This window comes from Cavia porcellus, unplaced genomic scaffold (assembly GCF_034190915.1).
Source record: "Cavia porcellus strain 051 isolate PalLab524CR breed Dunkin Hartley unplaced genomic scaffold, mCavPor4.1 scaffold_8, whole genome shotgun sequence".
Lineage (NCBI taxonomy): Eukaryota > Metazoa > Chordata > Mammalia > Rodentia > Caviidae > Cavia > Cavia porcellus.
In genome coordinates, this window is record NW_026947491.1 from 60,768,387 (window position 1) to 60,912,565 (window position 144,179).

The following is a 144,179-nucleotide window of genomic DNA, read 5'->3' on the forward strand; positions in this document are numbered from 1 at the left end:
CTATTCCTGTCTCCTGGAACTTTCCTTTTGGGTACTCAGTGCAACCTAAAGCCACCACGAAGTGAGAACCAGGCTCCACGATGCCCCCCTCCACCATGAAGTTTCTGCCTCATAGTCAGCCAGTCACAGACTAAACCCCCTAAAAAAATAAGCAGAAATAAACTTTTCCTCCTTTAAGTTATGTATGTTAGATGTTTGGTTCCAGTGATGAAAATCTGACTAATACCTCATTGATCACCTATCAACCAGTTAGACACCAAGTCCTGTCAAATTTATTTTCTGAATACTTTCAGCCCCATTTCCCTTTTTCTAGCCTTAACATCATTTTTTCTTTCATTGTTTCATTTGAGAAAATAATTCCTGGATGCCTGCACATGAAACAAGCTTTATGCTAGGCACCAAAGACACAGTGCTGAATAAGACTCAAATCTGCACCTCCATGGAGAAGATAAGCCAGAAAATTATAGTACAATGTAAAAATGCTATTCTGAAAATACTCTATCTAAAGGGCATACACCCCAGCCTAGGAATGAGTGATACAAGGAGCCAAGGAAGGCTTGCTGGCAGAGGTGACTCTGAACAAGTCTCAAAGTATAAGTTACCTCAAACTTCATCTCTTCAGCAAAATGTGTGTGGCCCTTCACTACCCTGAACTTTGTATGTATTTCTTTGATTGCTTGCATTACACTCTCTAGTTCTTTGTCTTCATATTTGGTTCTTTTCTCAGAAGTTTTATTTATCATCATCCAACTCACCGTGACTGTGTGACAGGAGTTTGTAAGCATTCAATAATTGTTTCGAGAACCAAGTGGTTGGTACTGTAGTTAGTAACTCAGCCATGGGGAAAGGCCATCGACTCCTGTGGAGTCTAATGAAGTGCTACTGTGTTTTCGAAATGGTCCGATGCCCTTCCTGCTCTGTATGCCCAGGCTTTCACTTTTTGTTCCTACCACTGTGTGTGACATCTGAACGATCCAAGTTTCACTAATCATATGACAGTGCCTCTCACAGCTCCCTCCTTAGAAGTTTCATCCACCAAGGCTCCCTGACCAGGAGTGACGGAGACTGACGAAGGACATAGGACACCCCACGGTTCCACTCTGAGAGTCACAGTCATCAGACCCATGGAACGACTGACTGGGTGAGCACGCTCATCTCCCTGCACCTCTGGAAAAAATGACAGGAGCGCTGAAACCAATTTGAAATCTAAACATCGTGGCTTCACTTCTTCTAAACTGGTATCTGTAGGTAGGTAAAAATGGTGTGGTTCCAATTTCACATATTTCTAAGTTGGACCAGAATGAAATAGTGGAAATTCATAATAAAGCAGTGTTTCAGTATATTAGACACATTCTACCCAAAGGTTCGCCAGATGATTCCGAATGGTGAATCCATTTTAGTTAAGAATAGTTTTAGTAATCTATTTTTTGAGAGATATTTATTTATCTTTTATTTAGAGCAAGTAAAAATATGTTGATTTAAATGTATTTCTGTGCCAGTAATAGAATAGGTGTTCTTAGAGATTAAAGCTGGAAAGCAATATTTTAGTCCAATCCTCAAGATTCATGCCAACCAGTGACATTACAGCAGCAGAAAATGCCAGAGCTGGCAGAAACCTTGGTGACCAGATAATTCAATTTTCTATTTTCTTCACTTATTTGGTCTACAAATATTTATTGTGTACTTACTATCTATAAGATTATAGACAAACTGCAGTGCATCAGAGAGACAGTCCAGGCAGAGAGACAGGCATTAAATAAACACCCAGTAAAGGAATTATAATTGCTTAGGTTCTATGAAGACATTAGCATAAAACCATTAACAGCAGGATGATGTTTAGCTGAAATCTTAAAGGATCAAGAAATTTTAGCCAGAAAAAATAGGGCCTGGGGTTAATGTAAAACCGGTGATGCAAAGCAAAGACTGGAGAAACAAGAACACCAGATGTCTGCATGGAGTCCCATAGTAACCCACTGCCATCAGCATCTATCCAGAAACAAAGACCCAGGAGGCAACGCGGCCTGGCTACAAGCCCCAGACGGTCCACAGACCCAGGCCTCAGCAGTGTCTCCTCGGTCGGCACACAGTACACCATGCTGGTGTATTGCCCTGTGTTCTGACCTGTTAAGGTACTGGGGACCTTGTAGAGAATGAAGCAGACCCAAAGCCCCAACCCACAGAGCCAGTATTCAGATATGGGATGCGGCAGGAGAGAGTATGGCTCCGAGAAAGGCAAAACAGGGGGAGAGAGATTTGTTGGGGAAGGTGCAGTTTATGTGATGTGAAGAAGACAGGGCTGGCCAGATCTCCTGACCTCACTGATGAGTCTTTACCATACTTGGTGCTATGCACTGGTACTCAGGGAACATGTACTCTACCCTGAGCTGAAGGTTTGCATCATTTGCTCTAAACATGCTGACAGATGCAACATTTTAATGGCACAGTTAGTCTCCAAAAAATGATCCTACAAGAGGTATCCCTTTCTATAAACCCTGAATGCATTTTGGGTTTATACACCACATGGGTATTCAAGATAGTGAAGTCATTTCACAAAAATAACCATGTCTGTATCTAATAAAGTAGAGAGTGGGATGAGTACATCATAGAGTTTCACCCCTGCCACCAGGTGACATTTCCAGGACCCAGTCTCCTCCCTGGACACAAAGACACCAGCTGTTCTCTTCTCAGCCCCCTCTTCAGTCCTCTACTCTTTATTCATACCAAACTGTACTTGTTCTCCTGGAATCTGAAAATACCTTATTTTTGAAGAGTACTGACACATAGAAATTGGTTGGTTACTCAGTGATGACTTGTAAATTCTTACATAGTATTACTGCTGACTGGGCAAACTTTCAACTGTGCTAGCAGTTGTCTCCTGGATCTTTGTTTCTGAATAGATGTTGATTGCAAACTGTTTTCTTTTTGGGAAACCGAAAAGAAAAAATCCCCACAAAATCGTTGAATTTGATCACCCTAAAATTTTAGGGAGGGAGGTGAAATCTGAGGATCTAAAATGCATATAACAAATACTTCTTTGCAGACTGGCAAATGAAAGCTTCTTGGTCTCACTGATATCTAAAGACACATAGTAATGGAGTGGCCTAAGAATAATTTATCGTCAATCCCAGCCAGTTGAGATGCAACCTAACTCAGCTACACAGGGATCCTGTTCCTGGAAAGCATCAGGTGTCTTAAAGTGGAGCAAGCAGGGGCTTTGGGGGCACCATCTTCTCTCTAGTCTACAGCAAAGTCAGGAAGGAGGCTCCTGATCCCCTGGATCCCAGTTCCCCCAAATGTCCCTCAGGGTAGAAGGCTGTCCCACTGCTGATAACCTGTGGGCCCCCCTGTAAGCCCCCAGTCAGAATGTGAGATAAGGACCATCCTACAGGCTCCTGCCCACCAGCCCTTCCCCGATATCTTTTGTGCTGTGTACCTGCCAGTGCTGAGATCCCCAACAGAAGGAAGACATGGGACCATAGTGGGCTGATAGGGAAGGCAAAAAGGGTAACTTTGGAATATGACATCAATCAAGAGAGATGGTTCCTCATGAATGTAAGGACCACATGAATCTTAATGACTGAGAAGAACTAGGTGGTAGGAAAGCATTGCCAAGGACACCAAAAGACCTTGTAGAAACCCTGCCTATTTGTTCCACAGGACACCAAATCACAGAGGAGCCAGTGCACAGCAATGAGAACAGAACTGGCCAGCTGCTCAGGATGTACTGTCAGGAGCTGCTTGTATCCTCTGTGCCATGAGCTAGCAGCAGCGAGGCAGAGCCCATTTAACAAAAGATTCACGTAAGTAAATGGGATAACTACACAAATGAGGTTTTCAGTCATTACAGAGGTGTCTTTCAGCAGAGAAAGAGCTCAATTCTAGCTCTTGATCGACCTCTCACAACGTTTCCAACTGTACAGCACATGGAAGGAACTCATCAAGCTTCAACATAGTTTCATCTTGGTTACTTGTGGTTTTTTGACTTGGGGATCTGTCAAAAGTGTTCCTGGCAAATCATCCAAGTAGTTAACCAGTTGACTTACACATCCTGTTTGCTGTCATATGGTTCTTACCCACGGCACCTAATAAAATTGTAGTCTGTTGTCATGGAAAAAACATCCAGCAAAAAAATAAATGTTTAATTACATGCAAAATTCGTTAAAGCTGGGCATAAGCTTGTCACACTGGGCCTAAGTAACAATCATCCTATCCTTACATAGACATTAGGCATGTATATAGTATAACATTCTATTGTATCCCCAGGAATATGTCATTTTTCTTCCTCAAATAATAGGAGGAGTGATCACAATATATGGTAACTCTTTACATTTAAAAAGTTTATTCTGGTACATTAATACATTAAAATTAACCCCCTCACATACTCTTCCTAGCTTATCCCGTCATACTTGACACATTCTGACACTGTTCTGCAAGTCTTCACTTTTGAATTGTGATCAAAAATATAATGAATGCTCTTGCCCCATATCATTCAACCAAAAGGTTTGCAAAGACCTTATTGTGTGTCTTTTTCCACCTTATTCATTGAATCTGGAACCATGTATTTCTGGCTTTTCCCCAAAGTGAAAAGAGCAATAAAGGCTACTCACTTGAACCCTTCCTGAAAATTCAGTAAGTATTCTTATTATCATTATTTCCAAAACAATTTCTCTAATTTCCAAAAAATGACAATAAAAAGTAAATGTTTTGAATTGACTGGATATTGAGGCAGCCATGGTAATGCAACTAAAGACATTCATGAAAGACAATTTCCATAACTGATTCAGAAAGTGACAAAAATAATCAAATAAATATATGTGAAGCAAGGGAATTTATTTTGAGGAAAAATCATGTTGGCGATCTTTTACTGTAAATTTAAATATTCACCATATTTTTTCTACCACAGCTCATAGATGAGTTAACATATCTTATATACCTTCAAATTATAGACTTATACAATGTACTTGTAAATAACAAAATATCATGATGATGAAAACATCCTCTGAAAGCATAGAAAATGTACAAATTTTTGACAATTTACTTAGCTCCAAATTTTATTACATTAAATCTCTTTCATCTGTTCTGAATCACCTAATCATCAGCAATATTTATAAAATTTTCAAAATTAAATATGGAACTATCAACTGTTTCCTAGTGATTCTCATTGTATTTCAAAATTACTATCAAATTGGTATAGTTGGCTTTTGTTTATGAAGTGTTTTCTAAGAGCTCTTTAATCCAGGAAAGAAGAATATCCAGTTCACTGATGGCTTTATAGATTCCTTTGTAGCCAATCTGTAGATAAAATATAAATATAAAATCAAAAAGTTTATATATTTTAAAACACAAAGTATTTTGAAAACCAGAACTTGGAATACTTACCCTATAAAATGTTCTTTTCATTCTGGTAATAGATTTCATCTCTCCTCCTGATGCAGTACAGGAAATCTAACAAACCAAGAGAAAAAACAGATAAAACTGTTGTATCTGTGGAACCTCTTTCCCCCTGTATTTATAAAGTGGCATGTTGACACATGAAAATGTTAAGATGACATGATTATTAACCTTTAAAAATTCTTGAAGTGGCACTAAAAATGTTCTTCTATGCACTCAACAAATATTTTTTGAGTAGGTATCAATAGAGATGTCCTCAATCTTATAGTTTTATGGGGGAAGCAAATGATAAGTAAGAAAACAAAAGGTAAAAATTTCCAAATCACAATGAAAGTTATGTTTGTGATGTACAAGACTCTATAATAAAGATTTATGACAATGAAAATGGTTGGAGGTAAGTCACTGGAGGCATGATCTGGAAGGGGACATTCTCGTCCCCAGCTCCTCCCTTCTTTCTGATTCATAGCTGTCATAGAATGAGCAGCTTTCCTCCACCATGTCTTCTGCCATGCCAGTTCTGCCTTGGAGTCAGGTGACCACGGACTGGATCCACTGAAATCACAAGCTAACTGAAGGTCTCTCCTCCTTTTTAATTGCAGTTTCCCAGAATTTACTCCTACTGCAGATAAAGCACAAACACAAAAAAAACAGGGATTGAAATTGAGATCTGAAGGTGGAAGGAGCAAGGAGAAGAGGAGAAGGAAACATAAGAGATGGAAATTCAGCAGAGCGGAAGTTTTTGCAAAAAGCCTACAACCAGGAAGATCTTAGTGCTTTCCAAAACACGGAAGACTAAAAGCAGGATGGAACAGTCAAGCAAGAAAAATGTAAAGCATAGGTGATGGACAATGACAAAAGTTTACTTTTTGAAAAATCAAATCAGCTGCATCATACACAGTGCACAGTACAATGCGCAGTGCAGACAGACAGGAAAGTGGACCAGGGAATTCATGTTTGTTTTTCTAGCAACAGGCCAATACCTGGAGAAAGTGGCTCATAGGCCTGGCCAGAAAAACTGCAATTCCCCTTTGTGCAGGTAACTTTTCAAGCCCTATCTGAGCATAGAAGCCACTTATGAATCAATTAATATCCTCCTTGATTCTGCCTCCTGATTCTGCCAGGATAAAAAAAATAAAGATAAGAAAAAAGTAGAAACCCTCAGTTTATTTACTTTTTATTCATAAAAGCTTAGCACTGGAATAGGTCAAAGGCACTTTATGGACTGATTATTCTGGATTTGAGAAGGGGAAGCCCAGTCACAGGTAAGTTAGTTACTGACTTAAGGTCTCACAAGAGGTCCCATTCTAAAGACAAAACAGTGTACATTCTATTAGCATAACAAAAAGATAACACTTACTCATAAAATGGAAGTAACTAAATGACATTTATTGAAAGAACACATGGTCTAGGTCAACCAAAAGATCTCTTTAATTGTCTTAATAGCAATGGCAGTATTCATGGATTTGTCTACATAAAGACTTACCTTAAAGTAATGTCTTGTATAAAAAAAGAAATTCTTATGAGAAAGTCATGATTAGGTCCAGAAGTGCTGTGTGCTCAAGTTCTATAAACATGAAACGCTCAGAGGAAGGGGCCATACGTGAGGTTCACATTACAAGTTTAGACCTTCTTGTGCTAGTAGCCTTGAATTAATAATATGCTTGCACCAAACTATGCAGCACAAAGATGGGTGGGGTACTCTATACCATGTACTTGTAAATAACACTCTCACTAAAATGTTGTTTCCACATTGCATGCACATAATACTCTGCTTTTTAACAATAATGCCATTATTCTTCATGTTCCTACAGTCACCATGCACTAAGCTAAAGTCAAAATGGCTTAAAACAGAAACAGTAAATCTACTAGAAGACAATGTAGGGAGAAATCTTGGAAACATAGGTGTAGGCAGAGAGCTCATGAACAAAATGCAAACCACACAGGACGTACTTCAAAGAATCAACAGCTGGGATCTCATCTTATTAAAAAACCTTTTGGACTTCAAAAGAAATCACCAGCAAAGTGAAAAGAAAAAACCCACAGAATGGGAAAGAATGTCCCTCAGACAAAGAACTTATATGTAGAACATACAAAGAATTGAAAAACATCAACCCCTCCAAATTCAAAGACTCTCTCCAAAAATGGGCATCTGAGATGAACACACATTTCTCAGATGAAGATATACAAATGGCAAATAAATACATGAAGAAATGTTCACCATCATTCATTATCTAAGAAATGCAAATTAAAACAGCATTGAGATTTCATCTCATTCCATAAAGAATGGCTGCCATCAAGAAATCAGCTGATAACAAATATTGGCAGGGCTGTGGGGAAAAAGGAACTCTCCTGCACTGTTGGTTGGAGTGTAGATTGGTACAACCTCTGTGGAAATCAGTATGGAGATTCCTCAAAAAGTAGGATTAGAAGTTCCATTCAATCTAACCATTTCCTTCCTGGGTATTTTCCCAGAAAAACTGAGAAGTTCATATCACAGTAATATATGTGCACCCATATTTATAGCAGAATAATTGGTGATAGCTGAATCTTGAAAACAACCAAAATGCCCATCAACCACAGAATGTATGAAAAAATGTGATATTTTTATAAAATGGAATATCACTCAACTATAAAAAAAAGGATGATCTTGAGGCCTTTATACGTAAATGGAGGCAACTTGAGACTGAAAGGATTTTGCCCCAGACTGGACACTGTAGCTGGTAAAACCTTAGAGGCAGAACCAAGGAGCTCTGTCTTCCCCACTCCTAGGAATTTACCTCTGGCACAAAATGAATACCAATGAGATACCTGCACATCACTAATGCCCCTCAGGCATCATCCCAAACCTAAGCTACACATATGCCCCCACTCCACTTGTCTGACGGAGAGATTCCCAGACCCCAGGGGGAGATCACCGACCCTGGGGTGATGCCAGACCCCAGAGTGTCAGGGGGTCTCTCCCCACATTCTTAAAATAAAGGTCACTTATATTTCATATTTCTTATCTTTTCAGCCATACCACAATTCTATTATATGGTTCCCTGACCAGGAACGGCAGACGAGAGACTCCTAGGACGCAATCTGAGTCCCCTACCGTTCACAGACCAGACTGTGTACTGGACTAATTCCTCAATTCTCTACATTCGGGAGCTGTTAAATTTGTCGCTGCTGGTTTGCAAATAACACTGGCCTAATTTATCACAGGTGAGCAAACTCCGGAGAATTCTTCGGCACTGGGCCAGGCCCCACGCGAGTTTTCTCTACCTTCTGTGGATTTGCATGATGCTCTCACGTCCTTAGACAGCCCAAGGCAGAGTTTTTCTGGGCCAGGTCCCACACTGAAAAACTCTCATGTCATTTAGAGCTTTTTAAGTTCTCACGAGCAGAGCTGTTACTAAAATCCACAGAAAAATCCACTCATATGTGGGTGATGGCCAATTATCATGAGCTTTGGAACCAAAATACCGATCAGCCTATAAAGTACAAGTGACGACTTAAACTTAGTAGACCATGGTCTGTTGCCTCACCTGGCCCCATACCAGATTTTATCTTGGGGACCACTTCCTGTCCCCCCCGAAAAACCATACCTATTTATAGCTTATCACACTGACGACAAGTTTACAAAACTATCTTTAAGCCTTTATTTTGAGAATATGTCTTTCCTCCCTGCTTCCCCTCCCTCCCAGCCATGCATGCGGACCCATTCCCCGCCGAGATGGGGGAGGTGCACCCAAACAGTGTTGAGAGGTATGCACGGGTTGCTCTAAGCTCTCATGCCACACTCCAGCTCTGTGCGGGGATTGGCTCTCATGCCACACCCTACTCTGCTGCCTCCTCGAGCAGTCCCAGCTTCATGCTGTAAACCCAGTTCCACACTCCACCCCCACCCTGCACACACCCCCAGAGCAATTCCAGCTCTGCCCCACACGACACACCACACACACACACACACACACACACACACACATCCCGCACTCTCCCTGCCCACTCTGCATGCACCGCCCCACCCTGGGCACACCCCGCCCACCCTCAGAGTTCCATCCCTGCCCTAGGTGCTGCAGGTCTCCCAAACAGCCCCAGCACCCACCCCCCAAGCTCAAGCGCCACTCTGAGCACAAACACGGATGACCGGCAGCTCAGTGGCTCAGAGATGTTATTTCTTGGTCCACACCAGCCTTTTTTACATTCTCAAACCATTTAATCAAGGTTTATTTAGATTAAATAGACTGGAATAAAAAGACAATAGACAAGACTTTGACTGATAAACGGGGAAGTGGCCACCTAGTAATTTTACCAGCCTTGTTTATCAATTAAAGCCTTCAGTAATCTCCATAGCCTTATATGAGATACCTCAACTAAAGTTCATTATTGCTGATCTGATAGTATGTTTGTGCTTTCAAATATAAGATTCAGATTGCTTCTGCTGCCTTTTCCTTGTGTTCCAGCCATGATAAATGTTTTCTTTCAGATCCAGATATATGCTTAGAGATGTTTCACAAATTTCTTTGGTGTTCATATGTTAAAATTCTCATGGTTCATAGCCATTTAATGTTTTATGTTAAGCTTACTGCCTATATTATACTGTACTGTTACCAATCTCCTGAATGTTTAACAACTAAAATTAAGAGGTAATTATAAATTCTTTTTGCTGTAAACCACTAGTAATGTTCTATGTTAAGCTTACTACCTATATTATACTGTACTTTTACCAATCTCCTAAATGTTTAACAACTAAAATTAAGAGATAATTATAAATTCCTTTTGCTGGGAACCATTAGCTCTTCTCCAAAACAAGGGCTATATGATACATGCAAAATAATAAGACCAACACTGTGGCAGAAGCCAAACTTAAACCTTTCCCAGCCTGTCTGCCTGTCCTGGCTCAGCTCTCCACCGAGCCATAACTAACTATATTCAACTGATATTAAATGACACCATAGCTGATTTCTCTCCTAAATAAAAAGGTAAAAATTAATTAAACAGGCCATCCTCCAAAAATCAGATGGCATTAGACATTTTACTAACATAAAGAGATACTTATATATGACATAAATGACATGTCAGTTCCTAAAATTCTCTAGACCTTGTCCTCTTATGGGAAGCCATTACTAAAGTCATAAATACCTTGTTGATTTCATATTTGACTCCTGCATACTTACTTAATTCTATAGATACCTTCTACTGTAGACCAGATCCCAAAATAAAAAGCAAAACTTGACCTTCAAACCTCATAGAGACCTCCTTAATATGGCTTTTCGTGTTTTCAACAACAGAGATAACAATAACACTTGTGACACTTGGAGTTCTGAGACAGGTAAACCGACACAAGGTGGAGCTGCCTGGGCTGCCTCCCCATGGACCATGCCTCAAATGCAGCAGAAGGACATTGGGCAAGAGAATGCCTTATCCTGGCATTCCTTTGAGACCTTACCCCAGGGCTACTGGACTGTCCTAGCCACCAGAGAGTGGGTAAGCCATCCTAACTTCTGGCCCTCACAGGAAATGCCAACATTGCCAGATTCATCACTGACAGATATGCTTAAACTTGCTGCTGAAGACTGACGGGGCTCAGGGCCAACAACAGCCCCCTTTAAGGTGTCCATCTCAGAGTCCAAGTCCCACTAAAAGTCTCAGGTAAGACATTCTCTATATTTGTGGACATCGAGGCCATATATACAGAGTTCTTCCTGAGTTTTCAGGCTGCTATATTAAGTCCTCAGTCTCTAGGGGATATTGATGGTCAACCTATGCCATTTACAAACAGAGCCTATTTCATACAGGTTCCAAACTGCTTCTTTCCAATCCATCCAGTGGTGCCAAATCTTCCCTCCACCACTCACTCTACAATCCTAAATCTTAAAAATTCTTTTTATTCCCTTGTGTTTATACAGACTGACCTAGACACTCTGAGGTCTCAACAGCTTACATCTGTTATTGCTAGTAAACCTCTCCTCAGGAATATATATATATCACACCCTTCCTTTCCTACTCACCAATTTCTCAGACATAACCCTGGTCATGACTGACAGATGAATTTTTGTCTTCTCACTTTGTTTATACTTTTTCAGGATACATAAAAGCCTTTCCCACAACCAGGAAAACTGCTGATATACTTATTAAAGTCCTGTTATAGCAAATCATCCCAAAGACTACAACCAGGTTAGACCCATACCTGGTATTCTTGGCAACCTCAACAGCAGTCAAGGTTACTGGACTGCCATCCTGGTTTCATATCACTCAGGCTAAGTGGTGCCCATCCAGCCCTAAATCTAACCATCCTTTTGCCTACTCATCTCCACCTCACCAAGGCGTCACAGGCTGTCATGTTTTGTTATCCAATTTGTCTCCTAATTTCTTATCCTTTTTTGCAGCAGGACTCTCAACAGTATTTCCTAAAGACTCCAATGTCATGCATACCAGAGACAAGCCTTTCCTACCTACCCTCTTAGCTTTTACCCTTTCAGGTGGGGGAGTAATCACCTCTCATAACTTCACTCCTACTAACCCCACATTTATTTTTCAGAATTCTACCTTCCTGTGGCAATGATTTCATCTCAACATGGTCCTGATAAAATAACATATCTAAATCAAAGGCACCTTTCCTTTTACCTCACCTGGGTCCTTAAATATGATAGTGCCATACATCCTCATAACATCTTGTCTCTTTGTTTTTACAGTCTAACATATATGCATTCACCAGTGATGAAGTTATCCTGGCTAAAATACCTGGCACCAGCTTCTACATGGGCATCAACCATCATCCCGTCAACTCCCCTAAACCCCACTACAGTGCCCCTTTCCAGCAGGAAGAAGTAAAAGAAAGAAATCTCCGCCCTTTTTCCTAATAATAATAATCATAAGATGGGAATGAAAGGATTTTGGCCCAGATCAGAGACTGTAGCTGGTAAAGCCTTAGAGGCAGAACCAAGGAGCTCTGTCTTCCCCACCCCTAGGAATTTACCTTCCCCCACCCCTAGGAATTTAACTGTGGCTCTATCTTCCCCCACCCCTAGGAATTTGCCTCTGGCGCAAAATGAATACCAATGAGATACCTGCACATCACTAGTGCCCCTCAGGCACCACCCCAAACCTAAGCTACACATATGCCCCCACTCCATGTGTCCCACAGAGAGATTCCCAGCCCCAGGGGGAGATTGCTGACCCCGGGGTGATGCCAGACCCCAGAGTGTTGGGGTGTCTCTCCCCACATTCTTAAAATAAAGGTCATTTATATTTCATACTTCTTATCTTTTCAGCCACGCCACAATTCTATCAGAGACTATCATCATAAGTGAAACAAATCAGATTCACATTTGTAAATATCATATTTTCTCTCTAGTATAAAAAATAATAGTAAACTGAAAGAATAATAAAATCCAAAATGTATAATAGATATTATAATAATGAAATGGAAAGGAAGTGCTCTAATGGATATAACTGTATGTATGTTTAAATATGCAAGATGGATAACCATACTATTAAGTTTTTGTTAGTTCATCAAACAGAATAGTTTGTACTGCCATTGTTTGTCCACTTTTTATGCTTTGATTTTGTAACTTGAACAACCACTAAGAAAACAATATATAATTTATCAATAGTGATTTCTTACTGCTTTTCAAAAATTATTATTTCTACTTTTTTTTCTGTTTTGCTTTTTTTCTCTAAATGAAAAAAAAAATGAATTAAAGATTTAACACTGCAGTGGGGAAAGCCAAAGAAACCCACCAAATTCTGGACACTATGGAAGTTAAATAACACGTTAACTTTGAGAAGTTCTAAAAGACTCCTGCACCACTCTCATCTCACCTAGAAAAAAGCCAGGGTTTGTTGACAGAAAAACTAACAGGCAAGTGATGTCCTTAGACTTACATTCTGGTTTACAGGATTATTTCTGGTGCCTGGAGCTCCAATAGCTGCAAACCATCTTTCTTAAAAATCTGACCCAGAAGGATCTCATTTCTTTAACTGTAAATAATGTCCACAGATCCAGGAGCATGGCTAGATTTTACTGCCACCACTCAAACTGCTTTACACAGAATGAGGAATTTTGCAAAGAATGATTTCCTTCATTTTTATGTTTTTGTACATAGTTACAGCTACCGAAACAGAACTAGATGAGAAAAAAAATAAGCAGTTTTATTGTAACAGTGGCTAGAGGATTTCACTAGCTCAGCTGGAACAGATGTGATTTAGAGTGGCACTAGAAAAATTAGAGACCAGCTCAAAGCAAAGTGTGAGACGATCGTGTAGTAAGAAACACGCAAAGAGCAGCCTAACTGTTGGCCACTAAGTCAACAAATGTTTATGGTGTCCTTAATGTGTGCTGGGCGTGTAACACTGCCTCCACCACCCAGCCCTGAAATTAATTTATAAAATGCTACATGATAAAAATGGTTCAGGACACACACGAGGACTCACAGTCTCCCAAGAAACAGAGCAATGCACAATTACGGTGTCATGTGACAAACATAGTGATCAAAACAAAAATAAACCCCTCTCTAGGAGACAGGAAGAGGCAATGGCCTGTGTAATCCAGAGGACTTGCCGGAGAAAATCAGAGGACTGGGACTTACAGGATGCAAGGAAGGAGTGGTGAGAAATGAAAAGGCAGCAAGCTGCCCGAGGCTGAAGGCAGTGGGGATGCTGCTGAAATCCCCAGATTAGTTTATCCCAGGTTCATCCCCATCCTGCAGCCTGAGACAGCACATCCGCCTGTCTGGACCCCTGGCAGCCGCTGTCTCAGCCTGAAACCAGCCCAGCTGGGCCAAAAGCATTTTCAGAGACCTCTGTAAGAACAGAGACATTAAATGTGAATTTTGGTTGAATCTGAGTCTCAGCAAATACAAACAATAAATATCGAATGACTCAATTAGCAAATGAATGCAGTCATCAGCCTCCTATTTCAGCATTCACAGCCTCCTGGCTTAAGTGCAAAACATGTCCTACGCATTAGTAAGTTTAAAATTTTGTTCAAAACAACTAACACATAAGATGATCCTTAGCTTATGGCCCTGGTACCTTCATGTCTTTGGGACAAAGGTCTTATAATACATTATGTCACATTATAAGCATATAGCCATTGGAAGATATAAAATCTATACATAACAGTTTATATTTTAGTTGCCTCACCATATAACTTCAGATCTGTGCAACCACACTGCATGTGTGTATTTGTGGAGAGTTTCTTAGTTGACCCTAGCTAAGACAGTTCCTTCTCTGACTCTAGTCTTGGGTCCTGAAACATTTTTTCCCACAAATGAGGAATAAATGTTTAACAATTAAATCCATGTAACCGTCTTGTATGCCTACAGACGTAGAGTTTAAAGCAATCTTATCTGTTGACTTTTTAAGTAGATATTCAGGTAAAGCCCTACAAATATTACACAAGGTATATTAAAAATATCAAAGCAAAACGTGTGAGGGCGAGCCTATTTTACATATGGGCTGAATAGATCAATGTCAATTTGGCAAAAGGATGGGCTCTAGGACACAAAACTGGAGACAAGCAAGTTTTACAAGAAACTCAAAAAAAAAGAGCAGATTTCAAAGAAAGCCAGACTATATTTACACCAAGTTTTCATGAAAAGAGGAAAAAGTGACTAAGCTATTGACCAAGTGTCTCTCTGCAAAACTGAATTCGCAGTCAGATGCTTAATTTTACCGAATGACATTTGGACTACCTGTTAAACACAAGACTCTGAAATCAATTCCAGGTACAAAAAAAAAAAAAAAAAGAAAGAAAGAAAAAACCTAGTTTTTAAAAACCTTAACTCTAAACAATCTAGGTTCAAAAACCTTAACTGTAAACAATCTAAAAAAAAAAAAAAAACTGAATCACAGTTTTTTTTTAATTTCCGGTGTCAGTGTGATTAGTATTAATCAATATTAGCTTATAAAATTTAGCATGTGAAAAAAATTCCTAACATAGCAATAGAGCTGCATTAATAATGTCAATAGACATATCATATATCATTAACCAAGGAAAAAATTTGTCAGCAAAAAGATTTATAGCATAAGGAGAAATATATTTACCAAGGTTAATAATTATCTCTTTATTTTTAAACCAAAGTACTACTACAAATTGTGAACATTATGCACTGTCACTAGCATTGGGCAATAGAAATGTATTCAATTTCAGGGAGCTACTTTTTTTAAATTGTTGAAAAAACTGGAATTGAAAGAAAAATCAGTATTCTGTATATAGAAAGTAGTAAGAAAAGATACTAACAATTTTGCAGAGCTACCAATGCAGAGCTACTAAGCACTCTGACATTATTTTATTTAACCCTCCCAGCCAACTCATGATGAAGTTACTGTAATTGTTTTTTGGGTTTTTGAGTTTTTGCTTTGTTTTGGTTTTGGTTTTTTGGTATCAGGATCACACTCACAACCGCACACTTGCAAAGCAGGCACTTAAGCCACTGAGCTAAATCCCCAGCCCCTGTAACTGTTAAAGATATGAGTTTTGGACTTTGTAGTTAAGGAAATAAGACAAGGTTGATCTCACCTCTTATTTCTTGCTTTAAGAATTCAAGCAATCGCAACGAATAAATCTGAATTTACAAAGATGAATAATTCACGGTGTTTCACAACCTGATAAGCTAATTGCAATTGATGACATAAATTACCCAGCAAACTGCCTACAAGAAATAGAAATACAAATATTCTATTTGCCAAGACATCAGATTTTAAATGTAATTATACCCAATAAATATTGGAAAATGAGTTTTTCTAATTAGCAATTACTCTACAAGTTCTCAAAATGTAAATTAAAGTAGATGATGTAACCCTGAAAACTAATGGAAATTTTTTTCAGCTTTAACTTTGATCACTAGCAATCAGGTAAATTATTTCATGAACATAATGAGGCAGTTGCTAAATTGCCTGTCAAGGCTAAAAGTATTTGAATTCTTAAAAATCTTTAAAATGCCATCATATACAGGACAACTTTCTAAATACCATCACTAGAAAAAATTATAAAAGTAAAATAAGTTTACATTATATTCTACTTATTTTCTTTGAACAATTATACCGCCTAATTATATTGAATTAACAAAATCAAATTAATTGACAATATGTTTTACTGGTGCTGAAGAAAGCTTGGAATACATTACTCATAATGCTGAGGTTACATTCAAATTCAGTGATAACGGGAATTTCAGATATAGTGCTGTATAACAGTAACTGCCATGACGCTGTATCTTAAGGATGATTAAAGGACTTACCAAGATTAAAGTCTTGAAAAGAAGCACAAAATGCAAGTAGCTGAGAAAAATTGGAAAAGTTTTTTTTTAAATAAAACAATTTAAGTCTATCAATTAATAATAAAGCTGAGAGAAAATAATAAAACATAACGATTCAGTAGTTATTGTAGGAAAATATTTTAAAAACCAATCCCTGACATCTAAAACTGGCAAACAAAGAAAAAGAAGTACTTACTCTGGTTTTTGCTGTTATTGTTTTTTAATTTTTTGTCGATGTCGCTCCTGGCCGGCAGGAAGGACACACGACAAAGTCTGGCAGTGGACAACCTTTTCTTTTATTTTCCTTTCTCCGTACAGCCTGCCCTGGGATCGCTCCCAGCCGAAGCCTCCTTTGGTCCGCTCCCCGCGGCTCCTTTTGGGCTTCTACTTCCGGGCTTCTTCTTCCCCCCCAGGGGTGGCACCAGTATATATACGGATACAGTGTCCAATCATGTTAAAGTAAGCAAGGCAAGCTGATTGGCTAACATCATCAGTTGCCAGGCAGACTATATTGTTGAGCGGGTTGCTTACGCGGTAAGCAGGAAACTAACGTGCTCGATGGGAGGGGTAATCTACCTCAGGCTTTACTCTTTACTACAGGCCTCACGTCCGCCAAGTGAGGCGACCGGGCTCGGGGCTGCGGCTCCCAACATCTCCCCCTTTTTTATTTTTTATGAATGTGCGCATCGTAGCCCTTCCTGGACTGGGTGCAGAGGCTTATGCCCTATGTGTAGGCCCACCGTAGGTCCTTGGCTTAGACCCTGGTCGGCCGTCCCATGGTCTGCCAAGGCCCTGAGGCCCTCGTCCTTTTTTTAGGGCCAGGCACAAACTGGACGGAACCTGGATGCACACAAGCTTGCACTCATCTTCTCTCCGTAAAGAAATCCCCTCGGAGAGAAATTTAGACCTGGGCAGCATCTAACAGTCCAGCGGCTTACGTGCAGGATGGGGTAGGGCCTGGCTTAGGTTGAGTCGCACCGGGGGAGTACGCTCTTACCCGTCATTGACTCTCCTACCCAGCTATGTCATAATTTTTTAGAGGAGGAGTGTGGGAAGCTCACCACCCCTAGACTCGGTCGTAGGCTAGGCGAGCGAGCCATGCATATGCCTGAGGATCTTCTTGTCCATTTCGGGCTACCGCTATTTCTATTCATCTTGTTGGTTGGTCTGTGATGGATCTCTGGTAGGGCAGGTCTGATCTTTAGTCGAGGGCTTTGTCGCCCGTGTCAGTCTCTCCGGTACCCACAGTGGTTCTCGTCCCGATTCCTGTGGGAAAACACAAACCGCGCCTCGGTTCCAGCTGACCACTGGATCCGGGCCCATCCATTGTCCTGTCAGGACATCTTTCCACTTCACCCACCCTTTATGGTTGGGGGAAGGGTTGCAGTGCTCCACGGCTGGGGAGCAATTATCATTATTTAAATTTAAAAAATTGTGTGTGAATAGTGCCATGGATAATCGTGCCTTTGGGGCCAGGCCTTGGCCTACTCCCCCTTTTTGTTTTTGTAAAATTTCTTTGAGGCTTCTATGAGCCCTCTCAATGATTCCTTGACCTTGGGGATTGTATGGGATACCATGTTTTAATTGAACCTCCATCATTTTGCAGAACTCATTGAAGGCTTTGCCTATATAGGCTGGTCCATTATCAGTTTTTAATATTTTTGGTTTGCCCCATGCGGCCCAAGCCGCCAGGCAATGATTGATCACATTAGACACTTTTTCACCTGTTTCTGCTGTTGCGAACATGACGTGAGAACAGGTGTCTGTGGAAACATGAACATATTTAAGAGTCCCAAACTCCTGTATATGTGTGATGTCCATCTGCCAAACATCACCAGGGATCAAACCTCGAGGGTTTACTCCCATCGGTATGGCAGGTTTGTATGTGGCACAGGAGTCACATAGTCGCACGATATCTCGTGCATCTGCTCTGGAAACATGGAAATGGTTTCAGGGCTTTTTTGGTTAATGGTGGGTAAAGTAAAGGCGAACCTATGAGTGTCCTCTGGATGCAGGGGGATTGAGAAGAAACAGTCTCTAAGATCTATAACATAAACTGGCCAGGACTGAGGGATGGCTGAGAGAGCTAGCAGCCCCCTCTGGACCGCCCCCAGGGACTGCATTTGCGCGTTGACCACCCTTAGATCATGGAGCAGCCTCCACTTGCCAGACTTTTTCTTAATTATAAAAATGGGGGTGTTCCATGGGGAGGTTGACGGCTTAATGTGTCCTAATCTAAGTTGTGTACTAACTATTTCTGACAAGGCTAATAGCTTCTCCTTAGGCAGGGGCCACTGAGGTACCCAAACCGGATCATTTGACCTCCAGGTGATTTTGATCGAAGTGGGTAGGAGAGCTTCTTCAGCGGCCCCTAAGAAAAACCCAGCCCTTGCCTACCTTTTTTGTTCTCTACTGGTATTGGGGATGTCCGACCCTGTAGGGCATTGCCCAAGCCTTTGCCGGGGGTATATCCCTGGTTCCTGAGTATATCCTTAGCCTGGGGGGAGCAGTTTGACGTAAGCGTGACATCCATCTGAGTGAGGATGTCCCTTCCCCATAGAGACACTGGCAACTGCAACACAAATGGTTGGAAATGGCCCTGATGACCCTCCTCATCACACCAGAGCAGGGTTGAAGCACTAACCTGAGGAGCTGACACCATCCCCAGGCCCTGCAGCGTGTTATCTGCAGTGTTGGTGGGCCAGTTGGAGGGCCAATCCTTTCTAGAGATAATGGAACGGTCAGCTCCTGTGTCTAGGAGCCCTGTTATATTCTTGCCATTGACCTTAAGTGAGAGCATGGGCCTTTTATCAAGTATTATATGGAGTCCCTCGAAGACTTCCCCTGAGGAACCGAAACCTTGACTTTTTCTAATTTTCTGCTTTGAGGGGAATCTCTTGTGGAGACTGGGGAGCAGCAAGAGCTGTGCTATCTTGTCTCCTTTATTGATTACCATAGTACCCACAAGAGATTGAACCATAATTTTAATGTGTCCTGTGTAGTCTGAGTCTATGACCCCCGGGACTACTATGAGACCCCGAAGGGCCGTGGAGGATCTCCCGATCACCAGACCCACGGAATTTTCGGGTAACGGTCCCTTAAAGGTGGTTTCAACCACTTGAACACCCATATCAGGCACTAATATAAGTCTGGAGGTGACACTGAGGTCCACACCTGCTGACCCAGGGGTGGCCCTTGTTGAAGGCTGCCATCCTGAGCTGTCCTGTCTCTGGGGCGGGGGCCCGCCTGTGAAGGGGGCCCCCTCTGGCCGTTTTTTGGCCCTCTAGCATCTCGTCCACAAATACGGTTGCCCTGAGCATCAAAGACCGACCTACACTCCTCAGCTTTGTGTGATCCCCTCTTGCATCGCCCACAAACATATGGTTCTTCATTCCTAGGGCGAGGCCTAGCATCTGTATTGTTTGGGCAATGACGTTTAATGTGTCCTGGCTCCCCGCAGGCAAAACACCCTTTAGCCTTACATTCCCCTTCTAACCCGCGAGGTCCCCTCTGCTGTACAGCCGCGGCCAGGAGAGCAGCCACTCCCGAGTTGGAGAGCGGCCCCCCTATCTCTCTGCATATCCTAATCCAGGCGTTGAGGTCCTTGTTCTTATGAGGAGCTATCGCTGCCTTGCACTCCTTTGTACATTGCTCAAAAATCAGCTGCCTTACCAGCGGTCGAGCCACTCCCGGATCAGAAAATATCTTATCGGCAGCATCTTGCATTCGGGCCACAAAGTCAACAAATGGCTCTGTGGTACCCTGAATTACTGGGAAAGAACCCTGCGACTCCTTATCGAGCGACTTAGGCTCCTGACAGCTGGTCTCTTTGGCCTCCTTGCCATTCAACTTTCCCTCGTCCTCGGAGTCAGACGACTCCGAGGCTAGAGCCCCATCCTTCTCCTTAGCATCTTTGTTCCCCTTGACGGGCCCCTCTCGGGAGCTCCCTGACTGGGCCTGCTCAAATACCCTGCGTACTTTTGTAAGCTCTTGAGAGCTTTCTCCACAACCACCCTCGCTCTTAGTGTTGCTACCTAGCATGTTTCCCATTTTTTAATATGTTACTCACCGCGTGAGGCCCAAGGAATCCGCCACTTATGCGTGAGCCTGAGGGGAGTCTAAAAGCCCTGTAGGTGCGCGCCACCCAGAGCCCAGGCTTATCCCCAACTCACCTGTCTCGCAGCTCTGTACTGGAGCGTTGTCCGCTGTCACGTCTCGGGGGTGATCAGTCCCCGTGCGGGCCTCCAAATGTCGATGTCGCTCCTGGCCGGCAGGAAGGACACACGACAAAGTCTGGCAGTGGACAACCTTTTCTTTTATTTTCCTTTCTCCGTACAGCCTGCCCTGGGATCGCTCCCAGCCGAAGTCTCCTTTGGTCCGCTCCCCGCGGCTCCTTTTGGGCTTCTACTTCCGGGCTTCTTCTTCCCCCCCAGGGGTGGCACCAGTATATATACGGATACAGTGTCCAATCATGTTAAAGTAAGCAAGGCAAGCTGATTGGCTAACATCATCAGTTGCCAGGCAGACTATATTGTTGAGCGGGTTGCTTACGCGGTAAGCAGGAAACTAACGTGCTCGATGGGAGGGGTAATCTACCTCAGGCTTTACTCTTTACTACAGGCCTCACGTCCGCCAAGTGAGGCGACCGGGCTCGGGGCTGCGGCTCCCAACAATTTTTTATTTTAAAAACATTAAGATAAAAGAGGACATAATGAAACAGATCAGAACAATTTAAGCAACATAGTGTTTCACCACAAGACAACCCAACATAACAGTAGCTACCATAGTGTCTCTTTCCTTAAAATATTTGAGTATACCTTCATATACTGTAGTATGAAACATCGCAAAATAGTATAAAACCACTCAAGAGAATGAAAGTATTACAGAGTATTCAGAACCAACTAACAGAAAATAAACAATGGTTACTATATTATCTCCTTATCCATAAAAAAAAACTTTGATTATACTATCACATATAATAAAATCCAATAAGATACAACATGATAAAACTGATGGAGACAGAAGAACAAAAGCATGGTAGGATTTCAAAACAAGATGATATTAAATCTGCACTAGCTATTATAATGTCTTGTTTTCTTCAAAATAGCTGTTCATAGCATCACGGACAATAAAATCAAACAACCCAGAATAAAACCATTCTAACTAATAAATGAAAACATTATAAGTCTTCAAAGAAATATAATGAGGAATCATGATTACCATATACTTTTATGTACTCTTACCATTTCTTACACTAAGGAGACTATATGGTATTTATACATGTGAGTTTGATTTATTTCACTTATCAGTATGGTCTCAAACTTCATCCATTTATTTATAAATATCTCAATGTTATCCTTCTTTATAACTGAGTAGTACTCCATTATATAAAAATACCACAACTTTTTTATCCATTCCTCAGTTGATGGACACTTAGTTGTTTCTAAGATCTAGCTATTACAAATTGTGATGCTATAAACATGGGTGCACATGTATCACTGTGGTATGATGTCTTCAGTTCTTCTGGGAATATACCTAGAAATGGAATAGCTGGAACAAATGGGACTTCCAATCCCAGCTTTTTGAGAAATCTCCAGACTGACCTCCACAATGGTTGCACCAGTCTACACTCCCACCGACAGTGCAGGAGAGCTCCTTTTTCCCCACAGCATCCCTAGCATTTGTTGTTGGTAGTTTTCTTGATCCTGGCCAGTCTTTCAGGAGTGAGATAGAATCTCAGTGTGGTTAATTTGCATTTCTCTAATGAGTAATGATGATGAACATTTTTTCATGTATTTATTTGCCATTTGTATTTCTTCATCTAAGAAGTGTGTATTCATCTCAGATGCCCATTTTTGGATTTTATCTTTGAATTTTGGGGGTCTGATTTTTTTTTAATTCTTTGTATTTTTTAGACAGAAGTCCTTTGTCTGAGGGACAATTCACTAAGACTTTTTCCTAGTTTGTGGATTTTCTTTTCACTGTGCTGGAGATTTCTTTTGACGTGCAGAAACTTTTTTAACAAGACGTGATCCCAGTTATTGATTTTGGGAAGTATTTCCTGTGTGGTTTGATTCCTGTTCATGAATTCTCTACCTACCCCTATGTCTTCAAGATTTCTACCCAATTTGTCTTCCAATAGATTTAGTGTTTCTGTTTTAATATTCAGGTCTTTGATCCATTTAGATTTTAATTTAGTACATGGTGATAGGCATAGGTCTAGTTTTAGTTTTTGGCATATGGAGAGCCAGTTTTTCCAGTACCATTTATTAAAAAGAATGCAGTTCTTCCAGTGAACATGTTTGGCCCCTTTATCAAAGATAAGGTAGTTGAGTGTGTTTGTAGTTGTGGTTGTATCTTCTAATCTATTGCATTGATCTTCAGCTCTGTTTTTATTCCAGTACCATGCTGATTTTACTACAGTTACTTTGTAGTATAACTTCAAGTCAGGGACTGTGATAACTCCTGCCTTGCCTTTGCTGCTTAGAATTGTCTTTGCTGTTCTAGGTCTCTTTTGGTTCCAAATGAATTTTAGGAGTGATTTCTCTAGATCTATGAGGTATGTTGATGGCATTTTAATTGGGATTGCATTGAATCTGTATAAAAGTTTTGGGAGAATGGCCATTTTCACAATATTTATTCTTCCTACCCATGAACAAGGGATGTCTTTCTATTTTCTGAGATCCTCTTTAATTTTTTTCAAGGTATTATAATTTTCCCTATATAGATTTTTCACCTTTTTTGTGAGATTAATTCCTAAGTATTTCTTTCTTTCTTTTTTTTTTTTTTTTTTTGGATGCTAGTGTGAAGGGTGTGACTTCTCTTATTTCTCTCTCAGTGATTTTGTTGCTAGTGTATAGAAATGCTATTGATTTTTGAGTATTGATTTTGTATCCAGCTACATTGCTGAATTTATTATGTCTAGGAGACTTTCAATGGAGCTTTGAGGGTCTTATATGTAGAGTATCATGTCATCTGCAAATAATGATAATTAAACTTCTTCTTTTCCTATCTTTACCCCTTTTATTTCTCTCTCTTATCTAGTTGCTCTGGCTAGTATTTCCAGTACTATATTGAATAGGAGCAGTGATAAGGGACATCCTTGTCTTGTACTTGTTTTAAGGTAAAGGCCTTCAGTTTTTGGTCATTTTTGTATGATACTGGCTGTTGGTTTGTCATAAATGGCCTTTATCATATTGAGGTAAAGATCATCTATTCCAATTTTCCATAAGGTTCTTCTCATGAATGAATGTTAGACCTTATCAAAAGCTTTTTTGCATCTATAGAAATGATCATGTGATTCTTAATTTTGGCTTTATTGATATGGTGGATTACATTTACTGATTTACGTATGTTGAACCATCCCTGCATGCCTGGGATGAATCCCACATGGTCATGGTGTATAACCTTCTTGATGATTTGCTGCATCCTATTTGCCAATATTTTGTTGAGGAATTTTGCATCTGTGTTCATTAGGGAGACTGACCTGTAGTTCTCTCTTTAGTTGGGTCTTTCTCAGGTTTTGGTACTAGAGTAGCATTTGTTTCCAGGAATGACTTAGGAAGGATTGCTTCCTTTTCAATTTCATTGAAGAGTTTGAGGAGTGGTAGAATTAAGTCTTCTTTGGTTTTCTTGTAAAATTCTTCAGTGAATCAGTTTGGGCCTGGGCTCTTGTTATTGTTGTTGTTGTTGTTTGGTTTTGGTTTGGTTGGGTTTTTGAATTACCATTTGGCTTTGTAGTGCAAGCTGGCCTTGAAACCTTGAAACCTTGAGCTAGCTCACTATGTAGCACAAGAAAACTTGAAGTTCATGATAATCCTCCTACCTCAGCCTCCCCAGTGCTTTGATGGCTCAAACCTGTAATCCCAGCTACCCCATCTTTCTTATATGATAAATTCCTCATAACAAGCAAATAGTGAGGGATAATACTGTTTGTAGAATTATTTCAGGATATAAATAAAGATGATACAATGGAATTTTTAAATCATTGCCTGTTCTACTATGCCACAGTGATTAATGGATCTAGACAATAATCATCAAAGTCTAGTAACACAAAAATAGAGACAAAGCTAGGCATAGTTGTGAGTATCTATAATCCCAGCTACTGAAAAAGTTGAAGCAGGAGAATTGCAAGTTCCAGCCCAGCCTGTACAACATAGTAAGACCCTATTTCAAAAAATAATAAAAGTGCATACCATATATTATGGGATCCAATGAAAATACATAATACTACTATCCATGAAGTATTCTAGCAAAGAAAATCAACCTGATGCTGTCTGTAAGCAATTATCAGCGTATGGTAAGTAATATAAAGGATGATACTATGTGAAAACCTGACCCTAGAGCAAAGAATGAAAAGTCTCAAAAATTCCAAAACATAGAAGAATTAAAAAAATAAAAGACCTTTTAGGCTGGGGATATAGCTCAGTGGTGTAAGTGCCTGCCTGATAAGCACAAGGTCATGAGTTCAGTCCCTGGTACCAAAATAAATAAATAAACAAATTTTTAAATTAAAAAAAGAATTATAATGAAGAAGTCAATAAAGGTAATAAAATGAAAATGTTAAAAATCAATCAAGAAGACAAGAAACAGGAAAATAGAGTTAAAAACAGGCAGAATAATAGAAAGCAAATAGCAATGGGATAAAGTTAAACCTAACTACAATTAAAAATCACATGAAATGTCTATACTTACCAATAGAAAGATTGCTAGAGTTTTTTTAAAAACATAGCCTAAACAAGTACTGCCTACAACAAACCAATTAGGAAAGGGTGCAAATAAAAGTAAAAAGATTCAAACAGATACATCACACTAATACTAATATCAAAGGAAGGCTAGGTTGTATTCATTAGTATAGAAATAGATTCCAGAGCAAAAAATATTATTAAAGATAATAAGGGTAAGTTGATGATAATACAGAAGTCAACTCAACAAGAAGATACAACAATGGCACATTTTTCCCAAGTAGTGTATATCCTGTAAATGCAAAGTTAGCTCAACTTTGAAAACTAGTCCATGTGTTTCATTGTTTCAGTTGTTTAAAAATAAAAGTTGTTGATCATCTCAATACATATATAAAAGTCATTAACCTCAAAACTGTAAAACTAGAAACCTTCTACATGGACACATAGCAAAAGCCTTTGTGATCTTAAATATAACAAAAAGTATGGTTGATTAAAGAAAAATGTGATACTTTACATTATAATTTTAAAGTGTCTTCTCTTCAAAAGACCTATTAAGTAAGTAAAAAGTATAGTAGACTGGGACAAAATACTTGCACACTATATGAAGTGTTCAAAATAGATGATTAATGTTTATGTTTTCAATTTATTACAGTAAAAGATACATCACCATGAAACCTTCTCAAAGCCCTTCCTTTCACTTCAAACATAACTAACCCATCCTTTTTGAACTCCCTGAAGCAGCCCTAGAAGTCCCTCTTTGGAGGGTGTCTTAATAAGGTATGATCAAAAGTACAGTGAATGCTGCATCCAAGCATCATCCAATGGAAAGGCAGGTTTACGAAACATGTGTGTCTTCAGCAATCTCAGTCACCAGATCTGGCGCTGTGTGACTTTCCCCAAACTCAAAATAACAGGGAAAGGTAAACATTTCTAATCAACTCAGGACTCTGAGGCAGCCAACATAGCTGAACTAAAAACACTCTTGAAAGTCTTCAGGTCTTCAGAAAGTGGCAAGAACAATGGGATAAGGATATTTGGAGGACAGAGGGTATATTTTGAAGAGAATTAATGGCAATATGTCCTAACTATAATAAATTTTAAAACATTCACTGTGGTTTTTATCATGCCTTGTTTATCTGATAAAGAACTTGTATTAAGAACATATTCTTAAACACATACTCAAAACAGCAAGGAAACAATAATACCAATTTTAAAAGAAGGGACAATATATTTGAACAAGTGTTTCGTTATGATTTGGATCTAAGGTTCCAAAAAATGCTCACATGTTCAAAGATGGGATTTTTAGAAGCTGGCTAGATCAGGAGCTCTAACTTTATCAATGAATTAATCCATTGATGGATTCCTAAATTGATGGCATTATTGAGAAGTAATGAAGAATTAGGAGTGGAGTCCAGTTAAAAGAAGTGAATCATGGGGATCTAACCTTGGGGATGCATCTTACACCTGGCCCTTTCTCTCTGGTTCTTTCACTTTCTGTTTCCTAGTTGCCCTGAGGTGAGCAGCTTTTCTCTATCATGTCTATCCGCCAGGATATTTGCCCCTAAAATCAATGAACCAGTTGACTGAAACCTCTGAAATCAGGAGCTAAAATACTCACAAGATTTTTTTTCAGGTTTTATCACAACAATAAAAAGCTAATGCATAACCAATCAAAAAAGATATATGGTTGCTAATATGCAAATCAAAAGATGTTCAAAACCATTAACCACTGGACATACGCAAATTGAAAACACTGCTCTGAATAACATTTTAATACTGACTAAACCAAGTAACAGCAAGAGTATGAGCACTGTGAACTCTCACATATTACCACTAGTGATATACAACAACAGTCACTTGGGAAAAGTTTGGCAGTTTCAATAAAATTAAACATGTATATAACCCATGATCCAACCATTCCACCGCCAGCTATTTACACAGGAGAAACAAAAGACTTGCATAATAATATTCATGAAAGCTCTATTTATAATAACCAAAATAGGACAGAAGGGGAATAAATGCTCATCAATAGATGCATGAACAAATTGTGCTATATCATTACAGTGAACTGCCATTGTCAATAGAAAGGAAATAAATTATTGATGCATGTGTTAACAGCAGTGAATCTCAAAACAATTACAACTGAATGATGGGGTTAAAGCCCTCTCCCAAAGTACCATTTACATTAAATTCTTAAAAACCTAAACTACCTATAGTGACAGAAAGCAAATCATTGGTTTCTGAGGGACAAGGACAGGGAGGCAGAAAAAGACTTTTGAAGGTGATGATTATCTGAATTATGAGGTGGTTTCTCAAGTGCATAGTTAGTGCCTCTGCATTACAACTATCAAATTAGCCTGATGTGGTAGTGCAGGCCTGTAATCCCAGCACTCGGTAGGCGGAGACAGGAGGATTGTTGCAAATTTGAAAACAGCCTGACTACAAAGTGAGTTCAAGGCCAGCCTGAACTACATAGGGGAAACCGTATCTCCAAAAATAAAAAAAATATCAAATTATACACTTTAAATATGTTCACTTAAATGTATATCAACTATATCTCAATAAAATATTAATACATACACTCATAAATGCTAAACTAACACAAGACATAACTTACACAAGCTGTCATGATAACAGCTGTACATGAAACTCCCCAAACGTTTTTTGGGTCTAAAGCAGTGCATTGGCCCTCCTGTAAGCTTTTCACATCAGTGTTCTTAGTGAATGACACACACACACCACCACCACCACCCCCAGTCGGCACAAGCTCATCCCAGACTCTACCTTCTCCTCCAGACTCTCCGTCCACATTCCCCTGTCCCCACCATTTGGCACCACTTAGTCTGGGCTTATTACCACAACGTCCTTCTCATTGTTTCCTCTGGCTTTAGTCTCAACCCTGCCCACACCCACATGTATCCTCCCAATGGTTCTTCCTAAAACACAAAGTTGTTGATCGTGTCATGGCTTTCAGTGACTTTCCACTTTCTTCAGGATAACGTCCTAACTCCTCAGCCGGCCTTACCTGGCTGTCCATTACCCAGTCTCCGTTAGCAACTCCTATTAAAATCTACAGGCCAACTTCCTCTTGGCATTCTCCAGCCCACTTTACACTCCCACTCAATTACTTGTTTCCTGAGAACAGAGCATTGTTGTATGCCACCAAACCCTACTTAAGCTTCTCCTTGTATTGTTCCCCTTATTTCTTTGCCAATGAAATGCAAGCATCACCTTTTTGTTTTTGCTAAGTGAAATAAGCCAGGTACAGAAAAACAAATGCTGTATGCTCTTATTTAAATGTGAATCTAAGGCAGTCTAACTCAAATATTCAGGGAGTGAAAAGGTGGTTAGGGACGCTGGAGTGCCTCAGCTTGATAGGAGAAACCTGTGCGGGACTTTTCCACTTTGAGATAGGCATATTGCACAGCACTGTGCAAACAGTAGATAATAATGTACATTTCAAAGCTACTGAGAACAAATTTCAAGTGTCCCCACCACAAATATGCTCAGTATTGCTTTAACCGTTACATATGGTATTTATAAGTGTAACATCACTTTGTGCCTTGAAAATATACACAACTATGATTTGTCAATTTACAACAAAAATTTTAGGCACAAAATAGTCATGAGTGACACACGTTACCTCTAAAGGACTATGAGGAAAGAAAATAAACAGAACCACATTCGTGCTTTGTTCAAAATGTGAAGCTGACTGATTTCAGTGTTGTGTGGAGACCCTGGAGTGTATTTACCCAGACCTTGATGTTAATCACGTACCAGGGACTCTGGTATAAGCAAGAGACCCAGTGCTCAAAAGATATGCAGCTTCTGACAGCCCTAAGCAGCATACAATTTTATAGTAAACATTTTTCAATAAGTTAGTACACTCTAAAATTACTAATGAAAGTATAGTACAGCAAAGGCATAAACCTGTGAGGTTATAATTTACTGACATTATCAAGCTGTGTGTCTGCGTACACAGTGGAATATGCTAGATTCTTATGTGACTGGCCAGGCAGTAGGCTTGTTTACACCAGCACCATCACAAACATGTTAATAATTCTTGTTAGGATTTTAGAATGACTAAGATGTCACTAGACAATAAGAATTTTATGAGACCACCACCACATACATAGTCCATTTTTGACTGAAATGTCATTGTGTGGCATATGTCAGTATTCATTGTCATAAGCATTTACTATATTATGAATTTTGAATTAAAAATTCTAAAACCTAAAAATGCCCAGTGGTCAGTGGGGTAACATGACTATCAGAAGAATGGTAACATAGTTCCCAGCCAAGAATCATAAAGCTCCATATGTAAGAACAGTAAAATGGGAAAAATACTCTCACCATGTCCACTGACAACAGATGATCCACTATCTGATTCTTTACTGTGCTAGAGTTTTTCTTTAATTTTTCTCTCTGGAGACCCAAAACTGAAAATAACCCCGCCCAAAATAATTCTATCAAGGAAGGTAAATTTTAAAGCAGGAACTTAGTACTTTGCTCCTTACTAGATCACCATACAATGCACAAACTCTCCCAAAGCCAAATTGTATTGGGTAAAATTTCATTCTCTGAAGAAAACAATTCCGTCAAAATTAAACTAGCATTTTACCTTCTACGAAGTGACCAGTTTTTGAGTATTCTGATGTCTATTAAAAACTGATAATGGAAATAAAAGATCTCCATAGACCAGAATATTTTAAAACCCCATGAACAATACAGCAATTTATAAAAAGCTGTAGTAATTCTCATTATTACCTTTACAATACTGTATTAAGATTGAAAATAAATAATTACTGAATTTTCTAAATTATATATGATAGTCTGTAATGTGATTACCTGTTTTGTTGTTATTTCAGAGCTTGAGAGGAAATTTTTCAGAAAAGTAACAGCCCATGTCTTACTGTTGGCATTATTTTAAATACTAAGTAAGTACACACATTAAGCAAGTGGATTATCAAAATGCTATATTTGAGTCAACCGTGCAGAACACACACAGCACTGAACTCTCCTACTACAAAAGAAATAATGCATTAGCTGTTTAATCAGTCTCTCAAAATCCCATTTGGGCTATAGCATCACACTGGCCTTAGCGTTAGTCCTGGGAACAAATGCTGGCTATTTCCTGTTGTCTTCTGATGATGGAAGATTTCCAGAAGTTTTGAAATACGCCAAGGTTCTTTCAAAAGAGATCTCCCAGGACTCAAGGGCCTTGTCAGAGTCCCTCTGGGAAACCTTCCCTACTTCATCCTTACTGAACACACCTGCTCCGTGGTGCTAACACTCTTCAGGCGCCCTTACTTTCGCCTTCTGGAGAGACAGATGTCTGGGAGGCTGTAGCAGAAATTGCCCCCCTCAGACTTCAGTTTCTTAGCTGCCCAGGTAATAGCTCCTGTTCCAGCTGCTCCTGTCTCTTAGAAACGGCTGTTCACTATGATTCATGGCTGGCCGCTGTGATGCACATTATATAAACCAGTCCCCAACTGACAAGCCATTCTGCCTCTGTACTTCTTGCTTACTTATCCAAGACAGGCCCTACACCACCGGGGCCTGGGACCTGATATTCTGGGAATGATCCCCATCAGCTTCTGTCGATGTAACTAAATTTGCCTCCAAATCCTGGATGTCATTTCTGGGCTTCTGTTCAGCATTGCAAGGTCATTGTCCTCCCTCCCCCGTGTCTTCCTAGGAGACACACACGGAGTAAATCATCTAGTGAGCACCGTCTGTTCTCATTTTTATCATGAGAGCCCAACAGTAGGAACAACAGTCAAATACAGCAACACTGCACTAACCATGCTAAAGTCCATTTTTACTAAGACAGTGTCGTCTAAGTAATGTTGCCTACTTCACAGTCTAGAACTTCTCCCTGCCAAACCCTGCCCTGACTATTAACTCAGAATTCTTTATAGCACGGATGCTCAGATAGATTGAACAGACACAAGATTCTGTTGCCCAAAATATAAAACTGTGACTGGCAAAAAGACTAAACACAAAGCAATGCCTATTCCCCAAAAGCAATGTCTGCGGAGGCTTTCCAAATCTCAGGGTGACCCTATCGCCTCCTTTCCAAGGTGTTTTACCAGGGGCCTACATTCCAAAGCTTGAGAAACAAACCAGCTGTGGCTTGCAAGAGAGATCAAAGAAGGAAGAAAAAGCCTTCAGTCCGCACAGGAAAAGATGATGGAGGTGAGTCTGCGTTTTACCACCAGGGGGAGCCAGTCGCCTTTCAAACGGCAGCCACTAAGCAACAAAGGTCCCTGCCCCAATACACACACACACACCCATGCTGCTAGTCTGAAAGAAGCATTTCAACTGACCATTTGAGTCAAGGAAAAATTGCTCCAAAATCAAAGAAAGCAAGCCAGGTTTAAGGTTTAAATATTTGAAGTTTTCATCTAGAATATTCTTGGTGTCAATTATGACGATTGTTATGTTTGCAATCAAATCAATGATCAATCAGACATGGATTTAGGGGCCCAGGTGTCCACATACACTGCATGTGTCAAACTGAATTTAGAGTACCATAAATCAGATGGGTAAAACAGCCAACCAATGGCTTTAACAGCAAGAAAACAAACAAAAGGTATATTTCAACCTTTTCTTAAAGGCCTTAGGGGTCCCTGTGCTCCAGATCCCTGGCTGGGAAAGGCTCTCTTGTCTCTTAAGTGACACCCGCTTAGCCTACAGCGTCTGCTGCTGGTCTCATTGTTTAGGCCAGTGTCAAGTTCCCTGTTCTCCTCCTCTTCGTATCTTTTGATCGTAAAAACCCTCTTACTGGGGGTGATAACATAATCAAAATGTGATCATTAAAATGTAAAATTACATCATTTAACTTTACGTACAGGGCTACTTCATTTTTGTTGCCGTAAAAAGATGATGTCATAGGTTAAGTAGGGAATAAAACAGCAATACTTAACGGTTTTTCCATCGTTGCAGGCAAGGGAGCTGAGCCAGGTTGCTCAGCCTGTAGTTACACAAAGTACAGCACTTATTTGTAGTTTTATTGTTGCTATTTTAACAGAATATAAGTATTTATGAAAAACCTTGCAACACAACTCCCAAAGATAAACTACACAAAGGCATAAGAATGCAAGTCTGTTGGATCTGTTGGTTTGTTTTGTTTTTTCCTGACTAGGTCACATTCATAAAATGCCCCAGCCCTAAACCCTAGAATGTGGGTAAGGAGCCCTCTAGTGGGCTTAGCAGAAACCACCTCCAGTTGCACAGCGCGGAAGCCTCAATGACAGGATATTCAAAGGTACAAAGCTCATTTCCACCCCTCATCCCAGAGAACTAAAATGCTGATCACCATCCACCATTGTGCCATCTGCAAGGTCCTACAGCAAGAGGCTGGAGGAGGTTTTGTTGGAGACCAAACAAGTCACAGAAAAGATACAATACTTCCAAAGAAGCACCTCAACTGACCCAGCACAGATCTGGCTTTTCCCTGGCAATATTTTAATTCTGTGGATCTTTTTGGAGGATCACTGTCACATTTACCTTCTTAATAATTTTTCACTACTTACGGTGACAATAACCACACTGAGGCATGAAATGATTTAGGTATGAAAGAAAACAAGCCACTCTTTTTCAGGTTTTGGCTATAACTATGCCTTCAAGAGAGGCTACCACTATCTTAAAACTTACATAAATAAATAAGAAAATGGAACTATAAAGGCTGTCATCATTATAGTACAGAAAAAAGAAAAGGAAAGAAAGGAGAGAGACAGAAGCAGACACAGAGAAACTGAGACCTAGAATAATGCTTGGAACAAAGCGTGTGTTCAAGAAATATTTGTTGAATGAATGAAAGAATTACTTGAGAATTGGGGAATGATTTAAAAATGACTATTTATTTGAAGACTATTCCATGTTACTTCATCTTTTGGGGGGGCATGTAATATGTACTATTCTTTGACAGTTACTAGTGGCATTATGAGGTACACACGGTTCCTTGGTGCTGTTTTATGGTTAGGGACTCTCGTTTCCTTTAGGACTAAGAGTTAACAATGGCAAAACCCTTTGTACTCACCGGTTGACATGGAGATGGCTGCTTTTAGATAAGCTTCTAGGTTCTAATTCACAACATCTGATGTGCATACTTACACAGCGCCTCAGTTTCTGTCTGATGCTGTGAAAGTCTTCTACAAAATGTGTTTCCTTGCAAATTTGTAATTGGAGTTGGTCAAAAACGTCTTCCATGAAGAAGGAAAGAAGTTGTTCCTGAAATCTGCAACTCTTCTACAAATAAAATATAAGCAATTGCAAATGTATGAGTAGTTTGAATTTTCATATCACTGAGACATGCTCCTGATTATTACTTGCTATCTGGAAAAATTAAAGTGCAGGAAAAAGAACATCAAACACAGAAAAAAGTACAAATTAAAAAGATTTTCTTACCATAAATAGCTTTTTTGTTTTCTTTTTTAATAACCGTACATTTTTAATGCGATCCTCCTACAACGAAATGAGAAGTTATGTGTAGGATTATAGCATCCTTTCCATCATCCATTGACACAGAACCCAATACTTACAGGAATGGTTGCCTTTAGCCTGGCTGCCTTGACATACAGGGTGTCCACAGCTTGGGACAGTGACTCCCTCGAGTGACAACTTTTGATGAAAGAAGATTGAGAAGACTTATGTTTGGCAAAGGCAAAGAACAGAATGATGCACAGCAATCCGGACCTCACAGTGCAGTTCACCCACATGGCCCTCTACCCTGCCCTGAGCTTCGGTCACTGTCTCACAGCAGCCAGTCAACTCTCCTGGTTAGATGAGAGGATAACCTACTTTTTAAGCTTCAAAACCGCCTCTCTAATGCAACACTGTGAAAGATAACTTACAGTTGATATAGAGAACCTTTGCTTTGGTTTGCTACTCTTTTAGAGTTTGCTTCATAATCAAAAAAACATTGACCACACCATCTGTCACGTTATGTAAAAGCTCAAGTTTACCAGCAAGATTGGGCCTCTGTTTCCAAAAATAACTGAGAACTTCAGATGCATATCTGAAGCAGACTGCATTCTTTTAGAGGTCATGCCATGCCCATAAGAAAGCATGAGATCCAGGAGGCTGGATGATAATCTGATTTAATCCCCACAGGAAAATCTTCTTTTTTAACAAGAATCCTTTAAAGTGGTAGAATAGACAGCTCAAGTGGGTTTTAAGTTTGTCTTTTGCCAGATCTTTCTCCTGGCTCATCTTTCTCCCTCAGAACCATCAATCTATACTGAGCCACAGGATTTGTTCTAGCTCAGGAATTGTAACTCTGTAACATTTTCAAGATTTCTTCTGAACTAGATCTGGGAGATGTGCTGTTTGATGTGTTGTATTATCCGTGTTCCAGTTTCATTCAGACTTTTCCCCCATCCAAATAACTGGCAGAATGAGAATTTCTTGAGGACAAGGACTTATATATGTTCATCTTTGAACCTTCAGTATCTACTATGATGCTTCATCTAATGTACACTCAATGTTCGTTGAATAAATACTTCCCTTTCCTCATCATGAGATGGAATGGTAATTGCTTGGCTGTTTTAGTTGATTTCACAAATTTTGCCTAACGACCACCTACACAAAGAACAGTTCTAGGTTCTACTGGCTTAGCAGGTGGACGCTCCATGGACTCCCATCCTCTATTTTGTCCCAATGCTTCCTATAAATAAGCTCTCCCCAGAGGCAGACACAGCCCAGGGTTAGATATTGAGAAGCAGCAATGGCTCACCAAGCCCAGAAGGGACAGAGTTACTCTAGGAGCAGGGGCAAATCATTTCACAAACAGCGACAGCAGGAGACAGACAATGGGGAGAATGAAGTGAGGTTTCATGAAATTTTATAAAACTTCAGGACAGGGAAGAATTATTTTTGGCTGGGAGGGGCTGGAACACAAAATGCCTGAAGGTTTTTAGGAGAGGAGGAGTGCCTGATGTCCAAAGTCCCTTTAGAAAGAAAGAGTACTAATTCTAGGTGTGAAAAGCTCACATGCCTTCAGAGCACATGGGGTTAACATAACACCCTGTTGCCTACATATAAGATACTGGTTTAACTGCCTACACTGTCACCACACTGAGCCACATAGTCTATTAACACACTGTGTGAGTGCAGTAAAAGACCACACTTCCAGGAGTCATTCACTGTCTTGAAGAGCCAGTTTAAGATCCCTGATGTGTCCCAACAAAACTTCTGTGCAATTCAAATTGCTGGTGTTAATAAATAAAGTTACATATTCTGTGTCTGGTAACTCCATTTCCATAAATGTCTTATATCTTTCAGATCATTATTATCCAAAGAAGATCATGCATATCCCAAGAATGCCAGTGCTTTGGCAGGCAGCCAACTCAGAAAAAAACAAACTGCCACCGTGTGTGCATAACTGAAAACTCTATCACCCTGTTGATCCACCCCAGTCAGCAGAGCTACCTCATGAGGCTCTTTTATAGATCAGCCTCACTTTACAGGGTGAATAGTGGCAACTCTCAAAGATACTCATTACACAGTCCTGAAGGCAGTTCCAAAGGGGAGTTCAGAAGTGTCCTCAGTAACAAAAGAACCATTAGAATAAGAGTATGATATCACTGGGGAAACAATCTAAAAAGTGGTTCTCTGTTCGTTGGAGTGTATGTCTTATTACTTTCAGAAGTTTATCAAATAGAAATACATAAAAAGTTGCTGTTGATTACAAGGAGATTTAGTTTTGAAATGCTGACTCACCATTACTAGTGGCATCCTTGGAAAAAGAATCCTCTTTCAACTTCAGTTTTATCATGATTAAGGCTGTTGTGAGCAAATGTTACTATAAAAAAACAGATGTTTACCCCAAACACAGCCACAGAAGTACTCCAGAAAAGACTAATATTGCATTATTACATATTGTCAACAAATAAAAAGTGCGCATGGAATACTCTGAATAGTGTTAGAGCTCATCTTGAGACTTGGACTATCTGAGGAACATTGATAAGGAAAGTGAAGGGTGCCCACCAATCCATGTATTTCAGAATGGCTGAGCGTGAGGATTCAGTTACTCTCACATCCATCTAGAGGGCAGACAAGGGCCATCAAGTGGGAGGGAGGCCAGCCTTCATTCTACACAGGAGAATAAATAGTCAAGCAACTGATGTGCTCCAAACCATAAGGACTGCTCTGATCCCCAATGCTGCCATGTCATTTCACTTAAAGTTAAGTCCTCTCTCAGTCAAAGAAACTCGCTGCTCTGTCGGGTGGCCTAGCATGTCAGGTGAGCTCCAAAATTCATGCCAAGAAGCACAGTTCATTTGGAGTCCTTGCCTGCTTTCCTTCTATGAAACAAAAAAATTGAATTCTGTATTATTAATCCACTTATTGACTCTGAACACATTCTTTTGCATTTTTAAAGGCTCTGAAATCACAATGTGTTTTATAATCCGGAGTCTTAAATTATGCAGTGTGGTCAAAATACACTAATGTTCAAATTGTAAAACTGTATAGCAGTAAGAGACATATTGCTATTAATCATTCAAAATTCTCTTCCTTGCTCAAACACTCTTATCTCATTGTCCTTGCCACTTTCTGAAACTGTCCTGGAAGTCCTCTTTCATGAGAGTCTTTAGTTGGCATTGTTCTTCCCTCTCTGTCCTGAATGGATTCAAAATAGTTACCTTTCGTGGTCATTTTGATTTTGGAGAAGAGCCAGCGTGATACCGTCACACGTGGTAAATGAGGCAAACGAGACCACAACATCGAAGCTGCTTTTACACAAACCTGCCTTTCTGGTGGATAGTAGGAGGCCGCAGCATTTGCTGTCTTTTTACCTCACCTCTCAAACACACTCACGGAAGGGGACTGCTGAGGACACTCAGAAAGCAGTAAGAGCGGTGAGGTAAGTGGGCTGTAAGTGATGGAAAATATTTTGAAAGGAATTGACAATTTGACTTTTACCGTTATAATACTTGTATTTAAATCCACACTGATTTCTCAGCCTTTGTACCTCACCCCATCCGAATCCACATGCTGTGTTCACCTTTCAAGCACTCTCACGGTTGCTCATCAGCACTAATGACGTCACCACTTCTATTGAAATGGGTGCATGGTTGTTATAACAGTGTTTCATTTTGTTGCTTTTCAGATATCTTCAGAAAGGTTATTCTATGGTTCATCGTTGAAACCAAACTTCATATGTCCACAGAAGCCACAGCTCAGCAATGCTGCACAAACCTGACAGTATAGAAGCAAATATTTTCTTTGGAGGGAGAACTAAAGTTACATACATTAGTGCAAAAAAACACCAACCACTTGCTAAATGTTAGGAAAATATTGTGTCATAGTTTATGATCAGCAGCATTTTTCTCTTTCTTAGCAGTGAAAAACAAAACTACAATATCTACAACATCTTCAACTTCTAATACACAACAGATGAGTGATGCAGTGTTTTAAAATACAGTATTTAAGAACCTCAAAGATTAGTACAATTGCCTAGAGTAATTAGCCCTAAATCAAGACACTGCTATGCATAAGAGGTAAGTAAAACTATTTTAAACTAATCATCCTGTTTAAAAGCTAAAATCTCAAATTTTTCTCCTAAGATAAAACCAGAAGGTATAGGTATGAAGCTGTTACAAATACTTAGTATTTTTAATAAATAACAGCTGACTTCTCCAGAAAATGTAGATTGTACTCCATAGGTTAATTCCACCCAGGAAACCTGTTTATCACATGTTTACAAAATCATGAAAGATGAAAGGAGGTTAAAGAAATAATAAAAATTGGTGCAAATGGATTGGACAAGAAGACGGGAATATGGCAAGAGGAAAAGAATGAAGAGGAGAAGTTTATGAAAAGTCCCTGAAAGCCTTGCACCACACATCTGTGCAAAGTACCTTGTATCCTACAGATTTTCATTCTTCATCATCAACCCATTAATTCACCAAGTATTGAGTACTTTTTATCCTCCAGGTTGTACCAACGCTTGAGATGCATCAATAAACAGATAAAATTCTTGATTTCCTAAAGTATTCTAGTGACATGGGGTAGGAAGAGGAAGAGACAGACAATAAATAAATGTAGCAGTTGCATATTATAATAAATTATATACATGCTGCATTCTGGATATGGTCCATATATTCCTCAAGGATCCATTGTGCAAAGGCTTGGTGCCTGGGGTGGCTCTTTGGGAACATGGTGGACCCTTTGGAAGGTGAAGCCTTATGGACAGTCCTTAGATAATTGGTACCTGCAGTATTTCTCAAGGAGCCCCTTTTGTAGCTTTCATGTAACCTGTTGAATTCTTGTGAAAGGGTCATAATGTAAGGAGCAAGGCTGGTCCTGCCCAGGCTGTTACTTTCTGCTCCCATTTAGGATGTGACTGTGTCTTGCTTCTTCATGTGCATTCCCCAATGTACCACCACCCATCACTCTTACCAGAGGTCAACCCAATGGGGCCACCCAATCTGAACTTCGAATTTCTGAGACTGAGCTAAATAAGCCTCCTTTTCTTCATAAGCATCTTGTGTCCAGTATTTTGTTATAGTGATGAAAAGTGAACCCACATAATATAATATAAGACATTTGGGGGAAACAGTCATAAGGAGGTATTGGCCTTAATAACAAACAATGAAAAATTCTCCAAAAGTCATTATTTGGGAATATGTATTGCAATGAGAATACACTTACCATAGTAATTATGTGTTTATGTTTCTTAACAATTGAGGCAAGTAGAAGTCTTTCAAGGCAAAATGATGAGAATCACCTGTGTTATTTTAAAACAATAATCTTTGGCCACAGTGACTAAAATGGTCTGGATGGTAAACATCCCCCAAAGCCGGATATTGAGGCATGATCACCAGCCTGTGGCAGGACTGAGAGGTGGTGAAGCCCTCAGGACATGGAACCAGTGGAAGGAATTTAGGCTACTGGGGACTGTCCTTGACTCGGATATTAGAACTTGCCCTTTGTCTTCTCTCTTTGCCTCCAAATCTCTGCTATGCACCCCTCACCATGATAATGTGCTTGCTACATAACCAAAGGCAACAAGACAGGTAACAGTGCAGTGAAACATCTGAAATTGTGAGCTAAACTAAATTTTTCCTCCTCTAAGTTGAGTCTTCTCACATATGTCTTCTTAGTGATAGAAAGCTGATGAACACAGAAAATATGTCGGGATCAGTGAAGTGGGGGTGTGGTCATTGCTGCGACTACACATGACCATGTGCTTCAGAGACTTGGAACTGCTTTATAGAATATTTCAAAGAAAAGTTTGGAGAAGCAAGTTAGAGAAAGTTCAGAAAGCGATAAGCACGACTTCATGGACAGTTGTGGTGAGGGCTCGGCAGACCAAATCACTGATATAGTGAATAAATAAATGTGAAGAGTAAAGGTGGGGCTTAGAAGGTTTCAGATGAGAACTAAGACTCTGAGACACTGGTGTAAAGCAATTCACGTCGCATTGTGGCAAAAAATCACATCCACATTTTATCCATGCCTTTATACTCACATGAGGGTGAGTATAAAAATAGCAGACTTGTTTTTCTGGTAGAAGGACATTCAAGGAAGAATAACTTTCAGGCTGTGGCATGGGTAAACTGGTTGTATTAACCAAATTAATATTAAGAATCAAGAGTAAAAAGCAAAGTGAAGAGATCTGCAAAGTTTTCAGTTTTTCAGCATACTCAAGGTTATGGCCAAGGAAGATACTTTTAGCAACATTTAATAGAAGCCAAATTCTTTGCACTAAGACAACAGGAAAGAGCCATGAGAGAACCTCAGGAATTGGCAAGATTTCACCCATAGTGTAGATCTACTTTTGCACGAGAAAAGAGTCCCAGAGTGACCTATTCATATAGGGTCATCTAGGGAAATGTTTCCTTGAGATTCATTCTCCCAGTTCAGGCATCATGTACTCAGAGTCTGCTGGAGCCGTGGTCTAAGAAGGGTGGTTCTTGCTGGTTATGTTGGTTTTGCAGGCAGGCAGGATGCAAGAGTTGTGGGGTTTAAAAGCTTTTGTCAAAATTTCAAAGGAAAAGGCTGGGTAGTCGGGTTGCATGTAGCAGAATCAAATGCATGTAATCTGCCTTTTAGAGAGTGATAAATGAAGTTGTGAAAGTGAACAATTGCAGGTTAAGATCCAGGAAATTAAAGATGCAGGAAACATGGCCTGCCATTATGTACCCCAGATACCACACATGGAGTTACAGGATTTAATGTTTGTCCTATTGAGTCTCAATCTTGCTTATCTCTTCTTTCTGTGGCCTTATCACTCCTTGTTAGAATGAAAATGTTTACTCTGGGCCATTATATCTTGGAAGTATACAACTTCTATTTGATTTTTACAGAGGCTTATAGCTGATTTGGCTTCAGTGGTGGAAGAGACTTTGGACTTTTGAGCAATACAGGAATTATGATTTTGAGGACTCATAGGTTGACTGAATATATTTTGCATTACGAAGTAGACAGGAGATTTTGAAGACCAAGGGTAGGATGTTATGGTTTGGATCACAAATGTCCTCTAAAGGCCATATATTGAAGGCTAGTGACACTATTGGGAGGTGATAGAACCTTTATGAGTTGGAGTCTATTGGAAAGAGGTTAGATCACTGGAGGTGAGTCCTTGAAGTATATATTAACTCAGATCCTTCCACTGTCTCTTTTTGCTTCCTAGCCAACATGATTTGAGTAGTTTTCCTTCCATATGTTTTCTGCTGTGATGTACTTTTTTGCCACAGGCCCAAAAGTAGTAGGGCCAATAGTAGGACCATGTACTGAAACCTGTATAACTATGAACCAAAATAAACTTTTCCTTCTTCAAGTCTATTTCTCTCAGATATTTTGCCAGAGAAGGAAAGCCGCCTGATTTAATGACTAATAACCAGAGTTCAGTCAGTCCAATGTTGAATAAACAGTTGTGGGGCAGACATCCTGTATTTTCTGTGTAAGACTGCAGTAGATTTTGTTGTGAACTGGGCGAGTATTTGCTGACAGTTCTTGTTATCAGGGTTATGTGAAGGAGAGCCTCTCCTTCATTATCTTCTTATTTTATTTGTTTGTAGAATTTAACAAAAGCGACCCCAGTTTGATTCGGACAATTTTCATAGGTTGTGGAGGTACACAGTTGTGTATGGAAATAAGAAACAGGGTGATCGCAAAAGGTCTTCATATAAAGATAGCATTCAAGGAACAGCTGAAATGAAGGAATAATTTATGAAGATACTTGTTTCCTTCAAAAGAACTAATCAATGGAATAGCCTCAGTGAAAGAGCATGTACAAGCCCTGTAAGGGGAGAGAACCAGGCCTCATCAGGTGGTGATCCCTGCCTGGAAACCAGTGCCATGCGCAGGCCACTTCGTGAGTGGGGTCAGCCAGACCCAAGCCTCCCTCTGTGAGTCAGGATCATTCTCAGACTTTGGAGGGAGAGAACCAGGCCTCACCAGGAAGTGATCCCTGTCTGGAAACCATATCATTTCCACTGTTTTGTTGGGTTGGGTTTCATTCTCTTTTGTTTTGTTTGATTATGTTAAATCTGTTGGCATGAGCAGCTATTTAAAAGATAGCAAGACATATTATGGTAATAATTTTAGATGTACTATTGGCTTCTTTTGAAGCTCTTTATTGCATTCATTGTTTTGTTTTTAATGTTTGTATTCTATTCTGTTCTGTTGAACTTTTACTATGTCTGAAAGTATCTGAAGCTATTTTGAAGACAACAAAAGGCATTATGGTAACTATTGTTGATTTCGTAAGGTTTTGAAGTCCTGTATCTCTTATACTATTCTACTTTGATTGGTTTTATTCTGTTTTATTTTTCTTTGTTTATCTTCTTTAACATATAATAATAATAATAACAAAAGAAAGAGCATGCACATGCATGTTCAATATTAGAGAAAAAGCCCGTGAGTCTGTGTTAGGCAAATGAGGGGAGTGGGGAGGATGTCAGATGAGAGAGGGGACAGAGGCCAGATCACACAGAGCCTTTCAGGCTACTGGTAAGATTTGGTCTTCTATTCTATGTTATGTAGGATTTTAGCAGAGGGGCTCTATCATTTAATTTATATTGTTTCAAAGAAAATGACACTCAAATGTCTACCAATGAATAGATGAACAAGCTTACTGTGAGATATACATGGAATGAAATATCATTCAATCATAAAAAGGAAGGAAGCCCTGCTACAGTGCGCAACCTCAAAAAGACTATACTAAGTAAAAGACACTAGACAGAAGACAAAAGAGAGGGAGAGTGAAGACAAGAAGGAGAAGGAGAAAGGGCAAAGAAGGGAAGGAAAAAAGAAAGAAGAGGTGGGCAGGGAAGGAGGAGAGAGACAGAGACAAAAAGAGAGGGAGAAATTTGGGAAGAGAAAGGGAAAGAAGAGAAGGAGAAGAAAGGAAGGAGAAAGAAGGGAAAAGAGGGAAGGGAGGAGAGGGGAGAAGAGGGGAGGGGAGGAAGGAGAAAAGGAAAGAGAGCCCAGCTGCTGATTCAGCAGGACAGAATCAAGCCACCTCTGAGTCAATACCAAACCCATATCTTGATATATCAAGCTGATATCACAACTACACCAATTCTTATTTGTGGTTCTGGCACCACAGATTAAGATAAACTTGTATAATCCGGAAGTATGTTTTTTAAACCAAACTGTAGATGTAAGCTTTTTTTAGGGCTATACAAAAACATTTTCAAGTAAAAAATCTGATTCATCAATTGTTAAAATATATTTAGATCCATTTAAATACTTTCTTAAGAGGTGAAATAATGACTCAGTTACTTGTTTATCTGTTAAACTAGGAATTAGTGCAGTGTATCGAGATCTTAAGTTTCATGTGTGACAGCTTAGTATCTAACAGGCTGATTGGGGGAGGCAATTTTTATTCCTTAATATATAGGGAATAGCTGAATTTTTTGTCACTATTTGAGAAAGACAAAGGTCCTTAGAGTGACTGGTGTTGAATATGAACTCCAGGGACACTTAATCACATGCCCAGTGCCACATAGCACATAATTGAACAACTACTTCTAAAATAACGAAATATATGCAATACATTAACTACTATAAATTCTCTACTTTTTTGAAAGTCTGTATCATTTCAAGTCTGTTTTGTTTTTAAAATTAGAAAAACATAACAATAGAGCCAAAGGACAGAATATGTCACTCCCCTTTATGTGGCTTCAAAGCCCGTAGTTCCCATAATCTGTGCCACATCTCACCACACTGGAGAGCAGAATAAAGGAAGGACTGTAACTGTGGCAAACACTGTGGAAAGTAAGAGATAAGATGGTGAGTGAAGGAAAAATGAAGAACAGAACAAGAAAAAGTCACTGTATTCCAAGTATTTGTGCTGTCACTTTCTAGTTTTACATGAATACTTTGCAAGAACTAACTCTGCAGGATTTCCATTTCTTTACATATGTTAAGGTCTTTGTTATTGCTGTCAGTGTGGTCTATTTTGAGTTGAAAGATAAATCAACAAATTCCCAGAATAAGAAAATCTATGAAGCTCAGTAGTTGCTTAGATTTAGTGGGGAGAAATCGGAAAATGATAACTAGTGGATAGAGTGTTTGTTTTGGGATAACAGAAATCTTATAAACTTGACTGTGATCATGCTACTGACATAGGGAAAGGAAACTCCCAGCCTGCTAGATGTCTGGTATGAGCTCATGTTCTTTAAAATTGAAGAATTGATTCAGTTAAAGCAGAATATATTTACTAAGAGAAAGAAAGCTTCTGTTGAGTGGGTTGCTGAATACCTTGCCTTTTCTAAGGATTTTTATAGAGCAAAACCACAAGGTAAGGTGGGGGAAAATGGGAACCCAAGGTGGACATGAGGTGAGGACAGAACTGTGATCAACCAATAAGGTTATAAGTATAATTGATCAGGTAAAATTGATTAAATCAGGATCAAATGGGGAAACAAGTCACATAGCAAGTGGGCATGAATACAGACAGAATAGGGCCTTCTCCTGTAGGGACTGGGGTTTGTGGCTCCTTCTGGCTTCCTCAAATTGATCAATACCTATTCAGAATATCAATCCTTTTCTTATGGTATTAGGAATCCAACTCAGTACTTGCTCTTGCCAGGCAGGTGCTTATGCTGCTGAGCTGTATCCCCAGCCCTGATGTTTATCTTTAGGGTGTGGGCTCATTTGTTTTATCTTTTGTCTTGAGGTCTGGGCCACAGCAGGAGGTGTCTCTGGTCTTCTGCACTGACTCCTATGTGACTGCCTGTAAGAGTTTATCTAATTTAGCTACCTATAACTGTACAACTGTCAATATGCTAACATCCACTGAATCAGACATTTTAAGTTTGTAAAAAAAGGAAATTTTGGTTCAATAAAGCTATTATTTTAAAAAATAATAAAACATCTGAGGAATAATAACTCATATGTTCATGATATTTCATGGTTCTTGCATATACTTCATAGCAATTCCTAATTTTCTACAATATTTCACAATGATATTCCTTTACTTGATCTCCCCCAGTCCTTCTGTAAGAGGTAGAAAAGACCATGCTTTCTGTTGAAGTTGGAAGACTCACTCTGGAAGAAGTGATGTGACTAGTTCAAAGGTATGAAGCCAGGAAGTGGCACAGCTTTAATCCATATCTTTGAACAACAAACCTGGAGTTATTAGCACAGGTCTGTCAGCTTACCTCTGGTTCATGGACAAACATTAGTTTTACATATACAGTTCTACCATATCATTACTGGCAGTATGGAATAAACTTACTTTTAAAAAGAAAATATTGTGCAGGAGATTTAGCTGAGTGGCATAAGCGCCTGCTTGGCAAGTGTGAGGTCATGAGTTTGATCCCCGGTACAAAAAAGAAAATATTGTGCATTCTCAAAACAATTATGCACCGTCAGTACTCACCCATAACTTTGTTAGTTGTTGCTTATTTTAGCCTTTTCAAGTTTGACAAGTTAGTATCATATATATTTATGATTCATTATCTGGCAACAGGAAGCAGGCTATGCACAAAACCTGCAAAGAATGTTGTACTCTAGCCATGATTTCCAAGATAACAAGTGAGAGACAGAATTCTCTCTAGCAAGCCTCTACAAGTGATATTGGGAAATAGAGTTTTACTGCCCTACTCTCAGTCCAGCAAAAGGAAAAGGAGAGAAGGGAGCCATGGGCCCGGAGGAGACACAGAAAGCCAATTCACCCTTCCCTTGAGCCAGCAGTAACTGCAGGCTGGGAGGAGAAACAAGAAGCCAGTTCACCCTTCCCATTAGGTAGCCAGTACATGGGCTGAAAGACATATGGGCTACACCCATAAGCAACCAGCTGATTCAGAGGAACACAGACTGAGTTGATAGCAACTGAGATACAAAAAAAACCTTAATGCTTGATTGTATTGATTGACTTTACAGGCCTAAAGTCAGTAGTCTGGGGATCTATTTAGAGGATAACAATATGCAACATAGCAGCTATGGGGGATTTCCTTCCACCTTGTTTTTGAAATCCAAAATTGTTCTCATTGTTTTGTTTTGCTCCATTTTATTGTTTTGTTTTGGTTAATGTTTGTTTTGATTGTTTTTATTCTGTTCTGTTTTGTTTGATTTTATTATGTCTGATGGTATGGGCAGCAATATTGAAGATAACAAGAGGCATTGTGGTAGCAATTGTCGATTTCCTATTATCCTGTTTTGAAATCCTGTAACACTTTCACTATTTTTTAATTTGATTTATTCTGTTTTATTTTATTTGGTTTTATTCTCTTTAAAATAAAATTATAGAAAAGAAGAGAAGGGTAAATAGTGCACCAAACCAAGCATCCTCTAAGCTTGATCAAAGACTTTCTATTTCATTTTTCTAAGCACATCAAAAAGAAAGATCACAGTAACAACGTCCAGAATCAAAGCAGCATTTAGAAGCCACATAGTCAAAGCCGTAGAGAGACATCTCAGACAAGGGAACAGCAACTGCTAAGGCTCCGAGTTACAGATGAAGATGCTACCATGGCCAGAGCAGGTGAGCCTGGGATGTCTTTCCTTCAGATATCTGCATGGACAGCTCTCTCAGCTCTCAAGTCCTTTGCTCAGATGCCACACTCCTCACAAGGCTTTCCCTATTATGAGCTGAATTGTGTTTCCCTCTCCACTTCCAATTCATGTAAGTCTTCACCTCCAGGACCTCAGGGTGTTTTTGGAGATAGAACTTTTAAAGAGGTGATTAAGTTAAAAGAAGTCACCCGGGTGGGTGGCATAATAAGAACCAATTAGCATGCAGACATGTACAGTGGAAGAAACATATGAATACACAGGAGGTTGCCATGTACATGCCAGGCAGAGGAGCCAACTGTGATGACTCCTTGGTGTCACATATTTAGCCTCCTGAACTGTAAGAGAATAGATGTCTGTTGCTTAAGGCATTAGTGAGGGGCTTTTATTATGCCATCCCTAGCAAACAATGAAATTAGAATTAATCCTCTCCCACCCCGCTAACTCTCTGTTTCCCCCATTTCTTTTTTGTCAAAATTCTTATTATCATCTAATACATATTTTAGTTATGTGTTTTGTTGACTATTCCCTTTGCTAGAATCTAAGCTCTATGGGAGCAAACATTTCATTGCTCTTATACTAGCTCCAAATAATGTCAAGGAATATGTTCAATAAATACTGGAGATGACTCCAGATGATGACCACAGAATGTACTGTGAGGAGAAAAAACACAAAAGAGCAATTAGGGCTCTGGGGGGAAGCAGCAAGACATGTTAGCACCTTTGACATGAAGACTCTAAACTCTGCTTTAGGGAGGGGCTAGAAGTTTCTTTTCAGCTTCTGAGCTAGGCTGGGGAGCTGTAAATGGCTCTTCACCTTCTAATTCTGCTCAGAGATGGACAGAGCCCACAGTGTGTCTCCCATCCCTGCTGTCATCATGGTTTTTAGACTTTCTGTCTTTCTAACAAAGCCAGAAAGTTAAGATGCTGGGGTCAGGTGAGCATCTGGCTATGTAAGGTGGGATGCTCAAGGGTAGCTCAGCCCTGATTGATGCTGAGGACTCCTTTTTGTTCTGTAGCTGCTCTCAAAGAACTTCCTGAGCACCAGTCTGTGTGTTTGAACTGCAGGCCTAGGTGCTTTCAAATGATGATAATCAACTCGTTAGAGGACTCCTATCATTCCTGTAAGCTCCTTTCAAAGCTCATGTCTTCTGGGTTCTAACCCAAGCCAACATATTCATTAATTCTTTCAAAATGAGAAAACAATACATCAAATAAACCTCTCCCATGTGCAGGCAATCTTCTAAGCAATGAGAAAAGCAGAAAAAAATCTTTCTCCTCACAGAGCAGACTTTCTTGAGGGAAATTGGCTCAGCTCAAGTTCCAGAAAATAGAGTACATCCTGAAAGGGAGATAAATTTATGTGCTGGAGACTTACCATGGAGCAGTGAAATGGTAGTAAAGAGAAATGGAAGCCAGCAATTATGGGAAGCAAACTCCTGGCCATGCATGAGTGGTCTGGCCATGATCTGTGGGAAGAAACAGCCTGTCTCTTGGACATGCAGAACTTACGCAGACTATATGAAATGCCATGCCTCGGGTCACCTCCAGGGGGAGTCAGTCTCTCACACCTTTAGATATCACCTAGCCCTTCAAGAAGCCAGAGGGAAAACAAATTCACCTCCAGCTCCATAGTACTTAGATATATCAAAGTCCAGAAACTATCACTGCAGTGGTGTTACTGAGTATTATAGTGGCCAGTGGTCCTTTCCAGGCTCTTATTGTCCCATTCAATTCTTTGAATGAGACAATTGATGAATATGAAAGTTTAACTCTCATTAGGGCAAAAGGAGAAAATAAAGCAGAAAAGAAGTGCCCAAGCAGAAAAAGTGCTCTGCAAAAAAAAATGCTCTGCAGAGTGAATATGGGCCAGTTCATGTGGGAAACGAAGTAGTGCAGAGTGCATGGGGAGCTGGTGAATATGCTCACAGCAGCCACAGGCTTAATGACCACAGTCTTTTATACCCCACATCTGATGTCAGATCTAGGCCAACCCATCAAAACCCACTTAATGTCATACCAAAAGATTTATATCAGGGCAGGCTTGATTATGTTCCAAAAAACCTGACGACAGCGTTCTTTGATTGGTATCGGGTACAGGCCTTGGAAGCTATTCTGCACATGGGTTCTCAATCTCCATGATTAACAGGCCTCCAAGACTGACGGGGCATGCCCAGCCTCTACACCATGCCCTATACTGCTGCCTCATGACAACTGAGAATAAAAGAGGCCAAGAGAATCTGAACTGATTTATAGGATAGACAGATTCATTTTCTACTATAACAATAAGAATGAAAATCAGGGTCATCAAAAATGGTGAGCAGCAATGGAACAAATATATTACTGTATATTGGGAAATGTTGATGATGGTGGTTGCTATGTTGGGGAGGGAGACATAAGAGAAATGTCTGTACCTTCTGCTCAATTTTACTAAATCTAAATAAATGTTCTAAAAATAAAACCTATTTTTAAAATGGCTAACAAGGTGAAATAACACGTAGTCATTGGTTATAGTTTACTAGTCACAAAACTTTAATGCAATTTTTGTGAACCCTGGATCACATTCAGTCCTGAATACATTTACCACTCTGTCATTCATTACAGATCTTATCAGTTTCCCACAAAATGATTCCTCTTTAATCCTGCTAGCAAGATTTTGCCCGGAGCCAATGTGTTTAGTGCAAGACATGAACTGAATGATCTAAGCCAAAAGTCAGCAAACTATGAACCAAATCTGGCTCATATTATGGTTTTGTAAGGCCCACAAGCTAAAAAGGGCCTTTATACTTTAAACTAAGAGTCAAGAAGGGGTGAGCAGATAACAGAGGAGAAGAAAAAGAGGAAGAGACAAAAAAAGGAAAGAGAAAGAATAATCAATAGAGACTCTACCCAGTCCACAAGACATAAAATATTTGCAAGATTTGCACTGTACTAAGATGTTCTTATATTCTTAATTTTAGTCACTGGTTGTCATAAGCATAGGAACCACTCTAGCCAATCATAAGTGAGGCAAAGTCTGCCCAGGTTGGATTTATTTTGGGGACATCCCTGGTCCCACACCTGGGGTATTGCATCATTTCCCCTTTTCTGAATATCTTTAAGATTCAAGCGAGAAAATTCCATTTCTCACTAAGATCAAGTGATTTAATTCTCCCATGAAGGTAAATATCATTCTGCTCACTTTAAGGAATGAGGAATCTACAGTTTAAAGATTAGGAGACTCTGAAGAGTTGATCTTTCACATTCTGGATCTACAACCCAGTGCACTGGAACTACCATCTGGAGAGGAAGCATGGAGAGTCTGGCAAAACAATGGAGAGAGAATTCAGGATGGTGCTAGCATGGCTTTAGACAGGGAGGGGAGGGTTTCTGAAGGTAAATATCATTCTGCTCACTTTAAGGAATGAGGAATCTACAGTTTAAAGATTAGGAGACTCTAAAGAGTTGATCTTTCACATTCTGGATCTACAACCCAGTGCACTGGAACTACCATCTGGAGAGGAAGCATGGAGAGTCTGGCAAAACAATGGAGAGAGAATTCAGGATGGTGCTAGCATGGCTTTAGACAGGGAGGGGAGGGTTTCCAACGGCCTTTATATGTCAGTGGTTATCAGCCAGAGAATCCAGGCAGGCCATACGTGGTTCTCCTGCAGCTTGAATGTTCCTCCCTGAGGTAAGATTTCTTGCCTGGTTATGTCCGAAATTAAGTAATTCATTTGTATTTAACCCTTTACATGAATCCCACTCTATCACAGCATCAGCTTTCCCATATTCCTTGCTTAGCATTGGATGGTGGGAAGTACTCATGGAAGTCAGCTACTCAAATTCAAAAGAGAAAAAGCTAAGCATGAGGCATTGATGCCACAATCTCATCCTGCAGTGGATTAGGGACTGCACTATGCTATGAGCCAAAATCTTGTCAGTCCACTCCACTACCTTTTCCTGAGTTCCTTGCTAACTGAGTTGCAGAGACAAAAAATAGAGAATTGTATAGAATTAATGCTACCAACTGCTGAATCATGTCCCACTGTGTCTGCTCACACAATCTATGCTGCAGCCACCCCGCGCCTCTGGCCTTCTCCTGAGCACTCTGTTCCAGGAGCCCAGCTGTGTGGGCTCAGAGCACTGCTGAATCCTTTGTCCCAAGTATTTATTAAACGTACCAGGCATATTTAGGCCCCAGGAACACAAACGTAGGCAACAGTTTCTGTCCTTGAAAAGCTCTTGCAATAAACACATAGCAAATAATTAAACTGTCTTGTGAAAAATGCAAAAAAGATGTAAATTATGCTGAGAGAGTTCTAAAGATGTGGCAATTAACTTCTGCTAGATTGCAAAGGGAAAGAAAAACGGTACATTTCACAAAGCAGCTGACGTTGGAATCTATGAAAATCATCTCTACGCTTCAAACATTCAGTTCCAAGGGAATCTTTTCTGCCTTCCCCACTGGCAGTCACCATAGTGTTGGTAACTTTCCTGTGTCACATTTCAGTCCACTTGTGTCCTAACACACAGTGTGTGTTTATCTTCCTTACAAGACCGTGGGCTCCCTGAGGACAACATCCACATATCACCTAACGATGTGTTTTCATAATCCCATTACAGGATCTTATATAACCCATGGCTTAAAAAATAGTTGTTTCCTGAACTAAATCAAACTGGAGTTTCTTAGGGCATCATTAAGGAAAACAGCAATGTCAGCTTCATACGATTCCAGAACAGTGATTGTTCCTAGACAGTAACACTTGCAAGCAGGCAGTTGTGAGTTCAATCCCTGGTACCGATAAAAAAAAAAAGGGAATCAAAAGTAGCTCACATCTTCTGGACTTCCAGAAGAAGCAGCACCTACAAGTAAGAGTACACCAGGTCAGTTTCTTGGTGGTTTTGGGATTAAACTGTACACATAATTGCTAAAATAAGATGCAGGATGCAGACAATGACTTCAGGCAGCTAAATGCCATACAAACTAAAGAAGTGACTGTGACTAGCTAGCAGAGACACATATGGCCACCCCAAACATCTTTAGCAACAATAACAAAGAAAGAAGAGTAAAAAGAGCCACATGGAGAAACAAACACAAGATTGAGAGAACTCAAAATTATTCAGGTCCAATAACCCCGTGATCCTCTAGGGGGCACAGGATCCTGATTTAAACCAAGCTTCCCAAACACTAGGCCAAGCAGCTGGAGAAAAGAGCACTCACAGCGGGGGCCCCGGAGAGAAGAGATCTTTGGTTCTCTGTATGTATCCTGCAGATTGACCTAAACATCTCTGTTTCCCTTTGTAGAAACTTAACTGGAGAAATAAGGAATATTTTTATTAAATATAAAGTGCTTTAATTTTAGAAACCAAAATGTTGTTTCTCACCTTGCTTTTGTACAGGATCAAAAATGTGCACCCAACTCAAACATGCCCAAAACTGGATTTATTTATTGCCTGTAAGTAACTTTATCTAAAGTCTCAGTCTCCAACCTGCTAGCGGATGCATTGAGAAGAGGAATGGAAAGGAGGAGAGTGCATAGGTAATGAGGAAGAGTTTAACCAGAGATTGTTTTTAAAGTGCGAGTCTAAGGAAATCAACAAAAAGCCCTACAGCGTCATAGGCTAACTATAGCTGGAAGCCCAATCAGAGCCAGTGCTGGGAGTAAAGAGAGCTATTTGGAGAAAGGCCACATGGGGGCTTTAGCTTTTCACAAAAATGTACAGTAAACCATAGCAACATGCAGGAAGACTCCAGGGAAACCATACTTTGGCCCGATTCTCCCACCTTTCCATTTCCTGCCCTAACTTTTTTCTGTTAGTCAAATGCAATGAAAAGCCAGAGAGCAAGCATGTATGTACGAAAACTCATAGGTCAGTCTCCCTGAGTGGCAAAGAACCAAATATGAAACCAGAGGGCCAGGCAGGCACATTATCTCAGCATCCATTCTTGTCTTGGATCAAGTGAAAATATAGCACCCAAAATAGGAAACAGCGTATCATCAACTACTATATAATTAAATGCGGTCGTATTCGAATCTGAACACTAAAATACACTATTCTTCATATAAGAGAACGGAAGAAGAAAGGACAACTAACAAAAGTATATTGATATACTTCTGCTTTTACAGCTGTTCACAAACCCTAATAATCACAGATTGCTCCTCTCTCCACCATTCCATTTTCACTTCGCCCTCTGCCAGCACCTCAGTGAGAATATCTTTCATAGTGACTTAAACCCTCCTTCCTGTAGAAAAGAAAAGCTGATGATGCTGCCTCTCTGGAGTTGATGCAATTATCCATTAATGAGACCACTGGCAAAGGGATATTGCAAGGTGATCCCTGAAATGCCTTGGTCCTCTTACAATCCATCCACCTAACCCCACAATGTAGCAATGGGGGGCCCAGATCAGTCTTTTCAGCCTTCTCCACCTTGCTGTCCAACAAAGAACATTTCTTTAGAGCAGATTGTTTGGTTGGTTGGTTGCTTGCTTGCTTACGCTTTGTTGAGACAGAGTCAACCTCTGTAGTTCAGGCTGGTCTTGACGCCACTCTGTAGCCCAGGCTGGTATCAAACTTGCTGCAGTCCATCTTAGGCTCCTGGGAGGTGGGATTACAGCATACAAAATCACACCCAGTCAAAAGCAGATTTTAAAGAGAAATTCAGTGACTACAGTCTCCTCAGAGATAATAAGACTTTGGTCTTTAACTCTTACTATCCTCTCATTCCCCTCATTTAATTTAAGTGTATTTACTCTAATTTTAAACTCCTAACCTCCTTCAGAATAAAAGCAAATCTCAGTCTTTTCAATTCATATACAGAGCACTACATTCTACCATATAATAAACTATAGATGAAAAATCACAACTAAATTCCTTTTCCAATTTAGTGAATATGAGCCACACATAACTTTTGATTGACAGACAACCCACACCCATTACTATGTGAATATCACAGTAATGGTCACAGATCAGCTTTCTTTGGTGACATTTCTTCACTTTGTTTATAGACTCTTGCCTGACCTGGCAACAGGCCTTCAACAGAAGCTACTGCTATCTTAACAAAATGAGCCACATCCACTATTCCTGGTGTTTATTCCCCTTCAGTGGCTTCTCATCAGTTTTAGAACAAAACCCAGTCCAGTTCAGCTTTCCCCTATTCACCATGGCCCACTCTCAATCCCTTTGTTCTTTCTAGAACATGTCAAATTTGCCCCATCTCACCGTTTATCTCTTGCCATATTCCCAGACAGTCATATGGCTCATGCTCTCACTCTGCTCAGCCATTTCCTCCTCCAAAAGCCTTCCCTGATCTCCTATCTAACATAATTTCTCATGTCCTTGTGTTTCTTCACAGCACTACTCAGTGTGTGACATCATTACAGGTACAATAGAATATAAGTTCGGTGAAGTGAGGGAATTTGGGATGTTCAAAAGCAAACTCATGGTTTAAAGTTAGCACCCAATAAGCACACACTGAAAACTAAGTGCATGGGCAAAGCAGGTAATTGACAGGGATACACAGTAATGAAACCTGAATGTGGTGATGGGATGGAATTCATGGAGGAGATCTGAGGAAACAATTTGATAGGATGATCAGGCAGGTCTTTCAAAGACAGGAACATTTGAACAGCAATCTGAATGAAGAGAAGGAATGACCTCAGAGCCTTGGAGGGAAGATTGCTCTGGACATAGGGAACAGAGGATGAAAGCCTCCTAGGCAGAAGCAAGACTGATGTGGGTCAGGACCATCCCGGAGGCTGTGTGGCTGAAGCAGAGAGGAGGAGATGAGGATGGTACAAAATGAAATGAGAAAAGGGCAGGGACCATGAGACCTTGAAATTTTGTTCTCCATGTGAAGGTAAGCCACTGGGAAAACAGGAGAGTGTCCAATGTAATGGCCTTAGTTTTTGTGTGCTTGTTTTGTTTTTGTTTTTGTTTGGTTGTGCTTTGTTTTTAGTTTTCTTGAACAATTGGATTGAAAATAAACAGCAGGAGGATGTTTAGAGACTAATTAAGACAATTCAGTAAAAAGATAATAGAGGCTTAGGGAAAATTTTGCCTTTGAGAGAATGAGAAGACTCAGCCACTGTTTTGGAGTTAAAAGCAGAGGGGATTTCCCACACATTTAATGTGCAGAGTTGGGGAAAAAGAAACCAAGGCTGACTCTAGCTGTTTCTGAAATTTATCTGGAATCCTAGAAAGGTTTGATAACTCTCCTGGAAAAACTTTCCAATTTTAGAGATACATATTCCTAAAGTTATGACTCAGATTTTAAAAGATTTCCAAAAACAAATATAAGGTAAAATTTTGTTCATACCATTGCTCTGGTACCGATTTGAAAGAGGAGAGGAGAAGGTCTCAAATATCTTATGGCAGAAACAATTGTAGTTCTAAGTCTCCTAAGATACTCAGTATGAGTATCTTACCTAATTCAGCATCAGACCCACAAGTATTGACTCCACGTTGCCAAAGTGATCCACAGTTAACCCGCAGGCTCTTCCTGTGCTCTGTCTCCCCACCAGGCTTGATTCGATCCTGCCAGAATGGTGAAACCACTTGGGAGTGTCTTGGGGAATAAAGTCCTGACTCCACCTTCTTTAGAAAGAGAAAACCTTAGGCATTTTGCTTCTGCCATGTGATATGGACTTTGACTTTCTATGAAAACTTACAATTTCTTTAAACCTTGTCCCCCGAAGTACAGCTTTAAATGCAAGTACCATTTCTACATTCTTCTAGACAGAAATAGGCCAAAGTTTATCTTTACCTCCACTGTCTCTGTACCAATGTGCATATTTAAAAGATGTACAGCTTTCCCTCTTGTGTATTTCACAATACATTGCCCATTTTCAGCTATACGAGTTGTCTACAGAACTAAACTACACTCATAGGAAAAGCTCTTCAAACAGTCAGATTCCCTGTTCCTTTATTGCCTTGTTTATAAGGAAACTGAAGAATGCCTTACCTAATAACTTTCATTTACAACTAAAAAATGTACTTGCTACAAAAATGGCTACATATATTTCTCCTAAGTAACTTTACTTGCTAATTTTTCTACAGCCTGCCAACAATGTAGATAGGTTTTTAACCAATGTCCTGCCTTTTTCCTTCAGAATTATATGAATAATTAACATAATACATCTATTTAGGCATCACAGCAGAGAGCCTTGAAAGCAGACCTTCCTCGACCTTAGAAAATGCTTCTCAACCTATCTTTGATCTGGTTTTCTCATCTGTGAAATGCGGACACATGAAACTCAATATTCTATCTCAATAACATAGAAGTAGGACCAACAAATTTGTACTCTCAGTTTTGGAGCTTTGTTGGATGTTCAGTTGGCTCATTGCATTTAAGCTTGCGGCACCACCTTACATGATGGTGCAGAAAGCTGACAAAGCAAAGTTGCTCGTCTCTTACTGGGGATATAAAAATAAGGGAGAATGGAAGAGGCTAAGGTCTCACTATCCCCTTTATGTCACACTCCCAAAAATCACTGATTTAGCTTGTCAGTAGTTGTCCCTCCAAAGCTTCATGCGATCATAGGTGAAGCTTCTCAGAGTTGGCTGGATCTAGGGTGTGTGATGCTAGGATTAAGAGTGTGTGACGACTAAATTAGTCCACTGATTGGTTTGGTATTCTACTGGAACAGGATAATGGGGAGCCCCAAACATGATATGAGTGCTACCTGCTCTAAGGAAGGATATGAAGCCTGCATTGAATATAAGGGGCAGAAAGAGTGGGTTGCTGTTGGCATTTGATTCATTGTACTCCATTGCTTTTTGGCTTTTTGTTCGCCATGAACTGTTTCTCCTCTGCCGTGCCCCTGTGCTGTGTCACCCTGCCTTGAAGCCAGACAAACAGGACCTGAAATCTCTGGAAACTGTGAACTACAATAAACCTTCCCTCCTTAATTTACAGGTGTTGGATATTTTTTTTCAGCAGTGAGAAAAGTGCCCAAGATAGTGGGCACTCCCACTAGAGCTCAAATCCTAGTAGCTCCTCTGCCTCCCAGTAGCATTGGCCTTGAGACATCGACAGTAACACTTGGGCTTTGGGGGCCATTTCAGATCAAAACTTCCTCTGTATGACACAGATAGCTACCTCATCTTCTGGAATCAAGCTTATAAAGTCAAGAGAATGATTGTGAGATGATGATGGCATTGATGATATTGAGCAAGACAAATCACAAAGCTAGAAATCTTATAATGCACATGTGTTTATTGACCTCAAATGAACATTATATTTCCATAATTATTATCATAAATATTAATATTGGCATATACTCACATAGCAATATGAATAATAGCTCTATAAATAAACCCATATTAATAAAATGGAATAAATAAAATGCATACTTATAATAATAAATAAAGTTGTAAACATAAAATATTGATTATGGAAATGAAGTTAAGATTTTTTTCTAAAGGAATGACAAATAATGTTTTGTGGAAAGAGATAATTACTTTAAAATTTTTTTTTGTATAAAACACCAGTTAACCATTAAATATTATCAGTGAACCTCTATGTTTACAAGGTTTACCTTCTGGTATTATGGAAAAAGCAAATTTGGATTCTTTTTCTTTGTGTGAAATTCATCCAAAAATTGAGCTTGCCTTCCCATTTTCATTTAGTAAAAAAATCCTTTTGACATTCTTATTTTTAACAGATGAGAAGGGTTCCTTCATTTTCCAGCTTTACTCTTTGGGACACAGGAATTTTTCAGGGCCATAAACAGCAAATCCACCTCGCCAATTGCTTTGATCTCTCCACTCTCTCCAAGCTGTGAAAATAAGAACACAGATGTATCTGAGTCTTTACGCTTTGTCTTTTAAAAATGAGCAAGTTAGTGAAAGGAAGCATGAATTAATTGCTGAAGACAGAAACCAGGAAATAACTTTTACAAAAGATTAATGATACTTAATTAGAAAACTATAAACTATATGATTTGCCGAAGTCCTTAATATCGTGACTCTCTAGACTGAGAAGACACCAACAGGCATGGTATATTAATGTCACGTTAGCTATTGATAGGTGTGTTAATTAGTTGACAATGTATGCAAAGTCAAAGCATCATATTATGACTAAAAAATTATCTAACTCTTGCTGGTCACTAAAAATAAATAACAGTGGAGTGGAAGGAAAATGAGGCAGAGAGCTGCCCTTTCCTAATCAGACCAAACTGATTGCGTCTGTGTTAGCATCAGGGAATCCTGAATTTCTCCCCGCAGTGTGGCAGGCCAGGCCACATCACCCACCACTGTCCGTGGCCAGTTATTGACAACAACTTAACTCAGAAGCCTGAATCAAAGCCACACATATTACCTTGCATTTGGGATTTTCCTGTTCCTACTTTCAGGACAAAGAAGAGGACCAAAAGCAAGTTTTCACATTGTGAGAAAAATGACAGCTATGCTCTTTTTAGGTGTTTAAATGAGTGACTTCCAGGCCTACTTCCTAATGCCCTTCTTTCATCCTCCTCCCAAGCAGAGATGAAGCTCTCAAACTCAATGGGAGAAAACGCAAATCAAGTCCAAACTGCTGTCATACTAAATTCATTTACCCTATGAAACTGGCTCTGGATTATTCTATTAGTATTTTCTCTGCATTTATACTTTCTCTTCCTACTTTCCTCCTTCATTCCTCTCCATATTTATTTTGACTTTTGAAAAGATAGCAGTTTATATCTCAAAAACTCGAAAGACAAAATAAGAATTTCATAACACGTCCTGTTTTCCCACCTTCCATGCATGCTATGACAGCCTGTCCTATGCTTTCACCTCCTCTGACAGAGAATCTGCACCTCCCACAACTGGCCGGTTGTTCCAGACAGCTCTGACCACTTGTTCCCACCTTGAACTTTCTCTAAAGAGCATTCCTTGCTCACGTCTGTTTTTTGTTTGTTTACTTGGTTATTTTTGGGGAGCTACAGGAAAAAGCAAAATTACTCTTGCACGTGGAAACCCATTGTCAAAATGAAAGCTAAGGGATTAAAGGGAAAAAAGTTTCTTTTCCCACACAAATCTGATATACTATGAGATTATTCTCTTTCACCCTTCACTGTTCTAAAGATGACACAATAAGCTGACATCAGAGATCTTTTAAAATCAGAAGTACAAAGGAGTTCTTATCTCTGGCATGCTAACATTCAGCTCTCTGTGTCTAGGTAGTAGCTCTACAAGAGGATGCATTTCTGCAGTGAAAAACTACAAAGCCTACAGTAATCAAAGAAGAGTAGCCATGTTCATTACATTATGCTCAGGAACACTTATCAAAATTAAGAAAGTAAAGGGAGAATTGAGGCTACGGGCATAAAGTGAGAATTCCATCAACTAGACAGAGCCTTCCTATCAGTCAGTATTCAGTTACCTGGCAGGCAAATACGATCACTGTCTCTGGCCCCACTGCTGCCACTACTCTAGGTTGAGGATGACTCATAGTTGCTAATTGAACCTGCTACTGCTGTTCTTCTCCCCCATAGGCCACAGAATGGTACCATTCACTGCAGATATGTGCAGTCACCCTCAGACATAAGAGCTCATGGGGATTTGTTGAGGAAGGAAGAAGGACACATTGTAGAAAAGAAGGTGAAAAAGATGAGGAAGAAAATAAGAGTTCCTGGTTCTGACCTCCATTTCACTATGATAAATCCATGACTAATAATTTCACTCTGCTGACAACCGTAGAAAAGAAATTCATCGTTGTCTCCTTCTGATTTTAAATTGAAATCAGTAATTACTAGGTATTGTATTATAAAAAGGAGTATCATGGACCCACTATTCCACAAGTTTATCTTATACAAAATACCAACATTTTCAATACTATTCTACGTTGACTTTTTCCAGTTTTAGAATATCTAAATATAGTTTGACAAATCGCTTAAACAGAATTTTAACCCAGATATGTTTCCACTTATGAGCAAGTGTTTTTTCAAATTATACAGGTCAATATGAATCTGAAATTCCTCAAAGAATTACCAACGCAAAATCTAACACAGGGCACCTGCATTTCAGCCCTGGCTCTGCCACCAGAAGGAAAAAGAAGTCAATCCCCTACTGATAGAAATATTGCAAATATTTGTCAGTATTACCTTTTTCACTGTGTCCTTCAGCTGTTGCACATTCCTCTGGATATGCTGGTTGTCACCGCTGATATGCTACAATATGAAAGAAAAAGTAAGTCTTTTGGTTTTGTGGATGCATTAGCAACCCCAGCCTCATCTGAAACACATGACAATGCACCTGGAGTGGAAGCTTTCAGTAAACTCACCCACGATGACCTAGATTCCACTAGTGACCTAGATTATCTCAGAAACCAAAATCCAGACACTACAAAGAGCCTTGCGCTCTTCAAATCTGGGAAATCCTACTGAGGTTCAAATCAATGGCAAGAATCAAATAGATAATGCCAATTCTGGCAGAAGTAAATCACTAATCTTACCATGCCAAAATTGTGTGCTGAGAACAAGAAATGTCTCCAAACTGCAAAATATTTTATGTGGAATGGTACCGATTGCTGGGTCACCTTCTCTGCCCACTCTACTCCAAAATTCTTCATAGTTTTCAGCATTCAGAGGCACTGAGTTCTCATGCTTCCCATTACATAGAAAGCAGAGTAATCTTTTTCCACCTACCATGACTAGCCCTTCCCATTCCTCTCTTTCTTTCCTACACTCTATGTTTACTCTTCCCTCCGATCAACTAAAAAAAAATAATCCTACATCAAAACATTTTGCATTATGGCCCAAGGATGTTGTTCATCATATGCAACCTCACTTCCTTGCTCTCCACAAAGAAAACCATATCTCTGACAGACACCTACCACGACTATAAACACAAAATGTGCCTCAGTTAGTGAAAAAGTGAAGACTCAGCTATTCCAAATGAATCATGAAAACAGTGCTCCTGAGGCCTTTATTACACCCAACATAAGGACCAAGCAGAAGGGCCAAGGAGTTGACTGAATGGTCTCTAAATGGGAGAAGCAGGGAGGTCTCACACAGGATGGATGTGACCTAAAAGAAGGACTTACACATAGGCTGAGCTTTCTGCTGAGGTCAGCCAGGAAGGGCACCACCTGCTCCATGTAGGGCTGAAATCGATCTGATTGGGGGAGCAGCACTTCTTCAAGAGTGAAGTTCAGCACCTGTTTCATCAGATAGCAGCGATCTCTAATCTGCAAGGGAATGGAAGAAGCAGGTGTCACACTGTGGGATACCCAGAGACCCTTCCACCATTACAGATAACCAGTGACCTGCTCAGAACAATAGCTTACATTGACTCCTTGGAACAGTTTGTCCCCAATGAGACGGACATCTGTGTTGTTATCCTCAAGGCTGGCCTGCAAAAGAGAACACTAACTGCCTGGACATAGAAGCAAGAGAAGAGAACCCTGTATGTGCCTTCTCCTCTTTCCAGAGCAACCTCAGAATAAGTTAAGCCAGAATTCACATACGTGCATGAGTTCACATCATTGTACAGAAGAATAAAGGATAAATTAATACTGTAATTTAATGACCACTAAGAGGCTCTTCTGGAAAACCTCAATATGTGTTCTGAAGGCAGAAACCAAAAGAAATCTGATAAAAATGAAATCCTCAAAGTGATTTTGGAGAGATGCAGAGAATTATCTGTGGACATAAATGATGGGTTCCTAAAGAGCTCAGAATGCACCAAAGAAAATTTTAAGAGCTACTTAGCTCCCAAGTAGAGAAGAGAACAAGCAAGATTGAGAAGAGCACCTCCTTGGCGAGCATGAAGGTATAGTTGGTGATGTAGGGCTCCTGGAAGTTGTGGAGCCTGCAGTGGGCGCCCACAGGCACGCCTGCTCCTCCCTGCAGTGCCAGGGCAATAAGAAGGACACAGCTGGCAGCCACAGTCCCCATCAGGGAAGAGCTCGCAGATTTCTGCAGGGCAGCCATTGCAGACAACTTGAAGTGAGTGACCGACAGCTGGGAAGGACAACCTGGTAGCAAGAGAACAAGAGAGAAAGCCAACATCACTCAAGCAGGTTCACACCAAACGGACCCATTGCTCGGGTTGCTGAACTACTCACCTGAGTCGGTGATTCTGCTTGTGATGGGGTGGTAGACGCGGCCGCTTTTATAGCCCTCGGGACCTCAAGCTTTTTGTGTTGTGAAAATTATGACATCAGCAATTATCTAATTTCCAGTACTGGCTTCTGAGAACTACCTAACCACCACAGGAGCCCACAAAACACCACCTCCTGTCTCTCCCACCTTGAGATGCGAGTGTTTCCCTGATACGTCACTATTAGGAGCCAGAAAGTGTCTTGGCCAGTAAGTCCCAGAAATTTTCTACACCCTACATATTTTTCAAAGAAAACAAATGCTCTGCCTTAGTCAACTCCAGATTTACTTCATTATTCTTTGATCTTCTCTGGTAACTGAGTCAGCATGTTGGCCACAGACACATTTTCCTACCGGCTTGATAGACTCCTGTCTGCTTAGAGTGACCAGAAACAGAGGTCTCCTGTCATGTCCACTGCTTCCCAGTAACACCCATTGACACCTTGGAGAGCATTCTAAAATTTTAAGTAATTTTATCTCACATTCTAATCTGAATATGAATATTGAATCCCAAACTACATTTGTGTTTTTAAAATGACCCTGGTGGCTACTCTAGGAGCTGTTTTTTTCCCATTCAGATTCTAAGTGATCATAGTAAGTGTATATAGTTGTGAATATAAAATTTTAATTATGGAAGTGTGACCAATGTCAGATTAAGGTTAGAGCTACGAATACTAAGTAAACTAATCACCATTCTCAATATATATTTTTAGTACAACAATATCTTTTGAATGGTAATTCATTTTGAAATTTTATCTATACTAATTTTAAGTAACATTCAAATACCAAAAGACCAGTTCCACACAATCTTATAATTTCATTTATTATCTATGTGGACATCCAGTAAAGAGAAGCTGAGAATACAGTGATTTCTTATTGATTTTAAATATTTAAAAAATATATTGGTTCCCAATTAAATACTAAAACTAGACTGGAAAACTTCCCTAGAAGTGAGAGAAGAGAGCCAGTGTAACTGTCAAAATGCTCGTCACCACTGCCAGTGTGAATTAGCACAAAATAGTTTCCGCAGATTTTTTCCACTTAATTAATTAAAATCTGGATTCCAACAATTGTAAAATCTTGACCATAGGAGAGTTGACACAGAACTGAGAGAGGTCCCTAACCAAAGATTTAGAATAGTATGAGGACACTGACCATTTGAGGAGACCTTAGAAGAAAGGAAAAGTGGAAAAGAAAACTGTTTGATCCCATAGATTTTTGGAATCAAAACATGTGAAACTGTAAAGCAGCATAGGATAGTGGTTTTCCGCAAATGAGGCAGGAGATTGTGGATATACGGATCATAGAATACACAATTTCACAAAAGGAAAAATTACCTTCAAGAAATCTGTCAACAGTACTGAACAACAATATATTATGGATATAAATTTCTCAAAGCATAAATATTGTATCCCGTTAACAAAATTATGTGGGGGCTGGGGATTTAGCTCAGTGGCGTAAGCGCCTGCCTTGCAAGCAGGCAGTTGTGAGTTCGATCCCCGGTACCAATAAAAATGAAAAAGACAAAAAAAAAATTATGTGAAGACATGTTAATTTGCTTGATATAACATATATATATATATATACATATATATGTATTACACACCATAAACATACACATTTATTTTCAATTAAAAGTAAAATAAAATCCTTCTAAATTTAAACAAAGTAAAACAAATCCCTGGACCTCTTTGAAATGCTTCAAACACTTGTTTAAAGTTTTTCACGATCCCAAAAGAGATGAAGAAGCTCATTCTTTTCTGCTTTTCTGTTGTATGGTAATTTTTGTCTAAGTTATACAGAGCTCAGCATAATAATGTTAACACTAGATTTCAACTATTTGGTGAGTTAAATAGGCTTTTGCTAGCTTGTCTGAGAAACTGATGAGGATACGGAACTCGGCATCCATGGGAAAACACATTTTGACATGGCTGAATTACATGTATGTGAGGGAAGTCTCTATCTCTTCACCTTGAAGCTCCAGCACTTACAAAAGTGGTACAATATTAGGAAAGGTAGAGTAGCAATGTATTGGATGAACAAATAGATTTGTGCATTTCAATAATTTACTACCTTTGGGACCAGAGAGGTGATCTGGGAACTCCCTTAACAGTACTTCTAAACCTGGGGTTTGATCTGCTCCTACTTAACAACTTCAGTAGTGAATACATAACTGTGAAAATAAAAATAAAATGCCAGAAAATTGCAACATACTCCTTCATAGCAGCAATATATCTCTCATCTATTACATCCCCAGTAGAGCAACCATTAATCAGAATGTGTTAATGAATCCAAGATCTTACGTTTTCATGAGCTTGACTGGATCTCACTAACATGAAAATCTCTGGAGCTATCTGTACATTTCAACAGTTATAGCAACAGTCTCAAAACTATTTGGTATTAGACAAGAATATAAAGTACTACTGCTCCTGTGAAAAGAGATTCCAGAGACATGTGATAAATTCAGGTCTGCTTCCTTGTGAATGTTTAAGTCTCCTCCAAAGCTGAACCCCTTGAAGCACTGCCCCAGCACCACACTCCCAGACTGCACCCAAGGCTGATCTTCTCACAGAGGCTGCTTTGGCTGAAAAGCACTGGCTGATTCTTCACTTGGACCTATACTTGCCTAATGAGTTATTAAAAGCAATGTAAATCTTAGCATCTCTTCCTTAATTTTGTGTTTGTTGCCTCCATTATCTTACCTTGGGGCTAGACTTCTGCCCAGCTCTGCACATAGGCATATTCATCACTTAAGGAATGTCTTTCTAAAAATGAGTGGTTCATAGTGAAATTAGTCCTAGGTTTACATAACCTTCTTTTGAAGTCTTGTAATGTCTCCAATGTTTTGTTTTTATTGGTTTTGTTCTTTACTGTTTTGTTCAATTTTATTATAACTGATGATATAGGCAATTCTTTTTAAGATAGCAAGAGGCATAAAGGTAACCATTGTTGATCACCTTGTATTCTGTTTTTACATCATGTACTATGACCATCCTTTTGATTTGACTCTGTTTTATTATGTCACATTTGGTTTTATTCTCTTCCAAAAAAAAGTAATAAGAACTGTGGGAGTAATAAAACTCAAAATGTGTAATTGTCATTATACAAAAGAGGAAAAGAAAGTGCTCTAAAGGAGGATATAACTGCATGTATATTTAAGCGTATGAGATAGATAATCATATTACTGAGTTTTTGTTGGATCATTGAACAGAACTGTTTGCAGTCTCATTGTTTGAATGTCCACTTTATATGCTTTAATTTTATCACTTGAACAACTTTTTCTAAGATGACAATATGTAATCTATTAACTAGTGATAATTACTGTTTATTTTTTTGAAATTCTGTGTAACTTGTACCCTTTTTTTGTTTTTTTTTTCTTTTTCTCCTTAAATAAAAAATTTTTTAAAATGTTCCTGGCACCTAATTCATTTCCAAATTCATTGCCTGATACTTGGAAAACCACAAATGGAATACATTCCCAAAATATAAATTTTTATAGGAAAAAGCTGTTTTTTGTTTCTTAGGTAACAAGGTTTATATTCTTCAAACTTCTCAGCCCAGTATATATGACCATTTTTCCTTAGAAGTGTGTGTGTGTGTGTGTGTGTGTGTGTGTGTGTGTGTGTGCATGCATGCATGCATATGCGCACCCACAATTTTCCCTCCCCACCAAACACCTATCATATCCCTACATGTGCCAAAGATCATGGCTCTCCTATGCATATCTTTAGTATGTAGTTTTGAATATATACGCAATCTATACAAGGTAGTATTAAGTGCTTTTAAATTATTGTGCTTCATAGACAATATCTGCTTAGATTTCCACACAGCGCTATGTTCTTGCGATATATGTACAGTCTGGATCCTATGTGTAGCCGTTGGTTCTACTCTGCACTTCAGACAGTGACCACATTTTATACATCCCTTTTCTTCTTGATCGGCCCCTAACGGTCTCCTAAAATGGTCCTCTAAACAGACAACACCAAGCAACGTGATTCAAGTGCTTTTCACGGTATTTCTTGAGAATTTTTTAGAATATTTACCCACAAGTAGATACACAGATTATGAAGATAAATTTATGCATTTTTTCTGAGTACTACCAGATTGTTTTGTGAAAAGACACTATGAATCTACTCACTCATGTAAATGGACCGAGTTTTCTGTTTGCACTACCATAGATGGCATTATACAGTTTTAATTTAGCTGTTAGTGATTAAAAATTTTGTCTCATTATTATTTCAACTTACATTTTTTGCCATATATCATAGCTACTTGTAGCCACTTTTTAACAAATTGACAACTTTCACTCGTTTTTCATCTTTCTAAGGGATTTTGCTCTTTTGTTGTTCTTGTTGATTTGTAAGGATTCCCTGTAGTTTTTAGATATCACTCCCCATTTTCATCAAGATATAACAAACTCTTTCCCAAATTTGTGTTCTATCTACTGCCTTTGCTATTACCTTTGTATTTGTTGCATAGAAAATTAATTTGCATGTCATCTAAATCATTATCTTTGTTTTCTACTTTTGAAGACTTTTAAAAACCTCCCTTCCTTCATCACAAGGATATACTTATAATTCACCTTCCATTTATTCTTTGATTTTATTTTTCATAATTTTTTAACATATGGATGGAAGATAGACTATAGTTTTGTAATTCTTCAAATGGTGAGTCAGTAGTCCCAATAGCGTCTGAGAGGATGAGACTTGTATCACGTGGGAACTTCTCTCATATAAATGTTACTGTTTTTGAGTTCTCCATTTTGTTCTATTGGTTTATTTGCTTTTGTCTTTGAGTTTTGGACCTCACTCCTTAATATTTTATTAAGGAAAAGCACAGGCAATGTGTTTCAAAATGTTCTCCCTGGGGTGTTGGGAATTCAGTTTAATTCCTTGTTACTTTGTAAGGAAAACATATGTTGAGCTGTGGGTAGTCACTCTCAGCTTGGTATGAATGATACCCAAAAGGCTTGAGAAAGAGACTTCTGGTTTCTCATACCCAGAGAGAGAACTGAAGAATAAATGCTTATTTTCCAGCTCAGTAGCAGGAAGGAGAGGTACCAGCAAAAACAAAAAATAAACCTCAGAGGTCAGGTTTCCAAACATGAACTTTATTTATTTCTCAGTTCTGCTCTAAGCTGCCCCTGATGGAACTCAGAGCAACTCTTTCCCATGCCCTGCTCCCTCCACTATACCCTGCCCACAAAGACACTTGTCAACCATGGTCACTCTTCCCTTCTGCCCGAGAACTGACCTTGCCCTGTAGTACTGCACCTTATCTTAAAAGAGAAACTCTTCCCATGGAAATGTCTCATAGTGTAATTGACTCTATTTTGAGCTCTAAGAATATGGGGTAGAGATCAGTTCAAAAGATGAAGAAAGTTATGCAAATTTCATACTACCCTGGCACAAACAGAATTTAGCATTTGTTTCCTGAAATATATCTTTTAGCATTATCTTAGAAGTCCACAGGTTCATCCCACTCTCTCTTCTCATTAACTATTTTGGCTAATAAATAGGTGCAACAAATTATAACTCATACTTGCTTGAGCTGCCAGAGACTCAAAGGCATAGATCATTACGTCAGTGAATATTTTGCGTCAGTGAATATTTTACCTCAGTCTTCTAACCAGTTTCAGATTATTAAAGCTTCTCACACTCATTTTACATGATCTACATATATTTAAAACCCTACTTTTAAAAATTCCTATTTAGCTATTCTTAGTGGTACGGATCTCTAATCCCAGCACTAGGAAGGCTGATACCATAGGATCACCATCAGTTCAAAACCAGCCTGAATTACATAGTCAGCTCAAGGCCAACCTGAACTACAAAGAGAGACTCTGTATCAGTAAAATAAAATAGAATAAAATAAAATATCAAGTTAAAAACCCACATTTAAAACTCTTTGTGTCCTAGAGTACTTTTTAAGAACATTCCAGTCTTTGATAGGAAAATTACAGGCCCAGCACACTAACTTCCTATATTCTGATGACTGTGTTGAACTTTTAAAACTATGAATAATCAAGCATCATTCCAATTCTGAGATGATTTGGTTTCAAAATATCACAGATGTCAATCCTCAGAAAAGGCCCTTTTTCACTTTTCTTTGTCACTGTGCTAATTCAAAGGCTATGTATGTTCTGCAAAGTAGATAAATACCAAAAATTTGGGTTACTTAAACCAGCTGTCATTGTGCTAGAGAGCAATGTTCTAAGTTTTAAGAGAAGTATAATTGTACTAATTCTGCTGTTATTTTCAAATTTTTACAACCCAATAAACTAAACTAAAAATATTTCATTCTATACAATATCTACTTTATTGCTTTCAAAATATTTTTGCAAGAAGGGTTTCTTGAACCCTCATTTAGTTATTTCTTTGAAGACACACACACAGTAGCTAACTGTGTATTATATGAACACAGGTTCCATTGAAGGCAGCAACAAGAAGATGAGTCCCCCAAGAAGTCCTGGGCTGCCTCTGGCAGCACAAGGCAGGAACAAGTCCTTGGCAGAAGGGAAGGAGAGGCTCACAGACTCTGCCTCCACTGGCTGACTTCAGGCCTGGACACTCCAGTTGTTGCTCCTGCTCTGGCCTCTGGAGACTCCTGTGCTCCAGGGTGTCTGAGCCATGAGGTGTCTCCACCACTGCACACACTTTGAGTGCATGAGAGTGGAGAGATTCCAGGAGGCTCAGGCTGCCAGAGGAGCATCCTGCCTTCCCTGTGCTGAGGGCAAGCCTTGCCCCAGTGGCTTTCTCCCCACAGCAGGCAGGAGGAAATGCTGGCATTGTTTTTGTCCCTGTGCCCCTCTACCACCTCCCACAGTGGCATACAAGAACCACCTCCACACTGTGAGTCCGTCCCTGCAAGCTGCCCACGTTACCAAGCCAAGAAGGGCCTGGCTATCCCAGGAAAGCTCTCCTTGAGCTATACCATGTATTTGAATTTTTTTTTTTTAGATTTTTATTTAAGGAGAAAAGAAAAAAAAACAGAAAAAGGGTACAAGTTATACAGAATTTCAGAAAAATAAACAGTAGGAAATCTCTAGTTAATAGATAGAACAGTTCTGTTCAATGATCCAGCAAAACTTAGTAATATGGTTATCTATCTTATACACTTAAATATACATACAGTTATATCCTTTAGAGCACTTTCTTTTCCTCTCTTTTGTACAATGATAATTACACATTTTGGGTTTTATTACTCCCACAGTTCTTATTACTTTTTTTTTGAAGAGAGTAAAACCAAATGTGACATAACAGAATAGCATCAGTCAAATCAAAAGGATGGCCATAGTACATGATGTAAAAGCAAAATACAAGGTGATCAACAATGGTTAACATAATGCCTCTTGCTATCTTAAAAAGAATTGCCTATATCATCAGTTATAATAAAATTGAACAAAATAGTAAAGAGTAAAACCAAAACATTGGAGACATTACAAGACTTTAAAAGAAGATAATAGTCAACCAGAATGAGCGTCACAATGAATCTTATTGTCTTCACAGTTGTTGCCTATACTTTCAAACTTGGTATTATCAAGCAAAGCAGAATAGGGGAAAATCAGTCAAAACAAGATAGTAAGGGCAATACAAGGTTTCAAATCAAGTTAAAAGGAAATCAAAGTGGGTTACTATAATATATATCCTGCTATTTTTAATTTACTTTTCCCTTAAAAAGATAAAAATAAAAAAATAAATAATTAAAAAAATGAGATTGAGATAAAAGAGGGCATAACAACAAAACAGCACAGGTCAAAACATAACCATTTAAGCAAAACAGTGTTTCACCATAAGATATGCTGACATAAAAATAGTTACCATAGTGTCTCTTTCCTTGAAATCTTTGAGTGTAACTTTGTATACTGTAGCATCAAACATATCAAGACAATGTAAAACCATTCAAGAGAATGACAGTATTACAGGGTATTTAGAACCAACTAACAGAAAATGAACAATGTTTTCTGTATAATCTCCCTGTCTATAAAAGTTTTTGTTTATGTTATCACATATAATAAAATCCAATAAGATACAACCTGTTAAAACCAATAGAGACAGAAGAACAAAAGCTTGACAGGACTTCAAAACAAAATGATATTAAACCAGCACTAGCTATTATGATGTCTTGTTTTCTCCAAAATGGCTGTTCCTACCATACAACCTTCTCTGCCTCATTTCTGTTGAGCTCTTTTTCTGTCGTTTGTTGTCAGTTTGTCTTCTTCATTTCGCTTTCTGCTCTGTTCATTGTGGCCTCTTTGCCACTGTTTCTGGAACCTTGGTATTTTCCTTTTGTACAATATCCTGCAGTATTCTCTGTAGAGTTGAATTGGTGGTTGCAAATTCCCCTAGTTCCTCTTTATCCTGGAAGCACCTTGTTTTTCCATCAATTTCTAGGGACAGTTGTGCAGGATATATCAATCTTGGCTGGAGGGTATTATCTTTCAAAGCTTGAATTATTTCCCCCCACACTCTTCATGATTTAATGTTTTGTGCCGAGAAGTCTGCTGTAATTCTGATGGGTGTTCCCTTGTAAGTGAGCTGTTTCTTGTCTCTAACGGCTTTTAATATTCTGTTCTTATATTGGATTTCTGAAATTTTGATTATTACATGCCTGGGTGTAGCTCTGTTTGGGTTGTAGGTGGCTGGGGTCCTGTATGCTTCATACATCTGTGTATCTTTACCTTTTGCTAAATTAGGGGAATTCTCTTGGATTATTTATGTGAATAGCTTTTGTAGTTCATTTGTTTGTGTCCCTACTTCTTCTTTTATGTTCTTAATTCTTAAGTTATAGATCCTCTTATCATCTGCTAGCCTTTGTATTATTGCTGTTTGTTTTCTTGTTATTTTTAAAAGTTTTTCATTTCATGCTCCCACATTACAAATTTGCCCTCCAGTTCAGATAATCTATCCTTAGTTTCTTTCAAGCTGTTATCCCAGCTTTCAATAGAGTTTTTAGTTTCCTGGTAATCTCTTTGAACCTGCTTCACATATTCTATGTTTTCTCTATTTTCTCCATCAAACAATTTTCCCCTTTTTTTCTGTTCTTCCATTCCACCATCTGTTTTTTCTTAGGTGGTGCTTAGCATTTCTTTTACTATTCTACTTATATCTTGCTTTATTTAGTTAAATACTTCACTTTTGAACTCATCTATGAGGCTCCGGAGATATCACTTTATGTCTATTGCTGTGTCTGATATTGCATGTTTTCTGTCCCTCTTTGCATTTACCTTTCCTGGATCATTGTTCTCAGGATTGGGGACTGAGGACCCTTTCTTGTTGCTCCCTGTTCCCATACTTGTTGTTCCTTCCATACAAGCATATATAGGAGGCCCATTTTTTTCTTTGTCGGTTACAGTTTGTTTGAATCCACTGGCTAGGTGTTCCCACCCACTGCAGTGCACTAGGGAGACACAGACCTGGGCAGCTTTTGCTGGGCCCACCCCTCCAGGTCCATCAGCCTACTGAAGGCTTCACTGCTAGGGTGCACTGCCAGGTCCTGGACCTGGTTTGGGCTAGCCTACAGGGTCTTAGTCAGCAGCATCAACCAGACCAAGTGCTCTGCACCAATCCCGCTTGAGAGGGGAATATGTAACTAAAGTCACTGCAGCATTCTGATCTGGCTAGTCTGCCCTGTCCCAGGATATTCTTTGCTGGAGCCTCCTACTCTATGGAAGGGTCTCCTTTCCCCTCACTCACTGCAGGTTGATGCAGGGCTCCCTGCCAGTCCCACTCTCAACTCCGTTCACCAATTCCCACTCTCAGAGCTTTCACGCATCTCTCTCCCTGCCATGTGGATTGGACGCAACAGTGGCAGCAGGAAATTCAAATCGCAGCTTCCAGTGGCACGGGTTCCAGCTTCCATGATGAGATTTTATCTGTTCCTGTTATAGCACTGGGATTGCATTTCCTGTTGGTTTCTCTCAGCTTAGTTCTTTCCTGGATCAGCAGGGTATATCTCCCCTTGCTTAGGACTCCTCATACCGCACCATTCCTGGATTCTAAGCGGAGTATCTCAGAGAGCCTCCATAGCTGCTCTTATCTATCTGCCACGTTCTCCCAGAAGTCCATGTATTTGCATTCTTAAAGGCCAATTGTTGAACAATTTACTTAAAAGATGACTCAGGTTTAAGAAGGGCCGAATTAGCCTGTAATGTAGTAAAATTTCCTTGAATTGAGGAAGCAGAAACTGCTGCTTCTGGATCCCTTACCGTTAAGCATTGCTCCTTCTTTATCTAATTGAGCAAGATCAAAGGGCTTCAACTCTGTCAGGGTGGTTGCGGGCCAACTGTCTTGTTTCTTCTTGAGTCTTCATTTTAAAATAGTGCTTCCAGTCAAATCCTTTGTGATCCTTTTAACAAATCTATGACCGCTGAAGCACTTCCTGATGCAAATCCACAAAAGAAAGTAAATGCAAGACTCAAGCAGTCAACAACATTTCTACATATACCCATATACACCTATGGTTCTTAAGTCTCTGTGCCCCCCCATGTCTCTTAAGTGATAAAAGCACCACACATCTTTCCCTTTTGTTTCTTGAAGTATATTTCTCCTTTTCATTTCTCTTACACCTGCTTCTCTCTCTAGAGTCTCTTAAGCCTGTTCTTTGACTTCTCTTAAGCCTGTTTATTTTTCTCTGGTGTCTCTTAAGCCTATTTCTCTCTTTATCACTACTCGACCTGTTTTTGCACAAGTTTAACACCTGAAAATGTCATGATCAGTGTATTCAAGTGATGAATATTGATCACTACAAATGCACTTCTCCTCTCTTTTGTGCACCAAATGAGAAGTATCTCCTTGCACCATATTTTCTTGCCCTGTCCCTGTTTAACACCAATTGTTGCCTTCCTCTGCAGCTCTAGATGTTCTTGGGTGGTTGGAGAGGACTATGAGAGAATGAGAAGAATAAAGAAAGAGGATAAAGAAAAAGATGAAAGCTGAGGTCAAGAGACCATGTATTTCCCAATGGGAAGAAAAGAGCTGCTTAATCACTGTAGTGATGTTTATTAATACAAATAGCAAGATAAAGCCAGGTGATATACTTTTGCCCAGTATGCTATTGCTTGGATTGCCTTGGGGTTGGTGTTCTCTGGGCTGGAGCAACTTGATTGTCAGGGGAGCTCATCATTCTCCGAGCTGACTTGCTCCAGTCCTGCCCTTGTCATCAATCACCAGCTGTACGCACTCTTTACAGCTCCACCTCAATCTCTTTACTCTCTCCTCAACACACCAAATTTGCTCCATCTCAAGGTATGCCTCTTATTCTAATACCTGACAATTATATGGCTTGTGCTCTCACTCTGCTCAGCAATTTCCTCCTCCAAGTCCTTCCCTGATCTAACATAATCTCTCATGTCTTTGTGTTTCTTCACAGCACTTCTCACTGTGTGATATAATTACACATACAATAGAATATAAGTACCATGAAGTGAGGGAATTTGTGTAATGTTCAACAGCAAACTCATGGCTTAAAGTTAGCACCCAATAAGCACACATGGAAAACTAAATGATGGTCAATGCAGAAAAATAACAAGGCATACACACAATAAGGAAAACTCAGGGTGATAATGGGATGGAATGCATGCAGGAGAGGGGAGGAGACACCTGGATAGGATGATCAGGCAGGTCTTTCAAAGTCAGAACATTTGAGCAGCAATCTGAATGAAGGGAAGGAATGACCTCAGAGCTCTCAAGGGAAGATTGCACTGGACATAGGAAACAGAGGGTGCAAAGCCTCCTAGGCAGGATCAAGACTAATGTGGGTCAGAACCATGAAGGAGGCTGTGTGTCTGAAGCAGAGAGGAGGGGATGAAGATGACAGGAAATGAAGTGAGGAAAGGGCAGGTACCATGAAGAGAGCTTGAGATTTTGTTTGTTTGTTTGTTTTGGATATAGGGATTGAACTCTCAACCTTCTGCTTGCCAGGGAGGCACTTATAACACTGAACTGAATTCCTGGCCTTTGAGAGCTTGAGATTTGTTGTCTATATGAAATTAAGCCCCGTGTAAAACAGGAAACTGCCCAATGTAATGACGTTGGCATTTGTTTGCTTGTTTTGTTTTTGTTTTTGTTTACTTTAATTTGGTTTCTGGTTTACTTGGACTGTTACATTGAAAATAAACAGCAGGAAGATCTTTAGAGACTAATTAGGTCAATTCAGCAGAGAGACACATAGCAGTTTAGGGAGAATTTAGCCTTTGAGAGAATGAGAAGATTCAGTTATTCCCCAAAGCACAGCTTTTCAATGCAAATAGCATTTCTACATTCTTCTAGGCAGAACTAGACCAAACTTTATCTTTACCTCCACTGTCTCAGCTCTGTACCAATGTGCATATTTAAAAGATGTACAGCTTTCCCTCTTGTGTGTTTCACAATTATGTTCCCCATTTTTGGCTGTAAGAGTTATCTATCAAAACTAAACTACATTTATAGAAAAGACTTTTCAAACAGTCAAGTTACTGTCCCTATATTGCCTTGTTTACAGGAAAACTGGAGAATGTCTTCCCTGATAACCTTCATCTACACCTAAGAAGTGTATCTGCCACTACAATGGCTGCATATACTTCTCCTAAGCAACTTTACTTGCCGAAATTTCCTATAGCCTGCTAACAGTGCAAACAGGTTTTTATCAATGTCCTTCTCTTTCCCTTCAGAATTACATGATGAATCAGCATAAGAAAATCATATAAAAAGCTGCAAAAGCAGACCTGCCTCGGCTTACTTAGAAAATGCTTCTTGACCTATCTGTGATTTGGTTTTCTCATCTGTGACATGAGAATACATGTAACTTAATTTTCTATCTCAGTAACATACACCTAGGACCAGCAAATTTGGACTCACAGTTTTGGAGCTTTGTTCCACATTCAGTTGGACCCATTGCACTTAGGCCTGTGGCCCCATAGTACATGATGGTGCAGAGAGGTGACAAAGAAGAGCTGCTCATCTCTTGTTGGGGATGTAACAGAAAGATAAAGTGGAAGAGGCTAAGGTCTCACTATCCCCTTCGGGGTGCTCTCTCAAAGATCACTGTTTTAGCTTGTCTCTAGTTATCCCTCCAAAGCTTCATGTGGTCATAGGTGAAACTTCCTGTAGTTGGCTGGATCTAGGCTGTGTGATCCTAGAATTAAGGGTGTGTGATAACTAAATTAGTCCACTGATTAGTTTAGCATTCTACTGGAACAGGATAATGGGGAGCCCCAAACTGGGTGTGAGTGCTACCTGCCCTAAGGAAGGATGTGTATTCTAGGTAGAATATAAGGGATAGAAAGAGGCATTGCTTTTCTGCCTTCTGGTTGCTGTGAACTATTTCTCCTCTGAGGTGCTCCTGTACAGTGCCTCTCTGACTTGGAGCCAGACAAATACGACCTGAAACCTCTGAAAACTGAGGGCTACAATAAACCTGTCCTGCTTAACGTTTAGCTGTTGGATATTTTTAAAGTACCCAAAATACTGGGCCCAAACTCCTACCAGGTCCTCTGCCTCCTAATAGCATTGGCCTTGAGACACTGACTGTAACACTTGGGATTTGGGGGACATTTCAGGTCAAAACTTCCTCTGTATGACACAGATAGCTACCGCATCTTCTGAAATCAAGCATAAAGTCAAGAGAATGATTGTGAGATGATGATGGCATTGATGATATTGAGCAAGAAAAATCACAAAGCTCGAAATCTTACAATGCACATGTGTTTATTGATCTCAAATCAGTATTATATTTGAAATTAATGTTAACCTTGTAATCAGGGAGCAATATGAATAATACCTCTATAAATAAATACATATTAATAAAGTGGCATAAATAAAATGCATACTTAATAAATAAGTTTATAAATATAAATTAGTGATTATGGAAATGAAGTTATTTAGCATTTTTTCTAAAGGAATGAAAAATAATATTTTGTAGAAAGAGACCATTACTTAAAAATAAATTATTTTCTTATGTATGAAATACCAGTTACCATAAAATATTTTCAGTGAACCTCTATGCTTACAAGGTTTACCTTCTGGTATTATGGAAAAGCAAACTTAGATTCTTTTTCTTTGTGTGAAATTCATCCACACATTGACTTTGCCTTTCCATTTTCAATTAGTTAAAAAAAAATCGCATTAAGATTCTTATGGTTATTTTTAACATATAAGAAGGGTTCTTTCATTTTCCAGCTTCACTCTTTGGGATACAGGAATTTTTCAGGGCCATAAACAGCAAGTCCACCTCAGCAATTGCTTTGATCTTTCCACTTTCTCCAAGCTGTGAAAATAAGAACACAGATGTATTTGAGACTTTATGTTTTGTTTTCTGAAAGTGAACAAGTTAGAGAGAGGTAGCATGAATAATTCGCTGAAGTCAGAAAGCAAGTACTAACTTTTTACAAAAGATTAATAATACTCTTTTTTTTTTGTCCTTTTCTTTTTTTTTTTTAATCGGTACCGGGGATCGAACTCACGACTGCCTGCTTGCAAGGCAGGTGCTTATGCCGCTGAGCTAAATCCCCAACTCCAATAATACTCTTTTAGAAAACTGTAAAATGATTTGCCAAAGTCCTTAAACTCATGACTCTCTGGACTGAGAAGACACCAACAGTCGTGGTATCTTAAGGTCACTAAAGCTATAATAGATATGTTAGTTTACAATGTATGCAAAGATCAAAATATCACACTATGGCTGGTAAAATATCTATTATTGGTCAATTAAAAATAAATAAAAGTTGAGTGGAAGTAGAAACAAAGTCAGGCAGAGAGCTGCCCCATTCCTAATTGGAACAAACAGATTGGATCTACGTTAGAGTCACAGAATCTTGAGTTTTTCCCAGTGTGTCAGGCCAGGCTATATCGCCTACCACCGTCTGTGGGTAGTTATTAACAACAACTCAACTCAAAGGCCCGAAATCAAAGCCACATGTAGCCCTCTGCGTTTGGAATTTATCTGTTCCTACATTCTTGAAAAAGAGGAGGAACAAAATCAGATTTTAGCTTTTGTGAGGAGAAAATGACAGCTATGCTCTTTTTAGTTGTATAAATGAGTGACTACCAGGCCTACCTCCTAATTCCCTTCTATCCTCCTCCTCCTCCCCATCATCCTACTCCTCCTCCTCCTCCTCCTCCTCCTCCTCCTCCTCTCCACCGCCCTCCTCCTCTTCTTCCTCCTGCTCACAAGCAGAGATGAGGCTCTCAAACTTAATGGGAAGAAAAGCTAATCAAGTCCAAACTGCAGACCTATGAAGTTTCCATAGCCTATGAAAATTGCTCTGAATTATTCCAAGGAAGTTATGTTATCATTATTCTCTTGTGTTTTATTCTTTCTCTTCCTCCCTTGTATTATAACACCTTTCCATATTCCTTTTGACTTGTCAAAAGGTATTATTTTATATCACAAAAATTCAGAAGACAAAATAAGGATTTCATGATGTGTCCTGTTTGCCACCTTCCATGCATACTATGAAAGCCTGTCCTACGCTTGCACCTCCCTGACAGAGAATCAGTACCTCCCACAATGGGCCCGTTATTCCAGACAGCTCTGACTGCTTGTTCCTCCTCTTGAACTTTCTCTGAAGAGCATTCCTTGCCTCCTCTGTTTCTTGTTTGTTTAGTTGGTTATTTTTTGGGAGCTACAGGAAAGAGTAAAATTATTCTTGCACGTGGAAACCCATTGTCAAAATAAAAGTTAATGGATTAAAGGGGGAAAAGTTGCATTTCCCACACAAACCTGATCTCCTAGGAGATTTTATTCTTTCACACTTCACTGTTCTAAAGACGACACAGTAAACTGACATCAGAGATCTTTTAAAACCAGAAGTACAAAGCAGTTCTTATCTCTGGCATGCTAACATTCAGCTCTCTGTGTCTAGGTAGTAGCTCCACAAGAGAAATGAATTCTGCAGTGAAAAACTACAAAGCCTACAGCAATCAAAGGAGGAGTAGCCATGTTCATGAAATTATGCTCAGGAGCACTTATCAAAATTAACAAAGTAAAGGGGGAATTGAGGCTATGGGCATAAAGTGAGAATTCCATCAACTAGACAGAGCCTTCCTATCAGTGAGTATTCAGTTGCCTGGCTGGCAAGGACCATCACTTTCGCTGCCACCAATGACTCCTCTGGGTTGAGGATGACTCATACTTGCTAATCTGAACCGGCTACTGCTGTTCTTCTCCCCCATAGGCCACAGAGTGCTACTATTCACTGCAGATATGTGCAGTCGCCCTCAGACATAAGAGCTCATGGGGATTTGTTGAGGAAGTGAAGCAGGAAACATTGTAGAAACGAAGGTGAAAAAGGTGAGAAAGAAAACAGAGTTCCTGGTTCTGACCTCCATTCCACTATGATAAATCCATGCCTAATATTTTCCTCTATTGAAACCCATAGAAAAGAAATTTATTGTTGTCTCCTTCTGATTTTAAATTGAAATCAATAGTTATATAGGTCTTGTATTATGATATTTGTATTGTATTCTATTTCTATTGATATGATATTTGTATTATGGATCCACGATACCACAAGTTTATGTTAGGCAAAATACCAGCTTTTTCAATGTTCTATGTTGATTTTTTTCGAGTTTTAGTATATCTAAGTAATGGCTTGGTAAATCACTTCAAATGAATTTTAACCCAGGCACATTTCCACTTTTGAGAAAGTGCTTTTTCAGATTATATGGGGCAATATGAATCTGAAATTCCTCAAAGAATCAATAATACTAAAACTAACACAGGGCACATGCATTCCAGCCCTGACTCGGCCACCAGCCTGCTTTCCCCTCATAGCTTGATGAGACTGGGTGATATAATTCTCTGCTGATCCTCAAATTTAATGATTTGAAAATTTGGAAATCAATTCACAGAGGCATAGACACAACTATACCTATGCACCTAACTACCCAATCTGATAGTAGCACAATCAAGTATAATATCACAAAGTACTAAAAAGAATATGAGGTCAATCCCCGACTGATAGACTTATTGCAAATATTTATCAATATTACCTTTTTCACTGTGTCCTTCAGTTGTTGCATATTCTGCTGTATATGCTGATCATCACCACTGATATGCTACAAAATGAAAGAAAAAGTTACCCTTTGGTTATGCGGAAGCATTAGCGACCTCAGCCTCATCTGAGGCACATGACAATTCACCTGGAGTGGAAGCTTTCAGTAATTTTACCCACGATGACCTAGATTCCACCAGTGACCTACATTATTGGAAACCAAAATCCAGACACTACAAAGAGCTTCACAGTCACACTCCTCATCTCTGAGAAATCCTAGTGAGGTTCAAGTCTATGGCAAGAAACAAATGGAACAGGCCAATTCTGGCAGAAATAAAAGACTAATCTTACCATGTCAAAATTGTGTGCTCAGAACAAGAAATGTCTGCAAAATGCAGAACATGTTATGTGGAATTGTCTCAACTAACCGGTCACCTTCTCTGCCCACTCTACTCCAAAATTCTTCATAGTTTGAGCATTCAGAAATACTGACCTCTCATACTTCCCATGATATAGAAAGCAGAGTAACCTTTGTCCATCTACCATGACTATCCCTTCACACTCCATTCTTTCTTTTCTACTGTCTGTGCTTCTCTCAGATAAATTAGAATCAACTAAAATAGAATGAATCCTACATCAAAATATTTTTCATTATGAATCCCAGTATGTTTTTCATCACATGTAACCTGAGTTATTTTCTCTCCACAAATAGTTAAGGCTGTCCACATATGTCTTCCACACCCACCACCACGATAAACACAAAATCTGCCGTGGTTACAGCACAAGCAAATATTCAGCCATTCGAAATGAATCGCAATAACAGTGCTCCTGAGGCCTTTATTTCTCTCAGCATTGGGACCCAGGAGTAGGGCCAGTCTGATGGAATGGGTTCCAAATGGGAGAATCAGGGATGACTCACAGGGGATAGATGTAGCCCAAAAGAAAAACTTACACATAGGCTGAGCATGTTGCTGAGGTTGGCCAGGAAGGGCACCACCTGCTCCATGTAGGACTGGAATCGGTCTGATTGGGGGAACAGCACTTCTTCAAGAGTGAAGTTCAATACCTGCTTCATCAGATAGCAGCGATCTCTCATCTGCAGGGGGAGGGAAGCAGCAGGGGTCATATTGTGGAATACCTGGAGACCCTTGCACCATTAAATATATCCAGTGCTTGCTCAGTAGAATGTTAGCTTACATTGACTCCTTGGAATAGTTTTTTGCCAATGAGATGGACGTCTGTGTTGTTACCTGCAAAGCTGGCCTGGAAAAGAGAAAAACACTAAGTACCCGGACATTGAAACAAAGAGAAAAAACCCTGTATGTGCCTTCTCCTCTTTCCATAGCAACCTCAGAATAAGGAAAGCCAGAATTCAGATATGTGCATGAACTCACATCATTGCACAGAAGAATAAAAGATAAATTAATACTGTAATTTAATGAACCACTAGGAGGCTTCCCTGGAAAATCCCAATATATATGTTCTGAAGGCAGAAATGGAAGGAACTCTAGTAAACATGAAATCTTCAAAGCATTTTTGAAGATATGCAGAGAATTATCCATCTATGGACATAAATGATGGATTCTTAAAGAGCTCAGAATGCATCAAAGAAAATTTTAAGAGCTACTTAGCTCCCAAGTAGAGAAGAGAACAAGCAAGATTGAGAAAAGCACCTCCTTGGCGAGCATGAAGGTGTAGTTGGTCCTGGAAGTTGTGGAGCCTGCAGTGGGCGCCCACAGGCACGCCTGCTCCTCCCTGCAGTGCCAGGGCAATAAGAAGGACACAGCTGGCGACCACAGTCCCCATCAGGGAAGAGCTCGCAGATTTCTGCAGGGCAGCCATTGCAAACAACTGGAAGTGAATGATCCGCCACTGGGAGGGACAACCTGGTAGCAAGAGAACAAGAGAGAAAGCCAACATCACTCAAGCAGTTCACACCAAACGGACCCATTGTTCGGATTGCTGAAATACTCACCTGTGTCGGTGATGCTGCTTGTGATGGGGTGGTAGATGCGGCCGCTTTTATAGCCCTCGGGACCTCAAACTTTTTGCGTTGTGAAAAATATGACATCAGCAATTATCTTATTTCCAGTACTGGCTTCTGAGAACTACCTAACCACCATAGGAGCCCACAAAACACCACCTCCTGTCTCTCCCACCTTGAGATGCGAGTGTTTCCCTGATACGTCACTATTAGGACCCAGAAAGTGCCTTGGCCACTAAGTCCCAGAAATTTTCTACACCCTACATATTTTTCAAAGAAAACAAATGTTCTGTCTTAGCCGACTCCAGATTTACTTCATTATTCTTTGATCTTCTCTGGCAACTGAGTCAGCATGCTGGTCACAGACTCATTTTCCTACCGGCTTGATAGACTCCTGTCTGCTTAGAGTGACCAGAAACAGAGGTCTCCTGTCATGTCCACTGCTTCCCAGTAACACCCATTGACACCTTGGAGAGCATTCTAAATTTTAAGTAATTTTATTTCACATTGTAATGTGAATGTGAATACTGAATCCCAATCTAGATTTCTGTTTTTAAAATGACACCTTTGGCTACTCTAGGAGCTGTTTTTATCTCATTCAGAGTCTAAGTGATCATAGTAAGTGTATAGTTACGAACATAAAATTTTATTTATGTAAATGTGACCAAGGACACATTAAGTTTAGATGTAATGTGTAAACTACTCACTATTCTCAATATATATTTTTAGTAAAACAATATCATGTATATAGTAATTCATTTTGAAATTTTATCTACACTAATTTTAAGTAACATTCAAATACCAGAAGACTAGTTCCAAAGAATCTTATAGTAATGTTTATTATCGATGTAGACATTCAAAAAAGTAAATCTGAGAATACAGTGATTGCACATTGACTTTAAATTTTTAAAAATACATTGGGTCCCAATTAAATACTAAAGCTAGACTGGAAACCCTCCCAAGGATTGAGAGAAGAGAGCAAATGTAACTTTCAACAGACTGGTAGCCACTGCCAGGCAAAGGAATGTAAATTAGTACAAATCAGTTGGAGCAGATTTTTTCCTCATAATTAACTAATAATCAAGACTTCTAAAAAACTGGAAGATGGGATTGCAGCAATTGTAAAATCTTGAGCATAAGAGAGAAGACAGAGAACTGAGAGAGGTCCCTACCCAAAGATTCAGAATAGTCTAAGGACATTGCTCATTTGAGAAGGAGACCTTAGAACAAAGGGAAAGTGAGAAATAAAACTGTTTGATCTGATAGCTTTTTGGAATCAAAAATGTGAAAATTATTGAAGCTGTGTAGGATGGTGGTTTTTTGCAACTCAGACAGGAGATTGGAGATACACAGGTCATAGGATTCAAACTTTCAAAAACCAAAGAATTCCTTTCAAGAAATCTGCTTACTGTACTTAACAACAATATATCATGTATATAAATTTCTCAAAGCATAAATATTGTGTCCTGTTTACAAAACTATGTGAAGGCAGATATTAATTTGCTTGATATTATATATGTGCATATATATGTATTGCACACCATAAATATATACATTTCTTTTCAAAGAAAAGAAAAATAAAATCCTTCTAAATTTAAGCAAAATAAAACAAATCCTTGGACATCTTTGAAATGTTTCAAACATTTGCTTAATGTTTTTCACAATCTCAAAAAAGATGAAAAAGCTCTTTCTTTTCTGCTTTTTTCTAGTATGCAGTGTGGCAATTTGTGTCCAAATTGTAAAAAGCTCTGAATAATAATGTTAACACTGGGAGATTAGAAAAGATGGTGGCTTTCTAGGTCGCTGAGTGGAGAGCCTCTCTGGAAAAACAGCTCAGACACTGGAATTTGACAGCATGGAAAGGGCTAGACAAGTGGTGAGGGACTCTCATGAACCCGGGAGGAAACTAAAGTGAAAAGAAAAATAGGAAGAGGAAGGAAAAACTCGAGTGGAAGGCTGGAGCCCAACATGGTCACTGAAACCCGTCTGCGCTGTGCTGGGAGCACCAGGGAGTCAGGCGACTCAAGGTTGCGCTGAAGCCACGGTCACCGATAATGGGAATTGGTGAGTTCTGGGCCCTTGGTGGGAGGATGCCTTGCATCTGGAGTGGAGCCAAGGAGGAGAACTACATTGATTCCCAGTGAGTGCTGGAGATTGGGTCCTGCAGAGGGTGTCACTGGTTGGAGGACATCTTCCAATGGGGCAGAGTCCGGCACTATGGTGGCATCAGTCAGCCACCCCTGGCCCAGAGAGAATTGGTGGGCTCTGCTTGGGTTAAGCCATGCCACTGGTTGGGACCAAACAGCCAGGAATGAAACTATCTCGACCCTGTGACATCTGCAAAGCACAGGCTAAGTTACTGAAGCCACTTGCAGGTTGACAGGCTCAGAGGCTAAAAGATAGCCTACATTATCCCTGTGTGCACCTCAGATAACAGCAAATTGGAGAGGGCAGCAAAACCCCAGTCAGCACGCTTCAGAAAAACTGTAAGCAATATGGAGAGGGCCAGGGACCTCCACAACACACCTGTATGAAAGAAACCAGAAACATGACAAGAGAATGAAGTGAAAAAAACCTCCAGCCACTGACCCTGGAAAAATAAGCCCAGGAGAGGTAAATACAGAAGTGAAACAGTGCAGCAGTCATGCAATATTAGCCACAACATAAGCGGACATAAAGAAATACCTTTGTGACCTCATAGACAAACTTAAAACTAAAATTCTAATGCAAGTGAGGCAAGACATAAAAAGATTAATTAAAGAAATGCTAAGCCCCTCCCAAGAAAACACAGATGGAAGAATACAAGGAACCCAGAAAAGGAAGAGAAACCTTTGATGAAGAACATAAACAAAACCTAGAATACATGAAACAGATCCAAAGAGATTACCAGGAAACTAAAAATTGAAAGTTGGCAAAATGACTTGACAGAAACTAAAGTTAGCATTTGAAAACTTGAAGAGAGATTTGTAATGTATGATCATGAAAGAAAAGATCTCTTAAAAATAACAAGGTCCAGAAGGAACAATTCAAAGGCAAGAAGACAGCAAGAGGAACTATAACTTAAAAATAAAAAACGTGAGTGAAGTAGCAGGATTAACCACAAATGAATTACAAAGACTATTCACAGAAATAATTAAGGAAATCTTCCCAAGTATAGGAAAAAGAAATGATATCCAGATAAATGAGGCTTACAGAACTCCACCCACCTACAACCAAAACAGATCTACACCCAGACATAAAATAATCAAGATCCCGGAAATCCACCACAAGAACAGAATATTAAAAGCAGCCAGAGAAAAGAAGCAAATCACCTACAAAGGAAAAAAATCATCAAAATAATGATAGACTTATCAACACAAACTCTCAAATCGACAAGAGCCTGGGAGCACATAATCCAAATCCTGAAAGAAAATAACCTCCAACCCAGATTGATATACCCTGAAAAACTCTCTCTCAAAATTAATGGAGAAATAAGATTTCTAGGACAAGGAGGAACTGTGGGAGTTCATGGCCACCAACCCAACCCTACAAAAAATACTGATGGACATTCCAGAGAGAGAGAGGAAAAAAATACCAGGATTCCAGCAACAGTGACAGAGAAGCCTCAATGAACAGGAAAGACAGTGGAATGAAGGAGTAAAGTGGACAAATAATAGCAGAAAAATAGAATATCAGAGATGAGGCAGAGAGAGTAAGCTATAATCTTTAATATAGATAGCCTTCATACACTAACAAAAAGAAACACGGGCAGAGCAGATTAGGAGGCAGGCTCCATCGAGATGCTCTGAATAGGAAATATACTCAACCTGAAAGAGGGTTAATAAACTGAAAGGCAAAGATGAGAAAACAATGCTATATGCGACAGGAAACCAGAGAGAAATAGGAACAACTCATCCTGCAGCCACAGATAGATTGAAACATTATGATACTTTTGGGCAGTGTAGAACTACACAGCTGGAAGAAAGGAAAACCTATCACTTTAAAAAGTAAAGGAGTACAGCTCAAGATCAAGCTCAGGGGTAAAAAGGTTCAGCAACACTCAGATAAATAATGGTTGACCCCCTAATCTAAAAACTAAAGGACCTAGAAGGACCCAAAATATACAAAACATCCTGAGAAGGGGAAAGGTGAGAATTTGCTAAAAAAGGAAGGCAGAGGACATTGTTAATAGTGTATCAGTATTTAAAAGTCACAGTAGTCTTATTGCTCTGTTTAGTTTGATTTTTTTTGTTCCAGTCTGTCTACTCATATTAGATTTGAGGGCACAGACAGATATCCCAAAAATAGCAGGTTATACTATGGTAACTATCCTTAATTTCCTATTAACTTAAACTGAAACCCTGTATTACTTACATTGTCTTACTAAGACTGATATTATTTGAAGCTGGTTTGTTAGACTGCTGTTTTGCCTTGACTGTTTTTATTCAAATTTGGTATGCTTGAGAGTATCAAGTCTAAGAGTAGAGGCAACTACTTTGAAGATTACAAGATGCAAAAGACACCTATTCTGGTTTGATTATTAACTACTTTTTAAGTCCTACAATGTCTCCAAAGTTGTGTTTTTATTAAAATTGCTATGCAATGCTATGTTCAATTATATTATATCTGATGATGTAGATAATTCCATTTAAAATAACAAAAGAAATCATAGTAACTACTGAAGATCACCTAATATTGTGGTCTTATATGTCTTATTCATTTCATGTTTTTCTAGGAATTCATCCTTGTACAGCAGTCTTATATGTCTTTTTCATTTCATGTGTTTATAGGAATATATTTTGTTTTGTCTTGCTTTGTTTTGTTCCTCCCTCTAACATAGAAAGGATAGAAATACTTGTTAAGACTCATGCATGTGTAGAACCAATAAACAGTTTATGAGAACTGATCTATGACACATGATGAAACGAACCAATACTTTGAAGAAAAAAAGACACTACAGTACCCAGTGCTGATCCTGGAGTGTCATAATGTGTAACCCAGCAATACTATTACTTTTTGTTCAGAGTGATTTTTTTGTTGAACACAACTGGTTGCAGTCTCTGGTTGCATTACATGTATGCAAGGGAAGTCTCTATCTCCTTCACCTTGCAACCTAACACTTACAACAGTGGTTTGTCCATGGGGAAGGTACAGTAGCCACATGCTCTATGAACAGATAGATTTGTGCATTTAAATAATGTACTACCTTTGGAAGCAGAGAGGTGATCTGGGGACTCCCTTAACAGTACTTCTCAAGCTGGGGTTTGATCTGCTCCTACTTAACAACTTCATTAGTGAATAAATACCTTTGAAATAGGAATAAATTGCCAGAAATTTGCAACACACTCCTTAAGAGCAGCAATATGTCTCTCATTTATTATATTCCTCAGTGGAGCAACCATTAATCAGAATATGCTAATGGATCCAAGATCTTAAGTTTTCATGAGCTTGACTGAATCTCAGTAATATGAAAAATCTCTGGAGCTATCTGTAGATTTCTACAGTTATAGCAACAATCTTAAAAATAATTGCTATTAGGCAAGAATATAAAGTATTGCTGCTCCTGTGTAAAGACATCCAGAGACATAAGTACTAAACAAATTCATGTCTGTATCCTGGTGAATGTTTAAGTCTCCTCCAAAACTGGCCCCCATGAAGCATCATCCCAGCATCACACTCCCAGGCTGCACATAAGGCTGATCTTCACACAGAGGCTGCTTTTGCTGAAAACCACTGGTTAGTTCTTCAGTTTGATCTGTACTTGTCTAGTGAGTTCTTAAAAGCAAAGAAAATCGTAGCATCTCTGTCTTAATTTTGTGTTTGTTGCCTTTATTATCTGAACTTAGGGCTCGATTTCTGTCCAGCTCTGCACATAGGCATATTCATCACTTCAAGAATGTCTTTCTGAAAACAAACAGTCCATAATGAAATTAGTTCTAAGTTTACATAATCTGTCTCATTCCCCTACAACACTCAACACAGCAAGATAAAAATAGATAATATATTTTCTAAATTTCCAAGGACATTCAACTGCCAGCTTTCACATCGGCATCTTTCAGAACCCTCCAATGTTGACACCTAGAAGTCTCCATTCATTGCCCTAAATCTTCCAGGAAAAACAGAACTGCACAGACAGATCACCTCACTGTGGGATTTCCACCCATCCCAGTGGCAGCAGTGACGTCAAGATGGGAGATGAGGCTGCCCATCTCAGGAGCAAACATCTCATGGGGGGAACACACTTGTCCTTCGAGACATTACAGCAGAAAACACCTCCAGAGCCACCTTCCACACACCCAGAACTCAGACAATAATCAAAAAGCCCTACACTTTGATCAAGACAGATTTACAAGGCATATTTCTTAGCCCACAGCCCAAAAAGTCTTTCTCCATTTAAGCCTACAGCTTTGTTCAGGATCCCTGAAAACAGCTAAGAATCACTGATAGCCAGTTGACTTCAAAGTATGCCCATGTTTTTCTTTGGTTTGGTTTGGTTTGGTTTGGTTTGGTTTGGTTTGGTTTGGTTTGGTTTGGTTTCCTTTCTTTTCGTTTCATTTCCTTTTGTTTCGTTTCAATTCATTTCATTTCATTCTGTTTCATTTCATTTCGTTTCATTTCATTTCATTTGGTACCAGGGATTGAACCCACAGCCTTGCTCTGGCCAGGCTGGCATCTATGCCCATGAGTTAAGTCCCCACCCTTGCTCATGTTGTTTAAATGCTGTTCCTGCTTCACTGTTCATTTTCCTTGTCTGGTCAAAATTAAAATCACCAACCAGGAGGTATACTTTTGGTGTCTCCTTCACTGACAATTCCTAGCACCTAATTCATTTCCTAATTCATGTCCTGATGCTTAGAAAGCCACAACTGATCTTTAAAATACAAATTTTTATAGGAAAATGTTGTGTTTTTTTTTATCTCAGGTAACAAGATTTATGTCCTTTATACTTCTCAGCCCAAAATATATGATCATTTTTCCTTAGAAGTGTGTGTGTGAGTGTGTGTGTGTGTGTGTGTGTGTGTGTGTGTGTAATTTTCCCTCCCCACCAACACCTACCACCATCCCTATCCCAGCCACACGTCATGGTTCTCCTATGCATATCTTTAGTATTTACTTTTGAATATATGTGCAGTCTTTGTAAAACACAAGGTAATATTTAGTTCCTAGGGATTTAATTTTTCTGCATTTAGTGCATTTAAGTTACTTTGCTTTATAGATAATATTTCTCTTTCTTACATTTCCACTCATGATTATGTTCTTGCGATCTCTGTACAGTCTGTTTCCGGTGTAGTTGCTGGTTCTAGCTCTGCATTTTACACAGTGATCACATTCATTTTCTTCTTGATAGGCCCCTAAATCTCTCCTAATGGGGCCCCCTGAACAGACAACGCCAAACAACCTGACTCAAATGCTTTTCATGGTTTTTCTTGAGAGTATTTTTAGAATATTTACCCACAAGTAGATACACAAATTATAAGGATAACTTTATAGATTTTTTTCTGAGTACTATCAGACTGTCCTCTGAAAAGACACTATGAATCTACACTTCCATGTAAACTGTCAAAATATTCTGTCTGTCCTCCCACAATTAGCATTATACTGCTTTAACTTACCCTTTGATGGTTTAAAATGATGTCTCATTATTGTTTCAAATTACATTTTTTTATCATATTTCATAGCTGCTTGTATCACATGGGAACTTCTCTCATATAAATATTACTGTCTTTGAGTTCTCTGTTTTGTTCCATTGTTTTATTTGCTTTTCTCTTGGAGTTTTTCACCAAATTCCTTAATATTTTATTAAAGAAAAGCACAGGCAATGTGTTTCATAATGTTCTCCCTGAGGTCTTGGGAATTCAGTTTAGTTCCTTGTTACTTTGTAGGGAAAACAAGATGTTGAGCTGATAGAGGTCACTCTCAGCTTGGTGTGATTGATACTCAAAGGGCTTGAGGAAGAGATTCTGTATGTCTCATACCCAGAGAGAGAACTGAAGAACAAATGCTTCTTTTCAAGGTCAGTAGCAGGAAGGAGAGGTACCAGCCAAAAATAAACAAAACAAAACAAAAAATTTATACATCAGGTTTCCAAACATAAATTTTATTTATTTCTCATTTCTGCTTTTAGCTGATCCTGATGGAATTCAGAGCAACTCTCTCCCATGCCCTGATCCCTCCACCACACCCGGCCCACAAGACAACTGTCAACCAAGATCACTCTTCCCTTCTACCTGAGGACTGATCTACCAAGCAGCACTCACGTTACCTTAAAGGAGAAAATCTACCCATGGAAATGTCTCAAAGTGTTAATGAGTCTATTTTGCACTCTAAAAATGTGGGGTAGAGATCAGTCTAAAAGGTGAAGAAAGTTACGTTTATGCAAATTTCCTACTACTCTGGCATCATAGAATTTGGCATTGGTTTTGTGACATATGCCCTTTAGCAGCATCTTAGAAGTCCACAGGTTCATCCCACTCTCTCCTCTCATTAACTATTTTGGCAAATAAATAGGTGTAACAAGTCATAGCTCACACTTGCTTCTGTTGCCAGAGACTCACAGGCATAGGTCATTAGTGTCAGTGAATATTTTACTTCAGACCTCTAACCAGCTTTCAGATTATTAAAGTTTCTCACACTCATTTTGCAGATTACATATTATTTAAAACATCACTTTTAAAAGTCATATTTAGCTATACTGAGTGATACACACCTCTAATCCCGGCACTAGGAAGGCTGATACTAGAGGATTGCCACCAGCCTGAGCTACATAGTCAGCTCAAGGCCAACCTGAACTATAGAAACTCTGTCTCAATATAATAAAACAGAATAAAATAAAATACTAAGTTAAAACCCACATTTAAAACTCGTTGTGCCTTGGTGTACTTTTTCAGTCTTTCAGTCTTTGATGGGAAAAGTGGAGGCCCAGCACACTAAATATTTCCTGTATTCTCATGACCTTGTTGAACTTTTAAAACTATAAATAATCAAACATCGTTCCAATTCTGAGATGATTTGGTTTCAAAATATCACAGATGTCAATCTTCAGAAAAGGCGCCTCTTCCCTTTGCTTTTTCACTGTCCTAATTCAAAGGCTGTGTGTGTGTGTGCTATAAATAAGATAAAGTCCCACAAATTTGGGTTGTTTAAATCAGCTCTCATTGTGCCAGAGGCGCAAGTCTGAAATATTGTAAGTTTTAAGAGAAGTATAATTGGGGGCTGGGGATTTAGCTCAGTGGCATAAGCGCCTGCCTTGCAAGCAGGCAGTCGTGAGTTCGATCCCTGGTACCAATAAAAAGGAAAAACACAGACAAAAAAGAGAAGTATAATTCTATCCTTACCACTACTCAATCTGTTTTTTGCAAAAATTTAATACTTAAAATGTCATCATCAGTGTATTCAAGTGATGAATATTGATCACTACTAAGGCATTCTCCTTCCTTTTGTGCACCAAATGAGAAGTGTCTCCTTGCCCATATTTTCTTACCCTGTCCCTGTTTGGCACCAATTATTGCCTCCCCCTGCAGCTCTAGATGTTCTGGGGTGACGAGGAGAGGATGGGAAGATAAAGAAAAGAGATGAAAGCTGAGGTCAAGAGACCATATATTTCCTGTAGGGAGAAAAGGAACTATGTAATCACTTTAGGGACATTCATCAATACATAGCAAGATAAAACCAAGTGATACCCTTTTGCCAAGCATACTACTGCTTGCCTTGAAGCTTGGTGTTCTCAGGGCTGGAGCAACTTGCTTGTCAGGGAGCTCATTGCTCTCTGGTCTGTCTTGCTCCAGTCCTGCCCTTGTCATCAATCTCCAGATGTAGCCACTCTCTACAGCTCCACACTCAATCTCTTTGCTCTTTCTTGAACACACCAACTTTGCTCCATCTCAAGATGTGTCACTTAACATATTACCAGACAGTCATATGGCTCGTGCTCTCACTCAGCTCAGCAATTTCCTCCTCCAAAAGCCTCTCTGATCAACTACCTGATATGATCTCTCATGTCATTGTGTTTTTTCACAGCATTTATCATTGTGTGACATTGTTATGCATACAATAGACTATAAGTACCATGAAATGAGGGAATTTGTGATGTTCAACAGCAAACTCATGATTTAAAGTTAGCACCCAATAAGCACACCTGGAAAACTAAGTGCATGGGCAAAGCAGGTAAATAACAGGGCATACACAGTAATGAAATCTGAATGTGATGACGGGATAGAATTTGTGAAGGAGAATTGAGGACGCAATTTGATAGGATGATCAGGCAGGTCTTTCAAAGACAGGAACATTTGAGCAGCAATCTGAATGAAGGGAAGGAATGACCTCAGAGCCCTGGAGGGAAGATTGCTCTGGACATAGGGAACAGAGGGTGCAAAGCCTCCTAGGCAAAAGCAAGACTGATCTGGGTCAGGACCATCACGGAGGCTGTGTGGCTGAAGCAGAGAGGAGGGGATGAGGATGACAGGAAATGAGGTGAGGAAAGTGCAGGGGTCATAATGAGAGCTTGAGATTTTGTTCTCCATGTGAAAGTAAGCCACTGGGGAAACAGGAAAGTGTCCAATATAATGCTCTTGTTTTATGTGTCCTTGTTTTGCTTTTGTTGTTGTTTCATTGTGCTTTATTTTTCTTTTATTTGGACTGTTGGATTGAAAATAAACAATATGAAGATGTTTAGAGACTAATTAGGATAATTAAGTAGAGAGATAATAGTGACTTGTTCAAGATGTAGGGTTAGAGAGAAAGAGAAGATTCCATCATTATTTTGGTGTTAAAGCTGAGAGAATTTTTGACACATTGAATGTACAGAGTTAGGGAAGGAGAGGAGAAGGCTGACTCTAGTTGTTTCTGAAATTTATTTGGAATCCTAGAACATTTGATAACTCTCCTAGAAAATCATTCTCATTTTAGAGATGCATATTACTCCAATTATGATGACTCAGCTTTAAGAAGATTTCTAAAATCAAATATGAAATTGTGTTCAAATCATTGCTCTGGGATGGATTTGGAAGAGGAGAGGAGAAAGTCTTACATAGCTTATGTCAGAAACAAATCTAGTTCTATCATCTCGTAAGATACTCAATATGAGTATTAGTATTTGGTCATCAAACCCAAAAGTATTGACACCAGTTTCAAAGTGATCCACAGTTAACCTGTAGGTTCTTTCTGTGCTCATTTGTGCCCACCAGGCTTAACCTGATCCTGCCAGAACTGGGAAACAACTGGGGAGAGACTTGGGGTAAAAAAAAAAAAAGTTGTGGCTCCTCCTTCTTTAGAGAGAGAACACTTTAGACAGTTTACCTCTGCCCAGTGACTACTGACCTGGCCTTCTATGAAAAGACACACACGATTTCTTTAAACCTTATTCTCCAAAGTACAGCTTTTCAATGCAAATATCATTTCTACATTCTTCTAGGCAGAACTAGACCAAAGTTTACCTTTACCTCCACTGTCTCAGCTTTGTATCAATGTGCATATTTAAAAGATGTACAGCTTTCCCTCTTGTGTGTTTCACAATATGTTCCCCATTTTCAGCTATAAGACATATCTTTCAGAACTAAACTACACTCATAGGAGAAGTTTTGCAAACAGTCAAGGCCTTGTTCCTTTATTGCCTTGTTTATAGGAAAACTGAAGGCTCCCTTCCCTCATTACCTTCATGTACAGCTTAAAAGTATATCTGCCACTACAATGGCTGCATATGTATTTCTCCTAAGCAACTTTACTCGCTGAGTTTTTCTACAGCTTGCTAACAATGCAGATAGGTTTTTATCAATGCCCTTCCCTTTCTCTCCAGAATTACATGATGAATCAACATAATAAATTATATAGACAACATTGCAGAGAGCCTTGAAAGAAGATCTGCCTCAATCTACTTATAAAATGCTTCTTGACCCAAGTTTGATTTGGTTTTCTCATCTGTGAAATGAAACACATGAAACTGAATTTTCTATCTCGATAACACAGAATTAGCACCAGCTAATTTTGACTCAAAACTTTGGTGCTTTGCTCCATGTTCAGTTGGTCTCACTACATTTAGGCCTGTGGCCTTACAGTACACGACAGTGCAGAGAGGTGACAGAGCAGAGATACTCATCTCTTACTGGGGATATAAAAGCAAGAGAAAGTAGAAGAGGCTAAGGTCCCACTGTACCCTGCAGGGCGCTCTCCCAAAGATCTCCCAAAGATCACTGTTTTAGCTTGTGTCCAGATGTCCCCCCAAAGCTTCATGTGGTCATAGGTAAAGCTTCTCAGAGGTGACTGGATCTAGGGTGTGTGATGCTAGGATTAAGGGTGTGGTTTGGCATTCTACTGGAACAGGATAATGGGAAAGCCCAACCAGGGTGAGGGTGCTACCTGCTCTAAGGTAGGATGCATAGCCTGGATAAAACATAAGGGATAGAAAGACATCTGGTCTTGTCACTTGATTCTTTGCATTCCATTGCTTTTCTGTCTTCTGATTGCCATGAACTATTTTTCCTCTGCCGTACCCCTGTGCTGTGCCACCCTACCTTGGAGCCAAACAAATATGACCTAAAGTCTCTGGAAAAAGTGAGCTACATTAAACCTATCCTTCTTAACTTTCGAGCATTGGATATTTTTTCTAAGCAATGAGATAAGTACCGAGCTTAGTGGGGCCTTCCTCTAGACCCCAACTCCTACTAGGTCTTCTGCCTCCCAATAGCATTGGCCTTGAGACACTGACTTTAACACTTGGGATTTGGGGGACATTTCAGGTCAAAACTTCCTCTGTACAACACAGATAACTAGGTCATCTTCCATAATCAAGCATACAAAGTCAAGAGAATGATTCTGAGATGATGATGGCATTGACGATATTGAGCAAGAAAAATCACAAAGCTAGAAATCTTATGGTGCACATGTGTTTATTGACCTCAAATAAACATTATATTTCCATAATTATTATCATAAATATTAATATTGGCCATATACTCAAGTAGCAAAATATGAATAATACCCCTATAAATAAATACATATTAATAAAATGGCATAAATAAAATAAATAAAATATAATAATAAATTTGTAAATATAAAATATTGATAATGGAAATGAACTTATTTAGGATTTTTTCAAAAGGAATGACAATGTTTTGTCAAAAGAAACAATTACTTAAAAATCAATTTTTATAAAATACCAGTTAACCATAAAATGTTATCAGTAAAACTCTATCAAGGTTTACCTTTTGCTATTATGGACAAAGCTAACTTGGATTCTTTTTGTTCATGTGAAATTTACCAACAAATTGAGCTTGCCTTCCCATGTTCATTTAGTAAAACATTCCTTTTGACATTCTGATCTTTAAGACGAGAAGGGTGCCTTCATTTTCCAGCTTCACTCTTTGGGACACAGGAATTTTTCAGGGCCATAAACAGCAAATCCACCTCGCCAATTGCTTTGATCTCTCCACTCTCTCCAAGCTGTGAAAATAAGAACACAAATGTATCTGAGTCTTTATGCTTTATCTTCTCAAAATGAGCAAGTTAGTGAAAGGGAGCATGAATTAATTGCTGAAGACAGAAACCAGGAGCTAACTTTTACAAAAGATTAATGATACTTAACTAGAAAACTATAAACTATATGATTTGCCAAAGTCCTTAATAGTGTGACTCTCTAGACTGAAAAGACACCAACAGGCATGGTATATTAATGTCACTTTAGCAATTGATAGGCGTGTTAATTAGTTGATAATGTATGCAAAGTCAAAATATCACATTATGACTAACAAATTATCTAAGTATTAATGGTCAACTAAAAATAAATAAAAGTTGAGTGGAAGTGGAGGGAAAGTGAGGCAGAGAGCTGCCCTTTCCTAATCAGACCAAGCTGATTGCCTCTGTGCTGGAGTCAGGGAATCCTGACATTATTCCAGTGTGGCAGGCCAGCCCACATCGCCCATCCACTGTCTGAGGCCAGTTATTGACAACAACTTAACTCAGAAGCCTAAATCAAAGCCACACACTCTCCTCTGCATTTTGGATTTTCCTGTTCCAACTTTCATGACAAAGAAGAGGACACATAAGCAGGTTTTAACTTTTGTGAGAAAAATGACAGCTATGCCCTTTTTAGTTGCTTAAATGAGTGACTACCAGGTCTACCTCCTAATGCCCTTCTTTCATCCTCCTCCCAAGCAGAGATGAAGCTCTCAAACTCAATGCGAAGAAAACCCAAATCAAGTCCAAACTGCTGTCATACTAAATTCATTTAGCCTATGAAACTGACTCTGGATTATTCTATTAACATTGTTCTCTGCACTTTATTCTTTCTCTTCTTACCGTCCTCCATAATTACTTTCCATATTTCTCTAGACTTGTGAAAAGACAGTGGTTTATGTCTCAAAAATTCTGAAGACAAAATGAGAATTTCATGACGTGTCCTGTTTGGCACCTTCCATGCATGCTATGACAGCCTGTCCTATGCTTTCAGCTCCTCTGAGAGAATCAGTACCTCTCACAAGGGGCCCATTGTTCCAGACAGCTCTGACCACTTGTTCCTCCCCTTGAACTTTCTCTAAAGAGCATTCCTTGCTTAATTCTGGATTTTTTTTTATTCCCTGCTTATTTTGGAGGAGCTACAAGAAAAACCAAAATTACTCTTCCTCATGGAAACCCATTGTCAAAATGAAAGTTAATGGATTAAAGGGCAAAAAGTTTCTCTTCCCACACCAACCTGATCTCCTAGGAGATTTTATTCTTTCACACTATTATATAGATGACTATTATAAAGATGACACAGTAAACTGACATCAGAGATCTTTTAAAACCAGAAGTACAAAGGAGTTCTTATCTCCGGCATGCTAACATTCAGCTCTCTGTGTCTAGATAGTAGCTCCACAAGAGAAATGAATTCTGCAGTGAAAAACTACAAAGCCTACAGTAATCAAAGAAGATTACTGTTCATTACATTATGCTCAGGAACACTTATCAAAATTAAGAAAGTAAAGGGGGAATTGAGGTTACAGGCGTAAGTGAGAATTCCATCAACTAGACAGAGCCTTCCTATCAGTGAGTATTCAGTTACCTGGCAGGCAAACACGATCACTGGCACTGGCCCCATTGCTGCCACTACTCTAGGTTGAGGATGACTCATACTTGCTAATTGAACCTGCTGCTGTTCTTCTCCCCCATAGGCCACAGAATGGTACTATTCACTGCAGATATGTTCAGTCGCCCTCAGACATAAGAGCTCATGGGGATTTGTTGAGGAAGGAAGAAGGACACATTGTAGAAATGCAGGTGAAAAAGATGAGGAAGAAAACAGAGTTCCTGGTTCTGACCTCCATTTCACTATGATAAATCCATGCCTGATATTTTGTTCTATTGAAAACCATAAAAAAGAAATTCACCATTGTCTCCTTCTGCTTTTAAATTGAACTCAATAGCTATTAGGTATTGTATTACGATAATTTAAAACATGAACCCACAAGTTTATCTTATACAGACTACCAGCTTTTTCTGTATTGTTCTGTGTTGGGTTTTTTGAGTTTTAGAATATCTAGGTAATGGCTTGATAAATCACTTCAAAGGAATTTTAACCCAGGCAGTTTTCCACTTTAGAGAAGGTGGTTTTTCAGATTGTATGGGGCAATATGAATCTGAAATTCCTCAAAGAATCAATAATATTAAAACTAACCAGAGCACGTGCATTCCAGCCCTGATTCGGCCACCAGTCTGCTTTCCCCAAAACATAGGATGATGAAACTGAGTGACATAATTCCCTGCTGATTCTCAAATTTCATGATTTGAAAATGTGGAATTCAATTCACAGAGACATAGAGGCAACTATATACCTATGCACCTAACTAACCAACCTGACAGTCAAGTAAAATACCACAAAGTACAAAAAAGAATACAAGCTCAATCCCCTACTGATAGACTTATTGCAAATATTTATCAGTATTACCTTTTTCACTGTGTCCTTCAACTCTTGCACATTCCGCTGTATATGCTGATCATCACCGCTGATATGCTACAAAATGAAAGAAAAAGTTACTCTTTTGGTTATGTGGAAGCATTAGGGACCACATGTGGCTCATTTGAGACACATGACAATTCACCTGGAGTGGAAGCTTTCAGTAACTTTACTCACAATGACCTAGATTCCACCAGTGACCTACATTATCTTGGAAACCAAAATCCAGACACTACAAAAATGCTTGTACTCTTCATCTCTGGGAAATTCTACTGAGGTTCAAGTGTATTGTAAGAATCAAAGGGAACATGTCAATTATGGCAGAAGTAAATGACTGATCTTAAACAGGCAAAAATTGTGCACTCACAACAATAAATGTCTGCAAAATGCAAAACACTTTATGTGGAGTGGTCCTGATGCTCAGAATGTATTCTCTGCCCATGCCATTCCAAAATGCTCAGCACGCGGAGGCACTGAGTTCTCACACTTCCACTGACATAGAAAGCACAGGAATCTTTGTCCACCAACCTGGACCAAACCTTTCCACTCCCCTACTTCTTCCCATTTTCTCTGATTACCCTTCTCTCAGATAAACTAAAATAGATTGAGTCCTATATCAGTGAATCCCACAATTTTAATTATAACCCAGGTATGGTTTTCATTATATGCAACCTGAGTTCTTTGCTTTCCACAAGCAAGTAATGCTGTTTATATGTGTCTGCCAGACACGCACTACAACTGTAAATACAAAATGTGCCTTGTTAGAGCACAAAGAAAGATTCAGCCATTCTTTAAAAGTGTTGATAACAGTGCTCCTAAAGCCCTTATTAAGCCCAGCATTGGGGCCAAGGAGTAGGGCAGGTTTGACAGAGTAGGCCGCAAATGGGAGAATCAGGGAGGACTCACAGGGGGAGGATGTAGCCTAAAATAAGGACTTACACATAGGCTGAGCTTTTTGCTGAGGTCAGCCAGGAAGGGCACCACCTGCTCCATGTAGGGCTGGAATCGGTCTGATTGGGGGAGCAGCACTTCTTCAAGAGTGAAGTTCAGCACCTGCTTCATCAGATAGCAGCGATCTCTAATCTGCAAGGGAATGGAAGAAGCAGGTGTCACACTGTGGGATACCCAGAGACCCTTCCACCATTACAGATAACCAGTGACCTGCTCAGAACAATAGCTCACATTGACTCCTTGGAACAGTTTGTTCCCAATGAGACGGACATCTGTGTTGTTATCCTCAGAGCTGGCCTGAAAAAGAGAACCACACTAACCGCCTGGACATAGAAGGAAGACCAAAAAAAAAAAAAAAAAACAACCCTATATGTGCCTTCTCCTCTTTCCAGAGCAAATATCTCAGAATAAGTAAGGCCAGAATTCAGATATGTGCATGAGTTCACATCACTGCACAGAAAATAAACGCTCAATTACTACTGAAATTTAATGAACCACTAACAGGCTCCTCTCGAAAACCACAATATATGTGTTCTGAAGGCAGAAATGGAGGAAACTCTAGTAAAAATGAAATCCTCAGAGCATTTTGAAGAGAAACAGAGAATTATCCCCTGTGGGCATAAATGATGGGTTCCTAAAGAGCTCAGAATGCACCAAAGAAAATTTTAAGAGCTACTTAGCTCCCAAGTAGACAAGAGAACAAGCAAGATTGAGAAGAGCACCTCCTTGGCGAGCATGAAGGTGTAGTTGGTGATGTAGGGCTCCTGGAAGTTGTGGAGCCTGCAGTGGGCGCCCACAGGCACGCCTGCTCCTCCCTGCAGTGCCAGGGCAATAAGAAGGACACAGCTGGCGGCCACAGTCCCCATCAGGGAAGAGCTCGCAGATTTCTGCAGGGCAGCCATTGCAGAAAACTTGAAGTGAGTGACCGGCAGCTGGAAGGACAACCTGGTAGCAAGAGAACAAGAGAGAAAGCCAACATCACTCAAGCAGTTCACACCAAACGGACCCATTGCTCGGGTTGCTGAAATGCTCACCTGTGTCGGTGATTCTGCTTGTGACGGGGTGGTAGACACGGCCGCTTTTATAGCCCTCGGGACCTCAAACTTTTTGCGTTGTGAAAAATATGACATCAGCAATTATCTAATTTCCAGTACTGCTTCTGAGAACTACCCAACCACCACAGGAGCCCACAAAACACCACCTCCTGTCTCTCCCACCTTGAGATGCGAGTGTTTCCCTGATATGTCACTATTAGGACCCAGAAAGTGCCTTGGCCACTAAGTCCCAGAAATTTTCTACACCCTACATATTTTTCAAAGAAAACAAATGCTCTGTCTTAGCCGACTCCAGATTTACTTCATTATTCTTTGATCTTCTCTGGTAACTGAGTCAGCATGTTGGCCACAGACTCATTTTCCTACCGGCTTGATAGACTCCTGTCTGCTTAGAGTGACCAGAAACAGAGGTCTCCTGTCATGTCCACTGCTTCCAAGTAACACCCATTGACACCTTGGAGAGCATTCTAAAATTTTAAGTAATTTTATCTCACATTGTAATCTGAATATGAATACTGAATCCTAAACTACATTTGTTTTTAAAATGACACCGAGGCTACTCTAGGAGTTGCTTTTTTCCCATTCCAATTCTTAGTGATCAGAGTAAGTGTGTAGTTGTGAACATAAAAATTTTTTTATGGAAGTGTTACCAAGGTCATGTTACGTTTAGATGTACTGAGTAAGCACTCACTATTCTCGATATAATCACCATTGTGTCTTTAATAAAATAATATCATTCATATATTATTTAATTTTCAAATTGTAACATTCAAGTACCAAAAGACTGGATCCAAAGAATCTTATTATAACATTTATTATCCATGTGGACATCCAAAAAAGAGAATCTGAGAATACAGTATTTGCATATTGACTTTAAATGTTTAAAAATATATTAGGTCCCAATTAAATACTAGACTAGACTGGAAACCCTCCCAAGGATTGAGAGAAGAGAGCAAGTGTAACTTTTAACAGACTGGTAGCCACTGCCAGGCAAAAGAATGTAAATTAGTACCAATTAGATGGAGCAGATTTTATTCCTCATAATTAATTAAAATCAAGAGTCCTAAAGAACTGGAAGATGGGATTCCAAAAATTGTGAAATCTTGAGCATAGGAGAGATGACAGAAAACTCAGAGAGGTCCCTAACCAAACATCCCGAATAGTATGAGCACACTGCTCATTTGAGAAGAGACCTTAGGAGAAAGGGAAAGTGAGAAATAAAACTGATCTCATAGATTTTGCAATCAAATATGTGAAAATTAATAAAGCAGCGTAGGATGGTGGTTTTCACCAACTGAGGCAGGAGATTGGGGTTACACAGGTGTAAGGAAAAAAAAAATTCAAGAAAAGGAAAAACTGAAATCTAGAAATCTATCAACTCTACTTAAGAAAAATATACTATGTATATATATTGCTCAAAGCATAAATATTGTGTCCTGTTTATAAAACTATGTGAAGTAAAGCAGATGTTAATTTGCTTGATATTATATATGTACATATATGTATTGCTGACTATAAATATATACATTTATCTTCCTTTTCTGCTTTTTGTATGCAGTGTGGCAAATTTTTGTCTAAATTATACAAAGCTCTGAATAATAATGTTAACGTGAGATTTCAACTATTTAGTGAATTAAATAGGCTTTTGTTAGTTTGTCAGAGAAACAAGGATACAGAACTTGGCGTCCATGGGAAAACACATTTTCACGAGGTTGAATTCCATGATGGTGAGGGAGGTCTCTATCTCTTTCATCTTGCAACTCGAGCACGCACAACAATGGTTCGTACCTAGGAAAGGTACAGAAGCCACATACTGGATGAACAAATAGATTTGTGCATTTAAACAATGTACTATCTTTGGGAACAGGGTGGTGATCTGGGGACTCTCTTAACAGTGCTTCTAAACCTAGAGCTTGACCTGCGCCTATGTAACAACTTCTTTAGTGAATAAATACCTGTGAAATAGAAATAAAATGCCAGAAAATTGTAACACACTCCTTAAGAACAGCAGTGTGTCTCTCTTCTATTGTGTTCCCCAGAAGAGCAACTGTTAATCAGAATGCGTTAATGGATCCAAGATCTTAAGTTTTCATGAACTTGACTTAATCTCACTAACATGAAAATCTCTGGAGCTATTTGTAGATTTCTATAGTTATAACAACAGTCTCAAAAATATTTACTATTAGGCAAGAATATAAAATATTGCTGCTCCAGTGAAAAGAGATTCCAGAGACATGTGTGCTAAATAAATTCAGGTCTGCTTCCTCGCGAATGTTTAAGTCTCCTCCAAAGCTGAACCCCTTGAAGCACCGCCCCAGCACCACACTCCCAGACTGCACCTAAGGCTGATCTTCTCACAGAGGCTGCTTTGGCTGAAAAGCACTGGCTTGATTCTTCACTTGGACCTATACCTGCCTAATGAGTTATTAAAAGCAATGTAAATCTTAGCATCTCTTCCTTAATTTTATGTTTGTTGCCTTCATTGTCCTATCTTGGGGCTACATTTCTGCCCAGCTCTGCACATAGGCATATTCATCACTGAAGGAATGTCGTTCTAAAAATGAGTGGTCCAGAGTAAAGTTAGTCCTAAGTTTACATAACCGGTCTCATGCCCTACAAGACTGAAGACACCAAGATAAGAATAAATAATTCATTTTCTGTATTTCCAAGGACATTCAACAGCCAACTTTTACATTGTTGTCTTTCAGAATCCTCCAGTGTTGACACCTAGAAGTCTCCACTCACTGTCATAAAACTTCCAGGAAAACCAGAACTTCACAGACAGATCACCTCATAATACTATCCCCAGCCCCATTCCAGTGGCAACAATTACCTCAAGATGGGAGATGAGGTACCCATACCAAGAGCAATCATCTCATGGTGGGAACACAGTTGCTCCTTCAAGACAGTACAGCAGAAATCACCTCCAGAGCCACCTCCCACACAACCAAAACTCAGACAATAATCAAGAAGCCTACACTGTGATTGACAGCTTTATAATGCATATTTCTTAGTCCATGGCCCAGTTCTCCCTCCATTTAAACATATAGCTCAGTTCAGTACCCCTGAAAACAGCTAAGAACCACTGGTATCCAGGTGTCTTCCCAATATGCCCATGTTGTTTAAACGCTATTCCTACTTCATGGTTCATTTTCCTTGACTGGTCCAATTACAAATCATCAACCAGGAGGTAAACATTTGCTGTCTCCTTCACTAGAAGTTCCTAGTGAAGGTGCTTCACTAGAAGCACCTAATTCATTTCTGAATTCATTGCTTGATGTTGAAAACCCACAAATGGAATGCATTCTTTAAAACATAAATTTTTATAGGAAAAAGCTGGGTGTTTGTATCTCAGGCAACAAGATTTATATTCTTTGTAATTCTCCGCCCAATATATATGACCATTTTTCCATTAGAGTGTGTGTGTGTGTGTGTGTGTGTGTGTGTGTGTGTGTGTGTGTGTGTGGAATTTCTCTCCCCACCAAACCCCTAACACAATCCCTAACCCTGCCAAAGCTCATGGCTCTCCTATGCATATCTTTAGTATGTAGTTTTCAATATACGTGCAATCTCTGTAAAACACAAAGGAGCATTTAGTGCATTTAAGTTACTGTGCTTTAGACAATGATTCTCTTACATTTCCACTCAGCACTATGTTCTTGCAATCTGTGTACTGTCTGGTTCCTAAGTGTAGCCGATGGTTTTAGCTCTGCATTTCAGACAGTGACCAGGTTTTATGCATTCATTTTCTTCCTGACAGGCCCCTAAGTGTCTCCTAAAGGGACCCCCAAGAACAGAAAACACCAAACAACCTGATTGAAGTGCTTTTCATGGTATTTCTGGAGAATACTTTTAGAATATTAACCCTCAAGTATTTACGGGGACTATGAGGATATATTTATGAATTTTTACTGATTACTGCCAGATTGATCTCAAAAAGACACTAGAAATCTACACTCTCGTGTAAACAGACAAAATTTTTGTCTGACCTCTCACAATTAGCATGATACGGCTTCAACTTAGCCTTTGATGCTGTAAAATGATGTCTCTTTATTTTTTCAACTTAACATTTTTTCTCATATATCATAGAGACTTGGAGCTCCTTTTTAAGAAATGACAACTTTTACTAGTTATTCATTTTCTAAGGGGTTTTGCTCTTTTGTTGTTCTTGTTGATTTGTAAAGATTCCCTATAGTTTTTAGATAACACTTTCTTTAAGGTCAAGGCATAACAAACTCTTCACCCAATTTGTGTTCTATTTACTACCTTTCTCTATTTCCTTTGTATTCGTTGCATAGAAAATTCATTTCAGTGTCATCTAAATTATTCGTTAAGTTTAGTTTCTATGTTTGAAGACATTTGGAAAACCTCTCTCCCTTCCTTGGTCACAATGGCACACTTCCAATTCACCTTCCACTTATTCTTTTTGTTTTTCATAATTATTTCTAACATATGGGCAGAAGCTAGACCTATAGTTTTGCAATTCTTCCAATGGTGAGATTGTGGTCCCAACAGAGTCTGAGAGGATGAGCCCTATCACACGGGAACTTCTCACATATAAATATTACTGTCCTTGAGCTCTCCATTTTGTTCCACTGGTTTATTTGCTTTTGTCTTTGAATTTTTGATCTAATTCCTTAATATTTTATTAAGGAAAAGCACAGTGTTTGAGGAAAAGCAATGTGTTTGAAAATGCTCTCCCTGAGGTCTGGGGAATTCAGTTTAATTCCTTGTTACTTTGTAGGGAAAACAAGATGTTGAGCTGTTGGTAGTCACTCTCAGCTTGGTGTGAATGATACCCAAATGGCTTGAGGAAGACACTTCTGGTTTCTCATACCCAGAGAGTGAGCTGAAGAAAAACCGCTTCTTTTCCAGCTCAGTAGCAAGGAGGAGACGTACCAGCAAAAAAAAAAAAACAACTCAGAGGTCAGGTTTCCAAACATAAGCTTTATTTCCCAGTTCTGCTCTCAGCTGATCCGGATGGAACTCAGAGCAAGTCTCTACCGCACCCTTCTCCCTCCACCACATCCTGCCCACAAAGACACCTGTCACCCACAGTCACTCTTCCCTTTTGCCTGAGGACTGATCTCACCAAATAGTACTCACCTTCCCTGAAAAGAGAAACTCTACCCACAGAAATGTCTCATAGTGTAAATGACTCTATTTTACAGTCTAAGAATGTGGGGCAGACATCAATTTAAAAGGTGAAGAAGGTTACATGTATGCAAATTTCCTACTATTCTTGCACAAACAGAATTTTTTTTAAATGTTATTTAAAGAGAAAAAAATAACAAAACAGAGTAGAAATACAAAATTTCAGAAAACAGTAAATCACTTGTTGATCAATTAGATATTATCTTCTTAGAAAAAACTGTTCAAGTTACCAAATTAAAGCATAAAAAGTGGACATTCAAACAGATAGACTGCAAACAGTTCTGTTCAACCATCCAACAAAATCTTACTACTATGATTATCAATCCAATACACTTAAACATATATGCTGTTTTATCCTTTAGAGCATTCCCTTTACCTCTCTTTTACAAGAGCATTTATGCATTTTGGGTTTTATTACTCATGTAGTTCTGATTACTTTTTACACAATGTGATATTTATAAATATGAGGACAGTCTCAAGTTGTCTACATTTACCTATGAAGGTCTCAAGATCATCTTTTTTATAGCTTTCATACAATGGAATATTGTATGAAAATGCCACATCTTTATCATCCACTCTGTGATTGATGGGCATCTTGGTTTAGCTATTACAAATCCAAGATTTAGCTATTACAAATTGTGCTTCTATGAACATAGGTGCACATATATCACTGTGATATAACCTTTTCAATTTTTCTGGCAAAATACCCAGGAGGAGAATAGATGGATTGAGTGGAACTTCCAGTCCTAGTCTTCTGAGAAATCTCCATACTGATTTGCATAGTGGCTGCACCAGTCGACATTTCCACCAACAGTGGAGCAGTGTTCCTTTTTTCCCACAGGCTCGCCAACATTTGTTATCAGTTGATTTGTTGATATCAGCTATTCATTCCAGAGGGAAATAAAATCTCAATGTTGTTTTAACTTACATTTGTTGAATGATCAGTGATGGTGAACATTTCCTCATGTATTTATTTGCCACTTGTAGATCTTCATCTGAGAACTGTGTCTTCATCTCAGATGCCCATTTTTGGATAGAGTCTTTGAATTCAGGGGGGCTTCATGTTTTTCAATTCTTTCTATGTTCTGGATATAAGTCCTTTGTCTGAGAGGTTGTTTGCTAAAATTCTTTCCCATTTGTGGGTTTTCTTTTCACTCTGTTTGTGATTTCTTTTGAAGCACAGAAACTTGTCAGTAATATGATACCCTGGTTATTGGTTCTTTAAGTGTTTCCCATGCAGTTTACATTTTGTTCATGAATTCTCTACCTACCCCTGTGTCTCCAAGACATCTACCTACCTAGTCTTCCAGTATATTTAGTGTTTCTGTTTTAATATTTAGGTCTTTCACCCATTTAGACTTTAGTTTTGTGCATGGTGATGGCATGGATCTAGTTTCAGTCTTCGGCATGTGAAGAGCCAGTTTTTCCACTGCCATTTATTAAAACGGCTATTCTTCTTCCAGTGGACATGTTTAGCCCCTTTGTCAAGTATCAGATGGCTGAATGTGTTTGTAGTCTTTTATTCTGTTCCATTGACCCTCAGGTCTATTTCTTTGCCAGTACCATGCTGATTTTATCACTATGACTTTGTAGTGTAGTTTCAAGTCAGGAATTGAGATGCCTCCTGCCTTGCCCTTGTTGCCCAGAATTGCCTTTGCTATTCTAGGTTTCTTCTGTTTGCAAATGACTCTTAGGAGTGTTTTCTCTCAATCTGTGAGGTATGTTAATGGTATTTTGATTGGGATTGCATTAAATCTGTATTACAGTTTTGGGAGTATGGCCATTTTCACAATGTTGGTTCTTCTTAGGCAAGAGCAAGGACTATCCTCTCATTTTCTAATATTATCTTCAATCTCCTTTTTTAGAATAGTATAATTTTCAGCATACAGATCTTTTACATTCTTGATTAGGTTGATTCCTAAGTATTTCATTTTTTAGGTGCTATTTGAAAGGCAATGTATCTATAATTTTTCTCTTAGTGAGTTTTTGTTTGTGTATGGAATGCTATTGATTTTTGAGCACTGACTTTGTATCCAACTACACTGCTGAATTTGTTTACCTCGAGTAGTCTTTTAATGGAGTTTTGGGGATCTTCCATGTAGAGTATCATGTCATCTGCAAATAGTGATAATTTCACTTCTTCCTTTACTATCTTTATTCCTTTTATTTCTCTTTGTTGTCTGATGGCCCTGGCTAGTATTTTTAGAGCTACATTGAATAGGAGTGGTGATAGTGGACATCCTTGTCTTATTCCTGACTTTAAAGTGAAATCTTTCAGTTTTTGTTCTTTTCATGCAATGCTGGCTGTTGGTTTGTCATAGATGGCCTTTATAAGATTGAGGTAGACACTGTGTATTCCAAGTTTCTGAAGAGTTTTTATCATGACCATGTGTTGGACTTTATTGAAAGTATTTCTGCATCTATTAAGATGACCATGTTTTTTTTTTTTTTTTTTCGTTTCTTCTCTGTGGATGTAGTGTATTACATTTATTGATTTGCGTATGTTAAACCATCCCTGCATTCCTGGAATAAATCCCACTCAATCGTGATGTATCATCTTCTTGATGATCTGCTGCATTCTAATTGCCAGTATTTTATTGAGAATCTTTGCATCAGTGTTCTCATTTTTGTTTGTGTCTTTCTCTGGTTTTGGTATGGTGATACTTGCCTCCAAGAATGAGTTAGGGAGGACTGCTTCTCTTTCAATTTCATTGAAGAGTTTAAGGAGCATTGGCATCAACTCTTCTCTAAATTTCTTGTAGAATTCAGCCATGAATACATCAGGACCTGAGCTTTTCTTTGTTGTTAAGTTTTTAATTACATTTTCAATTTCAAAGCTGATATTGGGTTATTTAAAATTGCTATATCCTCTTGATTGAGTTTTGGTAGTTCATATGTTCCTAGTAATCTGTCTGTTTCCCCTCTGTTTACTTCTCTATGTGAATAGAGATTTTCCAAGTAGGTATTTGTGATCTTTTGAATTTCCATAGTGTCTGTAGTAATTTCCCTCTTTTCAGTTCTTACTGCATGCATTTGGTTTTTTATTTCTTTTTCTTGATAACGTTAGCTAGAGGATTGTCCATTTTGTTTAGTCTCTCAAAAAAACAGCTTCCTGATTCATTAATTCTATTTTTTTAGTTTCAATTGCATTGATTTCTGCACTAATGTTTAAAATTTCCTCTCTTCTATGAGTTTTGGGTTTAACTTGCGCTTCTTTTTCTAGAAGCTTGAGTTGAAGCATTAGGTTGTTTATTTGTGCTCATTCTGTTTTCTTGAAATGACAATTTGTTAATATATATTTCCCTCTTAAGAATGCTTTCATTGCATCCCACAGATTATAGTATGTTGTTTCTGCATTTTCACTGAATTGTAAGTATTGTTTTATTTCTTCTATAATTTTATCTGTGCCCAATGTTTGTTCAGAAGATTGTAATTTAATTTCCATGTATTTATGCAAGTTTTGCAATTTCTTTTACCATTACTTTCCAATTTCAGTGCACTATGGTTAAATATTATGCATGGGATAATTTCAATACCTTTGCATTTACTTAAGGATGTTTTATGGGATAATATATGGTCTATTTTGGAAACATTCTGTGCGCATGTGAGAAGAATGTATATTCTGATGTGGTTGGGTGGAACACTCCGTAAGCATCTGCTAAGTCCAATTGCTCACAGGTATGAATCAGTTCTATTATTTCTTTGATGGCGTTTTGTCTGCTTGATCTATCTCTTTGTGACAATGAGGTATTAAGGACCCCTGTTATAATTGCATTCTTGTGTATTTAGTTTTTCTTGTCCATTAGTATTTCTCTTATATAGTTGAGTTCTCCTGTATTTGGCACATATATATTTATAACTGTTAGTTCTCTCTCTTGATGTTTCTTACTATCAAGTATATAGGGACCTTCTTTATCTCTTTCAATCATTTTAGGTTTCAAGTTCACATCTGCAAATAGAATAAGTTACCCCTTCTTTTTTCTGAGTTCCTGTTGCATGGAATACTGTTTTTCATCTTTTAGCTTTTAATCTATGAGTTTCCTCTTGGGTTAGATGTGTTTCTTGTATATGGCATATTTGTGGGATCATGTTTCTTGATCCTTTTGTCAACCTGTTTCTTTTGATAGATGAATTGAGGACATTTACCTTTATGGATATAACCGATATGTACTGGCTCGACTTTTCCATGTTAGGTTCCAGTTGTTTGCTTTCTGCTTTCCCTTCTTGTTGAATTGCTTGTCCTATCTGGTTGTTTCTTTCTATTGTTGATCTGGAGATTATGATCATTTTTATCTCTATCTAGTATGTCCTTCAATACTCTTTCTAGGGTTGGTTTGGTGGACATGAATTTCTTCTGTTGTTCTTTTTCAAGAAGTATCTTGTTTCTCTATTAAATTTGAATGAAATTTTTTCTGGGTACATCAGTCTGAGTTGAAAGTCGTTTTCTTTCAGAACGTGAAATACCTCACTGCAAGCTCATCTTGACTTGAGGGGCTTGTGCTGAAAAGGCTACTGTGATTCTATTGGACTTTCCTTGATAGGTGAGTTGTGTCTTTTCTCCAACAGTTTTTAGTATTCCGTTTTTATGCTGTATGTCTCAGATCTTAATTATTATATTTCTGGGTGTAGATTTGTATTGATTGTGATTGTTTAGCGTTCCATATGCTTCACTTATCTGCATATCTGATTTTTCCCCATGTTTGGAAAATTTTATGCTATTACTTCTGTGAATAGTTTGGTTGTGTCATTTGCATTGACTCCTACATCTTCACTGATGCCTACTAATCTTACATTATTTCTCTTGGCATCATCTTGAAGCTGCCAGATTGTCATTTCATGCTGCCTTGTTATTTTTAAAAGCTCTATCCCTTCATGATCACTAATTATGAGCTTTTTCTCAAGGTTCAAAATTCTATCCTCAGATTCATTTAAACGTTTTTTCCACCTTTCAATAGAAGATTTGGTTTGTTGGATGTCTCTTTGAATTCGTTTCATGAATTCTCCTTGCTTTCTACATTGTTCATTCAAGGTTTCAATCGGTATCCCATGACCCTGGTACTTTTTATCTATTTCTTCTTTGGCTAAACTGAGTAACTCCTTTACTAAGATTGTTATTTCTGTCTTTACATGAGAGATTACTTCTAATTTGATTACCTCTATAATCTCATGGAGTTGTTTTTTTATTTCCCTTGCTATCTTTTCAGATATTTCTGGTGTGTTACTTTAGAAGTCCTCTATTTCAATGTCTCTAGTACTTGCTCCTGGTGGACCAGTCATTTCAGATTGTATTTAGCTTTTCATTTTGCCATTTTCCCCTTTCAAATTAATATTTGGTCCTTCAATCCCACTACTACTGTAGGTAGTGTGTATCTTGGGGTCCTACTGTAAGGTTGATGTTTTTCCAGTTGCTGAGTCCCACAATGAAGAGTAACCTGACTTCGCCCTGCAGACCCTTTTGGGTGAGTCCTATATTCTTCCTGGGATGACAAGCCTAGTAGTGTTCGTGTAAGTCAACTTTTAGTTCGTGCTGTTACTTTATCTTCAGGTTATTACAGGTCACCAAATCTCTCTGTCTACAGTGTTTGTGTCTGTGAGGACCTTCTGTATCCCCATTATGTGCCTGTGTCTCATAAGGGCAGCGTGGTGTTCCTCAGGACAGGTGAGAGTCACACAGGAAGCACACGACATCATGGGCACAAGATCCGAAGCCAGAACACATTCCTCCCACAAACAGAATTCGGCATTGGTTTCCTGACATATGCCCTTTAGCAGCATCTTAAAAGTCCACAGACTCATCCCACTCTCTGCTATCATTAACTGTTTTGGCTAATAAGTAGATATAACAAATCATAACTCACACTTGCTTCTGCTGCCAGAGACTCAAAGGCATAGTTCATTACTATTGGTGAATATTTTACTTCAGGCGTCTAACCAATTTTCAGATTATTAAAGTTTCTCACACTCACTTTGCACAGATTGCATATTATTTGAAACATAACTTTCAAAATTTATATTTAGCTACACTTAGTGGTATTCATCTCTAATGCCAGCACTTAGGAAGGCTGATACCATAGGATGACCATCAGTTCAAAACCGGTCTGGGCTACGTAGTCAACTCAAGGCCACCCTGAATCACAAAGACAGACCCTGTCTCAGTAAAATAAAATCAAATACAATAAAATACTCAGTTTAAAAACCCACATTGAAAACTCTTTGTGCCCTAGTGTACTTTTTAAGAAACTTTCAGTCTTTGGTGGGAAAAATTGGAGCACACTAAATATTTCCTATATTCTCATGACCCTGTTGAACTTTTCAAACTATGAATAATCAAGCATCATTCCAATTCTGAGTTGATTGGTTTCAAAATACCACAGATGTCAATCCTCAGAAAAGGCCCTTTTTTACTTTTCTTTGTCACTGTCCTAATTCAAAGGCTGTGTGTGTGTGTGCTATAAATAAGATAAAGTACCACAAATTTGGGTTGGTTAAATCAGCTGTCATTGTGTGATAGGGGCAAGTCTGAAATGCTGAAAGGTTTAACAGAAGTATAATGGTGCTAATTCTACCATTACTTCCAAATCTTTATAACACAATAAACTAAACTAAAAATATTCCATTCTATACAATCTCTACTTTATTGCTTTGAAAATATTTTCCCAAAAAAGGTTTCTTAAAACCCTCATTTAGTTGTTTTTCTGAAGACACACACACCAGTAGCTAACACTCATTGTATTGTATCAGTTAAGGCTCCATGGTAGAGATGCCAAGAAGGAAAGACCACCAAGAAATCTTGTGCTGCCTCTGGCAGCACAAGGCAGGAACCACTTCCTGGCAGAAAGGAAGGAGATGCTCACAGCCTCTGCCTCTGCTGGCTGACTTCAGGCGTGGGGCACTCCATTGTTGCTCCTGCTATGGCCTCTGGAGGTCCCCCTGCTGCAGGGTGTCTGAGCCCATGAGCCAGTCTGGCTCCATCACTGCACACACTTTCAGCACATGAAAAACACAGGCAGGCAGCAGAGAGGGACATGGTGGCTCAGGCTGGCCAGAGCAGTATTCTGCCTTCCCTAGGCTGAGGGCAAGCCTTGCCCCAGTGGCTTTCTCCCTGCAGCACTCAGGAGGCAATGCTGGCTTTGCTTTTTGTCCCTGGGTCCCTCTACCACCTCTCATCATAGCACGCAAGCACTAGCTCAGCATCTTGGCTGCCTTCCTGCAAGCTGCCCACCTTACCAAGCCAAGCAGGGCCTGACTGTCCCAGGAAAGCTCCCCAAAGACCAATTGTTGAACAATTAACTTAAAAGATGACTCTAGTTTAGGAAGGGCTGCAATAACCTGTGATGTAGTAAAGTTTCCTTGAAACTGTTTCTGAGGAAACAGAAACTGCTGCTTCCAGATCAGTTAAGGTTAAACATTTCTCTTTCTTTATCTAATTGAGCAAGACCAGAGAGCTTCAACTAGTCAGGGTTGCTGTGGGCCCACTCTCTTCTTTCTACTTGAGACATCATTTTAAAATAGTACTTCCAGTCAAATCCTTTCTGATCCTTTTAACAAATTTATGAGCACTGAAGTACTTCCTGATACAAATCCACAAAAGAAAGTAACTTCAGGACTGAAGCATGCAACAACCATTTCTACATGTATCTATATACACCTATGATTCTTGAGTCTCTGTTGCCCCATATCTCATAACTGATAAAAGCAATTCACTTCTTTCCCATTTGTTTCTTGGAAGCCCATTTCTCCCTTTCATTTTCTCTCTTTTATTCTCTCTAGAGTCTCTTAAGCCTGTTTTTCTTTTGCTTCTTTTAAGCTTGTTCCTCTCCTGTGCCTCTTAAGCCTGATTCTCTCCTTAGCACTACTGGACCTGTGTTTTGCACAAGTTTAACACCTGAAAATGTCATTATTAGAGTATTCCAGTGATGAATATTGATCACTACCATTCCCCTTTCCTCTATTTTGTGCACCAATTGAGAAGTGTCTCCTTGCCCATATCTTCTTACCCTGTCCCTGTTTGACACCAATTATTGCCTTCCCCTGCAGCTCTAGATGAGGAGAGAATGGGAAGATAAAGAAAAGAGATGAAAGCTCAGGTCAAGGGACCATGTATTTCCAGATGGGAGGAAAGGAACTGTTTAATCACTGTAGAGATGTTTATTAATACATACAGCAAGATAAAGCCAAGTGACACTCTTTTGCCTACCACGTTATTGCTTGGATTGCCTTGAGGCTTGGTGTTCCCTGGGCTGGAGCAACTTGCTTGTCAGGGAAGGTGACTGTTGTCTGACCAGTCTGGCTCCAGTCCTGCACTTTTCACCAATCTCCATCCCTAGCCACTCTCTACAGCTCCACACTCAATCTCCTTACTCTTTCCTCAACACACCAAATTTGCCCCATCTCAAGGTATGCCTCATAATCTAATGCTCGATAGTCATATGTCTCATGCTCTCACTCTTCTCAGCAATTTTCTCCTTCAAAATCTTCTCTGTTCACCTACCTGACATAGTCTCTCATGTCCTTGTGTTTCTTCACCGCACTTCTCCACATGGTATTGTTACATATACAATAGGATATAAGTTCCATGATATCGGGGAATTTGTGATGTTCAACAGCAAACTCATCATTTAAAGTTAGCACCCAATATGACACATGGAAAACTAAGTACATGGGTGAAGTAGATAAATTACATGGCATACACAGTAAAGAAACCTGAATGTGGTAGTTGGATAGAATTCATGGAAGAGATTTGAGGAGGCAATTTGATAGGATGATCAGGCAGGTCTTTCAAAGATAGGAACATTTGAGCAGCAGTCAGAATGAAGGGAAGGAATGACCTCAGAGCCCTGGAGGGCAGATTGCTTTCAACATACAGAACAGAGGGTGCAAAGCCTCTTCGGCAGAAGCAAGACTGATGTGGGTGAGGACCATTTAGGAGCCTGTGTGGCTGAAGCAGAGAGCAGAGGATGAGGATAACAGGAAATAGGGAGGAAAGGGCAGCAGTCATATGAGAGCTTAAGATTTTGCTCTCCATGTAAGCCACAGGGGAAACAGGAAAGTGTCCAATGTAATGCTCTTGTTTTATGTGTCCTTGTTTTGTTTTTGTTTTTGTTTTGCTTTGCTTTTTTGTTTACTTGGACTGTTTGGAATGAAAATAAACAGCAGGAAGATGTTTAGAAACTAATTTGAACAATTCAGTATGGAGATAGTAGTGACTTAGGGAGGATTTAGCCTTTGAGAGAATGAGAAGGTTCCCTCATTATTTTTCTGTTAAAGCAGAGGATATTCTTGACACATTGAATGTATAGAGTTGGGAAAGGAGAGGCCAACTATGATACTCTAGTTGTTTCTGAAATTTATCTGGTATCCTAGAAAATTTGACAACTCTCCTAGAAAAGCTTTTACAGGTGCATATTACTCCAATTATGATGACTCAGCTTTAAACAGACTTCTAAAAACAAACATTGGATTTTATTCAAATCATTGCCCTGGGACAGATTTGGAACAGGAGAAGAGAAAGTCTTAAATAGCTTATGTCAGAAACAATTCTACTTCTATCATCTCATAAGATACTCAAAGGAAGTATCAGTATTTGGGCATCAGATCCAGAAATACTGACTCCACGTTACCAAAGTGATCCACAATTTACCCGCGAGCACTTCCTGTGCTCATGTCTCCTCACCAGGCTGACCTGATCCTGCCAGAACTGGGAAACCACGGGGGAGAGACCTGGGGTAAAAAAAACTCCTGGCTCCTCCTTATTTAGAGAGAGAACACTTTAGACAGTTTACTTCTGACCTGTGACTACTGACCTTGGCCTTCAATGAAAAACAGAATTTCTTTAAACCTTGTTCCTCAAACTACAGCTTTAAAATGCAGATACCATTTCTACACTCTTCTAGACAGAGCTAGACCAAACTTTATTTTACCTCCACTGCCCCGTATTTGTACCCATATGCATATTTAAAGATGTACAGCTTTCCCTCTTGCGTATCTTACAATATGTTCCCCCTTTTCAGCTATAACACTTATCTATCAGAGCTAAACTCTCATATACCTATGAGTGTAGGTAAAGCTCTTCAAGTAGTCAGATTTCTTGTTCTTTTATTGGCTTGTTTACAGGAAAACTGAAGGCTCCCTTCCCTCATTACCTTCATGTACAACTTAAAATTATATCTGCCACTACAATGGCTGTATGTATTTCTCCTCAGAAACCTTACTTGCTGAGTATTTCTTTTTTTAATTTATTTAAGGAGAAAAAGAAAAAACCAGAAAAAGTGTACAAGTCATACAGAATTTCAAAACAAATAAACAGTAGGAAATCACTAGTTAATAGATTACATGTTGTCATCTTAGAAATAGTTGTTCAAGTTACAAAATTAAAGCATATAAAGTGGACATTCAAACAATGAGACTGCAAACAGTTCTGTTCAATGATCCAACAAAAACTCAGTAATATGCTTATCTATTTATACGCTTTAATATACATGCAGTTATATCCTTTAGAGCACTTTCTTTTCCTCTCTTTTTTACAATAACAATTACACATTTTGGGTTTTATTACTCCCACAGTGCTATTATTTTTTTTGAAGAAAATAAAACCAAATGTGACATAACAAAACAGAGTGAATCAAATCAAAAAGATGGACAAAAAAATACATAATGTGAAAGCAGAATGCAAGGTGATCAACAATTTTTACCATAATGCCTCTTGCTATCTTAAAAACAATTGCCTATACATCAGCTATAATAAAATTGAACAAAAACAGTAAAGAACAAAACCAAAAAAAACAAAACATCGGAGACATTACAGGACTTCAAAAGAAGATAATAGTCAAACCAAAATGGGCATCATAGTGAATCTTATTGTCTTCACAGTTGTTGCCAATACTCTCAAAGCTGGTACTATCAAACAAAACAGAATAGAGTTAAATCAGTCAAAACAAGATGGTGAGAGCAATACAGGGATTCAAATCAAGTTAATAGAATCAAAGTGGGTTACTATAATATATCCTGCTATTTTTTATTTATTTTTCCCTTAATTAAAAAGATAAAAATAAAAAAGTAAATAATAATAAAAGGAGATTGAGATAAAAGAGGACATAACAACAAAACAGCACAGGTCAAAACATAACCATTTCAGCAAAATAGTGTTTTACCACAAGATATCCCAACACAAAAGTAGTTACCACAGTGTCTCTTTCCTTGAAATCTTTGATATAACTTCATATACTGTAGCATCAAACATATCAAGACAATGTAAAACCATTCAAGAGAATGACAACATTACAGGGTATTTAGAACCAACTAACAGAAAATGAACAATGGTTTCTGTATAATCTCCTTGTCTATAAAAGTTTTTGTTTATATTATCACATATAATAAAATCCAGTGAGATACAACCTGTAAGACCAATGAAGACAGAAGAACAAAAGCTTTATGGGACTTCAAAACAAGATGATATTAAATCAGCATTAGCTATTATGATGTTTTCTTTTCTCCAAAATAGCTGTTCATACCATCCAACATTCTCTGCCTCATTTCTGTTGAGCTCTTTTTCTGTCATTATTTGTCAGTTTGTCTTCTTCATTTTGCTTTCTCCTGCATTCATTGTGGCCTCTCTGCCACTGTTTCTGGAATCCTGGCATTTATCTTTTTTTAGAATGTCCTGCAGTATTCTCTGTAGAGTTGAATTGGTGGTTGCAAATTCCCCTAGTTCCTCTTTATCCTGGAAGCACCTTATTTCTCCATCAATCTCTAGGGACAGTTGTGCAGGATATATCAATGTTGACTGGAAGTTATTGTCTTTCTTTTTTTTAATATTTTATTTAAAAGGAAAAAGAGAAAAAAAAGCAGAACAAAACAAAACAGTGTAAGGGTACAAGTCAAACATATCAAGACTGTGTAACACCATTCAAGTGGATGAAAGCATTGTAGAGTATTTAGAACCAGCTAACAGAAAAAATGATCAATGGTTTCTATATTATCTCTTTGCCTATAACAATTTTTGTTTATACTACCACATATGATAAAATCTAGCAAGTTACAACATGATAAAATCAATGGAGACAGAAGAGCCATAGTTTGGTGCGGCTTTAAGACAAGATAGTATTAAATCAGCACTAGCTATTATTATGTCTCATTTTCTTCAGAGTAGCTGTTCATTGCATCACAGGCCATAATATCAAACAGCCAAGAATAAAGCCATTCCAATTAATGAGTGAAAATTTTATAAGGCTTCAAACATAACAACATGGGGAATCATGGTTATCCTGTATTTTTATATATTTGAATCATTTCCTACACTAGGGAAACTATTCGGTGTTCACAGAGGTGAGTTTTATTTAGTTCACTTATGAGTATGGTTTCAAGCTGCGCCCATTTATTGATAAATACCTCAATGTGATCCTTCTTTATAGCTGAGTAGTACTCCATTGTGTAGAAATACCACAGCTTTTTTATGCATTCCTCAGTTGATGGACATTTGGGTTGTTTCCAAGATCTGGCGATTACAAATTGTGCTGCTATAAACATAGGTGCACATATATCACTGTGGTATGATGCTTTCAGTTCTTCTGGGAAGATGCCTAGAAGTGGAATAGCTGGAACAAATGGGACTTCCAATCCCAGCTTTTTGAGAAATCTCCAGACTGACCTCCACAAAGGTTATACCAGTCTACACTCCCACCAACAGTGTAGGAAAGTTCCTTTTTCCCCACAGCCTCTCCAGCACTTGTTGTTGTTGGTTTTCTTGATCCTAGCCATTCTTTCAGGAGTGAGATGAAATCTCAGTGTGGTTTTAATTTGCATTTCCCTAATAACCAATGATGATGAACATTTTTTCATGTATTTATTTGCCTTTTGTATTTCTTCCTCTGAGAAGTGTATATTCATCTCAGATGCCCATTTTTGGATTGGGTCTTTGAATTTTGGGGGTCTGATTTTTTTAATTCTTTATATGTTTTAGACAAAAGTCCTTTGTCTGAGTGGTAGTTCACTAAGATCTTTTCCCAATTTGTGGGTTTTCTTTTCACTATGCTGGAGATTTTTTTTTTACTTACAGAAACCTTTTAATAACAGGTGGTCTACCTACACCTATGTCTTCAAGGTTTCTACCTAATTTGTCTTCCAATAGATTTAGTGTTTCTGTTTTAATATTCAAATCTTTGATCCATTTAGATTTTAATTTAGTACATGGTGATAGGCTTGGGTCAAGTTTTATTTTTTGGCAAATGGAGAGCCAGTTTTTCCAACACCATTTATTTAAAAGACTGTGTTTTTCCAGTGAACCTGCTTGGCTCCTTTAACGAAGATAAGGTGGTTGAGTGTGTTTGTAGTTGTGGTTGTATCTTCTAATCTATTCCATTGATCCTCTGCTCTGTTTTGATTCCAGTACCATGTTGATTTTACTACTGTTGCTTTGTAGTATAACTTCAAGTCAGGGATTGTGATGCCTCCTGCCTTGCCTTTGTTGCTTAGAATTGCCTTTGATATTCTAGGTCTCTTCTGGTTCCAGATGAACCTTAGGAGTGATTTCTCTAGATCTGTAAGGTATGTTGATGGTATTTTTATTGGGATTGCATTGAATCTGTATAAAAGTTTTGGGAGAATGACCATTTTCACAGTGTTTATTCTTCCTATCCATGAACATGGGATGGCTTTCCATTTTCTGAGATCAACTTCAATTTCTTCCTTCAGTGTATTATAATCTTCCCTGTATAGGTCTTTCACTTCTTTTGTAAGAGTAATTCCTAAATATTTCAATTTTTTTGCTTGCTAGTGTGAAGAGTGTGGCTTCTCTTATTTCTCTCTCTGTGATTTTGTTGTTAGTGTATAAGAATGATATTCATTTCTGAGAATTGATTTTGTATCCAGCTACATTACTGAATTTATTTATTATATCTAAGAGTGTTTCAATGGAGTTTAGGGGATCTTCTATGTAGAGTATCATGTCATCTGCAAATAATAATCATTTAACTTCTTCTTTTCCTATCTTTACCCCTTTTATTTTTCTCTCTTGTCTAATTGCTCTGGCTAGTACTTCCAGTACTATATTAAATAGGAGAGGTGATAAAGGACATCCTTGTCTTGTGCCTGATTTTAAAGTAAAGGCTTTCAATTTTTGGCCATTTAGTATGATACTAGGTGTCGGTTTGTCATAGACAGCCTTTATTATATTGAGGTAAAGACCATCTATTCCAATTTCCTGTAAAGTTCTTATCATGAATGAATGTTGGACCTTATCGAAGGTTTTTTCTGCATCTATGGAAATGATCGTGTGATTCTTACTTTTGGCTTTATTGATATGGTGGATTACATTTATTGATTTACCTATGTTGAACCATCCCTGCATGCCTGGGATGAATCCCACTTGGTCATGGTGTATAATCTTCTTGATGATTTGCTGCATCCTATTTGCCAATATTTTATTGAGGATTTTTGCATCTGTGTTCATTAGGGAGATTGGTCTATAGTTCTCTTTTTTGGTTGGGTCTTTCCCAGGTTTTGGTACCAGAGTAATATTTGCTTCCAGGAATGACTTGGGAAGGATTGCTTCCCTTTCAATTTCATTGAAGAGTTTGAGGAGTGTCAGTATTAGGTCTTTTTTGTATTTCTTATAGAATTCTGCAATGAATCCGTCTGGGTCTGGGCTCTTCTTTGTAGATAAGGAATTAATTACATGTTCAATTTCATTGATAGAAATTGGGTTATTCAGCAGTTTTACGTCCTCTTGATCTAGCTTTGGTACTTCATATGTTTCTAAGAATCTGTCTATTTCTTTTGTGTTATCAAACCTTTGAGAGTAGAGGTTTTCGAAATAAGTGTTGATGATCTTCTGTATTTCTACTGAGTCTGTAGTGACTTCACCTTTTTCATTTCTTATTGCATGGATTTGAGCTCTTTCTTCCCTTTTTTAAATAAGGTTGGCTAGGGGCTTATTTTATTTATTCTTTCAAAGAACCAACTTTTTGATTCGTTGATTCTTTGGATTGTTTTCTTAGTCTCTATTGCATTGATTTCTGCTCTGATTTTTATAATTTCCTCTCTTCTTTTGGCTTTGGGCTTGACTTGCTCTTCTTTTTCTAGCTGTTTGATATGTAGCATCATGTTGTTTATTTGTATTCATTCTGTTTTCCTGATGTGGGAGCTCAGTGCAACAAATTTTCCTCTGAGGACGGCTTTTTGCATCCCATAAATTCCGGTAAGCTGTGTCTGTATTTTCATTTGTTTGTAGGTATTGCTTAATTTCTTTTTTAATTTCCTCTGTGACCCACTGATTACTCAGGAGTGTGTTATTCAGTTTCCATGTGTTTGTGTGATTTTTGCAGTATCTTTTATTGTTAATTACTAATTTCATGGCACTATGGTCCGATAGCATGCAAGGGATAATTTCAACTCTTTTGCATTTATTTAAATATGTTCTGTGAGTTAATATATGGTCTATTTTTGAGAATGATCCATGTACTGCTGAGAAGAATGTGTATTCTGTTGTTGTTGGGTGGAATACTCTGTATATGTTTATTAAGACCATTTGTTCACAGGTGCAATTCAGTTCTTTTATTTCTTTGTTGATTTTCTGTTTGGTTGATCTGTCCATTGGTGTCAATGGTGTGTTAAGATCTCCTGTCAGAATTGTGTTACTGCTGATTTGGTTTTTCATTTCTGTTAGTACTTGTTTTATATAACTGGGTGCTCTGGAGTTTGGTGCATATATATTTAAGATAGTTATCTCTTCCTCTTGGAGTTTTCCCCTAACCAGTATGTAGTGACCTTCTTTATCATTTCTAATAATTATTGGCTTGAAATTGACTTTGTCTGTAAACAGAATAGCTACCCCCGCTTTTTGGGGGGGTTCCTGTTGCATGGAGTGTTGTTTTCCATCCTTTGACTTTGAGTCTGTGAGTATCCTTTTCAGTTAGGTGGGTTTCTTGTAGACAGAATGTGGTTGGATTTTCTTTCTTGATCCATTCTGCGAGTCTGTTTCTTTTAATTGGTGTATTGAGACCATTTACATTAATAGTAGGAACTGTTATAAATTGATTTATTGTTGACATATTATCTTTCTGCTGTTCCATGTTTATCTTTCTGCTCTGTTCAACTGTTTGCTTTGTTTAGTGGTTTTTTTCCTAAATGTATCTAGGCTGTCTTTCAGTATTCTTTGCAGGGTTGGCTTGGTGATCATGAAGTTTTTCAGCTGATCTTTGTCAAGGAAGTATCTCATTTCTCCATCAAATTTGAAGGACAGTTTTGCAGGGTACATCAGCCTAGGTTGGAAATCATTTTCCTTTAGGATCTGAAATGCATCACTCCATGCTCTTCTTGACTTTATTGTTTTTGCTGAGAAGTCTGCTGTAATTCTGATAGGTTTTCCTTTATAGGTGATCTGCCTTTTCTCTCTGACAGCCTTTAATATTCTATTCTTTTGTTCAATTTCTGAGATGGTCATTATTATATGTCTGGGTGTAGATTTATTTTGGTTGTGACTATTTGGAGATCTATATGCTTCACTGATCTTGATATCAGTTTCCAATCTCATGTTTGGGAAATTTTCAGCTATTACTTCTCTAAATATCCTCTTGACATCCTTTATGTTGTCCCCTTCTTTTTCATTTATCCCTATCAATCTTATGTTGTTTCTCTTTGTGTCATCCTGTAGGTGTTGAATTGTTATTTACTGATTTCTTGTTATTTTTAAAAGATCTTTTCTTTCCTGTTCACTTGTTGCAATCTTGTCTTCGAGGTCTGAGATTCTATCTTCACATTCATTGAGGCAGTTTTTACAACTTTCAATGGAGTTTTTGATTTCCTGTATATCTCTTTGCATCTGTTTTATGTATTCTGTTTGTTTCTTATATTGTTCATCCAGTGATTCTATCTTTTTGCTTAGATCCTCTAATTTTTTAACTGCCTCTTCTTTAGCTATGTTTAGCATCTGCTTCATTTCATTTATCAATTCTTCTTTCATCTGAGAGAATATTTCTAGTTTGAATTCCTTTAAGGCTTCCCATACTTGCTTCTTTATTTTAGTTACCATTATTTCAGGTATTTCAGTCATGTGGCATGTGTTTTCTTCTATGCACATGGCTTATGGGCTTTCTTGGGATGGGCTGGATGTTTGAGATTGCATTTTGGACTTTCGTTTTGTCATTTTCCTGTATTTGGAAGCTTCAAGTGTTGTTCCAGGTGTGGGAGAGAGATCCACCAGCCTGGGATGGGGTACCCTGCTATGGCCCCACTCACTGGACCCAGCAGGGAACTATGGCCTGCTCCTCAGGCCAGGAAGAGTGTCTCCTCAGGCTGGGCGGAGTTCCAAGATGCTGCTGCCACAGTCTCTGATCTGGCCTGGTCCCCAGGTCTGGTGGGGAACCGGCCTGGGTTCCCAGGTCAGGGCAAAAGTTCCCACAGGCTGGGCAGAGCTCCCAGCCACAGCTGCTACAGTCTCTGAACTGGCCTGGTCCTCGGGTCCAGTGGGGAACCGGCCTGGATTCCCAGGTCAGGGAGAAAGTTCCCACAGGCTGGACAGAGCTCCCAGCCACTGCTGTTACTCTCACCCTTCTGGCCTGGTCTCTGGTCCGGTGTGGTCCCCAAGTCAGGGAGAAAGTTCCTGCAGGCTGGGCAGAGCTCGCAGCCGCCGCTCCCACAGTCTCTGATCTGAACTGGTCCCCAGGTCTGGTGGGGAACCAGCCTGGGTCCCCAGATCAGGGAGAGAGTTCCTGCAGGCTGGGTGGAGCTCCCAGCCCCAGGTGCTACAGTCTCTGAACTCAGGTTATTGTCTTTCAAAGCTTGAATTATTTTGCCCCACGCTCTTTGTGATTTCATGGTTTGTGCCAAGAGGTCTGCTGTAATTCTAATGGTATTCCTTTGTAAGTGATCTGTTTCTTGCCTTTGACAGCTTGTAATATTCTGTTCTTATATTGGATTTCTGGAATTTTGATTATTATATGCCTGGGTGTACTTCTGTTTGTGTTGTAGGTGGCTGGGGTCCTGTGTGCCTCATACATCCGAGGATCTTTACCTTTTCCCATATTAGGGAAGTTCTGCTTGATTATTGCTGTGAATAGCCTTTGCAGTTCACTTGGTTGTATCCCTGATTCTTCCTTTACATTCTTAATTCTTAAGTTATAGATCCTCTTATCATCTTCTAGCCTTTGTACTGTTACTGCTTGTTTCCTTGTTATTTTTAGGAAGCTGTTCCTTTCATGCTCCCACATTATCTGTCCTCCAGTTCAGATAATCTATCCTTGGTCTCTTTCAAGTTGTTATGCCAGCTTTCAATAGAGTTTTTAGTTTCTTAGTAATCTCTTTGAACCTGCTTCATGTATTCTACATTTTCTCTATTTTCTTCATCAAACAATTCTCCCCTTTTTTCTGTTCTTCCATTCCACCATCTGTTTTTTCTTGGGAGGTGCTTAGCATTTCTTTAACTATTCTACTTATATCTTGCTTTACTTGGTTAAATACTTCACTTTTGAACTCGTCTATGAGGTCCCGGAGATATCACTTTATATCTATTGGTGCCAGGCCTGATATTGCATGTTTTCTGTCCTCATTCTCTTTTGCATTTACCTTTCCTGGGTCAGTGTTCTCAGGGTTGGGGACTGAGGGCCCTTTCTTGTTGCTCCCTCTTCCCATACTTTTTGTTCCTTCCATACAAGCATATATAGGAGGCCCAGTTTCTTTCTTTGTAGGTTACAGTTTGTTTTAATTGCACCAGCTAGGTGTTCCCAGCCACTGCAGTGTACTAGGAAGATACAGATATGGGCAGCCTATGCTGGGCCCACCTGTACAGGTCAGTCAACCTGCTGAAGGCTTCGCTGCATTAGGGTGCACTGACAGGCCAAGGGGCCTGGTTTGGGCTAGCCTACTGGATCTTAGTCTGTGGTGTCATCCATGTCAAGCACTCCCCACCAATCCAACTTTTTTTTGTCTTTTTCCTTTTTATTGGTACCAGGCATCAAACTCACGACTGCCTTCTTGCAAGGCAGGCGCTTATGCCACTGAGCTAAATCCCCAGCCCCCAATCCCACTTTTGAAGACTGACGTCACTGCAGCCTCCTGTTCCGGCTAGTCTGTCTGGTCCCAGAATGTCCTCTGTTGGAGCCTCCTAGTCTATGGAAGGGTCCCTGCTCCTCTCACTCACCTCAGGTTGATGCAGGGCTCCCCACCAGCTCTGATCTCAATTAGGTTAGCCAATTCCCACTCTCAAAGGTTTTGCATCTCTATCCCTGCTGTGCCAATTCAGATGCAGCAGCAGTGGCAGGAAATTCAAGCCCTGTTCCCAGAGGCACGGATTCCAGCTTTGGCATTGAGACTTCAGCTGTTCCTGTCCTAGCACCCGGATTGCATTTCTAGTTGGTTTCTCTCAGCTTTGTTCATTCCTGGGTCAGCAGGGTATATCTCCCCCTGCTTAGTACTCCTCACACTGCACCATTCCTGGAATCTAAGCTGGCTATCCCAGAGAGCACCCTTGTCTGCGGTTATCTATCTTCCAAGTTCTCCTGGAACTACTAGCTGAATATTTCTACAGCCTGCTAACAATGTAGGTAGATTTTTATCTATGGTCTGCCTTTTAAATTCAGAATTATATGATGAATCCACATAATAAATCTGTATAGACAAAATAGCACAGAACTTTGTAAAAAGACCTGCCTCAACCTACTTAGAAAATGCTTCTTGACCTTACCTTGAGGTGGTTTCTAATCTAAGAAATAAGGACGCATGAAACTCAATTTTCTATCCCAACAACATAGACCTAGGACCACCAAATTTTGACTCACAATTTTGGAGCTTTGGTCCTTTTTCACTTGGCCCCTTTGTCCTTAGGCCTGTGTCATCACCATACATGATAGTGCAGAGAGGTGACAAAGCAGAGATGCTCATCTCTTACTGGATATATAAAAGCAAGAGAAACTGAAAGAGGTTCGGGTCTTACTGTCCCCTTCAGGATGCTCTCCCAAAGATCACTGTTGTAGATTGTGTTCAGATGGCCCGCCAAAGATACATGTGGTCATATGAACTTTTTCACAGGTAGCTGGATCTTAAGTGTGTGATGCTAGGATTAAGGGTATGTGCTGACTAAATTAGTCCACTAATTAGTTTGGCATTCTACTGGAACAGAATAATAGGGAGCCCCAAACAGGGTATGAATGCTACCTCTCTAAGGAAGGATGCCTAGCCTGGGTAGAATACAAGGGATAGAAAGATATCTGGTCTTGTCTCTTGATTCTTTGCATTCCTTTGCTATTCTGCTTTCTGCTTGCCATAAATAATTTCTCCTCTGCATAGTCCTTGTGCAGTGCCAATTCTGCCTTGGAACCAGACAAACATGACCTGAAATCTCTGGAAAATGTGAACTATAATAACAATCCTTCTTAACTTTCAGCTGTTGGATATTTTCTCTAAGCAATGAGATAGGTACCCAACCTAGTGGGGCCTTCCACTAGACCCCAACTCCTACTAGTTCCTCTGCCTCCCAATAGCATTGGTGTGAGACACTCACTTTAACACTTGGGAATCTGGGGACATTTCACAGCAAAATTTCCTCTGTAACACAGATAGCTACCTCATTTTCTGAAATCAAGAGAATGATTGTGAGATGATGATGGCATTGATGATATTGAAGAAGAAAAATCACAACACTAGAAATCTTACGATGCACATGTGTTTATTGAACACAAATGAACATTATATTTCCATAATTATTGTCATAAATATTAATATTGGACATATACTCAAGCAGGATTATGAATAATACCCTATAAATAAATCCTTATTAATAAAATGGCATAAATAAAATGCATACTTATAATAATAAATATATTTATAAATATAAATTATTGATTATGGAATAACTTATTTAGGATTTTTTCTAAAGGTATGAAAACTAAGGTTTTGTGGAAAGAGACAATTACTTAAAAATCAAGTTTTTTGTATAAAACATCAGTTAACCATAAAATATTATCAGTATATCTCTATGCTAGCAAGGTTTACCCTCTGGTATTATGGGCAACGCAAACTTGGATTCTTTTGGTTCGTGTGAAATTTACCCACAAATTGAGCTTGCCTTTCCATTTTCATTTAGTAAAAAAATCCTTTTGATATTCTTATTTTTAACAGATGAGAGGGGTTCCTTCATTTTCCAGCTTCACTCTTTGGGACACAGGAGTTTTTCAGGGCCATAAACAGCAAATCCACCTCACCAATTACTTTGATCTCTCCACTTTCTCCAAGCTGTAAAAATAAGAACACAAATGAGTTTGTGTCTTTATGATTTGTGTTCTAAAATTGGGCAAGTTAGTGAAAGATGGCATGAATTAATTGCTGAAGACAGGAAACAAGAGCAAACTTTAACAAAAGTACTAATAATACTTTTAGAAAACTATAAACTGTATGATTTGCCAGAGACCTTAATACCATAACTATCTGGACTGAGAAGACACCAAAAGGCATGGTATCTTAAGGTCACTTAAGCTATTGATAGGTATGTTAATTAGTTGACAACGTATGCAAAAGTTAAAACATCACATTATGACCAGAAAATTAGCTAACTGTTAGTGGTTAACTAAAAATAAAGCAAAGTTGAGTGGAAGTGGAAGGAAAGTGAGGCAGAGCTGCCCCATTCCTAATCAAAACGAACAGATTTGATCTGTGTGAGAGTCACGGTTTTTTGAAATTCTCAAGTGTGACTGACCAAGGAGCATCATCCATCATTGTCTCTAGACAGTTATTAAATATAATTCAACCCAGAAGCCTTGAATCAAAGACACACATACTACTTTGCATTTGGGATTTCTCTATTCCTACTTCATGACAAAGAAGAGGACCCAAAAGCAGGTTTTGACTTTTATGAGAAAAATGAGAGCTATGCTCTTTTTAGGTGCTTAAATGAGTGACTACCAGGCCTACCTCCTAATGCCCTTCTTTCATCCTCCTCCCAAGCTGAGATGAGGCTCTCAAACTCAATAGGAGGAAAACCCAAATCAAGTCAAAACTGCTGTCATACTAAATTCATTTAGCCTATGAAACTGGCTCTGGATTATCCTATTAACATTGTTGTCTCCATTTTATACTTTCTCTTCTTACCTTCCTCCATAATTTCTTTCCACATTTCTCTAGACTTGGGAAAAGATAATAGTTTGTATCTCAAAAATTCTGAAGACAAAATGGGAATTTCATGATGTGTCCTGTTGGCCACCTTCCATGCATACTATGACAGCCTGTCCTATGTTTTCACCTCCTCTGACAGAAAATCAGCACCTCCCACAACTGGCCCGTTATTCCAGACAGCTCTGACCACTTGTTCCTCCCCTTGAACTTTCTCTAAAGAGCATTCCTTGCTTAATTCTGTATTTTTTTTTTTGTTTCCCAGTTCATTTTGGGGGAGCTACAAGACAAACCAAAATTACTCTTCCTCGTGGAAACCCATTATCAAAATGAAAGTTAATGGATTAAACGGCAAAAAGTTTCTTTTCCCACACCAACATAATCTCCTAGGAGATTTTATTCTTTCACACTTCACTGTTCTAAAGATGACACAGTAAACTGACATCAGAGATCTTTTAAAACTAGAAGTACAAAGCAGTTCTTATCTCTGGCATGCTAACATTCAGCTCTCTGTGTCTAGGTGGTAGCTCTACAAGAAGATGCATTTCTGCAGTGAAAAAATGCAAACCCTACAGCAATCAAGAAGAGTAGCCATGTTCATTACATTATGCTCAGGAACACTTATCAAAACTAAGAAAGTAAAGGGGGAATTGAGGCTTATAGGCATAAGTGAGAATTGCATCAACTAGACAGAGCCTTCCTATCAGTGAGTATTCAGTTACCTGGCTGGCAAGGACCATCACTGTCACCGGCACCAGTGACTCCTCTGGGTTGAGGATGACTCATATTTGCTAAATGAACTGTCTACTGCTGTTCTTCTCCCCCATAGGCCACAGAATGTTACTATTCACTGCAGATATGTGCAGTCACCATCAGACATACGAGCTCATGGGAATTTGTTGAGGAAGTGAAGAAGGACATATTGTAGAAAAGAAGGTGAAAAAGATGAGGGAGAAAATAGAGTTCCTTGTTCTGACCTCCATTTCACTATGATAAATCCGTGCTTGATATTTTGCTCTATGGAAAACTATAAAAAAGAAATTCATCTTTTCTCCTTCTGCTTGTAAATTGAACTCAATAGCTACTAGGTATTGTGTTATGATAATTTAAAACAGAGACCAACAATTCCACATGTTTATATTACAGAAAACCAGCTTTTTTCTATATTGTTCTGTGCAGAATTTTTGGAGTTTTAGAATATTAAAGTAATGGCTTGATAAATCACTTCAAATGAATTTTAACCCAGGCACATTTCCAGGTTTGAGCAAGTGCTTTTTCAGATTATTTGGTTCAATATGTATCTGAAATTCCTCAAAGAATCAATAATACTAAAACTAACACAGGGCACGTGCATTCCAGCCCTGACTTGGCAACCAGTCTGCTTTCCCCAAAACATAGCATGATTAGACTGAGTGACATAATTCCCTGGTGATTCTCAAATTTAATCATTTGAAAATTTGGAAATCAATTCACAGAAGCATCATGCAGCTATATACCTATACATCAAAGTAACAAATCTGACAGTAGTACAGTTAAGTAAAATATTACAAAGTACAAAAAAAGAATATGAGTTCAATCCCCTACTGATGGACTTATTGGAAATATTTACCAATATTACCTTTTTCACTGTGTCCTTCAGCTGTTGCACATTCCTCTGTATATGCTGGTCGTCACCGCTGATATGCTACAAAATGAAAGAAAAAGTTACCCTTTGGTTATGTGAAAGCATTAGCGACCTCAGCCTCATCTGAGGCCCATGACTATTCACCTGGAGTGGAAGCTTTCAGTAATTTTACCCACGATGACCTAGATTCCAACAGTGACCTACATTATCTTGGAAACCAAAATCCAGACACTACAAAGGGCCTTACACTCTTCATCTCTGGGAAATCCTACTGAGGTTCAAGTCTATGGCAAGAATCAGAGCATGCCAATTTTGCCAGAAGTAAATCACTAATCTTATCAGGCCAAAATTGTTCTGAGAACAAGAAATGTTTCCAAACTACAATATATTTTATGTGTAATGGTCTCAATTAACTGGTCACCATTTCTGCCCACTCTACTCCAAAATTCTTCATAGTTTTCCACTTTCAGACGCACTGAGTACTCACACTTCCCATGACATAGAAAGCAGAGTACTTTTTTGTCTACCTACCAAAACTAGTACTTTCAAATTCCCTTCTCGTTTCCTAATTTTTCTGTTCGTGCTTCCCTCAGATAAATTAGAATCAACAAAAACAGAATGAATCCTATATCAAAACATTTCTCATTATGGCTCCCAGGATGTTTTTCCTCATATGCAAACCAAGTTCTTTGCTCTCCACAAATAAATAAGGCTATCTACATGTGTTTTCCAGACACCCACCACCACTATAAATACAAAATGTGCCTGGGTTAGAGCAAAAGCAAAGACTCAGTCACTCCAAATGAATCACAATAGCAGTGCTCCTGAGGCAGTTATTATGCCCACTACTGGCGCCAAGGATTGGGCAGGTTTGACTGAATGGGATCTAAGTGGAGAATCAGGGAGGACTCACAGGGAAGAATGTAGCCTAAAATAAGGACTTACACATAGGCTGAGCTTTCTGCTGAGGTCAGCCAGGAAGGGCACCACCTGCTCCATGTAGGGCTGGAATCGGTCTGATTGGGGGAGCAGCACTTCTTCAAGAGTGAAGTTCAGCACCTGCTTCATCAGATAGCAGCGATCTCTCATCTGCAAGAGGAAGGGAAGAAGCAGGTGTCATACTGTGGGATACCCAGAGACCCTTCCACCATTACAGATAACCTGAGACCTGCTCAGTAGAATGATAGCTTACACTGACTCCTCGGAACAGTTTGTCCCCAATGAGACGGACATCTGTGTTGTTATCCTCAAAGCTGGCCTGCAAAAGAGAACAACACTAACTGCCTGGACATTGAAACAAAGAGAAAAACCCTGTATGTGCCTTCTCCTCTTTCCAGAGCAACCTCAGAATAAGTTAAGCCAGAATTCAGATATGTGCATGACTTCACATCATTGCACAGAAGAATAAAAGATAAATTGATACTGTACTTTAATGAACCACTAAGATTCTTCTCTGGAAAAAACCTCAATATATGTGTGCTGAAGGCATAAATGGAAGGAACTCTAGTAAACATGAAATCTTCAAAGCATTTTGGAAGATATGCAGAGAATTATCCACCTGTGGGCATAAATGATGGGTTCCTAAAGAGCTTAGAATGCAGCAATGAAAATTTTAAGAGCTACTTAGCTCCCAAGTAGAGAAGAGAACAAGCAAGATTGAGAAGAGCACCTCCTTGGCGAGCATGAAGGTGTAGTTGGTGATGTAGGGCTCCTGGAAGTTGTGGAGCCTGCAGTGGGCGCCCACAGGCACGCCTGCTCCTCCCTGCAGTGCCAGGGCAATAAGAAGGACACAGCTGGCGGCCACAGTCCCCATCAGGGAAGAGCTCGCAGATTTCTGCAGGGCAGCCATTGCACACAACTTGAAGTGAGTGACCGGCAGCTGGAAGGACAACCTGGTAGCAAGAGAACAAGAGAGAAAGCCAACATCACTCAAGCAGGTTCACACCAAACGGACCCATTGCTCGGGTTGCTGAAATACTCACCTGTGTCGGTGATTCTGCTTGTGATGGGGTTCCGGACGCTGCAGCTTTTATAGCCCTCGGGACCTCAAACTTTTTGCGTTGTGAAAAATATGACATCAGCAATTATCTAATTTCCAGTACTGCTTCTGAGAACTACCCAACCACCACAGGAGCCCACAAAACACCACCTCCTGTCTCTCCCACCTTGAGATGCGAGTGTTTCCCTGATATGTCACTATTAGGACCCAGAAAGTGCCTTGGCCACTAAGTCCCAGAAATTTTCTACACCCTACACCCTGTTTTCAAAGAAAACAAATGCTCTGCCTTAGTCGACTTCAGATTTACTTCATTATTCTTTGATCTTCTCTGGTAACTGAGTCAGCATGCTGGTCACAGACTCATTTTCCTATGGGCTTGATAGACTCCTGTCTGCTTAGAGTGACCAGAAACAGAGGTCTCCTGTCATGTCCACTGCTTCCAAGAAACACCCATTGACACCTTGGAGAGCATTCTAAAATTTTAAGTAATTTCATCTCACATTCTAATCTGAATATGAATACTGAATCCTAAACTACATTTGTTTTTGTTTTGTTTTGTCTTTTCGGTACCAGTGATCGAACTCAGAACTGCCTGCTTGCAAGGCAGGCACCTATGCCCCTGCGCAAAATCCCAGCCCCACTACAATTGTTTTTAAAATGACCCTGGTGGCTACTCTAGGACCCAGTTTTTTCCTATTCAGATTCTAAGTGATGATAGTAAGTGTGTAGTTGCGAGCATAAAATTTTTTTAAGAAAGTGTTACCAAGGTCATGTTGAGTTTAGATGTACTGAGTAAGCACTCACTATTCTCCATATAATCACCATTGTGTCTTTAATAAAACAGTATCATTCATATAGTATTTCATTTTCAAATTGTAACATTCAAGTACCAAAAGACTGGATCCAAAGAATCTTATAATAACATTTATTATCGATGTGGACATCCAAAAAAGAGAATCTGAGTATACAGTGATTGCATATTGACTTTAAAGGCTTAAAAGTACATTGGGTCCCAATTAAATGCTAAAACTAGACTGGAAACCCTCCCAAGGATTGAGAGAAGAGAGCAAGTGTAACTTTTAACAGATTGGTAGCCACTGCCAGGCAAAAGAAGGCAAATTAGTACCAATTAGTTGGAGCAGATTTTTTTCCTCATAATTAATTGAAATCAAAAGTCCTAAAGAACTGGAAGAAGGGATTCCAAAAGTTGTGAAATCTTGAGCGTAGGAGAGATGACAGAGAACTCAGAGAGGTCCCTAACCAAATATCCAGAGTAGTATGAGCATACTGCTCCTTTGAGAAGGAGACATTAGGAGAAAGGGAAAGTGAGAAATAGAACTGTTTGATCTCGTAGACTTTGCAATCAAATATGTGAAAAGCTATAAAGCAGCATAGGATGGTGGTTTTCAGCAACTGAGGCAGGAGATTGGGGTTACACAGGTGTAAGGAAAAAAATTCAAAATAAGGAAGAATTGAATTCAAAATATCCGTCAACTCTGCTTAAGAACAATATACTATGTATATAAATTGCTCAAAGCATAAATACTGTGTCTTGTTTAGAAAACTACGTGAAATGAAGTAGATGTTAATTTGTTTGATATTATATATATACATATATATATTGCACACCATAAATATGTACATTTATATTCAATGAAGAGTAAAATAAACTTTCTAAATTTAAACAAATAAAACAAATCATTGGAACTCTTTGAAATGTTTCAAACATTTGCTTAAATTTTTCACGATCCCAAAAAAGATGAAGAAGCTCTTCCTTTTCTGCTTTTTGTAGTGTGCAGTGTGGCAATTTTTGTCTAAATTATACCAAGCTCTGAATAATAATGTTAACATGAGATTTCAACTGTTTGGTGAATTAAATAGGCTTTTGTTAGTTTGTCAGAGAAACTGATAAAGATATGGAACTTGGCGTCCATGGGAAAACACATTTTCACGAGGTTGAATTCCATGATGGTGAGGGAGGTCTCTATCTCTTCCATCTTGCAACTCGAGCATGCATAACAATGGTTCATACATAGGAAAGGTACAGAAGCCACATGCTGGATGAACAAACAGATTTGTACATTTAAATAATGTACTAACTTTGGGAACAGGGTGGTGATCTGGGGACTCTCTTAACAGTACTTCTAAACCTGTGGCTTCACCTGCTCCTACTTAACAACCTCATTAGTGAATAAATACCTGTGAAATAGAAATTAAATGCCAGAAAATTGCAACATACTCCTTAAGAACAGCAGTATGTCTCTCTTCTATTGTGCTCCCCACTCGAGCAACTGTTAATCAGAATGCGTTAATGGATCCAAGATCTTAAGTTTTCATGAATTTGGCTTAATCTCACTAACATGAAAATCTCCGGAGCTATCTGTAGATTTCTATAGTCATAGCAACAGCCTCAAAAATATTTACTATTAGGCAAGGATATAAAGTATTGCTGCTCCAATGAAAAGAGATTCCAGAGACATGTGCTAAAGAAATTTAGGTCTGCTTCCTCATGAATGTTTAAGTCTCCTCCAAAGCTGACCCCCGTGAAGCGTGACCCCAGCACCACACTCCCAGACTGCACCTATGGCTGATCTTCACACAGAAGCTGCTTTTGCTGAAAAGCACTGGCTAATTCTTCACTTGGACTTGCATTGCCTAGTGAGTTACTAAAAGCAAAGCAAATCTTACCACCCTCTGCCTTAATTTTGTGTTTGTTGCCTTTATTATCCTATCTTGGGGCTAGATTTATGCCCAGCTCTGCACATAGGCATATTCATCAGTTAAGGAATGTCATTCTAAAAATGAGTGGTCCAGAGTAAAGTTAGTCCTAAGTTTACATAGCCTGTCTCATCGCCTACAAGACTTAATACACCAAGATAAGAATAAATACTTCATGTTGTATATTTCCAAGGACATTCAACAGCCAGCTGTTACATTGTTGTCGTTCAGAATCCTCCAGTGTTGACACCTAGAAGCCTCCACTCGTAAAACTTCCAGGAAAACCAGAACATCACAGACAGATCACCCCATAATACCATCCTCAGCCCCATTCCAGGGGCAACAATTACCTCAAGATGGGAGATAAGGTACCCATACCAGGAGCAATCATCTTATTTTGGGAACATACTTGCTCGCTCCTTCAAGACATTACAGCAGAAATCACCTCCAGAGCCACCTCCCACACAACCAGAAATCAAACCATAATCAAGAAGCCTACACTGTGATTGACAGCTTTATAATGCATATTTCTTAGTCCATAGCCCAGTTCTCCCTCCATTTAAACATATAGCTCAGTTCAGTACCCCTGAAAACAGCTAAGAACCACTGGTATCCAGGTGTCTTCCCAATATGCCCATGTTGTGTAAATGCTGTTCCTTCTTCACTGTTCAATTTCCTTGACTGGTCCAAATACAAATCATCAACCAGGAGGTAAACATTTCCTGTCTCTTTCATTAACAATTCCTAGCACCTAGTGCCTTTCGAAATTCATTGCTTGATGCTTGAAAACCCACAAATGGAATGCATTCTTTAAAAGATAAATTTTTATAGGAAAAAGCTGGGTGTTTGCATCTCAGGTCACAAGGTTTATATCCTTCATACTTCTCTGCCCATTTTTCCATAAATGTGTGTGTGTGTGCAATTTTCACTCCCTAGCAAATTCCTACCAAAATCCCTATCCCTGCCAAAGCTCATGGCTCTCCTATGCATATCTTTAATATGTAGTTTTGAATATACGTGCAGTCTCTGTAAAACACAAAGGAGTATTTAGTGCATTTAAGTTACTGTGTTTTATAGACAATGATTCTCTTGCATTTGCACTCTGCATTATGTTCTTGTGATCTGTGTACAGTCTGGTTTTTATGTGTAGCCGCTGGCTCTAGTTCTGCATTTCAGACAGTGACCACACTTCATGAGTTCATTTTCTTTGTGATAGGGCCCTAAGTGTCTACTAAACAGACCGCCTGAATACTCAATGCCAAACAACTTGATTCAAGTGCTTGTCATGGTATTTCATGAGAATATTTTTAGAATATTTACCCACTAGTGTTTATGGGGACTATCAGATATATTTATGAATTTTTACTGATTACTGCCAGACTGGCCTCTGAAAAGACACTAGGAATCTACACTCTCGTGTAAACTGACAAAATTTTTCTGTCTGACTTCCCACAATGAGCATGATACGGCTTAAACTTAGCCTTTGATGCTGTAAAATGATGTCTCAAAATTGTTTTAACTTACATTTTTCCTCACATATCGTAGTGACTTGGAGCTCCTTTTTAAGAAATTGACAACTTTTACTAGTTCTTCATCTTTCTAAGGGGTTTTGATCTTTTGTTGTTCTTGTTGATTTTTAAAGATTCCCTGTATTATTTAGATATCACTTTTGTTATGCCTTGACCTAAATAGGCATAACAAACTCTTTGTTATTTGCCCAATTTGTGTTTTGCTTATTACCTTTTTCTATTTCCTTTGTATTTATTGCATAGAAAATTCATTTCAATGTCATCTAAATTATTCTTTAAATTTAGTTTCTACTTTTGAAGTCATTTGAAAACCTCTCTCCCTTCCTTGGTCACAATGGTACACTTCCAATTCACCTTCCACTTATTCTATGGTTTGTTTTTCATAATTATTTTTTGACTTATGTCCAGAAGCTAGACCTATAGTTTTGCATTTCTTCAAATGGTGAGATCGTAGTCACAACAGAGTCTGAGAGAATGAGTCCCTATCACATGGGAACTTCTGTCCTATAAATATTACCATCCTTCAGCTCTCCATTTTGCCCTATTGGTTTATTTGATTTTGTCTTTGAATTTTTGATCTAACTCCTTAATATTTTATTAAGGAAAAGCACAGGCAATGTGTTTCAAAATGTTCTCCCTGAGGTCTTGGGAATTCAGTGTAATTCCTTGTTAGTTTGTAGGGAAAACAAGACGTTGAGCTGTGAGAAGTCACTCTCAGCTTGTTGTGAATGATACCCAAATGGCTTGAGGAAGACACTTCTGGTTTCTCATACTCAGAGAGTGAGCTGAAGAAAAACCACTTCTTTTCCAGCTCAGTAGCAAGAAGGAGAGGTACCAGCAAAAAAAAAAAAAAAAAACCCTCAGAGGTCAGGTTTCCAAACATAAGCTCTATTTCCCAGTTCTGCTCTCAGCTGACCCGGATGGAACTCAGAGCAAGTCTCTACCGCACCCTTCTCCCTCCACCACATCCTGTCCACAAAGACACCTGTCACCCACAGTCACTCTTCCCTTTTGCCTGAGGACTGACCTCACCAAATAGTACTCACCTTCCCTTAAAAGAGAAACTCTACCCAAAAAAATCTCTCATAGTGTAAATGAATCTATTTTACACTCTAAGAATGTGGGGTAGACATCAATTTAAAAGGTGAAGAAGACTACATTTATGCAAATTTCTTACTACTCTTGCACAAACAGAATTTTTTAATGGTGTTATTTAAAAAGAAAAAACAAAACAGAAAAAGGGTAGAAATACAAAATTTCAGAAAACAGTAAGAAATCACTAGTTGATCAATTAGATATTATCCTCTTAGAAATAACTGTTCAAGTTACAAAATTAAAGCATAAAAAGTGGGCATTCAAACAGTGAGACTGCAAACAGTTCTGTTCAACCATCCAACAAAATCTTACTAGTATGATTATCAATCCAATACACTTAAGCATATATGCTGTTATATCCTTTAGAGCACTTCCTTTACCTCTCCTTTTTACAAGAGCATTTATGCATTTTGGGTTTTATTACTCATGTAGTTCTGATTACTTTTTACACAATGTGATATTTATAAATATGAGGACAGTCTCAAGTTGTCTACATTTACCTATGAAGGCCTCAAGATCATCTTTTTATAGCTAGATAACATTCAATTGTATGAAAATACCACATCTTTATCATCCACTCTGTGATTGATGGGCATCTTGGTTGTCTCCAAGGTTTAGCTATCACAAATTGTGCTTCTATGAACATAGGTGTACATATATCGCTGTGATATGACCTTCTCATTTTTTCTGGCAAAATACCCATGAGGGAATAGCTGGATTGAGTGGAACTTCCAATCCTAGTCTTCTGAGAAATCTCCATACTGATTTTCATAGTGGCTGCACCAGTCTACACTTCCACCAACAGTGGAGCAGTGTTCCTTTTTTCCCACAGGCTCACCAACATGTGTTATCAGTTGATTTCTTGATGGCAGCGATTCTTTCCAGAGTGAGATAAAATCTCAATGTTGTTTTAACTTACATTTGTTGAATGATCAGTGATGGTGAACATTTCCTCATGTATTTATTTGCCACTTGTAGATCTTCATCTGAGAACTGTGTCTTCATCTCAGATGCCCATTTTTGGAGAGAGTCTTTGAATTCAGGGGGACTTCATGTTTTTCAATTCTTTTTATGTTCTGGATATAAGTCCTTTGTCTGAGTGGTTGCTGGCTAAAATTCTTTCCCATTTGTAGATTTCCTTTTCATGCTGTTCATGATTTCTTTTGAAGCACATAAACTTTTCAATAATATGATATCCTGGTTATTTATTCTTTTAAGTGTTTCCCATGCAGTTTATATTTTGTTCATGAATTCTCTAACTACCCCTATGTCTCCAACACTTCTACCTACCTAGTCTTCCAGTAGATTTAGTGTTTCTGTTTTAATATTTAGGTCTTTTATCTATTAAGACTTTAGTTTTGTGCATGGTGATAGGCATGGATCTAGTTTCAGTCTTCGGCATGTGGAGAGCCAATTTTTCAGCACCATTTATTTTAGAGGTTATGCTTCTTCCTGTGGACATGTTTAGCCCCTTGTCAAGTATCAGGTGGCTGAGTGTCTTTATAGTTGCACTTGCATCTTCTAATCTGTTCCATTGATCCTCCGATCTTATTTCTTTGCCAGTATCATGCTGAATTTATCACTGTCACTTTGTAGTGCAGTTTCAAGTCAGGAATTGAGATGCCTCCTGCCTTGCCCTTGTTGCGCAGAATTTTCTTAGCTATTCTAGGTTTCTTCTGTTTCCAAATGAATCTTAGCAGTGTTTTCTCTCGATCTGTGAGATAAGTTAATGGTATTTTAAATGGGATTGCATTAAATCTGTATAACAGTTTAAGAAGTATGGCCATTTTCACAATGTTGGTTCTTCTTAGCTAAGAGCAAGGAATATCCTCCCATTTTCTAATATTCTCTTCAATCTCTTTTTTTAGAATAGTGTAATTTTCAGCATATATATCTTTTACATTGTTGATTAGGTTGATTCTTAAGTATTTCATTTTTTTAGGTGCTATTTGAAAGGCAATATATCCATAATTTCTCTCTTAGTGAGTTTTTAGATTGTGTACAGGAATGCTGTTGATTTTTGAGTACTGACTTTGTATCCAGCTACACTGCTGAATTTGTTTTTTACTTCTAGTAGTCTTTTAATGGAGTTTTTGAAATCTTCTATGTAGCGTACACGTCATCCACAAACAGTGATAATTTCACTTATTCCTTTCCTATGTTTATTCCTTTATTTCTCTTTGTTGTCTGTCATGGTTTATGTCTGTAGCCCCCAGGCCTCATGAGTTTAAATTGTGCATTTTTTATTGGTTCATTGTCTAGTGCTTGGATTGATGGTGTCAGTGCTCCACCCACATAGGGGTGGAGCCAGGATGTGATATAATGGCAGGAAGAAAGTGTGTCTTCCTCTTTGCTGGTTCTGCTTTGCTGTTTGCAGCCACCATGAACTGCAGCCCAGCCATGCCTGCCTGTCTTGGAGCCAACTGAGTGTGGACTGAAACCTCCAAAAACTGTAAGAAATAAACCTTTCCTTTCCCAACTTTGGGCTTCAGGTATTTTGTATCAGTGACGAGTAAAAAGTAACTAAGACAGAATTTGGTACCAGGAGTGGGGCCGTTTGCCATGATTATACCTGACCATGTTTCTTGAGAGCCTTTGGAAATGGCTTGTGGACAGAGTTTGGAAAGGTTTGGACATGTTGCCTGGATGCATAGAGCTGGAGCAGCTTAGGCTGTTCTGTAGAGGAGATACTGGTCAGAGCTCAGAAGACCAGAAAGCTGATAGAAAGCTTGATGGTAAAGACCAGGCTTGGGAGGTTTCTGCTGGGAAGAAGGACTGCATTGGTTGTTGGACTCCTCATGATGTGTGTTATGGCTTGGCAGAAAGTCTGTCTGCATTTTGCTCATGCCCAGAGACTTTGCCTGAGACTGAGACAAAAGACAATGGACTGATTAATCTTAAAAAGGAAATTAAAAAGCAATCAAACCTTGAGGCTGTGGCATGGCTATTGTTGGGTACTTTCAGCCAGCTATATGTTTCAAATCAAGAGCAAAGAGCCTTGCAGGATAATTTACAAGGCTGTGAGTTCAGCCAAAAGGAAAACTCCAAGAAGGCTGTGGATTGTAAAGACATATTTGATTCCTGAGGAGAAACAGAGAGATAAAAAAGATGGCCCCGAGGCATCCCAGGAAGTGGGTCCCCACCCTGTGCAGCCTCACTACAAAGGTGAAAGAATTTGCTCAGAGGGAAAAGCTGCAGAGCGCCATGTTCCAGAATGGCAAAAGCGGCCACATGAGGTTCCAGAATGGTGACAGAGGCCACATGAGGTTCCAGAATAGCGGCAATGTAGAGAAGCTTTTTCTCACAATCAGGCAAACAGAGCCCTGTGATCCAAGCAACTGACTTCCACAGTCAAGAGAGAGAAAAGCCTTGCTACTGCTTCAGCTAGCAGCAAACCTTGCCAGCATCCACAAGGTGCTGGCTTTAGATGCAAGAAAAATGCACAAATTCTGAGGATCAGACGGCTTCCACCTTGATTGCAAAGGGCCTGGTTGGCCAAGCAGTGTACCCCTGAGAGGGCAATTTGTGAAGATGTAAGTGTGAAGCCAAACATGCAGTGGAGACCCCAGAAGTTTGCAAAAGCCAGGAACGTGGATGATCCAAGGAAAGCTGCAAAAAGCAAGCAGACAGGATTTAAGGAAAAGCTGCAGGAGTTGAAATCACTGGAAGTACTGTGGGGGTGAAATCATCCAAGCCTTTTGGAGCTTGCAACCAGATTGCTTCAGCTGCTGAGCATGGAACTCTAGGACTTAATGTTTGTCCTACTAGATATTGGACTTGCTTTGTTTCCAATGCTTTATATTGCCCTGTTTATAACTTTTGGAATGGTAATGTTTATCTTGTGCCTTTGCATTTCAGAAATGTTTAACCTTGTTTCTTTGTACAGGGGCTTACAGTTAAGAGTTTGCCATAGATCATGGAGGAGACTTGGGACTTGGACTGTTCAGCAATGCTAAAACTTAGGACATTGGCAACTCTTGGAGGTGGACTAAATGTCTTTTGTATAAAGGTTGTACATGAGTCCTGGGGGCCAGGGATGGAATGTCATGGTTTATGTCTGTGGCCCCCAGGCCTCACGAGTTTAAATTGTGCATTTGCTATTGGTTCATTGTCTAGTGCTTGGATTGATGGTGTCAGTGCTCCACCCACATAGGGGTGGAGCCAGGATGTCATGTAATGACAGGAAGAAGGTATGCCTTCCTCTTTGCTGGTTCTGCTTTGCTGTTTGCAGCCTCCATGAACTGCGGCCCAGCCATGCCTACCTGCCTTGGAGCCAACTGAGTGTGGACTGAAACCTCCAAAAAACTGTAAGAAATAAACCTTTCCTTTCCCAACTTTGGGCTTCAGGTATTTTGTTTCAGCTACGAGTAAAAGGTAACTAACACATTGTCTGATGGCCCTGGCTAGGATTTCCAGACCTACATTGAATAGGAGTGTGGTAGTGGACATCCTTGTCTTATTCCTGATTTTAAAGTGAAAGCTTTCAGTTTTTGTCCATTTAATGTAATGTTGGCTGTTGGTTTGTCATAGATGGCCTTTATAAGATTGAGGTAGACAGTGTGTATTCCAAGTTTCTGAAGAGTTTTTATCATGAACATGTGTTGGACTTTATTGAAAGTATTTCTGCATCTATTAACATGACCATGTGTTTTTTGGTTTCTGCTCTGTGGATGTAGTGTATTACTTATTGATTTGTAGTGTATTATTTTTGATTTGTAGTGTATTATTACTTATTGATATGTAGTGTATTATTTATTGATTTGCATATGTTAAACCATCCCTGAATTCCTGAAATAAATCCCACTCAAGCATGACATATAATCTTCTTGATGATTTGCTGCATTCTACTTGCAAGTATTTTATTGAGAATCTTTTCATCAATGTTCATTGTCCTATAGTTCTCCTTTTTGGGTGGGTCTTTCTCTGATTATGGTATCAGAGTGATACTTACCTCCAAGAATGAGTTAGGGAGGACTGCTTCTCCTTCAATTTCATTGAAGAGTTTAATGAGCATTGCCATCAAATCTTCTCTAAATTTTTTGTAGAATTCAGCCATGAATACATCAGGACCTGGGCTTTTCTTTGTTGTTAAGTTTCTAATTACCTTTTCAATTTCAAAGTTGATATTGGGTTATTCAAAATTGCTATATCCTCTTGAATGAGTTTTGGTAGTTCATGTGTTTCTAGAAATCTGTCCATTTCCCCTTTATTTTCTGCTCTATGTGAGTAGAGATTTTCCAAGTAGGTATTCATGATCTTTTGAATTTCCATGGGATCTGTAGTAATTCCTTCTTTTCAGTCCTTACTGCATGAATTTGGGTTTTTTCTTTCGTTTTCTTGATAAGGTTAGCTAGAGGCTTGTCCATTTTGTTTAGTCTCTCAAAAAACCAGCTTTCTGGGACTGGGGATTTAGCTCAGCGGCATAAGCACCTGCCTTGCAAGCAATTAGTCCTGAGTTCAATCCCCGGTACCAATAAAAAGGAAAAGAGACCAAAAAAAAAAAACAGCTTTCTGATTCATTAGTTCTATTTTTTTAGTTTCAATTGCATTGATTTCTGCTCTAATGTTTAAAATTTCCTCTCTTCTATGAGTTTTGGGTTTAGCTTGCTCTTCTTTCCTAAAAGCTTGAGTTGAAGCATTAGGTTGTTTATTTGTGCTCATTCTGTTTTCTTGAAATGACAATTTGTTGATATGTATTTCCCCCTTAAGACCGCTTTCATTGCATCCCACAGATTACAGTATGTTGTTTCTGCATGTTCATTGAATTATAAGTATTGCGTTATTTCTTCTTTAATTTCTGGTTGTTCAGAAGATTGTTATTTATTTTCCATGTATTTATGTAGGTCTTGCAATTTCTTTTACCATTACTTTCCATTTTCAGTACACTATGGTCTGATGTTACTCTGGGATAATTTCAATACCTTTGCATTTACTTAAGGATATTTTATGGGATAACATATGTTCTATTTTGGAGAACATTCCATGCACAAGTGAGAAAAATGTGTATTCTGATGTGGTAGGGTGGAACACTCCATAAACATCTACTAAGTTCAATTGCTCACAGGTATGAATCAGTTCTATGATTTCTTTGATGACTTTTGGTCTAGTTGGTCTATCTCTTTGTGACAATAGAGTATTAAGGAGCCCTGTTATAACTGTGTTCTTGTGTATTTGGTTTTTCATGTCTATTAGTATTTCTCTTATATAGTTCGGTTCTCCTGTATTTGGTGCATATTTATTTATAATTGTTAGTTCTCCCTCTTGACTTTTTCTACTATCAAGTATGTAGGGACCTTCTTTATCTCTTTCAATCATTTTAGGTTTGAAGTTCACGTCTGCAATTAAAATTAGTTACCCCTGCCTTTTTCTGGGTTCCTATTGCATGGAAAACTGTTTTTCATCCTCAAACTTTTAATCTATGAGTTTCCTTTTGTGTTTCTTGCATACAGCATATTTGTGGGATCATGTTTCTTGATCCTTTTTGTCAACCTGTTTCTTTTGATAGATGAATTGAGGACATTTACACTTAACAATATAAGAGATACATACTGGCTCGACTTTGCCACATTAGGTACCAGTTGTTTGCTTTCTGCTTTCTCTGCTTGTTAAATTGATTGTCCTATCTTGTGGTTTCTTTCTCTTGTTGATCTGGAAATTATGATCATTTTTATCTCTATCTAGTATGTCCTTCAATACTCTTTCTAGGGTTGGTTTGGTGGACATGAATTTCTTCAGTTGTTCTTTTTCAAGAAGTATCTTGTTTCTCTATTAAATTTGAATGAAATTTTTTCTGGGTACATCAGTCTGGGTTGAAAGTCGTTTTCTTTCAGAGCATGAAATACCTCACTGCAAGCTCATCTTGACTTGAGGGGCTTGTGCTGAAAAGGCTACTGTGATTCTATTGGACTTTCCTTGATAGGTGAGTTGTGTCTTTTCTCTAACAGTTTTTAGTATTCTGTTTTTATGCTGTATGTCTCAGATCTTAATTATTATATGTCTGGGTATAGATTTATGTTGATTGTGATTGTTTAGCATTCTATATGTCTCATTTATCTCCATATCTGATTTTTTCCCCATGTTTGGGAAATTTTATGTTATTAATTCTGTAAATAGTTTGGTTGTATCATTTACATTGACTCCTACATCTTCACTGATGCCTACTAATCTTACATTATTTCTCTTGGCATCATCTTGAAGCTGCTGGATTGTCATTTCATGCTGCCTTGTTATTTTTAAAATTCTAACCTTTCATGATCACTAATTATGAGCTTTTTCTCAAGGTTCAAAATTCAATCCTCAGCTTCATTTAAACGTTTTTTCCAGCTTTCAATAGAAGATTTGGTTTGTTGGATGTCTCTTTGAATTTTTTTCATGAATTCTGCTTGCTTTCTACATTGTTCATTCAAGGTTTCAATCAGTATCCCATGATCCTGGTACTTTTTATCTATTTCTTCTTTGTCTGCACTGAGAATTCCTTTACTAAGATTGTTGTTTCTGGATTTACATGACAAATTACTTCTAATTTGATTTCCTCTGTAATTTCATGGAGGTTTTTTTAATTTCCCTTGTTATCTTTTCAGAGATTTCAGGTGTGTTACTTTAGAAGTCTTCTATTTCAGTGTACCTAACAGTTGCTCCTAGTGGACTAGACGTTTGAGACTGTATTTAGCTCTTTCATTTTGCCATTTTCCCCTTTCAAATTAATATTTGGTCCTTTAACCCCACTAGTGTCAACTGTTGGTAGTGTGTATCTTGGGTACTAATGTAAGGTTGATGTTTTTCCAGTTACTGGGTCCCATAATGAAGAGTCACCTGACTTCGCCCTGCAGACCCTTTTGGGTGAGTCCTATATTCTTCCTGGGATGACAAGCCTAGTAGTATTCATGTAGGTCAACTTTTAGTTCTTGCTGTTACTTCATCTTCAGATTATTACAGGTCACCAAATCTCCCTGTCTATAGTGTTTGTGTCTGTGAGGACCTTCTGTATCCCTATTATGTGCCTGTGTCTCATAAGGGCAGCATGGTGTTCCTCAGGACAGGTGAGAGTCACACAGGTAGCACATGACATCATGAGCACAAGATCTGAAGCCAGAACACATTCCTCCAACAAACAGAATTCGGCATTGGTTTCCTGACATATGCCCTTTAGCAGCATCTTAGATGTATACAGGCTCATCCCACTCTCTGCTATCATTAACTATTTTGGCTAATAAGTAGATATAACAAATCATAACTTAACACTTGCTTCTGCTGCCAGAGACTCAAAGGCATAGTTCATTACTGTCAGTGAATATTTTACCTCAGGCTTCTAACCAATTTTCAGATTATTAAGGTTTCTCACACTCATTTTGCACAGATTGCATATTATTTGAAACATAACTTTCAAAATTCATATTTAGCTACAGTTAGTGGTATTCATCTCTAATGCCAGCACTTAGGAAGGCTGATACCATAGGATGACCATCAGTTCAAAACCGGTCTGGGCTACGTAGTCAACTCAAGGCCACTCTGAATTACAAAGACAGACCCTGTCTCAGTAAAATAAAATCAAATACAATAAAATACTCAGTTTAAAAACGCACACTGAAAACTCTTTGTGCCCTAGTGTACTTTTTAAGAAACTTTCAGTCTTTGGTGGGAAAAATTGGAGCACACTAAATATTTCCTATATTCTCATGACCCTGTTGAACTTTTAAAACTATGAATAATCAAACATCATTCCAATTCTGAGTTGATTGGTTTCAAAATACCACAGATGTCAATCCTCAGAAAAGGCCCTTTTTCACTTTTCTTTTTCACTGTCCTAATTCAAAGGCTGTGTGTGTGTGCTATAAATAAGATAAAGTACCACAAATTTGGGTTGGTTAAACCAGCTGTCATTGTGATAGGGGCGAGTCTGAAATGCTGAAAGGTTTAAGAGAACTATAATGGTGCTAATTCTACTGTTACTGCCAAATTTTTTTAACCCAACAAACTAAACTAAAAATATTTCATTCTACACAATATCTACTTTATTGCTTTGAAAATATTTTCCCAAGAAAGGTTTCTTAAAACCCTCATTTAGTTGTTTTCTGAAGACACACACACCAGTAGCTAACACTCATTGTATTGTATCAGTTAAGGCTCCCTGGTAGGAGGTGCCAAGAAGGGGAGACCCCCAAGAAATCTTGTGCTGCTCTGGCAGCACAAGGCAGGAACCACTTCCTGGCAGAAAGGAAGGAGATGCTCACAGCCTCTGCCTCTGCTGGCTGACTTCAGGCGTGGGGCACTCCATTGTTGCTCCTGCTATGGCCTCTGGAGGTCCCCCTGCTGCTGGGTGTCTGAGCCCATGAGGTGTCTCCATCACTGTACACACTTTCAGCACACGAAAAACACAGGCAGGCAGCAGAGAGGGACATGGTGGCTCAGGCTGGCCAGAGCAGTATTCTGCCTTCCCTGTGCTGAGGGCAAGCCCCAGTGGCTTTCTCCCTGCAGCACTCAGGAGGCAATGCTGACTGTGCTTTTTGTCCCTGGGTCCCTCTACCACCTCTCATCATAGCACGCAAGCACTAGCTCAGCATCTTGGCTGTCTTCCCTCAAGCTGCCCACCTTACCAAGCCAAGCAGGGCCTGACTGTCCCAGGAAAGCTCCCCAAAGACCAATTGTTGAACAATTAACTTAAAAGATGACTCTAGTTTCGGAAGGGCTGAAATAACCTGCGATGTAGTAAAGTTTCCTTGAACTGAGGAAACAGAAACTGCT

The 144,179-nt window shown here is 39.0% G+C and overlaps 4 protein-coding genes and 1 pseudogene across 4 annotated transcripts; all 5 read right to left on the bottom strand.

Annotated features, from left to right (window-relative positions):
- Positions 1 to 5,079: 5,079 nt before the first annotated feature.
- On the bottom strand, positions 5,080 to 34,041 carry Il26 (interleukin 26). The gene is made up of 5 exons (XM_003475939.2): positions 33,865 to 34,041; positions 33,731 to 33,787; positions 33,437 to 33,571; positions 5,380 to 5,445; positions 5,080 to 5,292 (listed from the first exon to the last, which is right to left on the bottom strand). The coding sequence occupies exons 1-5, from the start codon at positions 34,039 to 34,041 to the stop codon at positions 5,206 to 5,208; spliced, it is 522 nt and encodes a 173-aa protein (XP_003475987.2). The 3' UTR covers positions 5,080 to 5,205.
- A 22,447-nt stretch (positions 34,042 to 56,488) lies between these two features.
- LOC100727425 (interleukin-22-like) lies at positions 56,489 to 61,231 on the bottom strand. The gene is made up of 5 exons (XM_003475938.2): positions 61,011 to 61,231; positions 60,545 to 60,610; positions 60,302 to 60,445; positions 59,361 to 59,426; positions 56,489 to 57,053 (listed from the first exon to the last, which is right to left on the bottom strand). The coding sequence occupies exons 1-5, from the start codon at positions 61,188 to 61,190 to the stop codon at positions 56,955 to 56,957; spliced, it is 555 nt and encodes a 184-aa protein (XP_003475986.2). The 5' UTR covers positions 61,191 to 61,231; the 3' UTR covers positions 56,489 to 56,954.
- Positions 61,232 to 75,283: 14,052 nt separating this feature from the next.
- Positions 75,284 to 80,172, bottom strand: LOC100726867 (interleukin-22-like; annotated as a pseudogene).
- Positions 80,173 to 93,207: 13,035 nt separating this feature from the next.
- LOC100726585 (interleukin-22-like) lies at positions 93,208 to 98,111 on the bottom strand. The gene is made up of 5 exons (XM_003475936.2): positions 97,892 to 98,111; positions 97,401 to 97,466; positions 97,158 to 97,301; positions 96,210 to 96,275; positions 93,208 to 93,727 (listed from the first exon to the last, which is right to left on the bottom strand). The coding sequence occupies exons 1-5, from the start codon at positions 98,069 to 98,071 to the stop codon at positions 93,629 to 93,631; spliced, it is 555 nt and encodes a 184-aa protein (XP_003475984.1). The 5' UTR covers positions 98,072 to 98,111; the 3' UTR covers positions 93,208 to 93,628.
- Positions 98,112 to 124,098: 25,987 nt separating this feature from the next.
- On the bottom strand, positions 124,099 to 128,986 carry LOC100726320 (interleukin-22-like). Its single transcript, XM_003475935.2, has 5 exons — positions 128,767 to 128,986; positions 128,290 to 128,355; positions 128,043 to 128,186; positions 127,092 to 127,157; positions 124,099 to 124,600 (listed from the first exon to the last, which is right to left on the bottom strand). Exons 1-5 carry the CDS (start codon positions 128,944 to 128,946, stop codon positions 124,502 to 124,504), a joined length of 555 nt encoding a protein of 184 aa, XP_003475983.1. The 5' UTR covers positions 128,947 to 128,986; the 3' UTR covers positions 124,099 to 124,501.
- Positions 128,987 to 144,179: the final 15,193 nt, after the last annotated feature.

What these genes read in the sequence shown, in the direction of transcription:
- LOC100726585 (XM_003475936.2), bottom strand. Translation starts at nt 98,071, where the DNA reads ATGGCTGCCCTGCAGAAATCTGCGAGCTCTTCCCTGATGGGGACTGTG. An exon ending in GCAAAAAGCTCAGCCTATGT is followed by an intron (nt 96,276 to 97,157) that starts GTAAGTCCTTAT and finishes TTCATTTTGTAG; the next exon opens with CATATCAGCGGTGATGATCA. An exon ending in TGAAGGACACAGTGAAAAAG is followed by an intron (nt 93,728 to 96,209) that starts GTAATACTGATA and finishes TTATTTTCACAG; the next exon opens with CTTGGAGAGAGTGGAGAGAT.
- Il26 (XM_003475939.2), bottom strand. Translation starts at nt 34,041, where the DNA reads ATGTGGGTGAACTGCACTGTGAGGTCCGGATTGCTGTGCATCATTCTG. An exon ending in AAACAAAAAAGCTATTTATG is followed by an intron (nt 33,572 to 33,730) that starts GTAAGAAAATCT and finishes TTTTATTTGTAG; the next exon opens with AAGAGTTGCAGATTTCAGGA. An exon ending in GACAGAAACTGAGGCGCTGT is followed by an intron (nt 5,446 to 33,436) that starts GTAAGTATGCAC and finishes TTGGTTTGTTAG; the next exon opens with ATTTCCTGTACTGCATCAGG.
- LOC100726320 (XM_003475935.2), bottom strand. Translation starts at nt 128,946, where the DNA reads ATGGCTGCCCTGCAGAAATCTGCGAGCTCTTCCCTGATGGGGACTGTG. An exon ending in AACTGTTCCGAGGAGTCAGT is followed by an intron (nt 128,187 to 128,289) that starts GTAAGCTATCAT and finishes TTCCTCTTGCAG; the next exon opens with ATGAGAGATCGCTGCTATCT. An exon ending in TGAAGGACACAGTGAAAAAG is followed by an intron (nt 124,601 to 127,091) that starts GTAATATTGGTA and finishes TTATTTTTACAG; the next exon opens with CTTGGAGAAAGTGGAGAGAT.
- LOC100727425 (XM_003475938.2), bottom strand. Translation starts at nt 61,190, where the DNA reads ATGGCTGCCCTGCAGAAATCTGCGAGCTCTTCCCTGATGGGGACTGTG. An exon ending in GCAGAAAGCTCAGCCTATGT is followed by an intron (nt 59,427 to 60,301) that starts GTAAGTCCTTCT and finishes TTCATATTGTAG; the next exon opens with CATATCAGCGGTGACAACCA. An exon ending in TGAAGGACACAGTGAAAAAG is followed by an intron (nt 57,054 to 59,360) that starts GTAATACTGACA and finishes TTATTTTCACAG; the next exon opens with CTTGGAGAGAGTGGAGAGAT.